Source organism: Pantherophis guttatus, chromosome 4 (genome assembly GCF_059756535.1).
Source record: "Pantherophis guttatus breed Tessera chromosome 4, ASM5975653v1, whole genome shotgun sequence".
NCBI classification, from domain to species: domain Eukaryota; kingdom Metazoa; phylum Chordata; class Lepidosauria; order Squamata; family Colubridae; genus Pantherophis; species Pantherophis guttatus.
In genome coordinates this window covers 121,238,739-121,360,634 of record NC_142066.1, presented here as the reverse complement: position 1 = coordinate 121,360,634, position 121,896 = coordinate 121,238,739, and the positions used below count along the sequence as shown (strand labels likewise).

Below are 121,896 nucleotides of genomic sequence, written 5' to 3'. Positions count from 1 at the left end.
GTTAGGCCCATTAGGCCTGTTTTTTGCCCTCTGGAAGCTCCGGAGGGTCCGGAGGCTTTCCTGGAGCCTCCAGGAGGGCAAAAACAGCCTCCCCTGGCCCTCTGGGGCTGGAAATGGCCCATTTATGGACTGCCAGTAGGCCCATTTTTCCCCTCTGGAGGCTCCAAAGGATCCAAAGTGAAACTGTATCCAGAATACCAACTACATCTTCTAAAAACTGATTCCTTTATATAAGTTGATTTCTTTCCTCCCTCCTCCCTCTTTATTTCAACTAAAAACATTAGCTGCAAACAAATAAGTGGCTGATGCTGCACAAAAACCTAATGGCCATGGAGGAAGAGAAAAAATGCAGTTGCATAATAACATTAAGGCAGTGAAACCTGACATAATTTTGTATATTTCCATTAGTTATAATTACATTAATTACACCACTTCTAGTAATTTTATAGTTACCCATGTTTCCCTGAAAATAAGACCCTGTCTTATATTTTTTGAACCCCGAAATAACTGCTTGGCCTTATTTTTGGGGAGGTCTTATTATTTTGGGGCGTGTGGAGGAAACCAGAGGAAATGGCAGGGACCGGCTACCCATACGTTTAAATATTTTCAGGGATGTCTTATTTTAGGGGAAACAGGATAATTATTACCACACTTATCTTCCAGGTATCCAGGCTTCTGGAAATTCAGTGAATCAATGAATATATTTCTCTGAAAGCTGGTTTACTCAGGTTACCATTTTCAGATTATATCTGTATTTTATGAGTTTTCCAAACCCAATTCCCAAATTCACTGCTCTCTGCTTCATGCTCTTTCTGTATAAAAATGAACTTTATGCCTTATTTTACCTTCAGTTTGCCTGTTAAGAAGCTGCTTCATTTAACTATATAGTTGCTTGGGACAATTCATGAAGCTTCCCTCTTTATGGTCTTTATAGAGTGTCCCCCCTCCCCCAATCAGACTTGAAATGTCAAAGCAAGTAAAATTAATTCGATTTTAATTTCATTGGTTGTCTGACTGAATATCTGCTATCAAATTGACTGCTTAGATTTTCTGCAGGATGATCTGTTTTTCTTTGAGTCTCTCAATGGTACACCTACTGTCTTTGTACAGTTAGTTCTCAATTTATGGCTGGTTGCTTAGTGATCATTCAAGGTTAAGATGGACCTCTGCAGAGCTACTTATGATCTGGCTTCAAAGTTCCAACATTCATCTCCCCAATTGTCACATATTCACATTTTGGGTGTTTGGCAACCAGACCATATTTACAGCTGTTTGCAATATTCTGTAATCATATCATGTGATGTATGACTTTTTTTGCTGGAAACCAGTGTTTACTTCTAAATTTTGGCAAAAAAAAAGGGCCATTGTTCAACATTCATTCAATGGCTGCTGCATTTGCTTAATGACCATGGTGTTCACTTAACCATCACTGCAAAAAAAGGGATAAAATTGAACACAGTGATATGGTGACCCACTTAGTGGCTGGCATGACTTAAGATCATAATTCCAGACTGAATTTTGGTCATAAGTCGAGGATCACCTATATTAAGCTCATGTCTGATTGCTGGTCACACCTTTCTTGTCTTTCCTCATACTATTCCTTACATAATGGATTTTCCAGAAAGTTGGTATGCTCAGACTTTGATCATTTTGAGTCTAGTCATTTATGCCTTGAGTATTTATTTGTTTTCTGGGTATCCATGGCAATTTCAGATGTTTTCTCCAATACCAAAATTCACAAAATTCTATCCTGCTTCTTCAAAATTCAACTGATTTTTAAAATAAAGCATCTATAGTTAATCTTGAAAGATAGAAGCTATTTACTACTTAAAATATCTTTGGAATATTAATTGAATAATCATACTTCCTTAAAATCCCCAATTCCTAGTCCAGATCAAAGAAAGCTTTGAGTCACTTGGGCATTTTTGGTGGGAAGAGATTAACCATGTGAAGAGGGAGGAAAAAATTGGTGGGGCTGCAATACAGGTATGTCAGGTTTCTCTGATGTTTTACAAGCAAGAATGCAGAAAGTCATTGAAGAGGGACTTTTGAATGCAATGCAATCATCTCATGATGATTACATGCTTTGTCTCATTTTGTGTTGGTCATTTCAAACAGAAGAAAGATTCTGATTTTAGCTAAATGTGATGCTTCAAGAAAAGCCAAAGCAAAAAAAGAGACAGAGAGACAGAGAGAGACAGAGAGAGAGAGAGAGGGAGGGAGGGAGGGAGGGAGGGAGGGAGGGAGAAGTCTTGCAACTCTGTTACCTTGCCCTAAGGTATTGGGGAGTAATCACTTTTCAGCACCTTTCAGAAAAGCATCAGAGTGGGAGCTATTCGGCTGACTTCTGTCCTGCAATTAGATTAAACACAATATAAATAATTGTCATCTTAAAATACCAGTATTACTTTGCCCAGTCTTTTACTTAAACTGATCTTGGTGAGAGAGTCCTATATGTCAAAAAGTGAACATTCTTCCGTTTATATTGCTATTTCTCACTATAAAAAGATGACTTCCAAAAAGATTTTTTTTTTTGAAAATTGATGTATTATGATATACTATCATCTTCAAAAATGCCTCTAACAAGAGTGTATCCCAATCTCATACCTCCTAGATCATGGAACACAGATTTTTGGATTAAACATTCTAGTTTGTATGGAATAGAATCAGCAAGTAAAACTAGACTTTAGTAAACTTTTGGTGTGATAGTCCAAATGTGCCAGAACCTTATCATGAACTGCCTGTCATGGAAATGACTGAGACTGATAAATGAACCCACTCTTTCTTTATTTTATTAAAAATGCATTAAGTTCCAACCAACACTACGATGGGCAGTGGAGGGCAATATTCACAAGATCATCTAATGATTCCATGGCATATGGAAGATTGCAAAGAGTGTATGGTGAAAAACATGAATTAATGATATGGAAAGGAAAGGAAAAAGAGATGTAGATCTGAGTGATGGTGAGATGTCTTGTGGAATTATAAGAATATCTGCTTTTGGTTGCTTACCCTCTTAACTAGTAACTTTTACTAATCTGAATATGCATTCTCCCTAAAATGGGAAAACAGTAACATCAATTCCTTACTAACTCTACTTCAGATATAAACTCCTTTCTGTTTGCTTTGTGACAAGGCAGTATTTACACATTGAGAATATATTAAAGTAGTTCATATTTGGATTGAGACATACACTACAGGGGTAATAATCTTGGAATGTTGAATTATTACACATGTATAATTGTTCTTGAAATGCATTCTGTTGGCATACTCGCTACTTCAACTATGTTGAACAACAAAGTTCAACAATGACTACACATAAAAATAGAATTATGTAAGTTGATGATAATTGAAAGCTGACTGGCTGACTTTTGGCCCAGCCACCTCTCTCAACCCAACCCACCTCACAGAGTATTGTTGAAGGAAAATAGGAGGCAGGAGCACTATCTGTGCTGCTCAGAGATGTAGAAAATAAAGATGGCATAACAACAACAAAACTAATATTCCTATGAATTGTGATACTTAAGGATAGATAGATGATTTTGGGGAAAAATTATGCAACATTGAGAATGACGATGACTGAAGAGGAGATATTATTGTCAGGTAATTTCAGTGGCTGGTTGAGAATGAAAACCAGGAAGTTACAGAATGAATGAAAATGATGACTGTTTGGTGAGTATCTACTTAGAAAAAGACTAAGTCTTTCAAGTGTGTGGTTTAATAGTACGCTATTCATGTTATCATATGACAAAAGAATGAACCTAAAAGACAAATTAATTTGGTATTTGATAATGTAAGATAGAAAGAATTAGTGGATAATGATTAGAGGTCTTTGGGTTATCTTTGGGACCAAGACTGCCATTGCCAAGCAATGTGGTTTTAAAGTACAACATTACATGACTACTTAATATATCAACAACATTCTCTAGCAGTCCCAGTTGTTCTTGTAGCCTGAAGACATGTGGGCTGCGTCAAATGGGAACTAGTAGAAGTCACAGTGTTTGTAGATGCTAAGGGTGATGGGGAAAGACTGTGAGGAATCCCTGGAAGCCTCAGGGAAGATTAAGTGTGAATTGTGGATGGCAGGGAGGGGAATGGTCTGGTAAAATGCAAGTGCAGGAACAGCATAGGATGGAGGACATGGCATCACATGGCACCACATGAGTACAACTTGCAATCTTTCCTGCTGTGTTCTGCATTAACTTTGCCTGACTTTTCTTGGAGAAAGCCAGCAAGAAAGATCATAAATGGCAATCAAGTGATTGAATCTTCCTGCAAGTGCCCACATCATGATCATATGGCTGCCAGGAATGGTAAGATAACTGGAACATCATGAATGGGCTGTATCTCTATTTTCCAGCATCACTGTGACTTTCAATAGATGCTGAATGAATAGACATAAGCCAAGGACCACCTATGAAGGATCTGAATATGGAATAGAGTATCAAGAAGAGGTTTTTATCCAGATATTATGAAAAAAGATTTCAGATGTAAAACAACATTTTACAGGCCATTCTGTGTGAAGATAATAATCACTGCAGTTTACTCAACTATGATGAATTCAAGCTGATCTAGATATACCGTAGTATTCCAAATCATTTCTGAATAACTGTCCTGTAATTATAATTTCTACAATTGTGAGAACAGTCTTTCTGTATTTATAATAGTTATCTTGATGCATCCATTTTTTGTGATATGCCTAAGAAACACAATCCTATATTATCACTACAATATGATATTCAACTCAGTGGCATTTAAATCTGCATAAAATGATTGAAATTGCCATCAATCACCTATCAAGTTTAAATCAAAAGATTTCACTATTATAATAATAGTGAATTGTTAGTATAATCTTGATGGGATTAATGTGTTCAGAACACTATACCTATAAAATTGCTTAGACTAGGTATAGTATATTATGTTTTCTCCTCTTTTCCTTTTATGGTATAAAGTAGACTTTACTGACCTAACAAAAAGTTGCACAGCATGTCTTGTTCTGAAATATGAACTGCCATGACCTGAGAGTTATAGACAGACTCATTTATTTTACCAGACTTTTTCCTAAAGTCTGCATATTGTATGCATATACTCAAGGTCAATTAAGATGCATTTCGTAGTTTCTCAGAACCAAGTTAAATAATAACCTGCAACTGATTAATTTATTTAGCATGTATTAAAGGTAAAGGTTCCTCTCGCACATATGTGCTAGTCATTCCTGACTCTAGGAGGTGGTGCTCATCTCCATTTCAAAGCCGAAAAGCCAGCGCTGTCCAAAGACATCTCCGTGGTCATGTGGCCGGCATGACTAAACGCCAAAGGCGCACGGAACGCTGTTACCTTCCCACCAAAGATAGTCCCTATTTTTCTACTTGCATTTTTTATGTGCATGTATTAAGACACTAATAATAAAGCCTGTCTGGACTTGGTCAATTCCATAGGATATAATTTCATTATGAAATATCTTTTTAACTATTTCTCTACAATCTTCTCAAGTATGGAATCTATGACATCTACAATGTCCACTTCAACTTATAACAGTCTACTTCTTTTCAACAAACTTCCTTCAACTCTTTATTTCTAATCAAGGATAAAGTGTAGTGTTTAACAGAAACTTTTCTTAATATATGTGAGTTTTTTCCAGGATTCTTGAATATTCCAGGGTATGTAAATAGCCAGTAGTATAACTGAAGTAGAAGAACATGAAAATTCAGGTGGAAAGAGAAAGATATTCACATTTCTCCTATAGCCGGGGCAGCCTAATCCAGTATATTTTTACTCTGAGGTTAAAGGAAAGAGGTGATTTCTTCCTTTTTATAAATCTGATGAAAGAAATCTGCTATTCAAAAATCAGTGTTTTAGAGAAATGACAAGGTGTACCTGGCAGAACTCTCTGTTCTAAATTATTCAGGTGTGAGAACATCAATTGTTCAATAATAAAACAATCATACCAACAGTCATTTGCTATTTTGAGACAAAACACAGACACCACTCTTAATATTGGCAACTGGGGAAAAAAATCTTCATCCATTTTGGCAGGCTTAGGCTAACTACAAAGCACAGGACTGCCTCTGCGCATTCAGTTCTGCCTTCCAGGGGAGACGAATTGCTTTAGGACTCAGTAGGAATAATATTCAGTGGTTGAAGATTATTTCATGCTGTTTGGCTCTGCAGTCTGCAGAGATTTTAGTGCCAAGCAAAAGTGAGGGGGAAAAGAAAGTAATAAAAGCTATTCAAATGTGATACAATGCTATGCCTGCAGACATGGTGTACTGGGAAACATGTTAAATTACAGAGTGGTTTGCTAGGGAGGGTTGATTGTGAAATGTGATTGGGCAGATATTTGACAAAATTATGATGGAAAGGGAAGAAAAGTTGACAATAAGCAATATTTGAGAAACATTCAGATATGGCTCTAATAATCCATGAATATTTAAAGGGTAGCATTTGACATTGGTTGTACTTATTTCAGCTTTTGAAAACTGACAAATGAGATTCAGTATTTGATAAGGGACATGATTCTGGTGAAATCTAGAAACCACTCCTCTAGTCTTAAACACACTTAACAGAAAATAACCCAGAATGAAAATAGTTGGATTTATCAACATAAAATTATATATAACCTTTCACTGACTGGGCACTATAGCTCAAGGAGATTGTTCTGTATGATCCAGAAAAGACCAAACCTTCATTTTCTTAGTGGAGTTCATGAAGGGAAAAAGCCCCGGAGGCAGGTAAATCATTATTGAGATTATAAACTAAACTACATTTCTCAAATAGTCTGTTTCTTTATGATCGGCTGCTTCTATACATTCAGATTTGTTTCAAAAGGCTAGTGAAGGGAGAAAATGATTTCTCTCTCTGATCTTAGGAAAGCTTGTTAAATGGAAGGGCTACTTTTGAAATCCAGCAGCTTTTTGTCCTTTATTGAAACCCGATCCGGGAGAAGTTACCTCTCTGGGCGTGTCTCCCAAATAGCTTCCAGCGAAACCTTACATTAACCTTGCTAGCAAAAGGCAGGTGCCTAAACCCACCCCATCACCCAGGCGAGGGCATTTTCCAGCTTTCCCTCGACGCCAAAGGAGGATCATCGCTCGGCTTAGTACTTGGAGTTTACAGTTGAACATCCCAAGTACGTTCCCACAGAAGATCGAAGGTGAGGAGATGCTGAATTGAAATCTGAGGCCGGGGAGGTGGTGGGTGAGGACAGAATGCAGGCTTGATAAATGAGTGCAAATTACAGAAGAGGATCTTGCCACCGGGAATGGTTGCGCAAAAAAGGAAATTCGGCTAGGATATGGCACTCTCAGCTCTTTTTCGTCGCAAGTAAAGGACAATTTTAGTATTCTACTTTCCCTCGTACTGGTCCTCTTTAATTACCTTTGAGCGTCTGAAGGGCGAAACTTTCCTTGTCTATAAATCTCGGAACCGTTTTGCGGCTAGCGTGCTCCCTAAATGTGCGTGCGTGCGTGCGTGTGTGTGTGTATTGAGTGCTGCTTTCCCCAATCTCGTGCTCTCCAAATATGTTTTATTAATTCTCCCACAGTCCTCAGTCTATACTTGCTGTGTAGTGTTGGTATTGTAATCAGCATCAGGAAATCATGAGGTTGGGTATTTGTGTCTGCTTAGACGGCAATTAAATTCAGGATTCAGAGAGGCGTATCCCCAATTAAGGAGGAGAATAGCCACCCCTAACCTATATTATAGGAGATTGTTGCCCCAACCAACTCAGCCAATGCCATATTGGTTGGAGGTGCAGCGTTTAATACTCGGCATCTGGAAGAGTCATATTTTAACATCACAATGTAAGGATTAAATAAATATGTACCTAAATAGCTTAACTGACTGCCTACTCATTCTATGAAGAGACATCATTGTGTTTAATTTTTTTATAAAAAAGTACACCCCTTTTCTGAACTTGAAACAAGAAGTTCTGTCTGTCTGTCTGTCTCTGTCTATGCCTTTAAGTCAGCCTTGATTCTTGTCTGACTGCCTGGACAAGTACCTGCAGTTTTCTTAGCAAGATTTCAGAAGTGGTTTGCATTGCATGTTTTGTGGAACTGAGAGAGAATGACCCAAGGTCACCCAATTGATTCTGTGCCAAAGGCAGGACTAGAATTTATGCTCTCCTGGATTCTAATCTGATGCTTTAACTCCTACAACAAATTGGCTCTCCCACTCAACTAATTTATGAATTTCTCAACATTATTTGGTTTGCAAATTTAATTGCTGTGAACTACAATGACAATTCTTTGAACAAAAGAGAAATTTGGTTTTAGATGGAAAATGAGGTTATGGAATGTATTATGTGAGCAATCCTATTTTTAAGAAGTCCTACACATTTTGTACTTGTTTATATTAGTTGTAAATGGGAGTTATATGCTTAGCTTAAACAATAACTGTTGAAACAGACCTGGATTTTGGACCACAAAGAAAAAAAGTAAAGAGTATAGAAAGTCCTTTTGTATTTTACTCTTTCCATGTCATCTCTATATACATACATTGCAATCTGATTCATACTTAGTTCTGTATCTTGAAGTGGTTTGCTTTGTTTATGTGAAGTTTATTGTAGGATTCAAGCCATTATGTTTGTAGTCTGGATATCTGGAAAATGCATGGTTTATGCAAATCTTGAAAAAAACCACTGTTTCCATTATTTCAGTCCATGCTTACTGGAAATGGTAACCAATCTGGGTTTGGCCAACATGCTTAGCATTAAAAATCCCATGGACCAATATTAAAGAACTACCTAGGTTGGGAAGTAGGATAGCTTAGATAGCTAGCTACATAGCTGGATGGATGGATGGATGGATGGATGGAGATAGATAGATAGATAGATAGATAGATAGATAGATAGATAGATTGATTGATTGATTGATTGATTGATTGATAGATGATAGATGATAGTGGATGGATGGATGGATGGATGGATGGATGGATGGATGGATGGATATAGATAGAGAGATGTAGCATATTATCCAACTTTTTTCACCATGTTATGAAAATCCCAGCTGATCATTTAACAAACCATAATTTAGAAGAAAATATGTCTTAATCTAATTTATGACCCAAATAACTCTATGCTGATATATAAATATGTAGTTTATATTTCGTGGATTTGTGAACAGATATGTCAGTAAATGTATTGGTCTTTCATAGACCTCAGTTTTCAATTTTTTGCTATGATTAAAAGAGCTGTCCCCCAAGAAGATACATTTTATCTGAGATGTTTTAAGCAAATTCTTCTTGACATATGACTTTCAGAAGTTTGAGCTAACTCTCATCTCTCCAAGAATCAGCTGGATGTGATGAGAGACTTTATCCAACAGATATTGATTGCAGTTTGTGGATTGAAGCCATGAGTATGGTGCCACTTAGCTAATGCCAGTATTTTAAGTGGTAAAGTTAGTGAAGAAAAAGACATAAAAAGAAAGTTGGAAGGAAGAGGAAGAATAATCCTTAAAAATTGCTGGATCTCAGCTTCTAGCAGGTCCAGCCAATCAGATTGGCTGGACCTGCTTGGGGAATTGGGGAAAAAGATACTGTGTTCATAAGTATCTGCTCATAAGATTTCCTGTGGCACCTGATTTGCTATTGTGTGAAAGAAGATACTGGAATAAGCAGGTCTTTGGAATGAACTAGCACAGCCTTATAAATTTGTATGACATTTCTCTGATTTTTCTTATATATTTATTAACCAATATGTGTATGGAACATTAATACTTTTGTTTCAATATGCTATCTTTCATTATGTTAACTGAGATATTATATTCAGTAATTTCAAGTAGTAGAAAATTCCCAAATAAAATAAGCTTGGATGAGAAAAAACGACAAGGCAAGGAAAGGAGACAGGTCATGAAGCTAGTATCACCTATCAACCAAAATGCATTGTCATTCTGTCTGTGACTCATGTTTCAACGTTCTGTTGACTTAATAGGAAAGCAGGCTTTGGCTAACAAGGATTTAATTCAAGATGAGGAGTCTGATCTGTCATTACTAAAATTTGTTGAAGAAGACAGAAGGATTTGGCCTCAATTGTAATCTGTTTGGTATAATATTTATATTGATGGTTGAAAAGGAAGATTTTGCTTGAATTCTATTTTCCACTTCCAAGGAAAAGAATATATATCTTTCAAGCTAGGATATATATTCATATGTATTATGTCTTATAGCTTGAAAAAGGAATTTGAAAAGCTGGTATCTTAAAAGAAGCTTCATTCTCATTTGCCTCAAAAGAAACAGCAAAAACTAGGGCTGCAGCTATGCAAAAGATTCTTCCAACCTTCTCAAGATCCAAACTAACCCCTGAACTGGAACAGTACTGGCTGAGACCATGTGCAATTGGGTGCCTGGCCATCTGCCATTTAGATTTCAGTTGCACTTTGGCATTAAACATTGAGCAGGAAATTGACAGGAAGAGAAGACTAACCTGGAAAGTATATGGGAAAGTTTATTAGAATCTCCAAAGATGATGTTTTCTTGTGAGAACTTGGCCTATTTTTTGAATATTTTTTTTTTTAAATTAAGTGAGCAATCAATTAAATTATAGAGCTTTTGGAGGATTCCATTAGTGTTCAACAAGGCATATCTTCCTTCCATAGAAACCTAATGTGGGTAAGAACATTTAGTAAGAGAATGTTCGGCTATTACTTCAAAAAAAACATATGACTGGTTAAGGATTTGGCTATCTTGGATATTAGAAAAAATAGTCACAGAAATAGTTTGTCTGAAGAATGTTTAGGATGCTCTCTTCTTTTCACAACAAATGATCTAAATAAGTTTATTAACAAGATAATTAAACAAATGTTTAAATGTTTCCCAAGCCTGATAGTCTGAAGTCATTGTTGCTTATGGTATCCCTAACTTTATGTTAAAAAAAAAAAAGAATGATCACTGTAAATCACAAGTTGTCAATATTTTAGGGACTGAGGACAAATGGAGAAAGGTTTGAGGTTGGTTTTTTTTTTTGTTATTTTAATAGAAATTTATATTTCTGGAAGTTTACACTATTTTTAAACTCTTTCCAATCTCAAACTGGCAGGAAATTAGCCTATCAATTTCCAGAAATTACAGTCAAAAGGAGCACAGGTGCTTGTAGGCTTGGGAATCTTAGGTTGCTAGTTCATGCTACACAGATAAGGAAATATTTTTTCAAAGTTTAAGTAAAATAATCAGATTATGCTTTGCTGAGGCAAAAATATGGAATATATAGGATTCCATGCAAATCAGAATGGAGTATGAAATTTGAGTTTCCTTGTCTCAAGATGAAGATGACATAAACAGTGGTAAAATGAATTTCTGGAAAACCTTGAGATTATGCTAAAGAATGTTTACATTTTAATCACTATTTTATGACAGGGAAACCTGACAAACAGTAGTTGAATTAAGTTGATTTCAAAACTTTTGAGTATCTGGATTGTGGGAGAATATTTTTACTAAATTTCAACATTAAGAAAAACAATAAAAGTGTTCGATGTGAATTTTAAAATGAGCATATTATTTCTGAAGTATAATTTCTTTTGATATAGATTTTGTTTTTGAAACTGATTGGTTCTTCAACTGAAATTGAGCCAGAGAACAAATCAATGAAGGATCATTCTAGAAGTTACACAGTGAATGATGTTTCTATACCTGGTAAATCTGATATTTCTAATAATTTATTTATATTCACATATCCTTTTCTAGACAATGCATAGTAAATGTATCATTATATTTTAACTGATCATTATTCAAGCAAACTACTATGCCTTTTGGAGTTAGAAATTTAACAAATTACAATGATCTTGCCTATACCTGAAAAAATGGGTTTTTCCCTTTTAGAACAGACTACTACAATAATAAGATAATGTCCATAACATTGACCTGTGGGATAGAAGCCCTTTGAAATTCACTCTAAGAAACTTTTGATAAAGGGTAATCTCAGATCTCATGTTAGCTCATATCCATTAACATAGAAAATGGAAAAACAACATGTCCCTGGTGGTTAGTAAGGCTCAACAGAAACTTCATTTTCTTAAAGTCCTGTGGAAAAATCAGGTGGAACAACGGTTGATGACTTCTTTCTATCGGTCCACGATAAAAAGTGTCCTCACATACTGTATAACAGTATGGTATGCTCAGGGGCAGGTTTCAAAACCCATCGCTACCGGTTCACTTGCGGGTGCGGGCATGCTTGCATGCCCAGAAGCATCCGAGTGGGTGGGCAGAGCCTCCTGCCACCACCGCTACCAGTTTGCCTGATCCAGGGTGAACCAGTAGCAACCCACCACTGGGTATGCTGGTTTAACATCCGCGGGCAGGAAGGCACTACAGAGAGTGATTAATTTGGCACAAGAAACCATTGGTTGCCCCTAACACCACTGGACGACATCATCAGGTCTTGCTGTTTCAGCAGAGTAAGGAAGATACTTAGGAATGATTCGCACCCTGGCCAGTGTCTCTTTTCACTTTTGCCATCGAGCAGAAGAGACAGAAGTATAGCTAGCTGGACAAACAGGTTTAAAAACAGCTTTTACCCATGGGCTAAACACAATATAGTACTACAAGCAGATTAATATGATGAATTTCACTGGTGCCAGTGTAGTGTGTAATATGTATATACCATGATATAAGATCATACACCAGAGTAATATACATGTTGCGCAGAATATGACATACATATGGAAACATATGACTAGTTTTTTCCCCTAACTACTTGTATAAGGATTATTCTTTATATTATTCATGTTGTCTTGTATTCTTGTATGGACTCCACCAGTAGAGGCTAAACCAATTTCGTTGTATACATAATGTACAATGACAATAAATATTGAATATTAAAATTCTGTTTTATATTATGAGGCCTTTAGCCTACACTTTGGGAAATAGAAACATTCAAACATTGAAGTAATTTGAGATTAAAGCATTTTATTTAGCTCTAATATGCATTCATATACAGTAGTTATTAAATGAAAAAGCCAGGAATTCTGTCTTTTTGCCTTATATGTGAATAATTTCCTACTCTGTATAAATATCTTTTTAAAGTTTCATGTAAAATTTTTATAATGATGGATATATTTAATAGAAAAAGCCAATTTAAATTTGATCTATTTTTTAAATTTGATTTATATGCCGCCCTTCTCCGGAGATTCAGGGCAGCTTACAATGCATTAAGCAATAGCCTTCATACTTTTGTATATTTATACAAAATCAGCTTATTGCCCCCACAATCTGGGTCCTCATTTCATCTACCTTTGAAAGGATGGAAGGCTGAGTCAACCTTGAGCCTGGTGAGATTCGAACTTACAGTAATTGCAGACAGCTGGTGTTAATCACAATGCTTTTTTAGTCTGCTGAGCCACCAGGCCCGTTCTTAGGAAAACAATTAGTTTTCCTTTGCTAATTATTGCTGTATAACAATCCACTTTTAATTCATGTTTAATTTCTTAATGTCATTTACAGGGTTGCTTCATAAGCATGCCAATTCTAGACTTTTACAGTCATTTTTGCAGGTTTATTTTTATATAGGTACATGTATTTGTAGGATGTTAAATGTAATTTGCTTTCCCGTTAGAAATTTCAAGCAATGGCTGTGACAATCCTGCTTTCCAGCTGGATGAAACTTCTACACAAAAGGGTGGTTTAAAAAATAAGAAAATGTAAGTTTCATTTAAGCACTTGCACATTTAATTTGCTAGTAATTGTTTCAGTTGACTTACTCACCTATTCTAACCTTTTTAGAAAGGACAATGAAACCTCTAAGAAGAAAGAAAAGCACATGGTTGGATTTTTTGAACTGGTTAGTTTGTAATCCTATTAATATTTCTCTTTTATTTATTTATTTTTGAAATAGTGGAGCAGATCAGTTTAAAATATGCATTTTTAATCCAGATAGGGCAAATAGTTATTTCATTGTATAATGCTTTATAAATTTTTAACTGAAATATGTTTTTCTAGCCTGCTTAAAATTTCAGGCTGAGACTGACACTTCAAAACAAAGTAATTAAGCTATAATTTTCCTCTCTAAAATACCTATGGGGGTTTAGAAGCAGTTCAGGTAAATAAAAATTATACTGAATACAGACATTTTCTTCTGTAATTTGTCTATTTCCCTCTTTTTAATCTAAAGAATATTTTAAAATGAAATGGGGTGGGGAAGGAAATATATGGAATATCAAAATTAAGCACCTTCAGAACCAAATTGCCTATCAATGCAATGACAGTTGGTAAATGTTTGATGTTGAGCATATACATTAAATCTTCCAGTAAAAATAATGTGTAAATGCTTCTATCTTATTATCATTCAAATCTGTTACAAATTATTCAATTACTGGTTGACAAATGTGGAAACAAGACAGCCAAGAGCAGAGCTGAGCTTAGAGGTAAAAGATAAACATGCAAATTGTTTTTGTAATATGGCTTCCAAAATGCAAGTTGGATACAATATGCAGTAGGACTTAGTCAGATAATTGCCATCAATGAGACAATCTTGTCTATAGAGCTATATGGAACCTTCCATCACAATTTTGGTACCCCCAGACTTCTAGTCATGGGGGATTTCAACCTGCCATCTGTCGGCGAAACATCTGAGGTGGCTCGGGAGTTCATGGCTTCCATGACGGCCATGGACCTTACTCAGTTAATTCATGACCCCACTCACATGGGTGGACACACTCTGGACTTAGTTTTTGTCTCTGGTCAGTGGTCGAGTGGCCTTGATACAGGGGATATAGTCATCGAACCCTTGTCATGGTCTGACCACTCGCTCCTTCGACTGGACTTTCTAACCGCTGCACCCCGCCGCTGGGAGGCGGGACCGACCAGGTGGTTCCGCCCCAGGCGCCTGATGGACCCTGATAGGTTCCAGATGGAGCTTGGGCCATTTCCTGAGACTATGACTCACGACTCGGCTGAGGACCTGGTGGCCGCCTGGGATAGTGCGGCTGCCGGGGCCTTGGACCGTGTCGTGCCTTTGCGGCCTCTGACCCGGCACCGAACCCACCTAGCTCCTTGGTTCTCTGAGGAGCTTAGGGAGATGAAGCGCCGGAAAAGACGCCTGGAGAGTAGTTGGAGGACCAGCCGCTCTGAATCCGACCGAACACTGGTGAGGTCTCATATTAAGACCTACCTAGTGGCGATAAAAGCGGCAAAATCTAGCTATTTTGCCGCTCTTATCGCGTCATCAGATAATCGCCCGGCCGCCCTGTTTAGGGTGACCCGCTCCCTCCTCCATCTGGAAGCGCGGGATGACCCCTTGCAGGGCCGAGCTGAGGACTTTGTGCAGTATCTGTATGACAAAATCGCTCAGATTCGGGAAGGGCTGGCCTCTGACTGGGTATGTCCGGATGGGATGACTGAGGCAGGTCTTGAGAGTGTTATCTGGGGGGAGTTCGATCCTGTGGCTCCCGAGGACATGGACAGGGTCCTGGGACGGCTGAATGCGACCACATGTTTATTGGACCCGTGTCCCTCCTGGTTGGTACTGGCTTCCCGGGAGGTGACACGAGGCTGGCTCCAGAAGATTGTTAACGCTTCTTTGAGTGAGGGGGTCCTGCCGGCCGCTTTGAAAGAAGCGGTTGTGAGGCCCCTCCTCAAGAAGCCCTCTCTGGATCCGGCTGTTTTGGCTAACTATCGTCCAGTCTCCAACCTTCGCTTTGTTGCGAAGGTTGTTGAGAGTGTGGTAGCACAACAGCTTTCCCGGTACCTGGATGAAACTGTCTATCTAGACCCGCTCCAGTCCGGCTTCCGACCTGGGCACAGCACGGAAACGGCATTGGTCGCGTTGGTGGATGATCTCTGGAGGGCTCGGGATAGGGGTTGCTCCTCTATCCTGGTCCTGTTAGACCTCTCAGCGGCTTTTGATACCATCGACCATGGTATCATGTTGCACCGGTTGGCGGGGTTGGGGGTGGGGGGCACCGTTCTGCGGTGGTTCTCCTCCTACCTCTCTGACCGGTCGCAATCTGTGTTGACGGGGGGGCAGCGGTCGACCCCGAGGCACCTTGCTTGTGGGGTGCCACAAGGGTCGGTCCTCTCGCCCCTTCTGTTCAACATTTATGTAAAGCCACTGGGTGAGATCATCCGTGGCTTCGGGGTGGAGTTCCATCAGTACGCTGATGACACCCAGCTGTACATCTCCACCCCAGGCCACCCCAACGATGCCCTTGAAGTGATGTCCCAGTGCCTGGAGGCTGTGCGGGCCTGGATGGGGAGAAACAGGCTCCGACTCAACCCCTCCAAGACCGAGTGGCTGTGGCTTCCAGCGTCCCGATATAGCCAGCTGACGCCATCGCTGGCTATTGGGGGCGAATCACTCGCCCCCACGGAGAGGGCTCGCAACTTGGGCGTCCTCCTGGACGCACGGCTGTCTTTAGAAGACCATTTGACGGCCGTGGCCAGGGGGGCTTTTTATCAGGTTCGCCTGATATGCCAGTTGCGCCCCTTTCTAGATCGGGACTCTCTACGCACAGTCACTCAGGCACTAGTCACTTCCCGCCTGGACTACTGCAACGCTCTCTACATGGGGCTCCCCCTGGGGTGCACCCGGAGGCTCCAGCTGGTCCAGAATGCAGCCGCGCGGGGGATTATGGGGGCGACGAGGCGCTCCCATGTGACACCTCTCCTGCGCGAGCTGCACTGGCTCCCGGTAGTCTTCCGGGTGCGCTTCAAGGTGTTGGTGACCACCTTTAAAGCGCTCCATGGCTTAGGGCTGGGGTACTTACGAGACCGCCTACTGCCACCAATAGCCTCCCACCGGCCAGTACGCTCGCACAGAGTGGGCCTCCTCAGGGTGCCGTCCGCCAGACAATGTCGGCTGGCGACCCCCAGGGGGAGAGCCTTCTCTGTGACGGCGCCCACCCTCTGGAATAACCTTCCCCCGGAGTTACGTATAATAACAGACCTCCGGATTTTTCGTCGGGCCCTGAAAACTTATTTATTTCAACTAGCTGGGCTGGCTTGAGCTAAATTTTAAATTGGTTTTAAATTGGGTTGTTTTAATTTACGGCCAGAATATCTAATTATTTTAATACTGTTTTTTAAATTTTGTATGTTTTGTTTTTACTTAGGCTGTGCACCGCCCTGAGTCCTATTTGGAGAAGGGCGGTATAGAAATTTAAACAAATAAATAAATAAATAAATAAATAAATAAATAAAAAATAAATAAACAATTTTATTTAAATTTTTCTGTATCCATTTAGTTTTGTTTTGCAGATGCTCTAGATACTATTTTAATAATTGTGGGATCCATCGCAGCTCTTGCAACAGGAGCTGGACAACCAATTCTCATCATTATCTTTGGCCAGATGACAAACAGCTTTGTGGTAACTAGTTTTAATGTGTCTACAGGTAAGAGCTGTGTATCACACTAAGCGATAATATATTGAATTACAGTATAGCACCAAATCAGCCAATTGTAGCTTATTAAATGCTTAGCGTAGGATGTGAATCCATTGACAGAGAAGTAAGCTGGGAAAAGAAGACTCTGAACACTAATGAACAATTGTTGAAATCTAGCAAGAAAAACATTGCCCCACATATTCAGAATTTAATATAAGAAATTAGTCTTTGACTAATTATGTACCCTAAAATCATTTTTGACTCTTAGGAATCACATAGATAGATATTTCTCCATGATTATCTATCTCTAACCTCTTATTTCATGTCCCCCAACTCTTTGTCACTATAACTAAATTGTATTGATAGTATATCCAATCTGATAGATAGCCATACTGTATCTAGTTGACCTTAGCTGATCACAGAAAAGCCTGATAGAGTTGGACCAAGTTGGGATAAGAAATAATTATTAAGTTTGAAAGCTGTGAGCCACACTGGAAAAAGCATCCTAAATGAAAGCAGTGGCAATCTCTTTTGTGTTTTTGCCAAAATGAAGTAAAAACGCTGATGTGGATATATCCATATAATGATCAAAAATCTGGGATTTTTGTTATTGTGTCTGATAGTCGATTTGCAGTCTGGTATTGCTTGATTTTGGGATCAGATCTAGAAAGTAACAATTTATTTTTAAGAAATAAATATTATTTTTCTTGCATATAGGACTTTAGACTATATGCCTGTGGAGATTCTCAATCATCCAGGTCATAGTTGTCTCAAAGGTACTTTTTTTTTCTTCAAAAGGCAACTGGACTGGGTTTTTTTTTCCTTGAGGAAGAACAATCAAACATTTTACTACTCATCCAAGAAGCTTCATCAGTTCTGATGGCTGGGAGATGAAAGGATAGGTTCTGACAGGATGGGAGGGGAATGGAGAGATTGTATTTCTTTTCAGGCAAAAGGTTGTTAGCATTTAAAAGAGGGCTAAAATAATCCATCTATGTTGGAGTTGAACACCTCTCCTTCTGCAGAAGGGGAGGAAAAAGAAACTACCTATCTCTAGTTTAACAACCAGTCCTTGCAGCATTCCAAGAAGATTCCACAACCAATTGTACCCTGATTTAGGTATTCCTGAAGGTACAGATAAACTCTCAAGTGATCTCAACAGGTCTCAGAGAGTGCTAATGACCAAATGACTGCAAAGAAATATAATCCTTCCATCCTCACCCTGTCCTATGAGAACCTATCCTTCCGCCCTCCCACCCCCACCATCTAGTCTCAACTGTCAGTACCTATCCTTTCATCTCCCTGTTTAACAGAACTGATGAAGCATCTTGGATGAGAAGCAAAACGTTTTCTTCTTCCTCCTCAAGGAAAAGAACAATCCAGTTGCCTTTTGAAGAAAAAAAACACCTTTGAGACTTTAGACTCCGTAAAAAATAATTGGACTCTATTGCTGTTTAATATCTATAAATGAGTTTCTGATACTACTGTTGTTATAATCTTCCTTGTAGGAAGTGCAGAAATGAATAATTCAGCATGTCCTCAGGCTGCTTCAGATATAGAAAATCAAATGGCCTCGTATGTACCTATACAGCTTTGTTCCTCTTCCTATTTGTAACTGACAAATTGTAATTTATATTTGATTTTATGGTTAACTTATCTGATATTGAATTACATTGAATTTACTATTCTATTATAAATATAATAAGCCTGGTGGTGCAGTGGTTAGGATGCAGTACTGCAGGCTACTTCTGCTGACTGCCATTTCGATTCTCAGCAGCTCAAGCCTTCTATCTGAGGTAAAATGGGGACCCAGATTGTTGATACAATATGCTGAGTCTTTAAACCACTTAGAGAAGACTGTTAAGCATTGTGAAGCAGTATATAAATCTAAGTGTTAGTGCTATATAGCACTATATAACAATTTAATATTGTTTTGTTATATAATGTTTGATTTTATATTCATTATCATTGATTGACTATTGATTATTTGCATGACTTTTAACTTTCTATGAGTGTGCAAATCAGTTTCTTTTCCCCCTTCTTTGTCCACAAGAATATACCTTACATTTTTTAATTGAGAACTATATTTGGGGGCTGAAAAAGTAGAAATACATTAACGAATGTATTGACCCTTCATTTCTTCCACAGTCATGCATACTACTTCGTTGGAATTGGCTTTGCTGTACTGCTCTGTAGTTTTGTTGAAATCTGGACCTTTGTGACTGCCTCTGCAAGACAAACATCAAGGATACGTGACAAATTCTTTTTTGCTGTTCTTCACCAAGAAATGGCCTGGTTTGATACCACACCAATTGGAACATTGAATACGAGACTGACAGAGTAAGGAGGATTTTTTTTTTTTAAGTATGAAATTTGGGGAAGACAGTCACTGCCATGGACCAAAAGAGGACCAATTCCATGGTTGCTTTATTTGCATTTCCATATCATCAATTAGCCACATTCACTAGTTATATTTACAGCCTTAGAACAGAATTTTCAGAAGGCTGTTTATAATAGAACTTGTAATCCTGAAATTACAATTTAAAAATATTTATATGAATTAAAAATAGATAACATAATATCAAAATACATATTAGCCCTAGGATTACTAGATATATGAACAGGTAAAGGAAGACATGGATAATTGGAAAGATGGATAAATGGGGAGAAAAAGAGGACACCCTATTTAGTATTTGTATTTATATTCATTGAAGAGGAAGGAATTACAAGTGAATTACAGGCAGATGATGGGAAATATACATTGAGAGGAATATGCTAGTTCTGGATATTTGTCTAGCACTCTTCAGGCTCCTAGTTCAACCCAGTTAGGGGACAAAAGCCTTTAGTGGGTAACTGATTAAGGTTTTATCAATTTCAGACAATAACACAAGTCAGCTGGACGGTATAATCAACTAATTAAGATCACAGAATGAAGATAGTTAACTTGAAGTTAGCATTTGTTAGGAAGTACTATGCTGTGAAGAAAAGCTATTCAGGAAGAGTTACCTTTGCCAGTCATCTGATAACCCTAGTTAGAGCTAGATTCTAGAGTCATTAAAACTCTATAGCAATATAAAAATTAAAATATTAACAAAATAATAATCCTTGATAGAATAAAAATCATTTCCCCTGACGATGGAGGGACAATAAGGTAGAAGTCAGCTCAATCTCACAAAGAAAGGATTTACAGAGTTGGAAGGCCACCACCAAGAATAACCTCTGCTTAAGAAGCCATGTTTTCCTCTTTCTTTCTATCAATCTGGTATGGCTGTTTATGTGGTACAATTTTCCAAAAGTCAGAATCCTACCTGATGGCTCATAACTGTTCAGTGGAATTTCATAATTATTAGTTTATATTTCACCGCATAAATCATGATCTCTGCTCAGCATTTTCTTGTTATTAAGATGAATTAAGGTAGAACAATAATTATTGAATGCTTCTGAATATTGTCCTCTATTGAAATCAGACTTTAAAAATAGGATGAGGAAAACTATAGTCTGTCAAACATTCATTATTTAGCATTATTCTATAATGTTCAACTTCCCTTCAAAATATTTTATGCCTTTAATGAATTGTTCCATTAATTTCAAATGAGATCATATCCTTGTGTATAGAGGAATGTTAGAGGGATTTTCTCCCTCCCCCTCTCTCCCCCCTCTCTCCAAAGTTTTTGTAGAATGGGGGATGTTTCCATTTATTTCTGAATGCTATAATAAAAATAGTATTTATTAGGGTGCAAATTTAATTCTGAACAATTTTTCAACTTTGGAATCTGCTGCAATTATTCCCTGAGTATATTTTAGCAAGGCACATTTTGTTTGACTTGCATTCCAAAAAACAAATTTCTCAAACTATGTTTCTGGAACTGCTAATTATATACAATGGATATTCAACTATCATCTGAAATATCTCATAAAAATGTAAACCGCTACATTTGACTTTTATGTATGCTGATGTTTTAAAATATGTGAGTAAAGATAATTGACAGTAACTTTTCATCCTCTGTTTACATTGCAGGGATATTAACACAATTCACAAAGGCATCGGAGACAAGATTGGTATAATAGTCCAAGATTTTTCAACATTTCTGACAGGAATTATAATAGGATTTGCATATGGATGGAAACTGACCCTGGTGATATTGTCTGTTACTCCTCTTGTTGCTGTTTCTGGGGGCTTATGGTCTTATGTAAGTTTCAGGGAGTATACATATTAGCATAACAGAGCTGCACAATTCTTTCCTGATGTAGGAAATTCACTACTGCAAATTTTCAAATGAACAATACCATCCTATACTGATACATTTCTAGTGAAGCAAAGCCTACAATCCTTCAAAACAATTTATTTTATTGTCAGATAGTTTCTGCCAACACAATTCCCTCTATCCAATATTCAATGAGCTGTGGTGGTGCAGTGGTTCGAAAGCAGTATTGTAGGCTAATTCTGCCAACTGCCAGCAGTTCAACTCCCACCAGACCAAGGTTGATTCAACCTTCCATCGTTCCAGCATTTGCTCCTGGAAGCACGAAGCCGAGAACACCAGCCTGAAGATGACGAATGAGACTTCGTCGAAACGTCGCCAAGACACTTCCAATTTTACGTGGGAGAAGACCCGAATAACCAAATATATATATATATAGCAGTGAGAGCTTGCTAGGTGTTAGAAAAGAAAAAAGCCCAGAACCGAGTAGATGAGATTCTACTGAGCTGGAGCTACAAAAAAAACCTTGGCTACGTAGGGAAAACCTGGCTAGAAGAAAAACATATATATATATATATATCAGCCATGCAATAATTTCAAAGGAGACTATGGCACTGTGATACCCATGCAAGAATTTAGATTAGTTAAACAAAATTATTTAACAATTTCCCAATATTAATAAACATACAGAGTCCATATGCATAGTTAACTTGTAGGAGAGAAGAAAAAAAGTTTCAGACCTCAAAAATAAATATCCATGTCTTAATAGTTTCACCAAAAGCTAATGAGGTTAGACTGTTTTGGTATCAAGGGGAATTCTGTTCCAGGGAGGAAACCAAGGTGGAAGGCTGGACCCTGAGAACTCCATAAACGATATTTCCTAAGGTAAGGACATGAAGGGAGTACTCTCTTGCAAATCTTAGAAAAGGGTTTCCCAACCTTGGCAACTTTAATACAGGTGGACTGCAACTCCCAGAATTCTCCAGCTAGTATAACTTGAAATCCACAAGTCTTAAAGTTGCCAAAGTTTAACCCAGTCTTACAGGGTTGGACTTGAGTGGTCCCATAGATATCCAGATTCAAACAAAGAAGAGCTTTAAATATGATAACAGTATTCTAAATTGCACACAAAAAATATAGTGGTAGCTGGTGCAGCCCTCAAAGCAGACATATTCCATTGGCAAATACTCCTCCTCCCATTGTTGCTCAAAGCATTGTGTTCTAGATCAGCTATAATTTCTTTGTATAATGCTACAACTTAAAACAAAAAAAGAAGAAGCTAAAATCAGCTTTAGCAAGAGAGCCTTTATGAAATAGGTGGCTTATAAACTTTATATATATTCACGTTCAGAAGTAAAATATATAAAAACTCTTCTGTTTTTCTGTTAGATTAGATAAAATCAGTTTCTCCAATCTGATGTTCTTCAGATGTCTTTCCAACAGTAATGACCAGTGCTCATCCTGCCTAAGGAAGAACGGCAGTATTTTCAACATATCTGGAGGGAAAGAGACAGGAAAGGCTATGTAAAATGATTATACTATTGTAATCATGAATAGAATAGAATAGAATAGAATAGAATAGAATAGAATAGAATAGAATAGAATAGAATAGAATAGAATAGAATAGAATTCTAGAAATTGAGTTCAATTATTTCTCTTGAACCAGATACTATCAATATTGACTGCAAAGGAGCTACTGGCTTATGCCAAGGCAGGGTCTGTGGCAGAAGAAATTTTGACAGCCATCAGGACAGTTATTGCTTTCAATGGACAGAAGAAAGCTATAGCAAGGTAAGATGACATTTACATATTCATGGGATAGTGCCTTATGCCAAGATACCAGTCAGTTTATCTGTGATTCATTTTTATGTTAATGTTACCTGTGTTAAATAGTAGTGCTTCTGCAATCTTCCCCAAATCTTTAACTAGGACAGGATCAAAGGATGAAAACAGGTGCATTCACATTAAGCCTTTTCCAAACCTTTGATTTCCAGCCACTAAGCTGCTTTGATCCTTCTATAAATAATTATTCTTTGGACATGTAATTATATATGTTGTGAGAAATTGTATAGATTAGTTTTTTCCCCCTTTCCAAAAGCCAAAGGGAAGCAAAAAAGATCAAGAACAAAAGCAATGCTCCAATGTAGTATACAAATATACTCCATCTACTTAGATTAATGTAGCCAATAGTTTTCAGAGTCAGGATGGCAACTTGGATTATGAAAAATATGTGTTCCCTCTTGTTTATACAGTTAATACCGAAAACAATCTCCTAGTGTTTGAATTACCATGCAAGATAAAGATTTTCAAGAAAATCCTGGAGATTAAATGCATTCATGTGACATTAAAGTTCATAATGTGCTCTGGCTTGTTCCTGTAATTTGTACCAAATTTCAACCAATGTATAAAATCAATTTCTTCAATCAAATATCACTGATGAAATGTCCCTGCTTTTCTCAAGGAAATGTATTATAAACAACCTACTCTCTAACAAACAGTTTGGTTTCAGGAAAAATTTGTCCTGTAATCTACAACTTCTATGCTGCAGAAACATTTGGACTACACAACTCGACCAGGGTAAAGCAATAGACACAATTTACATAGACTTCTGCAAAGCCTTTGATTCAGTGGTACACGATAAACTACTGTTAAAACTATGCTCTTACAGCATTTCTGGATCACTGCACAAATGGATAGCTGCATTCCTGTCAAACAGGAAGTAGTCAAAATAAGGAGTGACCTATCAAACTCTGCACCAATTAACAGCTGTGTCCCCCAAGGCAGCATTCTAGAACCCACACACTCTCTGCTTTACATAAATGACATTTGTGATCATATTATAAGCAACTGAGTCCTCACTGATGATGTAAACTATTTAACACCACTGACAATACTGCTGCCCTACAAAGTGAGCTTGACTATATGTCAGAATGGTCGAACAATTGCCAACTTCAAATCTCAACCAACAAATGCTCTATCTTACACATTGGCAACAAAAATCAACACCAAATACAAACTGGGCGGATACGACCTCTTGGATGACCCTCACTCTGTCAAGAACCTAGGAGTACTCATTTCAAAAGATCTAAGCCCCAGAGCTCACTGTAACAGCATTGCCAAAAAGGCAAGTTGTTAACCTAATTTTGCGAAGCTTCTTCTCTGGTAACATTGTACTGCAAATAAGGGCATACGAAACCTTTGCCAGACCAATTCTCAAATACAACTCATCTGCCTGGAATCCACACTGTATAACAGACATTAATACAATTGAGCGAGTCCAGAGGTATTTCACGAGAAGAGTACTCCACTCCTCTGCTCGCAGTAGAATACCTTATGCCACCAGGCTTGAAATTTTGGACCTGGACAACTTTGAACTACACTGTCTACGGTCTGACCTAAGCTTAGTACACAAAATTGTCTGCTACAATGTCCTACATATCAATGATTACTTCAGCTTCAACAAACATAATACACGGGCAAACAATAGATACAAACTTAAAGTAAACCGATCCAAACTCGATTGCAGAAAATAGAGTTGCAGAAACAGAGTGTCAATGTCTGGAATTCACTACCTGACTCTGTTGTTACATCTTCAAACCCCCAAAACTTTAACCTTAAACTGATTAAACCATGGACCTCACCCATTCCTAAGAGGTCTGTAAAAGGGCGTGCATAAGCACACCAGTGTGCCTACCGTCCCTGTCCTACTGTTCTCATTTATTCCTACTCATTTATTATGTATATACTTATACCTATTTATACTTATATGTGTATATATTATGTTTATACTTATACTTGTTTTCTCATACATGCTTGACAAAATAACTAAATAAAATAAAATAAATAAATAAAAAGAGAGATCCAAGGAAATGTCAGTGAGATTTCAACAGCCCCAGGATATGAATATTTTTAAAGGAATGATTAAAAGGTATAAATGTTTGCTTATAGGAAAGACATATCATAAAACTGTCCTAAATCTAACATGCTGGATCTGTTATCAGGTATGATAAAAACCTAGAAGAGGCTCAGTCTATTGGAACAAAAAAGACTATAACCACCAATATTTCAACTGGTGTATCCCAGTTTTTGATCTATGGATGCTATGCCCTTGCCTTCTGGTACGGAACGAAGCTCACAGTAGATGAAAGGGATAATTATGATATTGGAACAGTATTAATTGTAAGTGTACATTTTCTATTGAATGTTAATGTTTAAAATAACTATATATCTAATAAATCTAATAGATAAATCTAATAAATCTAACATGTAATAAATCAAAAGGTTCAAGAAAAAGAAAATCATTGTCAGATGATTTTAATAAAATGATTCTAATAAAATCAGATAGACTCCTGTCTTGGGACCCTGAGTGTAGCTAGGATGGATAAGGCAGGGGTGCAAAATATTTTCTAAGACAAAGGACACCTTCCTCAAAACATGAAGTCAGACCGAAAGTATATCTGAATTCATTCTGTTGGCATTAAAAGTAGTCAAATATAGATTAAATCTATGTATAGACATACAGATACAGATAACATACAGATATATATACAATCCTATACTCAAGTACCAGTTAAACAATTAATGTTAGGTAGTCAAATGAATGATCTCTGACAATGGAGAAATTTAAACCATTCACAGCTTTCATAGCTGCTAATATTTACAACATTTACTTTGGTTTCTAATTAAAGAGACCATTATTTCACTTCTAATCTGTTGATCATAAAAAACCAGTTAATGAAAATTTACATAGAGATGTCATTAAGGATTTGGGACACCCAGGATCCCACCACTTGACACTAAAAGTGCTATCAGAAGCTTCTGAAGAGATCAAAAAAGGCTATGCAACCAAGCCCCACATTTTTGCACTTGTGTCATGAATGTGATGTACATGAAAATGAATGGGTTTTTACAGACATACAGTACCCACATAGAGAAATACAGTATAGTATATATATATTTTGATTACTATCTAGTTCTGCACTGGCTGGCCCACAAATTGTTATCTACAGTATTCGGTTGCTTTTATTTTACGAGCTAAATATTAGCAATAATACAGTAATCCCTAGATGGTGGGGATGCAAATAGTTAAAGGAATTCATTGTAGAGCATATAAACATGATCATTTACTTCTTGCAGAATATACTCAGCAAGAATATCTGTGCTGGAAATCATATTACTAATCTTAAATTATTCTTGTTGGAAAAATTACCTTTGAATTAAGGTAGCATTCATCAAAACAGATAAATAAAACATAGGTGCTGCCTGATTATATGAAACAATCATATTATGAAATGTTATTATTTTAAAACTATTTTTAAATCAAGCTATGAGTACTATAATAATATTCTGGATATGGAGACCATGCACCTCCAGAGTTGCTGCACTATAACTTTGGGCACCCTGTACCCTCATACTGGCTTTTATTACTCTGCTGGTTTATTAATTGAATCCACAGAATTGAGCACTTGTCTTAACTATTTTATCTCTTTTATTTGACAGGTTTTCTTTTCTGTGCTTATTGGTGCATTTTCCCTTGGACAGGCTTCCCCCAAATTGGAGAATGTGGCCAATGCTCGTGGAGCAGCCTATCAAGTCTTTAAAATTATCAAAAAGGTATCTATGGACTATGATATATAAATATACTTATGGATATTTGAGCACTTCATTTCTGTATTTCTTTGCATTTTCCTAAATAAGAGAAATAATCCTACAGCTATATTCGCTTGCAGGAACAGAGGAATAATGCAAGTTGGCCAAACACAATTGGATACCTTGTCAATTCCTGGTTAGGGGAATTAGAATCTAGTTGTAAGTCAATCTAAATTTGAGTTGTTCAAACTTGACAATTTTAAGATTGGGGAATTCTGGGAGCTGAAGCCCACATATCTTAAAGTTGTTAGATTTTTAAAAAATACTGAAATAAATCATGCGGGAATATCCTGCTTTGGAAAGAAAAGCAATAGTGGTATGAGAATGATGGGATTTCAGAGGTTAAACCTAGAACTCCACTACCTTTTTTAGCACATTCACATGAAAAAAAAAGATAATATAGCTTGTGAACTATTTCGGCATTGCAAATAGAGGATGAACTGAACTTAAAGATTTTTTTTTCTTATTCAGAAATACTCTATTTGATTTCCTTTATTTACTATTCTAACTTCAAAACATCAAATTTTCCATTGGGTAGTTATGAATGAAAGTATATGAACTGAAGATGAGAACAGAATTGTTTCCTATCTTTGTTTCAACCCTTAGTTAAGTCTTAGAACACTTAATTTGTTGGTTTTTGATATAGTGGAATTACTGGCAGTAGGAGAGGAGACCCCTCTAGGGGGAGTAAAGAGTTGGTTAGCGGGAAGAAATGTCTGAGGTCAAACCCTTAGGTCTAGATATGCCATTTCCCAATGGAAGGCAGACAGTCTGGTAAGATTCTTGTAAATAAATGTTTAGCAATAAAATATCTACTTGGACCTATTTCACAAGTGGTTGCTTGCCTATTCACAAGTGGTTGCTTGCACATGACAATTATATGAATATAATAGGAACCACAAATTACATTCCTAATATGGTTATCTCTAATTAGCTAATTGATATTGATTCACATATAGTCAAGCCCTGGCTTTGAAATTTATAGGAAATCTATTTCTTATTTGAAAAGGCAGTATAGTTCTCAGAAATACAATTCTGTAAGAAGAAATGCATCATTTTTCATACTTTACACCTCATACTTATTAACATTGGACAAAAAATTGCCTGTGTTATATTGTATTAAAAAAATTATAGATTTCTTTCCAATTATTTTTCCAGCCTCGTCCCATAGATAGCAGTTCCACTGAGGGATTCAAGCTGGATAAACTCAGAGGAGAAATTGAATTCAAAAATATCTATTTCAGTTACCCTTCTAGACCAAATATTCAGGTAAAACAGATTATTTTTTCTTCCTCTTTTTATCCATTTAAAAGAAACGTTTAAAGCTGTTTTCACTACAATCAGAGAAAGATCTTAAGAATGTGTAATTACAAGCTTCATCACAAAATAAAAACACTCTAGCAATAATAAAAATGTGTAATTACAGAAGATAAAGGATCTTTCTTAGATATTTTAAATGAGTCCCTCATTTTTAGAATGTTTTTACTGACTAAAAATATATTAGATCATCTTCAAGAATATTTTTCTTGTATTGCAGGCATGATTTATACTGTATTAAGCCAGAGATGTGACTAAAATATTTTAAATATATATTTATATTTTGAATAATTCCAGATTCTTAGAGGTCTGAATTTAAAAATACAACCTGGACAGACCATTGCTCTTGTTGGTTCCAGTGGTTGTGGGAAAAGCACTACTATTCAACTCTTGCAAAGATTTTATGATCCACCACAAGGACAGGTTCGTTTTAATGCAAGGGCAACTGTGATATCTTCTATTGGGGCTTCTGGGTTTGACTTTTCAATAAAAAATGCCCCAAATCAGGGCTGACATACAGTATCTAAAAATTGTATATTAACACAGTATTTAGATATTTAGATAGTTTAATAGATAATCAATATCTACTTGATTACTCTAGTAATCAAACATCTACACTGGTGGCTCTTACAAACTTCTATTTTCCTTTCTTCAGATCACCATAGATGGGCATGATATTCGGACGCTTAACATCAAGTGGATGAGGAAAAACATTGGCATTGTAAGCCAAGAACCAGTTTTGTTCGCTACCACAATTGCAGGCAATATTCGTTATGGCAGAGAGGATATTACTGATGCTGAAATCGAAGAAGCAGCCAAAGAAGCAAATGCTTATGACTTCATAATGAAACTTCCTGATGTAAGTAGCACAATTTTCACATTCTTGTAAGAATGGCCATCTTAGTAAGGATGGAATAATCTGTTTTCCCTCCCTCGTTTATGTGCTCTACCACACATTTTTTCTTTAAGCATAATATACTTTATCATAGAGCATTTTATTGAAGCCAGTATCATCCAACTTACTTTAACACTTAACACCTTGTTATGTAGCTGATTTATTTGTTTCTAATATCTATAGCCAATGAGACATTGTTAAACTAATAATTCTCAGTATTGCTCACTGTAGGAATGTCTGCAGTGATTAAAACAATAACCCCGGAGCAGAGATCTCTACAAAAAGCTTAAAAATGCAGAATGTTGGGATTAAAGCCCCACCCTTTGTATCTACATGAGAAAACATACAAAAGGGAGAAGGCTTCAATTGGTGTTTAGCCTTCTTTCATATACTTTAACCCCACACTTCTTGTTTTCTTTCAAGCATGCTAATATTATCAAACTAACAAATGAATTTTCATGACAATATTATTAAACATATGAAATGTTTTATATGCTTGAGGGGAAAAAGTATAAAGCTCATATAGTCTGAAGCACTATATCTGCTGTTCTAATAATGAGTTATTAAACTTGTATAACATATAATTCTCAATTATTCATAACAATCAAATGACAAAATTACAATAAAATTAATAAAACATAGAAATATAGCACTAAAATATTCTGAGTTATACAGTAGATGATCAATAATACTTTAACCAAGTATTAGGAAGTTCTGAGTTGTTATGAGCTTGGTTCAACTTAAAACATAAAGGTATTGTTAAATTAAAACAAATGAAAACAAAGCAACACTGAAATTTTTGGACGTTTATAATTGTTCTGAGATAAATAACCATCAACCTCTGTGACATTATTGTTTCTTTTTTTTTCCTTAATAAAACATGCAAGATTCTACAATTAAAACACAATTTTTTAGGTAGTTGCATTAACTTCATAACTTTTTAAGAGCCTAAATAAATTTTACTTAACAAGTACATGGCAAGAGGCAAAGATGAATTTTTAAAAAGTACCAAATAAATATATTCAGAAATTAAAGTTACATTTTATAATTAATATTGAAGTCAATATTGAACTTCGTAAATCAAAAATGCATATTAACTTGCCCCAGCTATTGAAATTTCATAGATCATCACATTTTTATGTTTATGGATGTATGAAGTGAATCTTGGCAAAAGGCAAGTTAATTCCTTGATTAAAATTAAATATAATTGCAGTTCTTCAATTGTGTTAACATTCTGTTATTAAATTTTTTCTTTGAGGTTATGTTTTTCTTTAAATTAGGTACATTATTTCTATCAGGACTTCCTACTGACTTTTGACAATATTGCTTTAGATAACTTTGTTACAAAAAGAGGAAGAGGATCCATGTATTCTGTAAATCATCAGTTGACTATCCTTCTGGAACCCTGAAGCAGTAACTGATGTTGTAATTTGAACTATTAATCTTTGCAACATTATACTACATTCATCCGAAATTATATATTTGTGTATGTTGTATATCCCTTTGAGTGTTTCAATATATCTTGTCATCAAGATTCTGAACAATATTTAATGTCATGATTGTCAGGTATTAGTAAGTTTCTGTTTCTGAGATCTATTTTGTTATCTAATAAGGCATAATTCCCCAAATAGACCCAAATGCAAAAGACATCCAATTAAATAATTCTGAGCTTTGTTTTGTGTTCTACAGCAGAATAACATTCATGACCCTTCCATACAAATCCTGGTGACACTATGTTTTTTCACTCAACTGTCAAAATTAGAGTGGACAGTGTGGGCAATCAATTTTTTTCTATAGTGTTTAGCCAATTATGCCAGAAATCTTTACTCATTTTTCTGAAAATCTCCCAGAGATCATATATTATATTAAGTATTTTGCCTTTGAAAATAATATGGAAATCTCAGAGGGTGCAAAATTTAATTTTAAGCCACATGAAGAAATGCAAAATGTCTTTATAATGGCAGTCAGATTAGTAAATATACAGAGGTCCTAGAAACAGGAATGTCAGCCCACCTTTTTTTCCCCTCAAGCTCACCTTCTCTTCTAAGCCTTGATATTTTGGAATTAGATCATTTTTTTAAGGGTTATTATATAATTTTCTTTGTTTTTCTTTCTAAAATAACTCTCGGATCATTTACCTTTCACTGGTAGACTCTTAAATTAATAGGAAATCCAAGGCGTGCTCATTCAGGTTACATGGGTGTTTCCAAAACTTTTCTTGAATGAGATTATTAGCTGCCATGTCTTCTGAATATTCAATCATCATAGTATGTTATGATATGTTGTTGTTGTAATGGAGATTGAACTAGCTGTCTCAATTGTGCAGCTCTTACAGTCAATAGGTAATTATATTTAATGACTGGCTTTGTTTAATTATGGTTAATTATAAGGTGGGTTTGTGCATCCGTGTATGCTCATTTACTTACTTTGAGTAGACACACTCTCTTTTGAGAAATGGAAATTTTTAATCACTCTAGAAACATTAAGAATCAATGCAGTAGCTCAGAAGTAGAGTAATGAAGTGTTGTATTTATGCCACATTCATACAAATGAATGAATGCTACTCAGAGCATGCCAACATGGGACTTCCTTTTTTTCTTTAAGAATCTTTCATGTCATTGTTTAATTAAGCTATCCCTGAGATTTTGAGAGAGAAACTATTGGCACAGTTCATCTGATCAAAATGTCAAGAGAGCAACAAAGCCATCCCTATATTCAGTGAGAAAGTATCTGCAGATAGAAAGTGCTCTGTTTGCTTTAAAACTGTGTATGTGTCCTGTGCACCTGCACATGGCTAATGTGTGTTTGGCTAATATATTCAATATGCTTGCTTGAATACTAATAATCTTTTCTCACTTAGAAAGCATATGAACACAGTGTTCATTTCTATATTTTGAATATCCCAGAAATTTAATACCATGGTTGGAGAAAGAGGAGCCCAGCTCAGTGGGGGTCAGAAACAGCGTATTGCTATTGCTCGTGCCCTGGCCAGAAACCCCAAGATCTTGCTGCTGGATGAGGCCACCTCTGCTTTAGATAATCAGAGTGAATCTGTAGTCCAAGCAGCACTTGATAAGGTAAACAAGCCAGGTTAAATATGATTGTGTAGCGCTTCAGCTATACATAAAAATCACTTTAAGGAATTAAAAGCCTGTTGGTGAATAAATGCAAGTAAACGCATCCACAGGTGATCAAATTATTTTCAAAAAAGAAAATTTTACTCAAATATGTATTATTTAGTAAAATATGTCATGATGAGATTGTGTGATAATTGAATTGAAACAATAAATGAAATGAAGCAGTGAAGTACAAAGAAAACAAGGAAAACAAAACAGAGACGCACTATTCTCTCCAGGACACAGATAAATATATAATCAATTGTGTTGGTGTACACTACAGGCAATCAATTAAAGGCAAAAGTATGTTAAAGAACGTAAGGGCAATGTCGGGTTATCTTCAATAGTATGAAGATCTTCTGCATTCTAAGGAAAAGTCTAGCATGAGGGACTAGCAAAGTTTGCAGGATGGGAAAAAACTGAAGAGAATTTGTTTAACAGAAGTCCAAAGTGGGAAATGATTAGTGTTTTTTAAACAAACTGTTTTGCCAGTTTGCTTATATGATAAAGCAAGTCTGAAATGCTATGGCTATTGTAACAGTAAAATAAAAATCACCTAATAGTAAAAATGCTAAAAGATATCAATCTTTCAGTGTTTCAGAATGGAGAAAGATAGGCACAGCACTTATTACAACTTTTTACCAGACTCAACATTATTTGGATTTAAAGATCATGGGTTTAAAGATTATGTACAAATAAAATCTATATCCTGCCTATATTGGATGGTGTTTTTTTTTCTTTAAAAAAAAGGCCATCTTACACTAATACTTTAAAGCTACTAATGAAATTTTTAACCTCATAAAATCAAAAGCAATAATATTTACCTAAAGCTTATCATTTCATTTAAGAGCTTCCAACCATTTTACAAGGCTCAAAACTGAATGTCTAAAAGTATCATTAATGGATAATGCACAGATGGGTGTGCTTTTATTAGTGCTTGCATGTGTGTCTGTGTTTTCCTGTAATGTAAGTTTCAGTATTAGTCATTTTTGACAAGGTGATTCATTAATCTTGTGGGCATTCTATTAATACCAATGAACTTTCCAGAGAAAAGAGTCAGTAATTTCCCTTTAGCATTCCAGTTCTTGCTTTCTTTTATGAATCAGGATATTATTTCCATTTATAAAAGGACTCATTGCAAAGAGAAAGTCAGCATGCTTAACTGAAGTACACTACCCAAAATTATCCCATGATTAATTTACCAAATCTACCAAACTAGGACCTTTGTTTAATCAGCTCCAGATGATGATGATGATGTCTTCCATTATGTCCAATCAACCAAAAGAAAGTGAAATCTACATGATGTAGACAATATTTCCATTATTATAATCAAACCAAAATATAAAATGATACAAAATATAAGAACAAATGATAATGCGTATTTTAATCATGGAATATGAACAGATCAAAATCCAATCTAAACATAAGACCAAAAATCTAAGATGATAAATTCAGGGAAGCCTGAAAATTGAAAAAGTGGCGCCTTTATTTATTTGATAGCTAGTTAGACATTTTGAATGTTCCTAAGTAGTTTTCAATAAAGAAATAGTGATTTATATAACTTATATTAATAATTAATATTATTAGTAAATTATTAAATAATATAATTATTAATACATTAATAATTAATTAATATTAATAAGTTAGTTAGTGGAATTAGTTAGTTCCAATTAGTCAGTGGAACAACTTTCCTCCAGAAGTTGTAAATGGTCCAACATTGGAAGTTTTTAAGAAGATGTTGGATAACCATTTGTCTGAAGTGGTGTAGGGTTTCCTGCCTAAGCAGGGGGTTGGACTAAAAGACCTCCAAGCTCCCTTCCAACTCTGTTATTCTAAATTCTAAATTATACAATAAATACTTATTATTAGATTACAATGAAACCATAATACTCTCCCCAACAAAAAGTTGCAATCATTTCCACAAGACAGAAAGTGTATTTCCGTTGTATTTTCCTTGTCCCTGTGCTGGGATCAAGAACAATATGATATACACTAGAAAAAGGTTCTGGAGAGACAAGAGATTTCTTTTTTTCAAAACACTGTAAGCTAGAGTGCATAGCTAAATGTCTATGGAGATTCTCAGTCATCCAAATCATGGTTGTCCCAGAGGTGCTTTTTCCTAAAGCCAACTGGACTATCTTGGTTTATGAGATGTTTCACTTCTTATCCAAGAAACTTCTTCAGTTCTTGGGTAGAAGCAAAACATTTTCAAAGAAAAACAAAAGAAGTTCAGTTGCCTTTTGAAAAATAGCATCTTTAGAATTGTAAACTAAAGATCTTGAAAGCAGTTTACTTGAGTTGCCAAATGGCAAACCAGAAAACTGTATGGGTCTTTTTCAGTTGTCCCACATTATACTTAAATTGGTGTGAAGCAATAGCCATGATTTAAAGCACTCTATCAGTAATGAAACTTGTAGCATGATGTTAACTTGTAGCAGATTAATTTAGCTATAAGTGAATTTTAAATCTGCATGATGTGCTCAACCATATCTAGATAACTATAGTTTGCAAATATATGATATTGACAGAAAATATGAGATATAAAAAAGCACTTGAATGTCTGGTTAACAATAAGTGGGTTAACAGCAACATATTTGAGAAATAGACATAATTTATGTCATGAGTTAAAATTTTAATAGATCTGATCTCTATACATGAAGAAATATAGGATGGTATTGTGAAGAAATTCATGTTTTAGATAAGGCCCTTGTTCTTTTTTTTTTTTTCATTTCCTTTTCTTTTACCCTTCTTTGAAGGCCAGGGCTGGGCGCACCACCATTGTAATTGCTCACAGACTCTCTACAATCAGGACAGCTGATGTTATTGCTGGCTTTGAGAAGGGTGTTCTCATCGAACAGGGGACACATAGTGAACTCATGGCACATAAAGGAGTTTACTATGCCCTTGTAATGCAGCAGGTAATGAGATTTAGTAGCTTGGTTCAAATGTGACATTATGTGCTTTATGAGGATAATTCCCAGGTGTGTAGTTTCTGTCCTTTCCCACATCCTAACTATGAGAGATCTGGAATTGTCCATTTTGGGTAAATTGCAATGTAGCATTAACTACAGGGGGGGGGGACATTCCACCTTTATAAATGATGTTTTGAAACTATCTTGTTTCAAGAGAAGCTACTATTTGTCCAGGTTTACATGTTGATAATTGTGCTTTGGCTAAACATGGACACAAATGTAGTAGCTATTCAAAATAGGGTACAGGAACATATAAGTCCACTGTTCCATAATACTGAAGCAAAGTTAATGAAATGTTATTGGCTGCCTCCAGAGATCAAAGAAATATTACCCTTAAGCTATATGTGTACCTTGAAGATTTTTTGTTTAGGTTTTTTTAAAAAATTTAAAATCTGAATGTTTACCAGCTTGCTTGGACCTGGCACATTACAGAGTATTACTATTCACCTCCAGAGTAATCTCTTTTTCCCAAGAATGTCACTGGATTCTGTATGGATCCAGATATGTTAGAAAATGAACAAAGTAATGCTTCAGACATAGGCAAATGCAGTCAAGATTCTGTTAACTATAGCCCAGTATTTCTCAACCTTGACAGCCTAAAGGTAGCTGGATTTAACTCCCAGAAATCCTCAGGTAACTGTGACTTCTTCTTCTTCTTCTTGCTATAGTCATTAAGCAAATCACAAAACTGTTAAGTGAATCCAAGTTCCTCCATTGACTTGGAAGTCAGTTGGAAGCCAACTGACAAACATGTAAACCTGGGATTCTGCAACTATTGTAAATCCATGCTGGTTGCCAAGTGCCCAAATTACAATTACATGACCATGGAAATGCTGCAATAGTGTGATGATCGATCATAAGTCACTTTTTCATTGCCATTGAACTTCAAACAGTCACTAAAGGAATGGTTGTAAATCAACCATTAAATCTACCTGTAGATTTAATTCTCATAAATTGTAATTAGAAAAATTGATAGTTTTTTTTTCCTAAGTTGTTTTCTTTTTATAAAATGTTTAGAATTACCAGGAAGAAGAACCAGAGAGTGAAACATCACATGAAGAGACAGAATTTGAGACTGAGGAAGAAAATAGTGAAATTTCAGAGAAAGAAGATTTATATGAAACAGCAGATCTAAATGATTTGGAGAATTCTAATGGTGGCACAGAAGTAGCTAAGTATGGAAGTGTACGAAGAATATCCAACAGACCCTCCCTCAGTAGGGCTTCTACTAAAAGATTTTCTGAGAGAAAAAGGAGAAAAAAACAGAAGAAGAAAGCAAAGAAAGCCCGAGTGGTTAGTATTAAAATTATTTCTAAAATAACTTCTTTGTTAAAAATATGACTCTTCTGTAAGTGTTTGGTGGAAATTGGTATCCCTGTGGTTCTAGTAACAAACCAGAGTTATGTTTTGTTCTTTCCATAAATGCCTTGTATTTATCAATGCATTTTATTTTATTTTTAGATAAATTCATGAGTAAAGAAACCCCAGTTGTTAGGAAAAATTATTCAATTTCATTCATCCCTGCCCTGTGTTTGGTAATTAAGATAATGTATATATCAAACAATATGAACAACTTGAGAAAACCAGTTAGGAAATGTATTTCATTTCTAGACTTTGGAATTATATTGTATTTTAAACATGCCACATCAAAATTTCATCTGAAACACATGACAGTAAAATAATAAGAACCGAAAGTTAATGTACAGATAACAATATCCTAAGGCCTACAGTTTAGTAACGCAAAAGAATGATTTATGCAGAAATGTCACCATTCACGAGGGCTTTCTCTTACTTTTTAGTGACCTTTGTGGGCAGATTTTGAGATAAATTGGGTTTTTGTTCTTTTTCTTTTGTTTCAACACTTGTATTCATTGTCTGAGATCATAGAAATGACACAGAGGTCAGTTTCCTTTTAGTGCTGTACAGTTTGAGTAATTCTCAGGGACATTTTACCCAACGATTGCATTGCTGCTTGTAATCTTGTTGGTGATAAAGGGAATTTTCTCTCTTTACAGAAAGAGACCCTCCCAGATGTTCCTTATACCAGGATCCTGGCTCTGAATAAGCCTGAATTCTGCTATATAGCAGTTGGGATCATTGCTGCTGCCATTGCTGGAGGTGTTACTCCTGCCTTTGCAGTTCTGTTTGGTAAAATCATTGGGGTATGTTTAGAGCCACTCAATGTTTCTATATCCTTTTTTTGCAGAATCTATCAAACCCAGCAGATGTACTGATTTCTTATTATGATCTTACTTCATTGGAAGCTGAGGTTATTTACAATGGCTTTACCAATGGCATTTCAATTTTCTGATCATCTACCTCTAGCTTTCCAAAAATATATTCTAAATCATTTCTCCCAAATGAAATGAATAATCTTAGTCCATGTGATCGAAGTATCCTCCAAGATGGTATAAAAGAGGAGAGACTAATCCAGAACATATATACCCATGTTTCCCCCAAAATAAGACCTGGTCTTATATTTTTTGGGCCACCCAAAAAGGCATCAGGTATTATTTTTGGGGAGGTCTTATTCCCCCCCCCCATGTACTGGGAGATGAGGGTCCAGGGGCAAGTTCCTTGCCTAATGGATTTACCAGCAGCTTGGTTCATGGAACAACTGATCTGCGGATGTGCTCCTGTTGCTGTCTCCAAGAAGTGTGGGCACTTTTGCAGCTGATTGAGGCTGCAAAAGCAGCAGGAGGCCCTAGGCACCTCATGCCCCCTTCAAGAACAGGCTGAAGCCTTTAGATGGAGCATTTTTGGAATGTGCGTCTGTGCTGGGATCAAGGAAAGGACAAACGGTAGGAAAATGGGGGGGGGGGAGATTTTCCTGCCAATCATACTTTTCTCGAACCCTGCACAGGTGCACAACCCAGGATTGCAAGGCTGGGGGCTTTGGATGGAGCATTTTTGGGATGTGCATCTGTGCTGGGATAAAGGAAAGGACAGTTGGTAGAAAATTGGGAATTTTCCTCAGGGTTGCAATCCTGCTCAGGTAAGGCAGAGGTTTACTCCGAAGCTGCAGCAGTGTTGCAGTGGGAGGGCAGCAGCAGCAGCAGGTGCAGCAGGCCCAGCAGCCAGAGGTGGGGGAGGAGCTGATTCCAAGGTGCTGCATGGCCTTCTGCCTCATCATAGCAGCAGCCTGAGCAAGACCCAAGCTCCAGGCCTGGTGGAGCCCAAACTGTGGTTGCCACCTGCTTTAGAGCTACAAGGTGAGCTGCAAAAAAGAGGGGCCCTTGGCTGCAAGGTTATCTGGTGCCGCGGGCAGGACTGGGGCTGGCAAGAGTGCACCGGAAACACCTCCAGGTGCCCAGAGAGATAGAACAAGGGGCAGCTCTCAGCCCTCTCTGGCTCAGCTGATCCGTGGGCCTCAATTAAGGAGCCGAGCCACCATAAGGTGACTGGGAAAGGGAAGGCTGCCTCCTGTGCTGGCCATTCCCACCCCTTTCACTAGGGCTTATTTTTGGGGTAGGTCGTATTTTGTGGGGAAACATACTATTGTTGTACTGTTTTTCTGGTGTGCATTTTCAATTTTGTTCTGATATGGTCATCATACGAACAGATGTATAAATTGAATGCTAATAGAACAGTAAAATGCCTTACATAACTCATTTCAAAAGCCACTGGCAAGGAAGCTGGGGGAAGAGAAAGAGAGGGAAGAAAGGGGAATATACAGAAAGAGATAGGAACAATGGAATCCCCACTTCCTTTTAATCTGGCCAGGTAGTCCTCAATTTATAACCATTTCTTTAGCAACCATTCAAAGTTATGATAGTGCTGAAAAAAGTGACTTGCAATCATTCCTTACACATCATGTGAATGTGATTCAGGCACTTGGATACAGGCATTTGGCCTATATTTATACTATCCCATGGGAAAGTACATATAAATTAAAAATAGAATTCATTGAACTATTTTATTCACCAACGGATGCAGTGGGCTGCCGCTTACAAAGCTTATGCTTTTAAAAAAATATTGTTAGCTGGTGCTTACCATACTCCTGAATTTTGCCTGCCACATTAACATGGTTCTTCTTCTACAGTTATTTGGTATGTTGATTCTATCCATATTACAACCACCTGCAAGGAAACTGTCACCTACAGATATTTCAAATAAAATTATTTTTAACTTTTTATTCTTTAATAATCTTTTCCAAGCTTCTACTTGGCCCTGATTAATTTCCACCTTTGAATTTAATGATTTTTGAACATAGCCTCAAGGAAATGAACATGATCCAGACTTCTATTTTTAGAAAGCCATGAGATTCAGCGACAAATTCTGTTCTGATGGAGAGCTATCAAATATGGCCTGCAAAACTCCATGCAATCACTAGACAGTGGTAAAGAGGTCAACTTCATACTGCTGCTATCTAATGGTTATTTCTTATAATCTGAATTAGAGATTAGTGTCACTGAATTAGAATTAGTTTCAAATTCTTCATGTAAAATATTGTCTGCTGTTCAGAATAGCTGATGGTAACATAAAGGGAAATCAGGGAAATTGACTTCTAGGAAATAGTCATAATTTGAACTAAATAGAAAGTTTAACTGGAATGGCTTCTTGTGCTGGTGATTAAAACTATGCTTTGCCACTCAGGCTTTCCAAGAACAAGATGAGGTAAAGAAAAGCCAGAATACAGTGCTGTATTCTCTCATGTTTCTGGTGTTGGGAGTGATCAGTTTAGTAACTCATACAATCCAGGTAAGTTCTAGTATAAGACCTACTTAATAAGAAATTCTTACAAAGGAGCATCCTATAAGAAAGAGAGGATTGTATACAGTACAAAGTTACTCAACCAGTGTAATATGAAAGTGTTTCAACTTTAAAATGATGGACTTTTGACACTATACTTTATTAGATGGAATCCCATAAATCATTGCAAACCCATAAATCACATGTATATCATTCTTGCTGCTTTGGCTATCTTAACATATATATCTAGGCCTTCTCAACATTCAATCTACTTCTTTGTTTATCTTTTTATTCAAATTTCATCAGGCAGTTTCTCAGCATAGCAATAGCACTTAGGCTTATGTACTGCTTCACAGTGCTTCACAGTCTTTTCTAAGCAGTTTACCGAGTCAGGATATTGCCCCCAACAATCTGGGTCCTTATTTCACCAACCTCAGAAGGATGGAAGGCTGAGTCAACCTTGAGCCAGTCAGGATCGAACTCCTGGCAGTGGGCAAAGTTAGCCTGCAATACTTCATTCTAACCAGGGGTGGGTTCTAAATTTTTTTACTACCGGTTCTGTGGGCATGGCTTATTTTGTGGGTGTGGCTTGGAGGTCATGTGACTAGGTGGGTGTGGCTAGCTGGTCAGAGTCATTTCTGAAAGGTCCTCGCACTTACGACCAGTCCTTGCACTTACGACCCGATTCATTTGTTTGCTTTTAACACTGATCAGCTGTAGGACAGCCCTTTGAAGCCCCGCGGCAAGAGTTTAAACAGTTTTTTTCCCTCTAGTCATCAGCTGGGACTCAGGAGGCAGCAATAGATTGGGGGTGGGACCAAATAAAAGGTAAGAATAACGTGGGTGGGGGTGGGTGGGAGGGTGGGAGGGGGGAGAACCGGTTCAGTGATGTCATATCGTCACCGCTACCGGCTCGACCAAACCGAACCGAACTGGGAGGAACCCACCACTGATTCTAACCACTGTACCATCACACGTAATCATTACTATAATTAGTGATTACCCACCCCCTTAATCTTTGATATGGTTCTGTCTTTATTTCTTGAATTTGTAGTTACGTTCTGCATTAATAAATACCTGAAAACTGCCTCCTCCTCATTTAATGGATATTCCCCCTTCAGATCATAATGGCCTTTTTCTAAAAAATAAAAAGCTAAAAGTTTTGCCGTTACCTTTTACAGGGATTCACCTTTGGGAAGTCTGGAGAAGCTCTCACGATGCGGTTGCGCTCTCTTTCTTTCAAAGCCTTGCTGCAGCAGGTAACAAAACAGCAGGAAAGGGAAAGAAAGAGCATTTTGGGGACAGGTTTGGATCACCAATAAAGGAGAATATTTGTAGCTCAGGGTTGAAATGAGGAATCCTTGGTGCTCTCTGAGCTTGACTGATTTCTTGCAGATGTCTCAAACTAGGTAACATCAGCAGTGCTACAGTGGTGGGTTTCTACCAGTTCACCCTGGTTCAGGCAAACCAGTAGTGGCAGCGGTGGGAGGCTCTGCCCACCCGCCCAGACGTCATCATGGACACTCTGCGCATGCGCAGAAGGTTCTGCGCATGCACAGAAGTGCTGCATGCGAGAAAAGCGAGCGCACACATGCACGCAATCCTGATTCCGAACCGGTAGTGAAGGTAAGTGGAACTCATTATTGCAGTGTTAGGACCCGTTTACATTAGCAAAAGACTACTAACAAATGAAAACAGTAAATATTATAAACATAAAAGGGTCAAGTCAAGCTGCTGAATTTAGGTGAGATAAGAATGTTTTTTTCTTATCTTAGCAAGAATGAAGCCTATTTGAGGGATGTTTTTAAGAATTCCTAGCTGACCTAAGCCCTAAGATTGTTTGATGCTTTCTCATCTAAGAACAGTACTCAACTAGTCCAATTGTTCTTTGATTTTCTAATTCAGCCAAGGTTGGTTAGGAACTGCCAGTCCAAAATAGTGGCTTGTTGAATAAAAAGCTAATGCTTAAGAAGCTATGAGACCTCCATATAGTCTAGAATTGTCTCTAAAGACATAGAAACATAATGCACTACTGCATCCTCCATTCCAGTGGGGTTATATTGCCAAAACGAATAATTAATTAACCCACAGAATATTTGCATATCCCTGGAAGCACTAAATCTAACATCTTTTAATAGTGGAAAATAACATTTTCCACTATTCCAGGCCCAAGAATTAATTTCATCTCTATGAATAGCTAGTAGGAGGAAAGCAGCACTTTTAATTCAGATGTCTCTATCTCTACGCCTGTCCTATTTTTTTAAAGTAGACACAACACATACTGACTTCTAGAGATCATTATATTTTATTTGGGAAATAATGTTGAATGAACAGCTGGACCTATCATTTCAGTATTAAACTATTTCAGCCCATTACACTTTTTCACTATTCCACCACTCTATTGTTTTATTTGGGTGCACCATGGGAACAGGTAGTAATGGATAAAATATCAAGTTGGTAACTGTGACTACTTACCAGGCAGCGATGGGATTCAAATAATTTAACAACTGGTTCTGTGCCCTAATGACCGGCTGGGTAGGCATGGCTGGGTAGTAATGTGACTGGGTGGGTGTGGCCAGGGTGGGCGGGACACAGGACTCATGTGATGCTAAGGCAGGACTTCCCTGAGAGCCTCCAACACTCTCATTATAAAGACAATCCTCCAATTACAAATGTAATAGAGCCTGCCAATTATATTTGTAACCTGAGGATTCATTTGATTGAATCATGTTAAATGACCGTGATCACTCCCTGCTTTCCCCAATGCATTTGTTAATCGAATGCGCTGTTCTTTAAATGCACATGAGGTATCTCAGGCTGGAGAAAAACATGTGGGGGTTAGTGCTGAAGCAAACTATCCAAGGCCTCCCCCAATCCACTGAGATACCTCATGCTCCCCTGGGGTCCCCACAATTGCTACCCCCCATCCTGCCCCGCTGGGTCTCCATAGGCTGGGCCTGCTTTGCTAGCATCTCAGATTCCAATTACTCCTCCCCATCCCATTTCCCATGGATTACTTACTTTTTCAACATCTCCAGAGGTCCAGAAGAGGCTGACCCACTGGCAGAGAAGCCAACGTGTTTTATTCAGATGATGGCAAAGCTGTAAAAATGTGAAATCTAAGGAAAATATTTTCACCAGCTTCTGAGTAAAAGACTTTCACTTGGGGCCAGCTTCAGGGATTGAGGTAGCAACAGCAACCAATCAACAAGGAGCTTGCTTCCTTTTGTCTCATTGGGCTGCAAGCCCCTTGTTTATTGGCTGCCTCATCCCAATCCCTGAAGCTGCTCATTTGAACTAGCCAGTCAGCAGCAAACAAACTGGGTTCAAACTAAGCCTGACCACACTGGGTCAAATTAAGACTGCAGGCCCTCATGGCAGAGAAACTGAAGTCTTTTATTCAGATGAGGGAAGCTATTTTCCTTATATCTCACGTTCTTACAGTTTCACCGGCTTCTGAATAAAATACTTTGGCTTCTCTGCCACATGGGTCAGCCTCTTCTGTAGCTCTTCAAAAAGTAAGTATAGTAAAGCCATGGGAAATGAGGTGGGGAGGGCTGGATTGGGCCCATGGAGCCTCAATTTCGGTCTGTAACAGGTTGGGGGAAGCCTATGGAGGCCAGAATGGGACCTGGGAGGGATGAATCGGGCCCTGGGAGGCTCCATTTCGGCCTGTAACAGGCCAGGGAAGCCCTAGGGAGGGGCCTGGGAGGGCTGGATGAGGCCCACCGAGGCTCTGTTTTTCCCTGTAACAGGCCAAGGGAGGCTTATGCAGGCCCAAATGGAGCCCTAGCAAGCTCCGGCTAGCAGCCAGGAGGCTCATCTCGCCTCCTGTTGAGGAGAGACTGGGAGGGAGGGGCAAGGCTTCAGCTGGTTCAACAAACTGAACAAATGGTTAACAACCGGTTCTAACAAACCAGTGAAAACCAGCTGAATCCCACCACTGGATTGAAGCCCTGCCTCTTTTTAAATAAAAATAGGGTAGGTGTCAATTATGCGGTTGCAGCTATCATTTTTGACCCTCTATGTGGACACCTCTTGTTTTGTTACATCAATCTTAGACTAAATTGATAAAATAAAATCAACATTGAGAACAGGTGGCTGAAAATTTTAGAGTTGGTACCTTGATGCCACCCAAGAATGATCACCTGATTTTGATACCACTGTAGTGGGTGACCAAATGTAACAGACTTTACATGCTTTGTGACTACACTATTCGGGACTACAGTAGAAAAGGACTCAACTAAGAGTGACTTATGTGTGATTCATTAATGAACTGGGAACGAAATGAAGACAATTTCAGGGAGTCTATGCAGAAAAAAAAAGTTATGTTGCCAAGACATATTTATATCATAATTCGATACAAGAGGAAAGGTTCTGAGCTCTAACAAGAGTAATTGTTAATTTCAATTATTATTTAAATTTGTTCATTTTGATTTTAGGAAATTGGATGGTTTGATGATCACAATAATGGTATTGGAGTTCTGTTAACCAGACTTTCAACAGATGCTTCCCAAGTTAAAGGAGTATGTTTTTTGCTTATTGATTTTATATATTTTATTGGAATTATAATTAACTTGGTATCAATAAGAGACTGCTGCAGGAAACAGCAGAATAAATCCATTATTTGAATCATTTTCACATTCTGAATACATAAGGGTCTATGTTTGTTTTGTATCTTCAGACAAGTATTCTACTTGCACTTTCTAAAATAGTCTGTTTGGGAATAATACATTCTACAAGACTCCAAGATCCTATGAATCAGTTTGGCATTGAAGCTATAACTTTGCCAATTAATTTACTGGCTTTGCAGTATTGCCAGATGATATCATATATGCATAAAGAAATGATTCTGCATCAGTTCATGGTACATTTATAAAAATCCCAATGGGTAGTTTCAACTAATAAAGAGAATATGTAAAAAGTGTTTTCAAGAAAATTAGCAACATGACTTGGAAAAGCAGGGAATAAATATTAATCATGCCACCTGATGTGAATTTTCCATGCATATACTTTTATACCTTAGCAAGACATAGATATGTTGTGTTTTCACAGAGAAAGAGAGCCTGTGAGCCTTCAGATGTGCTAAACCATCTGAATATTTACATACACACATATAAAATCAGATTGAATCTATATGCTACAAAGCTATTACAGAATCTAATAGTTCTGGTTGAGATACCACAAAGCCTTCTCCCAGAAGACAACCGTATTGTGAATATTATAAAAAGAATGCTTTATTGTGGAAAAGGTATAATTTGTTTTTCTTGTTTATTTTCAAGGCTACTGGAAGTCGATTGGCCTTAATGACCATGACTTTCTTCACACTCGTGACAGCTCTTATCATTGCTTTTGCACATGGTTGGCATTTAACACTGCTCATCCTAGCTTGTATTCCCTTCATCATTGTTGCAAAGGCTATTCAAGCGAGATCGATGGAAGGTCATGCAGCTAACGATCAAAAAGCCCTTGAAGAAGCTGGAAGGGTATCTTCTACATATATAAATCCATGGATAAGATTAAGGCTATAGTGGTGACAAGTAGGCAGGAAATGTCTTATGATTTGAACTTTCAATAGATTTACATCCATTCACTATTTCAGCAACATCTGGACATACTTTGGTATGGTCCTCAGCAGTGGTAGGATTCAAATAATTTAACAACCGGTTCACCCAGGCTCAGGTTGGCTGTCATGGGAGGTGTGGCCCATCCTTGTCCTCCAGCTCTGCTGCACATGCGGACAAGCCTTCTGTGACAGCCAATCTGATCCTGGGTGAATCAGTTGTTAAATTAGCCCCCCCCACACACACACCCAATCAAAGTGGATCCTGGGTGCTGCACTGCAATGGAGAAATGGGCAACAAAGTGGCCGGCACGAAGAAAGGAGGAGGGAAAGTGGCCTTCTCCTTCCCTTGCGTTGGCCGCTCCGTTGCCCATTTCTCCATTGCAGCACAGCACCAGGATTCACTTTAATAGTGGGGGGTGGGTAATTTAATAACCGGTTTGCCCGAACCAATGCAAACTGGCTGAATCCTACCACTGGTCCTTAGTCTTCATTTTTCTCAGTAGTGCTTCTCCAGGAAAACATGGTCTATTTATTGACATGCCACTTTCTCAGAATGTACTTAAGGCAGTGATGTGAAATCACTTAACTCAAACTCAAAAACTTCTCTATACTGAAACAAATAATCTGGAGAGAAGCACAATTTGAAAACTCAAATTAAACAAGCCTGCAGGAACCTGGCTCTCTGGATGTTGCTGACTTGAAATTCCTATCATCCTTTTTGTATGCTGACTAGAGCTACTGAGAGTTGTTCTTTAAAATGATTTGACAAGCACGGGTCCCCTTGACCTCTATTGCAAGATTCCCTTGTTCTCCATTGCAAGATTCATTGCTGAATCTGAAACTGAAAACTGAAAAATGCTTCCCCACAGAGGGAGTCACCAATTCACCAATGCTTAGCATTTTTTGCTTAGCAGAATGGGAAAACAAAGAAACACTTTATCTCATATTTTCTGTTTTGCTTTCTGGAGAGGAAGAAAAACATCCTGATTTCTAATTCCCCTCTCCCTTCACCATGAAGGACAAGAGTGAAGGGATTTCAGAAAGTTAACTAGTTGGTAGAAGATTACTTCAAAAAGGAATGGCAGAGATTTAACTTGCTGGTCTGCATTGCCTTTGGAGATAAGTCAAATAATAAATACAATTGTCTAATTTATTTGTCTAGTTTATTTAACAATAGTTTACTAAATCATAATTGTCTGGATTTACACATGATAAATTATGAGCCATGTGTTATAAACACATGTTTTATAGTATGCAATCCCCATCGGTTTTGTACTATAGGTAGATAATGCTATGCATCACAAAAATCCTTTTATAGATGAGTGAATGCCTTATATTTTCCCTTTTCCCCCAAATCTAGATTTCAACAGAAGTTGTAGAAAATATAAGAACGGTTGTGTCATTAACGAGAGAAGACAGATTTTTTGAGAACTACAAAGCAAGCTTATATAAACCATACAAGTAAGAATTTTATTTTTTAATACTTTTTGTATGTGAGTTTGTGTGCATATGTATATTTTGTATGCATATTCCTCATTGTAGTCACTACTTTAAATTGCTTTTTTTAAAATAAAGTTTTTTTTAAAAAAAAACATCAATAAAAATGAAGGCACCTAAACATACACATACACACATATGCATATAAATACACTTATACATACACATGCATACATACCAGTAATCTCTCTCACACAGAGACACAAATGAAATTGTAATGCAAACATTTTTAACATCCACATTTAATGTTTCTATCCAGAATATTGGACAAATGTGATGATCTGCTGTGGAAAGTATTATTAACATAGCTCAGAGTTTCTCAATTTAGCAACTTTAGGAGATTGTATTTCAACCTCCCAAAATTTGGGAGTTGAAGTCCACAGCTCTTGATAAGGTTAATCAACATTGATATAGTTAATAAATTTTGGTCAGTTTTGAATTTTATGATTGATTGTGAATTATATCATTTATTTTCTTTTATTAGGGACACACTAAAGAAAGCTCCTATTAATGGATTATCCTATGCCATAGGGCAGAGTTTCAACTTTTTTATAAATGCTGCTGTTTTCAGGTTTGGAGCATGGCTTATTGCCCATTGTTTTATGAACTTTGAACAACTGTTTATGTGAGTATATTTGCTTTTATGCAGGGTAATGAAAATATGAACTGAGGTTACTGATTTTCATATGTGGCTATGTGGATATACGTGTACTTTTAAAGCAAAAACAATTGCTGAAGTAAAGGAAAAGTTCATATTATTAATGTCTTAGCCATGTCAATAAACTGTTTAAGGAAGTGAGTGAGTGTACAGAGTGAGCACATAAATATGCCATTATCTAGGCTGCCTTATGATGTTTTCCTCACAACCTAAAAATAATTAACACAAATAATTTTAAAATGTAAAATTTATATTTGAAGAATTTAAAATATCAATAGTTTTTGGTATTCTCTGAGATGAGATTGCTAAATCTCATGAATGTCTATGAGCTTCTCAGTCTTCCAGGTCATGTTGTCCCAAAGGTGCTTGTTCAAGAGGCAGTTGGACTGGTTTTTCTTTGAAGATGTTTTACTTCTCATCCAAGAAGCTTCTTCAGTTCTGACTGGATGGTGGGGAATAAATCCTTTATCCTGTATAAATCCTTCCATTCCTCACCATCCAGTTAGAGCTGAAGAAGCTTCTTGAATGAGAAATGAAACATCTTCACCAAAAAAAATCAGAAATTTCAGTTGCCTCTTGAAAAAGCACCTTTGGGATAAATCTCATGAGATTCCCCCTCTCCCCCCAAAGTTGGAGGATTTCAATTTCTGTGGTTGTATTATTTGTTTATTAGTTTATTGACATTTGTGTCATTATGTGAGATCACGGAATGATGGCACCAGCTGAAAAGTTATTGGAGTCATACACAAGGAATTAAGAATATATACTTCTATATAATTCTCACATGGCTTGGGCAGCTTACAATTAAAACATAAACAAAAAAACACAGAATAAAATAGCTATACAAGCAATAAGAAATGTTAAACAATTAAAAACAATTAAAAACATGCAATGCAATCACTGGGAGAGGGCATGAGTAGTATAGCCACTTAATGGGCTCCTCACCACTCTCCAGTTCCCAGGTCAGATAGCAATGCCAGGCTTCATGCCCTTCTAAAAGGCAATCAAAGTTAGGATGAGCTTAACTTTTTGGGGAATAATGTTTTATATGGCACAGGGAGAAACAGAAAAGGTCCTTCTCCTGGGTCCTGTCAGATGACACTATCTAGTGGACAGAATCTTCAACAATCTGTCAGATCTGATGGGATGGGTTGATGTCACTTAGGAGATGCAGTCCCTCAACCACCCTGCCAGCCACATATAACATAAAAATGACAGCTTCTGATAGTGGGAAACTCCAGATTCTAAAAATTTTTTGCTGAAGAGCAACAATGGGAAAGGATTGTTTTTTTCATTTTCTGTTTAAGTTATAGTAAGAATTGGGGCATAATTTCAGTATCTGCCATTAACTCAGTAGCTTTTACTCATATCTATCAAGACTTGTGAAAACCGACATTTTTGGGATACAGTATTTAAGTGTGAGGTCAACTATCACTGAGAAGGGAAAAATAGACACTTTTTCTTAAGTTGTCCATTATAAACTTTGATCTTGATAAGAGATCATTTTGATCATTTCCAAACTAACTTCTTTGCAACATAAAATCTTAGTTTTTGTATGTTCTTCTTTTGATTGATGGATAGTTAGCTTTGACTGATGGGATAATCTTTGAGTTACTGAAGAACATTGTCATAAGGCACATTTATATGAGAGGTGGTATTCAGCCGGTTCGCACCGGTTCGCGTGAACCATTGGCAGAAATTTGGCCAAGGTCGCCGAACTGGTAGCTGTCCACACCCCTGAACTGGTCCCCCCGTCGCCACTTGCTCATCTCGCCCACCATGTTCGTTGCCGCCATGTTCTTCACACACGTGCATCCCATTGCCTTGCAAGTCCAATGGGATGCACATGCATGAAGAACATGGTGGCGATGGCAGCAGGTTTTTCTGCAGTCTCCAGTACTTTTTAGTGGTCTATGGCCAACTGCCACCTCTTTGAGACCTGCTTTGCTATGGCAGCGGCTGGCTGGGTGCTGCTGCAGCCGCAAAGCAGCTCTCAAAGAGGTGGCAGCTGGGAGGCTTCTTTGCCAGCTGTTTTCCAGCTGGGGGCTGCCAAAAACTCCAGTCAGCTTGCCTTCCAGACTCTGGACCAGCCGCCGTGCACCCAAACAAAGAGGCGGTGGTGGGGGAGGAAGGACTAGGGCTGGGACCACTAAAGGAGGGGAAATGGGGGCAACTGGCGAAGGGAGGGCGGGGGTAGATAGATGGAAATTCCAAAAAATTTCCTACCTTTTCCTGTGGGTGTGGCTAGCTGGGGGTGGCAATGTGACTGAGTGGGCATAGGCATGAATGACGTCAAGTTGGCCATGCCCACTCAGTCACATGCCTCCCACATAGCCATGCCCACCGAACTGGTAGCGAAAATTTTTGAAACCCACCACTGATTTATACATATCTAAGGTTTAAGACATACTAAATTCCCTGGCAATTTCCCAACAAAATACATAGAGAATTACTGCCACAAATAGAAGCTCTTGACTTAAATAATCTTTTTTAATAGTATGAAACCCTTTTTCTTCAATTTTTCAAATTAGATTGCACAGCAGGCTCTAGTTTTTATCCAAAATTTCAATGCATATTATAGCCATATAGGCATTTGGCAAAATGTTTTACTTGATCTTATTTAATACTTAATACATAGTATGCTCCATTTCCAAGATATAAAACTCAGTAAATTGTTCTGTTTAAAGAGCCTGACATTATAAAATCCAAATTGCAAAATCAGTGCCATTTACAGCTGGCTTCAACAAAGTTTGTTACTTAAAAGTTTATCTTTATATTCTTTTCTAATACATCTGTTTCGTATTTTTGTTTTATATTTCCAGAGTCTTCTCATCAGTGATTTTTGCTGCAATGAATGCTGGCCAAGCTAATTCTCTTGCACCTGATTTTAGCAAGTCAAAAGTTTCTGCTCAACGAATATTTCACCTTTTGGATCGAAAGCCTGTAATTGACAGCTATAGTGAAGAAGGAGATAAATTAGTAAGATCTTATAGCTTATGCTGTCTTTAATATATTGAGTTGACATTTTCATAGTACGATGACAATTAGCAATAGTAATGTAGAAACTTTGGTTTCTGCAAATTTGATTTAAAAATTTATTAGGCATGTGTATAATTATCTAGTAAATGAATAAACCAATGTTACATTCAATACTACACAATAAATATTTTAAAATCCTGAGACTTATTTCTGAGAAAAGCTACTTCTATAAGAGTTTTCTTCCAGTCTCTTTGTTTCAATGGGAAATTTAAAGTCATTCTTAAATTAAAGTTCACTTTCACTGAATATAATTAACCCTTATATTTTAATGCATTTAAAATATTTACTGCAATGTATATTGTAAACAATAAAAGGAGTAACAGAGGAGAGAGCCATTCATCATGTATGGAAATGACCAAGAAAATATATATTGCCTTAAGTAAATTAGCCATTTAAAAAACGGGGGAAATCCTATATTTCACTTTTTTCTTTATTTCAGGTAATTTAAAATAACGTTAGACTGCTTATGAAAAAAGTCAAGTAACAGAAATTGTTTTGATATACTATTTTAGTTCATAAGATCTGGAGAGTAAAACTTTGAAAAACTATTCTAGTCCATATCAAAATTTCATTTCTATAAATATGTCCAGGAGGGAAGTACAATATTATTGTTGTTGCAGCCATTCCATTACTAATTCTATTATTACGATTAGTACCACAGGACGAGTACAGGAGAAAAACACAGAACATTGTGCAAAATCATAGCATTGTTGTGTTTGTTCTCATCATTTCTTCATCTCTCCCTGCTATAGGAGAAATTTGAAGGCAACATTGAATTTAAAGATATCCATTTTGCATATCCAACCAGACCAGAAGTTCAGGTTTTGCAAGGGCTCAATGTAAAGATTAACAAGGGCCAGACCCTGGCTCTGGTGGGTAGCAGTGGCTGTGGCAAGAGCACTTCTATTCAACTTCTAGAGCGATTCTATGACCCAATTTCAGGACAAGTGGTAAGTGGACCTTGGTTCTACTGAAAACATTTATGTGGCACATGAATTCTTCTCTGTCAGAATCATTGATTATGAACCTTTATAATAACCCAGGCCACAGATAGTTTGATAAAAGAATGTGAATATTTTGGACATCTTGACTACTATTTTAATATGATTTGTGATGAAGCTGAAGTGTGGGGGAAAGAGAGATCTGTATAGGAATAACAGTGATATCTGAAATAATGGAATTGGAAAAAGTATTACAAAGATTAGTATTCCAGAGAAAACGAAGGGCAGGAACTCATACAGTAAACCCTGTAAGAATGTAGAAAAGCAGACCAGATGCAAGTGTAGACAGTGTAGTTAGAAAAATGCTAAAATGTGAGGTTTGCTTACAGAGTGGAATTGTGGCTTTCTTAGCTCTTTCTGTGCCTAACAACTGAATGATATGGTTATTATGTCTTTATAAAATGGCAAAATAAAATAATGGTGAATTTAAAAACTATAGGAGGATTAGTTTGTTGAATGTGGCTGGGAAAATGTTTGACAAGTACAAGAGATAATGATGAGCAAAATTTGGAGAGTACAGATTGGGTTTACTGCAAGTAGATGTTCTTTTTGCTATGTGATCAGCCCATTTCCATTTCAATTCTTTTACTCTCTTGAGGTTATTGTCTTGAGATTATATCATACACCAAGGAATATAGATCTGAAAAGTAATATATTGAAAGCTAAGATAATAGTATTTGATATGGAATAAATGGTTGCAAATTATACATGAATGATGAAAAACTATAGCAATTTAATGAATTTGTAGAATGTTTACTAAAAACATGTTTTTCTGGACAAATTTTAAAGTTGTGCAAATACTGGTAGAAAGGGATGTTGTGAAAAATAAATGTTCATTGAAATAAGTGAAATGACTGTGGGAAAGAGCTTTGCCAACATTGTTATCATGAAAGTGAAAATTGGGTAATTGAGAAGAGACAAAAGATTTGAATGCACTGGCAATATGATATTTAAGAAAATGAACGGTTAAATAAAAATAAGTGTTTTAAGAATCTATGAGTTCTGAATTACGGTGGATAAAATACAAAAGCATCACAAAAAAAGTATACTGCAATTATCTGGTTATAGAGAGAGAATGAAAGAGAACAGAATCCCCAAACCTATATGAAAGAAAGCATGAATGGGTAGAGAAGAAAGAGAAAATAAGTAAGTTATGGTTGGACAGACTGGATGGAATCTCAAAAAGGAACTGAAATGTACAGAACAAAAAGTAATATATTAGGGAGGGTGTGTAAGCAAGCAAGTCAGTTTAATATAGTAGTTAATGACCTGGGCTAGAAACAGGGAAACCAAGAGTTTTGGTCCTGCCTTAGATACAAAGTCAGCTGGGTGACCTTGGGCAAATCATTCTCAAATCAGCCTTGGAAGAAGGCAATGGCTACCAACTTCTAAAATCTTGCAGGAAGACTGCAGAGAGTAGTCCAGGCAGTTGCCAGGATTCAACACTGACTGGAAGCCCTTCCTCTCAATAAAAGTAATATACAATGGAAACAAGGATAATTTCCAAGGATAGAAAAGTATGAAGAATAAGATACCATGAATTATATTAGTGAAAACTAAATTTAGTTATATTTTTTTTCTTACAACACTTTATTTTGCTTACTATTACCTTTTTTCATTTGCATTGCATCATGTTGCTTATTCCAGAAGAGACCACTGCACAGTTATGTCTACTTGTAAGGAGTATATTTTTAACTTGAATGAAAAGTGTCATGTTTTCCTTTCGATTTCTAGATTGCAGATGGTGTAGATACCAAATCTCTACATATACAGTGGCTAAGATCTAGATTGGGCCTTGTACAGCAAGAACCTATTCTGTTTGACTGCAGTATTGCAGAGAATATCCAGTATGGAGATAACAGCAGAGTTGTTAGCCAGGAAGAAATTGAAGAAGCAGCCAAAGCAGCTAATATTCACAATTTTATAGAAAATCTTCCAGAGGTATCTTGCATCTTTTTTCTGCATGAAATTAATTATTGCAGCTGATACAGATATCTGTTGTGGAGTAAAATTAATGTAATGAGCAGCAAACAAACAAACAAGTAAATAAATAAAAAAACAAGACAGTCTTTTGAAATTCAACTGGTAATGCAGGTACCATAATCTCATTTGAAATCTATAACTTGGAGTTTAGAAAAGGTGACGAAATTTATCCCAAAAGTAGGGTAACCAACAACCATCAAGAGGAGGACATATCCTCCTTTGTGTCCTTTTGTTCTCTCTTTGGCAGGCATCACGTTAAAATCAATGTTAGCTGGGTTTTTAATGTCTGGGATTTTTTGACTGTGTTCACAACAATAGTCATTGACATTTGTGTATATCATAACCATGTAAATTACCTACTTCATTTTTACCCTAGTTTGTTGAGTGATTTAAAGAGGCTAGATTTTCATTATTTATTTTGTGATGCCAGCAGTCAGCTTCAGTCCAGCCCCTTCAAATCTGTTATCATTGTAGTTTGAGGATCATACCATATTCTCATAGGCTGAAATTTGAAAATTGTCATCACTGATTATATATTATTATTAGCATATATAAAGATTTGATGAAAAAATATTGTGACTGAAAAAACAATCTTTCTGATGCTGAAAAAAGTCATTTTATATACATGTAGGCATTTTTTTAAAATGCCAATCAGGAATTTGCTACACAATTAGCATGGCACCAAATTGAAGAAGTTTCTATTCCTGTGAAAAATGGCAAAGTTGTATTTTAAAGATTAGGAAACTGATTTGTTATCATGTATCTTATTAATGATATTTACATTCATTTTTCTTTCTTCCTAATTTACAAACTTATTTGATATTAGAGTTATGAAAACAGCTTTGGACTCTGAGTTGAGTCTCTTACAATACTGACATTGTTCTATTTTTAAAAACCAGAAATACAATACTCGAGTGGGTGATAAAGGAGCACAGCTTTCAGGAGGGCAGAAGCAAAGAATAGCTATTGCTCGTGCCCTTGTCCGAAAACCTGCAGTTCTACTTCTAGATGAGGCCACATCAGCTCTGGATACAGAGAGCGAAAAGGTGAGTGAAGCCATAGCTGACTTCCTACTTCATGGGTAAGCAATTCGCCATTGTTTAAGAAATGATCTAAACTGGAAAAAAAGTGCTAGTGCTTTTATAAGGATATTTCTCTTTTGTCTTTGAGTACAGATTGTCCAGAAAGCATTAGACGAAGCTCGAAAAGGCCGAACCTGCATTGTTATTGCCCATCGATTGTCAACAATCCAGAATTCTGATATCATAGCAGTCATCCAAAATGGCAGAGTAGTAGAACAAGGAACTCACAGCCAGCTGCTAGCACTGGAGGGATTTTATTATGCACTTGTCAATGCCCAAGTATCCCATTAGTTGTATTTATTAAACCAGAAACAGAAGTTTGGAGAAGTTAGACCAAGATGTGATATGAAAAACCACTATTCACCAAGTCCAAAGCAGGTTTGGGTTTGGTTTGTCAAACAGTAATCCATTTTGCTACATTGAAACATAAGTACTAATAATATGATGGAACTGGATCTCTTGTTCAAAATTTACATTTTCCATTCTTATTTCAATTTTTTTGCACAACCTCTTTAGCACACCAAAAATTATTCATTGACTCCAAGTCAACATGAAGAATGATTGTTGCATGTTCCATTGCATGTTCCATTATTAAGGAATTCTTAGGTGCTGAGAATGCAAAGTTCAGATAGTTGGGCTTCTTATGTGAAGAAAAAAAAATACTTATTTATATATTGCTGCATTACAATTTGGTTTTTATTATGATGCTGATGATAATTTATGTAAGAGTAATAAAAATGTTACAAAGTTCCATAATTTTCAACTGCATAATGAAATTCAATGAAGTGATAAAGCTTATCTAAAAGTAATCAGTCCAGTTTGACTGAAAATATCTTCTATAAGATATAAATTAATATAAATTTCCAAAAACAATTAAATTTAGAAAATCAAATTCCAAAAGTCCTGGAAGCAGAAAGCAACTGATTGACTCTAGCAGATGTTCCAATGGAACACGTATTAAAGTTTAAACTTCAAGAAATAATATACAGAAAAAATCCTTAAAAGATCTAAGAAGTGCGTAATCTCTTTTTCCTCTTTATTCAAAAGGAATAAACCAGGAAATAAAAAATCATTTTCTACTGGCTTTACAAAAAACAAATTGTTATAATTTTATTTGTAATTGCTACACAATAGATACACAAATTAGTATCAGAATGATATATCTGCTAATATAATTTTTTTTCCATTTATAGTTCCTTCAGAATCTTACTAGTATAGTAGCTTTATGTATTTGTTTTGTATAGAACTAAGTATGACTTTTCTTCTGTATTAACTTTTCAGCTGCTATTAGAAGTCAGGAGAATATCCACTGCAGTTCCGTTAAATTACAATTTCTGATTGTTTTATTTAATTTATTTAATTTAGCATTTGGCAATGCAACAATAGCTTGTAGACTACAATGCTAATACAGAACAGTAGGTTTTGGCTGCTGAGACTGCTAACCCATTTTGTTCATGTTTGCGCACTATCCATAGTGCATCACAGAGGGCGAGCTAGATTCACACCAGAAAGAAAGATGCTTAGCATCCAGCAGCAGCATCAGGACCTTCTTCCTCCACGAAGTCACCTCACAAACAGGCATTGCATCCAGGAAGGTCCATCACCAGCAGGGTTCTGACCATCCACACGAAGCACCGGGTTGTTTTCCCAGCAAAGTGGTACCTATTTATCTACTTGCAAGTAACATGCTTTCAAACTTCTAGTTTGGCCAAAGCTGAGGAGTGTGTCAGGAGCTTATGTCACCATGCAGTGCTGGGACTCGAACCCTCAGAGCAGAAACCATCTTTGAGCCACAGCACCTCCTGTTAATAATTTGACTAATTAGGGCATTCCACAAACATTTTGCAAATTAGTATTCTATTAAATAATAATAATAATAATAATAATTTTATTTCTATACCGCCCTTCTCCCGAAGGACTCAGGGCGGTGTACAGCCAATTTAAAAACACAAGACACAACAATGATTAAAAATTAAAATAATTAAATAGATTTGGCCGATTTAAAACCCCAAAAATTTAAAATATCCCAATTTAAAATTATTATATTGATAGCCTGGCCTGGCGGAACAACAGGGTCTTCAATGCACAATGAAACACCCGGAGGTCGGAGATCTTACGTATTTCCGGGGGCAGTTCATTCCACAGGGCTGGGGCTCCCACAGAGAAGGCCCTCCCCCTGGGTGTCTCCAGCTGACATAACTTGGCTGATGGCACCCTGAGGAGACCCTCTCTGTGGGAGCGGACTGGTCGGTGGGAGGCTATTGGTGGCAGAAGACAGTCTCAAAGGTACCCGGGTCCTATGCCATGGAGCGCTTTAAAGGTGGTAACCAACACCTTGAATCGCACCCGGAAGACCACTGGGAGCCAGTGCAGCTCGCGCAGGAGGGGTGTCACGCGGGCACAACGAGTTGCGCCCATAACCACCCGCGCGGCCACATTCTGGACCAGTTGGAGCCTCCGAGTGCTCTTCAAGGGGAGCCCCATGTAGAGAGCATTACACTAGTCCAGCCGGGAGGTGACAAGGGCATGAGTGACCGTGCGCAAGGCATCCCGGTCCAGAAAGGGCTGCAACTGGCAGATCAGGCAAACCTGATAAAAGGCCCCCCTGGCCACGGCCGTCATATGCTCTTCTAAAGACAGCCGTGCGTCCAGGAGGACACCCAGATTGTGAGCCCTCTCTGTGGGGGGCAAAGATTCACTCCCAATAGTTAGCGATGGCACCTGCTGACTATATCGGGACGCCGGCAGCCACAGCCACTCGGTCTTGGACGGGTTGAGTCTGAGCCTGTTCCTCCCCATCCAGACCCGCACGGCCTCCAGGCAGCGAGACATCACATCAAGGGCATCGTTGGGGTGGTCTGGGGTGGAGATGTACAGCTGAGTATCATCAGCGTACAGATGACACTTCACCCCAAAACCACGGACGATCTCACCCAGCGGCTTCACATAAATGTTGAACAGAAGGGGCGAGAGGACTGACCCTTGTGGCATTCCCCATGCGAGATGCCTCGAGGTCGACCTCTGCCCCCCTGCCAACACGAACTGCGAGCGGTCGGAGAGGAAGGAGGAGAACCACCGCAGAATGGTGCCCCCTATTCCTAACCCTCTCAACTGCCGCAGCATGATACCATGGTCGATGGTATCAAAAGCCGCTGAGAGATCTAATAGGACTAGGACAGAGGAGCAACCCCTGTCCCGAGCCCTCCAGAGATCATCCACCAATGCGACCAATGCCGTTTCTGTGCTGTGGCCCTGCTTGAAGCCCGACTGGCACGGGTCTAGATAGATAGCTTCATCCAGGTGCCCAGGCAGTTGTCGTGCCACCACACTCTCAACAACCTTCGCCACAAAACGAAGGTTGGAGACCGGACGGTAGTTAGCTAATTCAGCCGGGTCCAGGGAAGGCTTCTTGAGGAGGGGTCTCACCACTGACTCTTTCAAGGTGGCGGGAAAGGCACCCTCACTCAGAGAAGCAGTTATAATCCCCTGGAGCCAGCCTCGTGTAACCTCCCGGGAGGCCAGTACCAACCAGGAGGGACATGGGTCCAATAAACATGTGGCGGCACTAATCCTACCCAGAACCCTGTCCACATCCTCAGGAGCCACAGGATCAAACTCCTCCCAGATAATATTCTCAAGACCTGCCCCTGTCTCCTCCCCTGGACTCATCCAATCGGAGTCCAAGCCATCCCGAATTCGAGCGACTTTATCATGCAGAAATTGCACAAAATCCTCAGCGTGGCCCTGCAAGGGATCTTCCCGCACTCCCCCCCCCCCGAAGAAGGGAGTGGGTCACCCTAAACAGGGCGGCTGGGCGGTTCTCTGTAGATGCGATAAGAGCAGAGAAATGGTTAGATTTCGCCACTTTTATCGCCACTAGGTAGGTCTTGATATAAGACCTCACCTGTGTCCGGTCGGAATCGGATTGACTAGTCCTCCAAATGCTCTCTAGGCATCTTTTCCGACGCTTCATCTCTCTCAGCTCCTCGGAGAACCAAGGAGCCAATTGAGATCGGCATCGGGTCAGAGGCCGCAAAGGCACGACACGGTCCAAAGCTCCGGCGGCCGCACTCTCCCAGGCGGCCACCAGCTCTTCAGTTGAGTTGTAATACACATTAAAGGTTTGTAGAAATAGATAGAAAAGAACATTTGTAGCTCAAGGTTGAACTGTGGGGCCCTTGATGCACTTTGAGCTTGGTTATTTTCTTGCAAATGTTTTATTACCAAACTACATAACACCATCAGTGCTAATGGGAACTGGGATTTGCTCTCATTTTATATAGAAATACAATAGCACTTAGACTTATATACTGCTTTATAGTGCTTTACAGCCCTTTACATAGTGCTTTACAGCCCTCTCTAAGTGGTTTACAGAGTCAGTATATTGTCTCCAACAATCTGGGTCCTCATTTTACCAACCTCAGAAGAATGGAAGGCTAAGTCAACCTTGGGCCGGTGAGAATCGAATTACTGGCAGTGAACAGTGAGTTAGCCTGCAATACTGCATCCTAACCACTGAATCGCCAGAGCTCTAATATACTAATGAGTTGCCCTGTCAATGTTGGTGGGAATGGTCTTGGTGGCTCCTTGATTGAGCTATTGAATACTGTCTGTCAGAGTTGATGTCATTTACTTGCAATTTGGGTAGTCCTCAACCTACAACAGTTCATTTAAAGACAGTCCAAAATTACATGATTGAAAAAAGTGACTTATGACTATTTTTCACATTTACAACGGTTGCAGCATTCCCATGGTAATGTGATCAAAATTCAGATGCTTGACCACTGACTCATACTTATGATGGTTGCAATGTCCTAAAGTCATGTGATCACCTTTTGTGACTTTCTGTCAAGCAAAGTCAATGGGAAAGCGAGATTCACTTAACAAACATGTTACTAACTTAACAACTGTAGTGATTCACTTAACAACTGTGGCAAAAAGATTGTAAAATGGAGCAAAATTCACTTAACGTATGTCTCACTTGGCAACAGAAACTTTGGGCTCAATTGAGGTCGTAGGTTGAGGACTACCTGTAGGCTATTGGTGGTCTCTGCACAATTTCACCCACAATATCCAAGCAGCTTCATTAAAAAGTGCCTGAGCAATCAACCCAATATAGCACAACCAAAACAAGCAGTTGAAAGGATAACACTGCCATAAATCGAAACATCTCAGAAACCATCAACAGACTATTACACTATAGCACACAAATCAACTAAATACTCCAAAGCATCCTAAGTAAAACAAGAGACCCAGCAATCCCAGAAGAAAAAATAGGAGCTGTATACAACATACAATTTAAGGGCTGCAACAGTCAAACAGGCAGAAGACTAACGAAGGGCATCCATGAACACTAACAAGCAAGCAGAAGACATGATGAAAACTCCTTAATTTCACATGAACAGACTTAATCATAGTTAACCAACCTACATACAAAATTGGAAGACACTTTAAGATTCAAAAGATCTCCTAATTTTAAAGGGACATAACAATAAAAAAAGAGTTCATCTTTCAACTGACATGCAAATTAACTTACTACTTGGTGTATCTGCATTTCATCCCATCTCAACCTATCCATTGTGAATTTTCTCTTCTTCATGCAATACCCATCACAACTACTGCAGCTGAAACACAAGTTTTCTCCATTGCCACCAGCCTTTTCACTCTCCCACAAAGAAATCTCCCTATTTAGAAAAATGATGCAATGCTGACTGAGACAGGGAGGCTGGAAAGTAAATGGGCAACATGATCAAGCGATAAAAGGTGGTAGTTCATCTTATAAAAGTCTATCAGCCAAGTGAAACTGAGGAAGAAGCATTTCAAATCATTCAAAAAGACTCTGTCTTGACAAACTCAGTATAAATGAGAATTGGAAATTCCTGTTATACTTTCCAGTACTCTGCATCTTCCCCCAAGACTAGCATTAAACATACCTTAGTCAAGTCTCTGTAATTCTTGTTTCTTGATCTTGTGGGAATCTTTGTGGGGCTTGATAATTACTATGTTTGCAAAAGTGCTTCAACACAGGAAAATTAATTATTGAATTGAGTATATTTAACAGCTGTTAATCAAACATACAAAAATGTTTTGTTCATGATATATATTGACATTCTTGAGCTTTAGATGTTTGTGAAAGATTAGTATAGTATATCGCCAATGTGAGTACTGAAAATGGCAAGATAGGCTTAAACAGAAATATATAGAATGGTATAATGGGAATAGGAGAAAGAGGAAGAGGAAGAGACAAGTGTTGATTCCCAATCATGAAAATGAATGACAGAAGACAATGCAAATTGTGATGTCATAATATGAGGTCTATTCTTTCACACTTGCATGACAGTGTCTTTTTTAAAAAAAAAATTATTATTAAAATATAAACAAAAATATAAAGACAATACAAAGACAAACAAAAACCCACCACCTACAAACCTACCTAACATTCTACATATACGTTTTTGGCATCAACAGAATATATGTTGTTGAGCTTATATATTTTAATAGAGAGTAATTATTAAGTATCTAATTCCAACATTATAAATTTACACTACAAATTTACTTTTCTTATGAGTTCATCTCCTTATGTAAGTCTTTACCCTAATTTCTATCCTCTACATTATTGCTGATTTTCCTTTCCAGCCATTGATACCATTGGTGCCATACAAGATAGTATTCGCTTTCTTCCTTTTCCTGGATTTCCAGCATCAATCTGTCCATTTCAGCACACTCTGATATCTTTGCGATGATTTTGTCTTTGGATGGGAGTTGGTCTAATTTCCAATTTTGAGCGAACAGTAGTCTTGCTGCTGTCAAGATATGTATGATGACATATTTCGTTTCCTTAAGATATTGTGCTGTTATCATGCCAAATAAAAAGAATTCTGGACTGTTTTCTATTTGAATGTTCATTATTTCTTCAATAATATTTTTTATATCTTGCCAATACTGTTGGGCTTCCCTACATTTCCACCAAGTGTGGTAATATGTCCCCTTTTTTGTTTTACATTTCCAACACAATGCCGGAGTATTTGGGTGTATTTTGGCAAGTCGGGCTGGTGGTAGGTGCCATCTATAAAACATTTTAATGAAATTCTCCTTGTAAGATGTGGCTCTTGTCATTTTAATGTTCTGCTTCCATAATTTCTCCCAATCTGCCAACTGAATATTATGTCCTATGTCCCTGGCCCACATTATCATGTTATGTTTAACTGTTTCTTCTATTAATTTGTCTCTCAAAAGATAGTTATATGTTTTGGTAATCATTTTCTGGTCTGCTCCTAATAGAATTCTGTCCAGTTCGTTCAGATCTGGATTAAAGAATGGATGAGATTAGATGACAAAAGAACTTTATATCTAGAAGGCTTTGATCTCATACGAGGATGGCACGCCTTCCTATGGGATGGACCAGACAAACAACACATGTACTTCCAAAGACACACAATTCGGGCCTCACTCTTCAAGATTTGGCAGGGAATCAAGAAAACTTATTATACTAAAATACCAAAATGGTGGTCCCCGATGGAGGCATTGATATTTCCAAATACTCTTGAAATAGGAAAGATGATGCGATACCAAGATCTACTGAATCATGAAGGAGAACTTACTCCAAGACATCAACTCCAAAATGGCGATATAAATATTGATTGGTGGCACTATACTCAAATACATTCAAAATATAATGCGGATAAAATAAAATATGGAATTGCAAAAGACAGTGTCATATAAATGTATGTAAGGGACAGAGTTTCCATCACAACATTGCAATGTGTGTTTTGTCACTTGCAGATTCTTGTATGTGAAAAAAGAATTCAAAAATGAAAATTATTACTTAAAGCCTAGTGGTTTACTAGGTGATTTCATTGACCTAAAGCTTTTAAATGCCATAGGTATTACTAAAATAAGTATGATTTAAGACAATCAGGAATCCCAAGCTTCTCTGCATCTTCTCTGCATCTATGGGCACAATGAACATTTTGAAACCATGTGGCAATCAGATGGAATGGGGCAATCTGACATGGCTAGTGTGGCACAGCCAGCTCACTACCAGCAGTTCGCCACTCCCAATTCATGTCTGCCAATTCATTGCCGCCAAGTTGCCATACGACAACTCCACAGGGCTAACTCATCGCAGGGACAACTCTTTGCAGGCAGTCAAAAGAAGAGCTGTGTGGGGAGGTGAGTGAACTGGTAGGCAGAGCGCAGAGTAGTATCAGTGGTCAGGAGCTTCCCATTTTCACACCCCTTGGTACCATCACTACCAAGTTCAAGGCCAAAAAGCAGTGGTATTCGGCAGGTGGGTGGGTGGGGAGAGGGTAGTGGCCAGGAGTTTGAAAATGAGACACCACCTGGCCGCCACTGCTGCACCCACCCTGCCCACCATTACAGCCAATGTCCCCAGCCTCTTCAGCCCAGAACTCGGTGCCAGTGGCAGGGGGTATGAAAATGGGAAGCCCCCTTCGTCTCGACCTTCGAACCGCTACACCCCGCCGCAGGGAGGCGGAGCCGGTAAGATGGTTCTGCCCCAGGCGCCTGATGGAACCGGATAGGTTCCAGATGGAGCTTGGGCCATTCCCTGAGGCTCTGGCACACGCCTCGACTGGAGACCTAGTGGCCGCCTGGGATAGGGCGGCCGCTGGAGCTCTGGATCGGGTCGTGCCTTTGCGGCCTCTGACCCGGCGCCGATCTCATTTAGCTCCTTGGTTCACTGAGGAGCTGAGGGAGTTGAAGCGCCGGAAAAGACGCCTAGAGAGTAGTTGGAGGGCCAGTCTTTCTGAATCTGACCGGACACTGGTAAGAGCTCATATTAGGAATTACCTAGTGGCGATAAAAGCAGCAAAATGTAGCTATTTTGCTGCTTATTGCGTCATCAGATAATCGCCCGGCCGCCCTGTTTAGGGTGACCCGCTCCCTGCTCCACCAGGAAGCGCGGGAGGACCCCTTGGAGGGTAGAGCCGAGGATTTTGTCCAATATCTGTATGACAAAATCGCTCAGATTCGGGAAGATCTGGACTCCGACTGGATAGTCTCAGGGGGAGGGACTGGGGCAGGTCTTGAGAATGTTATCTGGGATGAGTTTGATCCTGTGACCCCTGAGGACGTGGACAGGATTCTGGGTAGACTGAACGCGACCACTTGTTTATTGGACCCGTGTCCCTCCTGGTTAGTGCTGGCTTCTCGGGAGGTGACACGAGGCTGGTTCCAGGGGATTATAAATGCTTCGTTGGGTGAGGGTGTCTTTCCTGCCGCCTTGAAAGAGGCGGTGGTGAGGCCTCTCCTCAAGAAGCCTTCCCTGGACCCGGCAATGTTGGTAAATTATCGTCTGGTCTCCAACCTTCGTTTTGTGGCAAAGGTTGTTGAGAGTGTGGTTGCGCAACAGCTTCCCCAGCACCTGGATGAAACGACGTATCTGGATCCGTTCCAGTCGGGCTTCAGGCCCGGGTACAGCACGGAAACGGCATTGGTCGCATTGGTTGATGATCTCTGGAGGGCTCGGGACAGGGGGTGCTCCTCTGTCCTGGTCCTGTTAGATCTCTCAGCGGCTTTTGATAAGATCGACCATGGTATCATGCTGCACCGGTTGGAAGAGTTAGGGGTGGGAGGCACCGTGTTGCGGTGGTTCTCCTCCTTTCTCTCTGACCGGTCGCAGTTCGTGTTGACAGGGGGACAGAGGTCGACCCCGAGGCCCCTCATATGTGGGGTGCCGCAAGGGTCGGTCCTCTCACCTCTCCTGTTCAACATTTATGTGAAGCCGCTGGGCGAGATCATCCGTGGTTTCGGGGTGGAGTACCATCAGTACGCTGATGACACCCAGCTGTACATCTCCACCCCGGATCACCCCAACGATGCCCTTGAAGTGATGTCCCGGTGCCTGGAGGCCGTGCGGATCTGGATGGGGAGGAACAGGCTCAGGCTCAACCCATCCAAGACCAAGTGGCTGTGGTTTCCGACGTCCCGATATAGCCAGTTGACGCCATCACTGACTATTGGGGGCGAATCATTGGCCCCCACGGAGAGGGCTCGCAACTTGGGCGTCCTCCTGGATTCACGGCTGTCTTTAGAAGAACACTTGACGGCCGTGACCGGGAGGATTTTTTATCAGGTCCGCCTGATTCGCCAGTTGCGTCCCTTTCTGGATCGGGTCACTCATGCCCTCGTCACCTCCCGCCTGGACTATTGTAATGCTCTCTACATGGGGCTCCCCTTGAGGAGCACCCGGAGGCTCCAACTGGCGCAGAGTGCAACCGCGCGGGTGGTAATGGGAGCGACATGGCGCTCCCATGTAACACCTCTCCTGCGCGAGCTGCACTGGCTCCCGGTGGTCTTCCGGGTGCGCTTCAAGGTTTTGGTTACCACCTTTAAAGCGCTCCATGGCTTAGGGCCTGGTTATTTACGGGACCGCCTACTACCACCAATAGCCTCCCACCGGCCAGTACGCTCTCATAGAGAGGGACTCCTCCGGGTGCCGTCAGCCAAACAGTGTCGACTGGCGGCCCCTAGGGGGAGAGCCTTCTCTGTGGGGGCACCTACCATCTGGAATGAGCTCCCCCCGGAGATACGGAGGATCCCGGATCTGCGTTCCTTCCGCCGTGCTGTGAAGACCTTTTTATTCCATCAAGCGGGCTTGGCCTGATCTCTTCCCTTTTTAAAATATGTAAATTTTAATCTGTTTTTAAATTATTGGGGTATTTTAATTTGTCTGGGCCAAAAAGTTTAATTTGATTTTATCGGGTTTTTAAATTTTGTGTATTTATGTATTTTATTGTTGGCTGTTCACCGCCCTGAGTCCTTCGGGAGTAGGACGGTATACAAATCAAATAAAACCTAAAACCTCAGTTGCCATCACCACTCTGCACTTTGCCCACTCATTCATGCACCTGGCTGGGACTCCCTCCGGATGCCCACAGCGAGTTGTCTCCACAGCGAGTTGGCCCTGTGGAGTTATCTTGTAGTGACTTGGTGGTGAGTTGGTATAGGCGACTTTGGGGTGGTGAGCTGGCAGTGGTAAACTGGCCATGACAAACTGGCTATGCCAAGTTGTTGTAGACTTACTGCCGGAAGACATCTGGATGAAACTGTGCCGCCTTTTGGGTTTAATAGAAAAAGAATTTGGGGGGGGAGATGGAATTTTGATGATACATATATAGAATAGAAGGACACTTTGATTCCCACAATGGATGAATGGCTGCACTGTTACCATAGATTGCTAAATTGAGTGCTTTGATTAAAGAAAAAGACACAATTGCTTTTGTTTCTAATTGGAAACCACTTCTGGTCTTTATGCTTGAGATGTGGGGGGTGGGGTGGAATGAAACTTTTCATTTTGGGTTTCACTTATTAGATAGGCTTCTTGTTATAGAAATGGCTAGTTTATACTACTATGTAAAAATAAAAAGTTTATGTTTGATGCTATTATCCTATTTTACTGTATCAAAGGGAGTTGGAAGTCAACACCTTTTCTTTCTTTTTTCCCTTTTCCCTAGACTTTTCTCTTCCCTTCTCCCGCCCTTATTTTCTAATACTTTTTTTTGTATTTTTGTATTTTATATTGTAAACTAATTTTAAAAAGTTATGAAATTGTGCTTTGCCACCCATCTCTAGATTTCCATAATGCTCATTATCAATATCAAATTATTCTTTTTTAATCTGGATATATTTACAAAATCACAGTATAGTAGCCACTGACGATCTTTATTTCCTAAAAATGGCTATGGGAATTAGGTGGAATTCAACAATAAATAAAGGGGAAATAAAGATGATCCTGCAGGCTGTTGCAGCCAAAGCCACAAAGATTGCAATTGCCATCTTGACTTATTTTAATACCACAACCACCCAATTTTGAGATATCCAGTCTGAAAAAAGAATAATGTAGATTTTAAACTAAAAGTAATAAAAGGAATCTTTCCAACTGTAAAAATTTCATGTGGAGAAAATACCCTAAATAAAAGTATGTTCATTTCAATATAGTGAAGAAAAAAAAGTCCCTCGCCTGTTTGTTGCTTCTTCTTTATTTGCTCTAACCCTAACCCTCATTTGCAAAAATTAAGAAGATCAGAGGAGAAGTAATTATAGATTAAGACCAATATTATGAAACAATGTGCTTCTGGTCATAAGGGTTTGGCATGCAAGCTTTTAATAAGTTTTAGATCCTAAACTTTCTCTGAAGGCAACAATTATTTTGCTGACCTGCAACTATCTACCCTGTTTGTGCTTTTATGCAACATCATGACACATGTACAGTACATAAGAGGCTTCTTTTTGCATTTTTCACCCTTTGACCTCACTCCACTAAGGATGTTATTTCATCTTTTCGTGTGCTATTTCAATTGTTCAAAACAAAAGTGGGAAAATGGGATTGCAATGAAGAAGAAGAATCACATGGAGTTATCCCTAAATCTTTCATGCTCCATATGATCTGCTATACATTCGTTGTTGGGTAGAGTGAAAAGAAGATAATGAATAGAGGTGACATCTTTAAAAGCCAATATTGCATAAACATTAATAAGTTTGCTCTCTATTTTTCAGGTACAGAAATTATCTAGCAAAAGTGGAGTGTAATACATATAAGAATGAAAAAATTTCCAGATATAATACATCAATAAAATCCCTACTATAAAGTGTGTATAAACTGGAAGAAATAAAACTGAGTCTTTGAAGGAACTATCTTATCTGTGCTGTTGGCAATAATTTTATCCAATGATAATGTTGACCATTATCTTTATACATTGTCTAGAGTTACTTAAAATTGTCTGACTAAAATAGATTTGTTCGATTAAAAGCCTCAGGCTATATAGATGTCTGGGGTCTTAATAGCCCCAGAAAATTAGAGCTTTTGATCTTTGACAGAGCAGCACAGCCTCAAAGACAGTTTTCTAGATCTGAAGCTTTTCTCACACAACACTGACCTCTTATGGCTCAAAGCGACTAAAAACCTTTTATCTCAGCAAAACAGATCCAAGGCATCACATCTGAGAGAAGAAATTTTGAAAGTCTGAAATAAAATTGGATTAAAAATGAAAGAAACAAAAGCAAAATTGGTAAAATGCCTACAAAATTAAGCAAGTAATTTCAGCTGTCCTAATGAAATCCCATTTGCTAGGCTTTGGGTGAATAATGCTCATTGTATATACTGTGAGTTTAGGGGGGAACCACTGATTAAGGGTTTAGTAAGTCTTGAAAATTGTCTTCAAGTATCAAAGTGCTTGCATCAAACAGACATTTGATAGATTTCTCAATTGCATTGGACATTTAAAATTAGAATCAAGGAAGAGAAACTACAGGAAAGTGGACCCTCTATAAAGGAACTGTGACATATAGCCTGGATAGCTGAAGACCAATTGTTTCTGTCTGCCCAATACATTCAGCAAACTGAATGCACTCCAGGTCATCTCCATTAAACACTGCCCTCTTGTGGGACCTAGGAAGCATGGCTTTTCCCTCACTAATCACTTCATTTTTGAGTTGAAAAGAGATCTATTTTAAAATCAGGATTTGGGGATCTTTCAATACTTGATCTATGGGAAAGTATGTTTTATCTTTATCTGAGCTTCAGTATAATAGAACAGGTTTTACAATGCCTGGGGAATCAGCTAGCTAACAATCAGGTTTTGACAGTCAAGGACTACCTGTAGTCTATGCCACTATAATTTTTATAGAAGTCTCACTATACATTTTATAGTGGCAAAATTAGAGATAACGTCTTTTTCATGTAGAAACATGGGTGGGTCATAGTGGATCTATATCTTATTTCTGAAATTCATATTTCATTTATTAATTGATTGATTCATATAATATATATTTAAACTCATCTTTGGAACTCATATTTTTGCACAACCTGTTGTAGTCACTGCTTCCTCAGAACAACAGGCATAATTGTTAAGTATCACATTCACTTAATTGTCAGAGTTAATTCAATGAATTCAGGAAATTACAACAAGGTGGCGCATCGGCTGAAGCCAGGCCAGGCCAGTGTCTCATGGCAGAGAGAAAATCGTGCATCTCCCCGAAAGACCAATGGTCCGTGTCATAATGGGCTCCAGGAGGAGCAGGGGATGCCATCTGCCCCATTGTAAAGCACGCTAAATTTAAGTGTACTGCACAAGGCACTGCAAGAGCAGAGAGCAGGCCATGGAGGCGGCGAAAGCACTGGCATCAGCCACAGCCAGACCCAGTCAGTGTCTCAGGGCAGAGAGAAAGTCACACATCTCCCCGAGTGACTGAGGTGCACGCAACACCAACAAGGGCCAGAAGAAGAGGCAACTAAAGGGCTGGTTTGCTCCCGTTCTGGAATATGGACCGAGTCTCCATCTGCCGCTGTTGCATTTATCTTCTCAGGCAAGGAGTGATGGGAGGGGAGGACGATGGGAGGGGCCAGCCAGCAGTCGGTTCAGCCGGCAGGAAGCCACAGCAGGGGGAGGAAAGAGCTTCATTTATCTGGGAACCTGAAATGACTCTTGATTTAAATCATATGGTAAAAAGCACCCAAAGAAGAAAGAACATCAGCAAAACAAAAAAATCCAACCCTCGCCTGTTTTTTGGAAATGGTTCAAGAGGGAACACACAGACACAGACACACACACACACACACACACATGAGAGAGAGAGAGTGGGGGAGAAAGAGAGAGAGAGAAAGAGAGATGAGGGAGAGAGAGAGATGAAAGATGAGAGAGAGAATGAGAGAGGAAGAAAAACAAAGAGAGAAGGGGGGAGAAAGAGAGAAAGATATGAGAGAGAGAGAGAGAGGGAGAGATACCCGTTTCCCACAGAAAAGAAAACACCGGGAGACACAAAACCTGGGTAGGTGTGGCTGGGAGGGTCATGTGACTGGATGGGAGTGAGTGATGTCAAGTTGGCCATGCCCACCCAGGTTTTGTGGCTCCTGGTGTTTTCTATGGGAAACAGGTTCAAATAGCTCTTTGAGTATTTAAAGTTGCAGACCCCTGGCCTAGAGGCTATTAGGGGCTGGATATACTAAACCCTTGCAAGACTGAGTGGCTCTGGTTCTGGGGTTCGTTGGCTCAGAGAAAATTGCCACCTTTGGTCTTGGATGAGGTGGCACTACCCCAAACAGACCCTGTGCGTAATCTAGGGTTTCCTGGACTCACAACTCCTGTTTGAAGAGCAAGTGATGTCATGGCCAGGAGGGCCTTTGCACAACTGCGGGTTGTGCACCAGTTACACCCTTTCCTGGACCAACAGTCCCTAATCACAGTCACTCATGCTCTAGTTACTTCCCATCTTGACTATTGCAACGTGCTCTACATGGGACTGCCCTTGAACAGAATCTGGAAACTCCAGTTGGAGCCCCAGATTTTGTGAAAATCCCGGTGTGCACATGTATCACCTCTCCTGCGGGAGCTGCATTGGTTGCCGATTTGCTTCCAGGTGCAATTCAAGGTGCTGGTTGTCACCTTTAAAGCCCTTCATGGCTTGGGACTAGGTTATCTGAGGACCATCTCTTGCCAGTCTCATCTACCTGACCCATCAAAGCGGGGAGGAAGGAATGTTGCAGGTCCTGTTCCCAAGGGAGATACACCTGGTGGGACCCAGAAGAAGGGCCTTCTCCATGGTGGCTCCCTTCTTCACCAAGCTGGTGAAAATATTTTCTGTAGATTTCACATTCTTACAGCTTTGCCATCATCTGAATAAAATACTTTGACTTCTCTGCCAATATGGGTCAGCCTCTTCTGGACATCTGGATATCTTCAAAAAGTAAGCAATCCATGGGAAATGAGATGGGGAGGAGTAATTGGAATCTGAGATACCAGCAAAGCAGTCTCAGTCTATAGAGACCCAGCAGGGCAGGATGGGGGGAAGCAATTGTGGGGACTCGAGGGGAGCATGAGGTATTTCAGTGGATTGGAGGAGGCCTTGGATGGTCTGCTCCAGCACTAGGCCCCACATGTTCTTCCCCAGCCTGAGATACCTCATGTGCATTTAAAGACCAGTACTGTCAGCATCTCAGCACTGACATAGAAAAGGGAGGAGAAGCCTGAACTTTTGCCTGCTAAATCCCTTTGAAGATTCGGTCTCCTCGGAGATGGGGAGGGGGGAGACATTCCTGTGATCTGACAAAAAAGGAATCAGGACAGTGACTTGGAAGATAGCCAATGAGAAGCAGAGAATTGGGGATCGGAAAGAGAGGGATTGGGGGGCAAAGGTCAGTACTGACCACGAAGAGTCAGGATCAGGTTGCTGTGCTCAAATAATGAGAACATTTCCTTAAAGATCGGCAGTTTGGAAGTTCATTTATTTTGAGATAGCATCGAAACCTGACAAGTACATTCGATTAACAAATGCATTGGGGAAAGCAGGGAATGATCATGTTAATTTAACATGATTCAATTAAACGAATCCCCAGGTTACAAATGTAATTGGTAGGCTCTATTACATTTGCAACTGGAGGATTACCTGTATAATGAGAGTGAGGGAAGGTCTCAAGGAAGTCCTGCCTTAGGGGATTCAACCGGAAGTGTCGCGGCGAGACAGTCAGGGAATTAGCAGGCTCTGATGAGCTCTGCGAAAACCCGGACTGACAAACTGCTGCTGAGGGGTCTTCGGACCAGAACCATCCTGTAGGGACAGGGAAGAAGGAGAGGCATCTTGGAAGACCAAGAGGAACAGGCAAGTTCCTTGAAGATCAGAGGAATCTCTCTCCGATTTGGTGGCAGGGGCGGCAGCCATTGCACTGTCAAGAAGCTGGGGCAACCGGACTAAATATTGAGCAGGAGCAGTTAATGCAATGGAGCTTTTGAAGCCGGGTGAATGATAGGTGAAGTAACAACAACAACAAAAATATTTTTAAACCCGAAACCTCCAGCGTAAGAACAGCGGCTAATGGGCATGGGGGAAGAAAAAAAGGATGCAAGTGGAATTTAAAGGGACAAAACCCAAAAAGAAAATTGACTTTTGGCTAAAATTATCTGGAAAATTTTAAGAATTAGAAGAAGTAACCCCAATTTTGATTAAAGGATTGGAAAGAAAATAAATCGATCCTTTCTTTTTGAAGGCTAAGAAAAATAAAAGATAATTGGATATTAAACCCTACAGCAGAAGTGATGTATATCTAAAGATAAAATAAAGGAGGGGAAAAAGAGAGAGAGTGAAAAGTATTTGTTTAATTTGGACTGGACTATAAAATTGATTTGGTATTTTCAAAGTTAAAAAGAAGAAAAAAAACTAGATTGCAAATGAGGACTGATACAAAATGGACAGTTTGTTAAACAATTAAGAGAATTGTGGATTGTAGAGAGACATCTTCAGGAGAAAAAAGAGCATTGCAATTTGGAATCTTTGTTTTGGAAAATTTTGAACTGCATCAATGATAAGAGTCATGAGAACTTTTGGGGAGGATTGCTTTGTCTGCAAGCGGCTTGACTTTAGAAAAAAAAAGAAAACAATGGAAGTTTTAAAACTGTAACAATATTAACACAGAAAGAACAATATGGCACAGGAAATTAGTGAAATGATGGAAATGATGTACTCATCATAGAAAGCAGAAATAAGAGGAATAATTACAATGTTACATGGAGAATCGAAACTTGAGGACCCAAAAATTGAGATACAGCACACTCAAGTTAACAAGGAAACAAAGACAGAGAAGCAAGACACAGAGATTGAATATAAAGAAGAAGATAAAGACAATGAGATTAATTTGGGAAAAATAATTGAATATGTAAATAGTAATAATAAAAAGGAGGCTTTTAGAGATTATATTGGGATTAACAATGGGAAAAACAGAAAGGGCAGAAAAAGGCAAAGAAGGAATGAAGAGTGGCATAGAAAGAATATAAAAAAACTTAAATGATTACACTGGGAGTAACAGTGAAAAGAAAAAAAAGAGAGGAAAAGGATGGAAAACAACAGGAAATGCAGGGCAAAATAGAAGAATCCAGATTTGTGAAATACAGAATGATTACACTGGAATAAACAGTGGGATAAATAGTGGGGAGATAAGAAAAGGAGAAAAGAGATGGGAAACAAGGGGAAATTTAGGGCAAAGAGGTGAGTTCAAGATTTTAAAATACAAAAGAAAACAGGAGAAAGAAAAAGACAAAAATAAAAATGGGAAGGGAGAAAAAGAAAAAGAAATGAAAGAGAAAGATGTTATATAGATTTAGAATTGAAATATGAATAGTAGTAAGAAACTAATGGGAAACCATATGAATGTAAAAAGAAATGATTAATAATTGGAATATTTATTTTTGTATCTTTGAAATCCAGATAATGACAAGTTTTTCTCTTTTTTTTTTGAATTTCTGTAGAAATGAATAAATTGGATGATTATATAGGCAAAACTACTTGGTTTATTGGGAGAGTTTAATGAGTAACATAAGGGGGGAAACTATTTGGTTTATTACTATTGATAAATATAACTAATTGACTTGTAAGAAATTGGATTGCATGGAAATAATTGGAAGATTTATGTTCATACTGATTAATATACCAAAAAAAGGTAGTTATATAATTAATTGATTTATACTAAAATGTTGGCTTTATATTAAACAATTGTAACATTACATAACCAACCAATGTGAGGATAGATATAAAAATAGATGACAATAGGAAGGAGTATAATATAGATAGAAGTGAAAAATTGAATTTGATTAGGATTAAGATTAGAGATGAGAATGAAGGGTAATATTAGTTTTTTTTTTTAAAAAGATAAAGAATACCTATGGCAAAAAGGAAATATAAAAATTGTAAACTTAATTGAAATGACTAAATATTGTTTAAATTTGTGAACCAGCCAAATACTCTGTTCAAAGAAAATACATTGTATGTTTGTATGTGTGTTTGTCTAAAAAAATTAAAAAAAAACTTTTATATATAAAAAAAGGAAGTCCTGCCTTAGCACTACATGAGTCCCGTGTCCCGCCCACCCTGGCCATGCCCATCCAGTCACATGACCACCCAGACATGCCTACCCAGCCGTTCATTAGGGCAAAGAACCGGTTGTTAAATTATTTGAATCCCACCACTGTATAGATTTAAATTAAACTGAATAAACTTAATCTATGTTTTTATCCAGTGCAGAGTAAAAGTCTTGTGTGATCAGCTTTTGAGGAAGTCTTTCATTTTTAGGAAAAGAAAATTCTAGTAGCTGTGGTTTTTAAGCTTTAAAGAACCTTGAAGACCATCTTTAAAACTCCTTTTCTAGGTAGCTCTACCCCATGGGTGACTATAAGACAAATACCCACAAGAGCATAGCATAAAGGACTACAAATAACCAAGCTGTGAACATGAAATGGATGCTTTTCCCCCCAGAAGCTGCAAAACCTGTATTTTTAAATCCATTAAAGCATCTTGGATAGGCGTAAATGTTAGAAACCAGATATGTCAAACTATGTCCATTGTTTTTAAAATTTGAATTATTAATAAAAAACTTTAATAAAAAACAGCATCTTGGATACTGGGGATTTTTAATTTTTCTTAAAATTAAAATGTTGATGTTATCCTTTGCTGAATGATTGCAGTGGCTATGTTTTAATCATGATGATAACTGCTGTCATTGTTCCTAATCAAAGATTTTCTATTTTTGCCAGGATAGATATTTTGCAAATAAATACATGAATAAATAAATAGATGGTAATAATCTGTGAACAGCACTTACACTGCCAGCATGAGAGATCCAATCCTGAACATGATCCATGGAGGCAGGGGAGGCTATAAACTTTTTTGCCTTTCTTGCATCTGCACTGGAGAATGAATGAATGAATGTATTTGGCATATAAAAATGTGATGGACATAGGACAGGAATGAAGCAGGGAAATTAAAGTTTGCTTTCTTCTTACAAGTTCTGAATTCAGATTGCAATTTTACTTTACAAGAAAATTCTTGAAAGGCATCATATTTAATCTGAACCTTCTTTTCCCCCTTGTTCCAGGAACTGCCATAAATATAAACCACTCTTGGATGATAGAATATGTGGCAGGACCTACAAAGCTGTGTGTTTTTCAGGTTTATAGCTTGTTTTTGTCTGTTTGGACTTTTTTCCAGTGATTTTGCTTCTGGTTTCGGTTACTGATGGACTGTGAGTTTGATATTAGGGATTCTTATCTATCAGTTTTTTATTTTTTTTAGCACCCTTTTGACTCATGTACAGTAGATATTTATTTTGTAATATGGAAAAGCATATTTTTAAATGTAGTAAATCAAAAGTGTTTTATCCTGTCTTTTAAATAGATTCCCCAGCTCAGAGACAATTGTGATAAGTACACTGAAGAATATGGGTGGCAGAGAGGGACTTTATAACTATTCTCAATAATCCTGAAGTTTTACAACACTACCAAGAAATAATAGCTAGGAAAAACGCATAAAGAATTTAATTTAAAAAAATAAAATAAAAAACATAAAAAATTGACCAAGAGACAAAATTGATTCGTGCTACACTTACATTTTCAAACAAAGTTATTATTTTAAAAAAATCATAACACTGCGTGCAAGTTTTGAGGAGAGAGAAAGTGCGGGTGCTGAAACTTGCCTGTATCCTGGAGGAGGGCAGAATATTTTGCTATATAGAAAAACTGAAGGGGTTTTAAAAAGTTATCAGACATGGTTTTACTCTTTCCTCGGACTGAGGGGAGTCGCTGGCCCAAGGTAACCTAGCAGGCTTCACGCCTAAGGTAGGACAGTAACTTGTGGTCTCCCAGTTTCTAGCATGGTGTCTTAAACATCACTCTAAACTCTCACCCATGTATTTTGGACACACATAAATGTTATTTTTAAAATGACATCTTAAGACTAGCCTAAAAGAAAAGCAAGATTTTTTTTTTAGTAACTGTGCCTTTATTGGGAATCCTGTTAAAGTCACTCTTGAATATAGTATCTATCCTGATCTTTCCATAAAAACAGAATATAAAGCCATAAAAAGCAGTTCTCCTTCCCCCTCTTAAGGAGTCCAAAGTCCAGATGATTAATTAAATACATGATGAGCAGCCTGAGAAGAAATAGGTTCAGATGTATTTTGAAAATGGACAGGTTACTAGCAACTGATCCTTGTAGCTTAGAGACCCATAACCAGTGGTGGGATTCAGCCAGTTCGCACCACTTCAGGAGAATCGGTTGTTAACTTTCTGGGCAGTTTGGTGAACTGGTTGTTGGAAGAAATCATTAGGGCAAAGAACTGGTTGTTAAATTATTTGAATCCCACCACTGCCCATAACTATGCTTTGAAAACTGCCTCAGTGCCTCATTGTACTAGCATTACATGATGTTTAACATCAACCACAGTGTGAAAAAGAAGTCAGTTTGCTACACAATTGTAAATGATGCAGATTTTACTGTAAGGTCTTCCTTCCTATCCCAATTTACATCACAACAAAAGTGTTTACAATGATCATAATCCCCTTGCAAATGACCCAGAATACAGCATGGGGAATTGTAGCTCAAGGGTAGATCAGGGAAAACGCTCATTTGGCCTTCCACAAATAGCAGTGATATCTACTCTTCCAGTCCCATGGATCTAGGCCAGGCCTGCACAACTGATACAGGGGAAAGAGACACAAGATAAATCATTGCAGGCCACAAAAGAATAGTTGAAGTACCAGATCAGTTGTTTGGTAGCTAGTGATCTAATAGCAGAGGCAGATGTAGCTGATAGAGTCAGGGAGATTTTGGAAACCCTTGACAGTGTTTTGGGAAAGTGGCAACAAATCCTTCTTAGCAGTGGCAATTAATTATTATTTCAGAAAAAGGTTGGCAGCTGCATGCAGCTCATGGATCATATATTGTGCAGATCTGCTCCAGGTCATAGTTATTCTCTGCCTACATTATTCTTCACATTAAGAATATGATGTTGAAGTCCTCTTCCCATTGACCATATTTGCATAAAGGCACAGAAAATTAGCTAGTGTTTTCAAGAAGTAAAACAGCTCTTTTCAAGCACTTTTTCATATTTGTTTTATTGTTTTATTTATACCTCACCTTTATTATTTTTATAAAAAAAAACTCAAGGCAGAAACATATCTAGTACTACTTCTTCCTCCTCTGAATTTCTTCACAACAGCAATTCTGTGAGGTGAATTGGGCCGAGAAAGTCACCCAGTCAGTTTTCATGCCTAAAGAAGTGGGACTAGAACTAGAATGTACTGGTTTCTAGCGTGGTGCCTTAACCACTAGACAAAACTGGCTCTTCACTTGTTACATATTGTCCTACAATTGGAATGGTAGAAATCATAAAAATACCATTTTGTAACCCCTGAAAATAGCAACCTTCTAACATTCCTAATCTGTTCTTCCTTTGGGAAAGCATTTTGTAAACCTGAATTCTGTCAGTCCCTGATAGCCCATTTTTCCCATAGTCCTCCTGGTTCTAATGGGATTGGTAAACTGCCATGGCAGAGTTCACAGTGAGAATGCAGACATTCTCATAAGCATAAATTGCATTGCCTAATAAGTTCATGATCCAGGGTATGATTCTCAAAGACCCCCTTGGGAGGCAAGTTTGCATGATCATGTCCATTCTTTTAAGTAACTCAGTGACTTGAAAGTAATTGAAATGAAGTTATTAGCTTATGATAATTCCCGCCCCACTTATTGCTAAGTGGGGCGGGAAAAACAGGACTCTCATGTCCTTCCTAATATAATATAAATGCTAATTTTTGTAGTCTGGGCACTCTTGTTGATGCCTTGCTAATCACCCATTCACATGGTAATAATCCTATGACATTCATCCCATGAAGCTTTCTTTTTATGATAATAGTAAGTACATTGTGATATATTAGAACAAAAGCCGTAAACTGGCTTTAATATGATTATCACAATGGTCCCATGAACTACTTATTGAAAATAGGCACTGGACTATTTCATTAAAGTTCACCACATTGCCAACTTTTGTACAAAGAAAACTCATCAGTCTTGCACAGAATTTTACAGAATTCATTAAAAGCATAGTGTCTTCTAAATACAGGTAGTCCTCGTGACACCTCGACTTATAACCACAATTGAGCTCAAAATTTATGTTTCTAAATGAGACATCTGTTAAGTGAGTTTTGTCCCATTTTGCTCCATGATCTTTCTTAATTGCAGTTGTCAAGTTAGTAACACAGTTGTAAAGTGAAGGTCAGAATCAGAATAGAGTTGGAAGGGACCTTGGAAGTTTTCTAGTCCAACCCCCTGCTCAAGCAGGTGATCCTATACCATTTCAGACAAGTGACTGTCTAGTCTCTTTTTAAAAATCTGCAGTGATGAAGCACCCATGTCTGAAGGCGAGCTGTTCCATTGGTTAATTGACCTCACTGTTAGGAAGTTTCTCCTCAATTCCAGGTTGCTTCTCTCCTTAATTAGTTTCCATTCATTGTTTCTTGTCCTGCCCTCTGGTGTTTTGGAAAATAAATTGACCCCCTCCTCTTTGTGGCCACCTCTCAAATACTGGAATACTGCTATCATGACCCCCCTGGTCTAGGTGTCGGAAACCCACAGCTCTGGAGTCTCATGCAGCTCTTTGGGCCCTCTGCTGCAGCTTCCTGTCTCATCTGGCTCCACCCTTGTCCTCCCCTCCCAGTCACTCCCCACCTGGCCTGAGAAGGTAAAGATGACGGTAGGGAATGGAAAAGCGGCCAGGGCTGATTCTCTGGTGCCTCACTCTTGCTGGAGCTTCTTCCGGCCCTAATTGGTGCTGGGCATGCCTCACTCACTTGGGGAGATGCACAATCTGCTCTCCGCCCCAAGAAACTGGCCTGACTTGGCCATGACTGACACTTGCCTCACTAACATGAGGGCTGGTGGGTGGGAATGGAATCCAGGAGGATTGGATGATGGAAAGGGGGATGGGCCTGCTGAACCTCGCATGCCCACCCCGGAGGTCAGCTTTGGAAAAAGCTGGGGGGCCCTCACCAAAGATGCTCACCCATCAGCTGGTCTCCCCCCTCTATATATTTCTCTCCCTCTCCCTCCCTCTCTCTCTCTCTCTCTTTCTCTCTATCTCTTCTCACTCTCAGCAAGCCCAGTGAGCTCTCCTTGGGGCTCTTCGCTACTCCTTTTCTTTCTCTCACACACACTTAGAGAGAGAGAGATATACAGATACACAGAGAGAGAGAGAAGGAGGGAGGGAGGGGGAGAGGGGGAGAGAGAGACATAGAGACACACAGAGAAATACAGAGAGAGGGGGAGATAGGGAGAGGGAGACAAACATACAGAGAGAGGGAGAGAGGAGAGAGCGGGAGAGAGACTTAGAGAGAGACACACAGAGAGAGGGTGGGACATAGAGAGTGGGAGAGAGAGAGAGAGAGACAGGGAGAGGGGAAGATAGAGGGGGAAAGGAGATAGAGACATAGAGAGATGTAGAGAGAGAGAGAGAGAGAGAGAGAGAGATAAAGAGAGAGGGGAGAGGGGGAAGAGAGTCTTAGATGCACACAGAGAGAGATACAGAGAGAGGGGGGGAAAAGAGGGGGAAGATAGGGAGAGGGGGAACAAGAGAGATACAGAGAGGGGAGAGAGAGGGGAAGAGGAGAGGGGGATAGAGATACACAGAGGGGGAGAGGGGGGAGAGAGAGAGACATAGAGAGATACAGAGAGAGGGAGAGAGAGAGGGGAAGATACAAAGAGTGGGGAGAGAGGGGGAGGGAGGGTGGGGGGGAGAGAGAGGAGGGGTTTGTGGTTCCCGGTGTGGTGTTTTTTAACAATTGGCTTTCTGCCCTACTGACCTGCTGGGTAGGCATGACTAGGGGGTCATGTGACTGGGTGGGAGTGAGTGACGTGGAGTTGGCCATGCCCACTCAGGTTTGGGGCTCCCTTTTTTTCTGTGGGAAACAGGTCCAAATGGTTATTTGAGTGTTTAAGGTTGCAGACCCCTGCCCTAGTCTTTATTTTCTCTAGACTAGCCAAACCCAAATCCTGCAACCCAGATATGCAATTCTTCATATGTTTTAGCCTCCAGGACTTTAATCATCTTAGCTGCTCTTCTTTGCACTTTTTCCAAAGTCTCAACATCTTTTTGTAATGTGGTGACCAAAACTGGATGCAGTATTCCAGACGTGGTCTTACCAAGGCTTTATAAAGTAGTAACTTAACCATAAATGTTACCATAAATGGTAACTTAACCATACGATGAGGCTAATTACTGGGTGCATAAAATCTACACCTAGTTACTGGTTACCAGTTCTTAGTCATACTCCCCCCGCATTTACGATGACAAGAAGCTCTCATTCGGGAGTATAGTAAGATCCTATTAAATTCCTCTCTACCCATACATCGATACATTCCTGATCTCTTAAGATGCCGATTAAAGTCAAGAAATCCACCAATCTTGACAGCGCGTAAGTTGATGGCCGATCATCAGAACACCACACAAAAGTCGATGGAGGTGTGGAATAGCTGTTCCCCCCAAGATGTCTCCGAGCATATCAGTCCTAGTAGTATACCTCCAGGATTTAGCCTACCCCGACAAATATGGGTGACATATAATAGAATTAGAACAACTCATGGGGTGTGTGCTGACTCCCTGTATAAATGGGAAAAGACACCTTCAGCACAATGTGATTGCGGGGCCCCTCGACAGACTATCCAGCATATAGTGAGGGAATGCCCTAACAGAAGGTATCCAGGAGATTCTAGGGACTTCCTCTGCATAACAACGGCAGCTACTGACTGGATCTCCAAACTCGACATTAAACTTTGAAATGTTATTTCTGTTTTCCTTTTAGGTTTTCTTACTGTTTTTTTTTATTGTTTTAATTGTTTTTAACCTGTAAAAATGAAGTGTTTTAATACTGTGTGTGACCAACCATATGCTAAATAAATAAATAAATATAAAGTGGTACTAATACTTAATGTGATTTTGATTCTATGTCTCTGTTTATATAACCAAGGATTGTATTAGCTTTTTTAGCTGCTGCCGCACACTGCCAATTCATGTTTAAGTGATCGTACACTAAGACGCCAAGGTCCTTTTCACAGTTACTATTTTGGAGTCAAGTTTCACCTAATCTTTATTTGTACCAGTGGTGGGTTTCAACATTTTTTACTACCAAATCTGTGGGTGTGGCTTGGTGGGTGTGGCAGGGGAAGGATATTGTAAAATCTCCATTCCGTCCCCAATCCAGGGGAAGGTTACTGCAAAATCCCCATTTCCTCCCGATCATCTGGGACTTGGGAGGCAGAGAATAGATGACGGCAGGGCTCAGCTCACTTTTACTTTCACTCAATATTTTGCACACCTTTAGGTCTTCCTTTCATTTTATCATGCAACCACTTATACCACCTTTCCCACACCAAATAATAAACTATCTTCTCATCATTTAATTCATAGGTTAATTTAGTCATCTCTGCGCACTCGAGTATTTTCTTAATTGTAAGCTCTTCTGGTGGTTGAGTTTTCTCTTTCCAGTACTGTGCATATGCCAATCTGGCGGCTGTAATTATATGGATCATTAAATGTATCATTTCCTTTCTATATGGCTTCTTTATTATTCCCAGGAGGAAAATCTCTGGAGTTAATTCAATATCTTCATCTATTATTTCATTTAACCACCTCCTAATTTTATTCCAGTATCCTTTCGCTTCCTGGCATGTCCACCACATGTGAAAGAAGGTGCCTTGACCATGGCCACATTTCCAACAGTTGGGGTGTATATTGGGATATATTTTTGCTAGTCTGGCCGGGGCTAAATACCATCTATGGAACATTTTGTAATGATTTTCCTTGTATGTCACCGCTCTGGTCAATTTAAGATTCCTGTTCCATGCCTCCTCCCATTCTCCAAAATTTATATCACGCCCTGTGTTTTTCTCCCATGCGATTATTTGGTTCTTTGTGACATCTTCAACTTATCGTCGCCTAGTAAATAATTGTATAGTTTTGCCAGGATCTTTTTATTTGGTCCCAACAGGACTTTATCTAATCCATTTGGTCCAAATTCTAAACCGTATTGTTCTTTATCTCTCTGGTATCTGGATTTCACTTGTAAGTAAGACCACCAGTCTAGGATTATTCCTTGCTCTCGTAAGGTGTCATTTGATTTAAGCCTCCCTCCTTCGTCTAAAATATCTTTATATCTGCCCATTTTCTCCCTCTCCCATCTATTGGGGTAGGTCAGGGCCTCCATCGTTGAGAGCCAATTTGGGGGTTTTTTGTAATATTTATGCCTGATCTGGGTCCATGTTTGTATCAGGGAGTCTCTGATTTTATGTCTATGAAAATGTGTCTTCCTTTTCTTCTCCATGTCCCAAATGTGGGCGTGCCACCCTTTTTGCAGGTCATGACCTTCTAGGGTAAGTATCCTCTCATTTTCCAAGGTGATCCAATCTCTTATCCAAACTAGCTTAGCTGCCCTGTAGTATGTTTGCCAGTCCGGGAGTCCAAATCCGCCTATATCTCTTTTGCCCCTTAAAATTTTAATGGAAAATCTCGGTTTTTTCCCTTCCCATATAAATTCTCTGATAATTTTGTCTAATTCTAGAAAGAAATTTTTATCTAAATGTATCGGTATATTTTGGAATAAGAATAATATTCTAGGGAGGATGTTCATCTTAATTGTGGCTATCTTGCCCAATAGTGATAATCTTATTTTTTTCCATCTGTCTAGGTCTTGTTTCATTTTTCTGATTAGGGGGGTATAATTATCGTCTTTCAGGGTCGAACATCTTGATGTAATCCAAATTCCTAGGTATTTAATTTTTTTGGCAACCTGTAATCCTAATACTTCTTCTATCTCGTTTTTCTGGCTCTCTGTTGTGTTCTTGGTCAATACTTTGGTTTTAGTTTTATTCAATATAAAACCTGCCACCTCTCCATATTTACTTAGTTCCTCTAATACTTTTGGTCCCGATTCTATGGGGTCTTCGAGGATTAGAGCTACGTCGTCCGCAAATGCTTGTGTCTTATAGGTCTCCTTCCTGATCTTCAATCCTTTTATTTCCTCATTGGTTCTGATTTTCCGTAGAAGAACTTCTAGGGCCAAAATAAACAATAGTAGGGATAGGGGACAACCTTGCCTTACTCCCTTACTAATTTGGAATGTTTTGGTCCTATCCCCATTCACCAAAATACTTGCCTTTTGGTTATTATAAATAGATTTGATCATCATTTCAAAATTTATTCCGAATTTCATAATCTCAATTTGTTTTGTCATAAATTTCCACTTTAAATTGTCAAATGCCTTTTGAGCATCAACAAAAATCAGGGCCATCTGTTTCTCAGGGTGTTCTTCATAGTACTCTAGAGTGTCTAGCACGATTCTCAAATTGTCCCTAATTTGTCTCCCTGGAAGAAATCCATTCTGATCTTTATATATCCAATTATTTAAAATCTTTTTCATTCTTTCTGCCATTATACCCATGAATAATTTGTAGTCAGTATTTAGGAGCGAAATTGGTCTATAATTTTGAATTTGTTTTGGGTCGGCACCTTCTTTCGGCACAAGTGTAATATGCGCCTCTTTCCATGACTCTGGAATTTTATAATCTACCAGTGCATCATTAAAAATTTCTATTAATTTCGGTTGGAGTGTTTCTTCTAATTTTTTATATATTTCCCCTGGGAATCCATCGGGTCCTGGAGCTTTGTTATTTTTCAGTTTGGAAAGAGCTACTTTTAATTCTTCAATTGTAATCTTTCTATTAAGCATTTCTTTCTCATCATCAGTTATTTGTGGGAGCTCTGCATTTGTCAAATATTGTTCTATTTTGTCATCCGGTACCTCCTCTTCTTTGTATAGGGATTCATAGTATTCTCTCACCCTATCCAGTTTTTCTTCCTCATTTGTCAATATTTTACCCTTAGAGTCTTCTAAAGTATGAATTATTCCCCTTTCGTTTTCCTTTTTTAATTTATAGGCCAGCCACCTGCCCAATTTGTTAGTATTCTCAAAAAGATATTGTTTCGTTCTTTTCATTCTTTGTGCCAGCTCTTCTTGCTCCATAATATTTACTTTATGCTTCCACATCATCCAATTTTCTTTGGCTGTTTCATCTTCTGGGTTATCTTGAAGTTTTCTTTCTGATTCACCTATATGATTTAAATATTCTTCCAAGGTCTTCCTTTCTTCTTTATTTTTGTGTGCGGTATATGAAATCACAACTCCTCTCAGATAGGCCTTCATTGTGTCCCAAACTATTGTGCGAGGTGTGCCTTTGTTTTCATTTTCCTTAAAGAAAAAATTTATTTCATCTTTGAGTTTTTGTATACAGTCTCTATCGCCCAGTAGTTTAGCATTGAACCTCCACCTCCGTTGGTGTTTTCTCTGAACAGGCTTCCATCTGATTTCTAGTGGATTGTGGTCTGCCCAATCGTTTGGATTGATTACCGCTATTCCAATTTCTAACCCCAAATTTCTGCTGACCCATGCCATGTCAATTCTGGACCACGACTTTTGTGCATTTGAAAAGAAGGTGTATTGCCTATCGTTTGGGTGCAGGGTACGCCAAATATCAATTAGGTCTAATTCATCAACTAACTCAAAGAAAGCTCTCGGTAGATTTGTCCTTTTATTTTTTTTAACTTTATTGCTCTTATGATCCTTCTCCGAATCCACAATGCCATTAAAATCCCCTATCATACAGATTTCGTTATATGCCATTTTCACTAATTGTTCATGAAGTTTCTTGAAAAATTCTCCCTGTTTTTTATTTGGGGCATAAATACCCACTAATAGTACCTTGGAATTCCCTCTCTTAATTTCGATCATAAGGATTCTACCCTTTGTATCTTTAAATTTTAGTTCTGCTTCAATTCCTTTTTTAACATAGATTACCACCCCCCTCTTCTTTTTCTCTGCCAACGAATCAAATGTTTGACCAAATTTTTTATATTCTAAACATTTACTCTCTTCTTTTTTTATGTGCACCTCTTGCAAACACATTATATCAACATTTTGTTTACCTAGTTTTGTTAATATTCTTTTCCTCTTTTTATAGTCATTTAGACCATTAACATTTACAGATATTAGTTTCAAGTCATTCATCGCTATACCCCTATCTAGTTGTTGGTTCTTGTTTGTTTCTTACGGCCCTTACTGGTCTTGCTTTCTTCTCTTTAGCTCCTTCTTCTTCTTCTTCTGTCTTCTCCTCTACGGTTGCTTCGTTCGTGTTCTGTTGGTGTAGGGCTTCCTCCTCCACTGCTGCTGTTTCTAATTCTTCTTTGCTCCCCTGCTCTTCTTCCACACCTCTCAGCTGGTCAAGGAAATCTTGTGCTGTACTCAGGTTTTCTATTTTAATTTTTCTTCCTTGCCAGGTTATTAGCATCCCTTCTGGGAGAAGCCACCTAAATAATATCTTTCTTTTATTCAACTGTATGGCCAAAAATCTATATCCTTTTCTCAACTCCCGAACCCTTCTTGGTATCTGTTTTAGGATTATTATTTCTTTTCCTCGGTACGTTATCTGTTCGTCTCTTGCCATATTGTATAAGATATCTTTAACTTTTTTCCTTGCGAAGCGAATATGTACTTCTCTAGGAAGCTTATTCCTTCTTGCATAGTTAGTCTGGACCCTGTATACGTCATCCAACTCCCTAATTATCGCCTGTTTGTCTTGGTGAAGTGCATCAGCTATCAGCTCCGCCATCTTTTCCCCTAGGTCTTCCTCTCTATCCTCGACAACGTTCTGAAATCGCAAATAGAAGGAAGCCCGGTCCATCTCCAATTGGATTATTGAATCTTCTAGCTCTTTATTTTGACTTGTCAATGTTTGATCCACAGTATCCAATTTCTTTTCAGTTTGGTCAATTCTTGTTTCGGCTTTTTGAATTCGCTGTTCATTATTAACTATTGATGTTTGGATTTCATTCATTTTCTGGTCCAATGCATGTATGTCTGATTTTAATTCAACATGATTATTTAACAGTTTTTCCTGCATTGCCATCATCGTTTCTTGAATCAGGGTTAGTGATGCTTGCACGGTTTGCATTGCCAGGCTTTCTGTTGATTTTTGTGTCGCCGGAGAAGTTGTCGCTATAGTAGGATTTGAGGGAGTCTTTTTTCCTGTTTTCCCCACTGTGTATGACATGCTTGTCATTTCTTTCAGAATTTTTTTTTGTTCTCTAATTATCCTATCGATATTATTCCAAATTCTCATTCGCCAGTTAGCGCCTCTGTTATCTCCTTTTTTATAAATATTTATATATCTATAATTCTGTATCTAATTTTCCTTCTAAATTTATAACCAAATTTAGCTAATTTTCCGATAGACAATCAATATCAATATCTATGGGGTGATTCAAATTTATCACAATACCTTATACTCAATGTACCATTTAAATATATTAAATATTAGCTTAGTAGATATAAGTTAAACAATTCAATGATATGCAATCAATATATCAATTAATCAACAATTCACGCTCAGTGTATCAATGTAGCAATTAATTTGACTAAATATTGTACTTTAAATGCTTATCACCAAGTATTATTTATGTAAATAGCTAAAACACTGTACATCTGATAGTAACTGAAAATGTTATTATATTTATATGTTTTATGTCTTTGTCTGAACGTTTTGTTCCTCTTTTTTTCTATTTTTTTTAATTTCTGTTTTGTTTGTAAAAAACCTCAATAAAGTTTCTATAAAAAAAAAAAAGATGACGGCAGGGCTAGTCAGAATTTTTACTACCGGTTCTCCAAACTACTCAAAATTTCTGCTACCGGTTCTCCAGAACTGGTCAGAACCTGCTAAAACCCACCTCTGACTTGTACCTTTGGTTTTTTCAGCCCAGGTGTAAAACTACTTTTCTCCACATTAAATTTCATTTTGTTGGATAGGGCCCATCGTTCAAATCTAGCAAGATCTTTTTGAAACTTATCTTGTCTTCTGGGATGTTGGCTATACCTACCATTTAGTGTCATCTGCAAATTTGATGAGTTCTCCTTCTATTCCCTCATCAAAGTCATTTATGAAGATATTGAAGAGTACTGGGCCTAAGACAGAACCTTGTAGTATGACACTTACTTCCCTCCATGTGGATGTGGTACCATTAAGGACTACTCATTGAGTGTGGTTTGTCAGCCAGTTACAAATCCATCTAGTGGTGATGTTGTCTATCCCACATTTTTCTAGTTTACCGAGTAGTAGATTGTGGCAGGGGTGAAATGCTACTGGTTTGGGGGCGGTTCTCCCAAACCGGTAGTGAAAATGCTACTGGTTCGCCCAAACCGGTAGTAAAAAAATGTTTTAAAAAGTAAAAAAAAAAAAAAGTTCCGACAATCGCACAACACAGCTGATTGTGTTGAACTTTTTTTTTTACTTTTTTAAAGCATTTTTTTACTACCCATTCAGGCAATAGGTAGTAAAAAAAAAATGCTTTAAAAAAGTTTTTAAAAGGTTCCAACAATCAGCTGTGACAATCAGCTGTGCCCCACGATCCTCTGAACTTTTTTTTTTACTTTTTAAAGCATTTTGTACTACCTAGTGGGGGGGGGGTCCGTTTTTGCTCCCAAGAGTCCCTCCCTTCCTGAGATCCTCTAGGCCAAAAATGGGAGGTGTCTGTTTTTGCTCCCAGGAGGCTTCCCTGAGGCCCTCTAGGCCAAAAATGGGGGGTGGGGGTGCTGCGAAAGAAAGAAAGAATGAAAGAAAGAGAGAGAGAGAGAGAGAGAGAGAGAGAAAGAAAGAAAGAAAGAAAGAAAGAAAGAAAGAAAGAAAGAAAGAAAGAAAGAGGGAGGAGGGAGGGAGGGAGGGAGGGAAGAAAGAGAAAGAAAGAAAGAAAAAGAAAGGGAGGGAGGGAGGGAGGGAGGAAAGGAAAAAGGAGAGGAAGGAAGGACCACAAACTTGGCACTAGACACAGTTTCAGAGGATACCTTGAAAGAGCACAACAATCCAGGGCTGGAAGGGACCTGGAGGTCATCTGGTCCAACCCCAACCCCAACCCCACCCCGCTCCAGCAGAACATTGTTAAAGTGAGTTTCTGTCTTTTGACACACCCCCAGTCACATGACTACATAAACACACCCACCTAGTCACATGACCCCCACCAAGCCACATCCACAGAACCTGTAGGAAAAGTTTTTAGATTTCACCACTGGGTAGTAGTTTATTTTGTCAAATGCCTTGTTGAAGACTAATATACTATGTCCACAGCATTTTGCTGGTCTACTAATTTAGTCACTTTGTTAAAGAATGAAATAAGATTGGTTTGGCATGATTTGTTTTTAACAAACCCATTCTGGCTACTAGTTATAACTTTATTTTTTTCTAGATGTTCACAGATCTTTTTTTAAATTATTTTTTTCCAATATCTTCCTAGGTATTGATATTAAGCTGATTGGTTTGATTGGTCTGATTGGTTGGAAAAATTGATCCCATGACCTTAGGTCACTGGAACTATCATATATATGAGGCAGTTGCAAAGCATCCAAATTTTGCTCATGTGACAATGGGGAAGCTGCAACAGTTGTACATGTGAAAATGGTCAAAAGTTATTTCACTCAGTGCCATTGTAACTTCGAGCAGTCACTAAATGAATGGTTTAAATCGAGGATTAACTATATTAAGGTGCTAACCTGTTCTTACCAGAGCTAGAACAGTATTTGTTTGTGCATTTTGCTGATTCAATGGAAAATATTATAAATGCCAAAGCAGATCTTGCTCCTCCTGCTTTCTCATTGACCTCTGTGAGAGCTTCCAAAGGGTCTATTTAGGACAAGTAAAACTAAGTCTCTGCTGAACCAACAAGTTGTAGCCCCTAGACACTGATAAAGTATCTACCTGATCAATCAATCAGCAATTATTTTCCTTCAAATGGAGAATGGGGACAATAAATAAAAAAGATAGTTCCTTTCACTTCCACAACATTGCTTTGCAGCCTACTTAGTTTTAAAGAACCATTGGAGTCCTTCAAAAGAACAGGGTTATTTTTTTAACACTATATGCATATATGCATATGCCCCCCTCCCAAAAAAAATCTGCCTTACATTTCTTCCTTTTGAGTTTGTTTTCTAGGTGATGGTGTTATGCATTCAAACGTCTCTCTCTCTCTCTCCCTCTCCCTCCCTCCCTCTCTCCCTCCATCCCTCTCTCTCTCCCTCCCTCCCTCCCTCCCTCTCTTTCTGGAGGAAGGGAGCATTGATTGGTAGCTCAGTTAATTCAGTTTCCACTAATGTTGACACTATTTGAGGGGCAGGCAGTAATTTCTGTTTCAAGTCTTTGAGACAAGTCTATCTGAATTCAAGATGCGTATTCATCTTCTCTGCAGTTGAATATCCCAATCTGGTCCAAGGTCAGGGTCGAGATGAGCTGGAGCACACAAATATCAGTTACAGTAAAATTCTCTCATAAGCCATTTCCCTTATTTTTTATATTAAAATTAAAAATTAAATTAAAATTGATTTCAATTACTTTTCAAAATAAGAATCTATGCAAGTTATGATTTTAAAGCTTATACAGGGTTGGGAGTTTAAGCAGATAAGAAACAAATATGTTCCCCCAAGTTAAATTTAATAAAGCATGGCCAAACTTAACTCAAAATCATATGGGAAAACCCCAAAACAGAATCTTCAGGTGGAAAATCTAACAAAAATCTCCTTTAAGCTCATATGAAGCAGCAGCAAAACCAGTACATTGTCAAGCAATTCCTCTAGTGAATGATCTGTGTGATATTCCTTTGACATGATCTTTTTGGAAATAACTACTCTGTTTTCGAAAGCTTCTGGTTAGGTTAATTGTTTGCAAATCATACATCACTGAATGTGGTTAGAATACAACCCTCCAGCTGCTGCAGGCCTTTTAATAAGTCCTAAGAGGCACACTTGAATATTGGACGGTCACAATGAAGTGCAGTTTATATCTGCTTAAGAGCTCCTTGGTGGGTGAGTAAAGCTTGATAGTAGAATGATTTGGCACATTATTGCCAGCATAATTGGTCAGTAGAGCAGTACCGGATATATGCCATGGGAAGTATTCTATAGTACATGAAACAAACAAAATGTTAAAAAGTTATGATATTTATGTAGTTACCTACCAAGCACATCTAAATTATGTTAAAGTAACCAAAATATCTTTACAATTCCCAAGGTATGTGACAACTTTTGAGCACTTTTAATGTTTGGAAATTGAAAGTTGAAAAATTCGACACACCATATAAATACAGAAGTAGCTGATACATACTTTCAAGCAAATGTGCAGAGAGCCAGGGTGGTCCAGTAGTTCAGGTACCAGACTGGAAACAAATGCAGCCCTTAATCTCTCTCAGCCTTAGGAAGCCCTAGGAAGCAGGCAATGGCAACCCACTTCTGAAATCAGGCCAAGAAAATTACAAGGACTTGTCCAGACAGTTGCTTGGAGTCAAGACTAAGGTGACCAGACGTCCCGCTTTTGGCGGGACAGTCCCGCTTTTGAGCAATTTGTCCCGCATCCCGTGGCGTTTTAAAAAAGTCCCGATTTTTCATTCTGCCTCCTGAGTCCCCGCTGATGGCTAGAGGGAAAAAAAACTGTTTGAACTCTTGCCGCGGGGCTTCAAAGGGCCGACCTACAGCTGATCAGTGTTAAAAAAAAAAACCTTGGTATATTTGCGGCGCAAGGTAGCCCTCGTTTCCTGCCGACTCGGAGCGGTAAACAGCGTCTGGTTCGGGGAGCAGCCGGATTTTGCTCTCCATTGCTCTCTCGGTCCCCTGCAAGCTCTCATCTCTTGAGAAGCCCAACCAAAGTTTCCCGCGCCATTTCAGGGAGCGTTCCTCGAGAGACGAGAGCTTGCAGGGGGCCGAGAGAGCAATGGAGAGCAAAATCCGGCTGCTCCCCGAACCAGACGCTGTTTACCGCTCCGAGTCCCAAGCGACAGGAGAGGAGGGCTTCCTTGTGCTGCAATTATACCAAGGTGGAATCCTGATGCCGCCCTTACAGCGGAGAGAAGAAGCCGGATTTTGCTCTTCATTGCAGACACCAGATCGTAATGCACCACCTGCAAAAATGCGAAAATTTCCAAATGTAGCCCTGCCCTCTTACAGCTCTCCTGATGTTCAACTGTTGTCTCTCAAGGAGGATACTTGGCCAGCCTCATGCTTGATGTCTCCCACCTTGGCAGCTTTAAGACTTGTGGACTTCAACTCCCAGAATTCTCCACAATTCCCCAGAATGGGCTCGGCGGGAGTTGAAGTCCAAACGTTGTAAAAGAGCCACAATTGCCCAGCCCTGGGCTAGGGTAGGCTGATGCCGCGCGGATGGGAGGAGGGGCGGGCGACCCAGCAATTAAGTTGTGGTTTGGAGGTATATATGGGGGAAATTATTTGGTTTATTATTATTGATAGATATAATTAATTGATTTGTAAGAAATTGGATTGCATGGAAATAATTGGAATATTCATGTTCATATTGATTAATATACAAAAAAGATAGTTATATAACTAATTTATATTAAAATGTTGAATTTGTATTAAACAACTGTATTACATAATTACATAATTAACCAATGTGAGGATGGATATAAAAATAGATAACAATGGGAAGGGGTATAATATAGAATAGAAGGGAAAAATTGAATTTGATTAAGATTAGAGATGAGGATGAAGGGTAATATTGGTTTTTTACAAAAATAGATGAGGAATAAATATGGCAAAAAGGAAATATAGAAATTGTAAATTTAATTGAAATGACTAAACGCTGTTTAAATTTGTGAACCAGCCAAATATTCTGTTCAAAGAAAATACATTGTATGTTTGTATGTGTGTTTCTAATTACTGCTATTTATTCATATTTGTTCTCTTTTATTCTTTAAAGTTTAACAATTCATTCTTTATCTTAATATCTTTATATTTGTTTGGGGTTGGCTTTCTTCCCGTTCATCTTTTTTATTGTACAGCAATCTTTCTCCTCAAACCTACCACCTCTCTCTTTTCTTTCCTTCTTACTTTCTCTTCCCCCCACCCTCTTTTTCTCCTCCCTACTTCCTCTTCCTTTCTCCTCCTCCTCCTCTCTTCCTCCCTCTCTTACCCTCACTCCTACTCTAATTTCTCTTCCTTCATCCCTCTCTATTGCTGTATCCTTTAATGCATATGGACTACTCAGAGGGCTGAAAAAGTTATTTTTGACTGGTCCTCGCACTTTTGACCAGTCCTCGAACTTACGACTGTCCTCATATTTTACATTTTTGCCCTATCTTGTCATCATGGTGAAGAGAAGCAGTTGTGAAATGAGTGACATGGTTGTTAAGAATGCTGCACAGGCATAAATATGAGGATGGTCATAAGTGTGAGGACCAGTCAAAAGTGCGAGGACCTGTCAGAAATGACTTTTTTCAGCCCTCTGGTTAGTCCTTTTGTGCATATGGACTACTCGGAGGGCTGAAAAAGTTATTTTTGACTGGTCCTCGCACTTTTGACCAGTCCTCGAACTTACGACTGTCCTCAAATTTTACGTTTTTGCCCTATCTTGTCACCATGGTGAAGAGAAGCAGTTGTGAAATGAGTGACATGGTTGTTAAGAATGCTGCACGGGCATAAATGTGAGGATGGTCATAAGTGTGAGGACCAGTCAAAAGTGTGAGGACCTGTCAGAAATGACTTTTCAGCCCTCTGAGTAGTCCCTATACACATAGCCATGGCCACCCAGTCACATGACCAGCTAGCCACGCCCACCCAGTCACATGGCCTCCAAGCCACGCCCACACAATAAGCCACGCCCACAATGGTGTCCTTCTTACCAATGTTAAAATCTGTTCACCTTACCCTATACACATAGCCATGACCACCCGGTCACATGACCAGCTAGCCACACCCACCCAGTCACATGACCAGATATCCACGCCCACAAAATAAGCCACGCCCACAATGTCCCTCTTTACCAATGTTAAAATCTGGTCACCTTAGTCAAGACTGACATTAAGGCCCACACATACAAGTACACTGCAGAGATAGTTTTCTAGGTTTTGAACTAGAGATCCCAATGGTCATGCTGGGTAAGTGGATGGCTACACCTGCAGAACTAAAGATTTTTACCCATGTTTTCTAGGATTGCAAAGAACAGCAGCCACTGAGTATTTCATCTTTATTGCTTCTGGCCTTATTAAACTCTGACTCTAGTGCCATCTACTGATCAAAGTCATAATGTTTCCATATACCAGCCTTAAAATTAGAATCAATGTGATATTACTGTCAATGTAACACAGTTTTCAATTATTTTGGTCTTGGGACCCTTTTACGTTCTTAAAAATGATTGACAACTCAAAAGATCTTCGATATATGTGGTTTATGTTTATCAATATGCATTATATTCAAAGTTAAAACTGTGAATTGTTAAAGTATTTATTTATATGACTTCAGGGACCTTTGGAAAGATCTTGGGAACTCTCATAGTTCCCAGACTACACCTTGAGAACCCTAAATGACAAGAACAGCATGATAGAAATATAATATGCAAATATATAACCATAAGGTTATTGTACATTTGCAAATGCATGTTGGTGGATTTCTTTACTGCAGCAATTTCTCAACCCAGCCCCAGGATAAGTAGAAGGATAAAAAGCAAGACAGTGATATAAAAGTATACCATGAAGGTCATTAAATACTTCTAGTTCTCCAAGGTTAACTCTATGGCCTGCTGTAGATCATGAAGCCCTTCCCAAAAGTGATTCGGTAAATACTTGTTAGATAAACTCATATGCAGATAAGCCCAACCAGTGGTGGGTTGCTCCCGGTTCCGCCGAGCCAGTAGCGGTGACAATATGACATCACCGAACCGGTTCTGCCCCCCCCCCCATGTTATTCTTACCTTTTATTTGGCCCCATCCCCAATCTATTGCTGCCTCCTGAATCCCAGCTGATGGGCTACAAGGAAAAAAACTGTTTAAACTCTTGCCGCGGGGCTTCAAAAGGCTGCCCTACAGCTGATCAATGGTAAAAGGCAGTTTGGTGGTAGACCAGTGCCTGCAAAAATAAATGGGTAGACCAGTGCCTGCAAAAATACATGAGTAGACCTGTGCCTGCAAAAATAAATGGGTAAACCAGTGCCTGCAAAAATAAATGGGTAGACCAGTGCCTGCAAAAATAAATGGGTAGACCAGTGCCTGCAAAAATACATGAGTAGACCTGTGCCTGCAAAACTAAATGGGTAAACCAGTGCCTGCAAAAATAAATGGGTAGACCAGTGCCTGCAAAAGTAGACCTGTACAGCTCTGCAAGCAGTTAAAAGCCTGGTAGACCAGTACCCCTGCTAAATCCTAAAGAATTGTCACATGACCATCAAGCCACGCTCACAAAATAAGCCACGCCCACAGAACCGGTAGTAAAAAAATTTAGAACCCACCCCTGAGCCCAACCCAATATTTGGATTGCATCTAAAATTCCCAGCTTATTCACAAGTATACATATTCACAAGTGTATATGGTATTCATTCTGGGGGATGGGGGGGGGGGAAATGCCAGACTTTAGAATGCATCTTTGCTGTTCAGTCGAGCTACTAAAAGGAGAAAAATAGTCCCTTGCTTTCTTCTGAGTAAATCAAGACAAAGATGGATTTCCGTATGAAAAAATGGCAACATTACCAAGGTGCCCCTTTCCAAGAGTTTAGGAAAAGATCCAGAGGCTGGAGACCTTGTAATGGAAGGGTGTAAAGCCCAATCCACTTGAACTTGTGTGAGTATGTGCATGTGCTGTGTTGTAAGTAGGAATAAAGATGATCCTGGAATTAGGACCACAGTTGGAACCAGAATTTCCATCATAAGTCATTAAGGAGGTAAGTCAAGTTGGACCCAATTTTATGACAATTTTTACAGTGATTGTTAAGTGAATCACACAGGCATTAAATAAACCAGCTTCCCCAATGGGCAGTAGAGATATTGCTGAAAATTGGCCAAAAAAAGAGTCATAATTCAGGGTCATATGACAACAGGATGCTGCAAGCCAATTGCCAAGTGCCTAAATTGCAACCATGCGATCATGAGAGGTGGGAGGTTGCATCCTAAATACAAGTGCAGGTCATACTGTAAGTCACTTTTTCTAGGGCCATTATTAAACAAATGGTCCCAGATTAAGGACTTCCTGTAATATTGTAGCTGGAATATGATGAAAATGTATTGTTTTGTTATAACACAGAAAACCAGAAATAATTTTTGGGCCCAAAATTACAGCATATCATCCTTTATATTCACTGGCAGTATTATTTTTGCAGAGGAATCAAAACACGAAAACTGACTATATAGCAGAAAGGAAAATTTACACACTGCTATGAAAGTATCTAAAATCATTTTCAATGAGAGAGAGAGAAGAATTTGTCAGGAAAATACTATACAAATGTGTCAATAAAATATGCTTTTTCAAACACATGTTATTTGCTAAATATAAATAAATAAATTACATATACTAAAGCTGTTGAGGAATACACAGGGTAATGCTTTAATATTTTTAAAAAGCATTTTAAGTTCATATTTTTGCTATTTACTATTCAGATAGTAAATTTACTGTCATGAAAAACAAAACATATATTTAGAAATGAGTACATATGTGTAGCTTGCAAAAGTAAAACCAGTAAACATCCTAAGGATGCATGATGTTTTAGAATTTTGTCTATTATAGGAAGAGTATGTAAGTACTCTTGGACACCTGGCCTTAAGTCCTTACTTCAACAACAGCAATAACACAGATTTTAACAATTACCTTGCTTATGATTAATATATGAATTCTGTGGGGAAAAATGTCCCAGCATATGATTTTCCATCACCAAACGTATCTTTTTAATTAAACAAAATCTGTTATCAACTGTTGGAGATTAAATAATTAAAATATACAAGAAATATTGTTCTTTTTTAAGACCAATTGGTGCCTTTAGCCAGGCACCAACTGGCTAAAAATGAGAAATGCCTAGTTCACTTTGATATTTGATGCAAAAATGGGTCAGTTAGAAATGAAAAGAGTTGTCAAGATTCTCCGTAAAACTAGGTGGCTATGGCAGGATTTGCATAATAAAAGCTTTGCTTGGGAACAGGACAAGAATACAAGAAAATACAAGAAAATTATAGTTAACAGGCATTTATAAGTTTCCCCAGCTGTCCAATTCATTGACTGGCAAGTGCTTCGGAGGTCACTGTTCTCTGTTCAATCAGTAGTTTTCTGATTAATACCTCAGTGTGTGACTGCATAGATACCTCCTTGAAAATAAGGAAATTTTCACTATAATTTTAAATATTTATATAAATTTAGTAAACATGTTCTACATTTGCTAAGGATTAAACATGTTCTGCATTTGCTAAGGATTAACACCAATTTACTGACACAGGATTAATCAAAATATGTCTTTCACTCACCTGTCAATAGTATTTAAACATATCTTAATCCAAATTTTCTTTATGGCATATTATTTACTTTTATTTATGCATTGTTTTTATATTTTATCTATAAACTCACAGCAATGTATATGAGGGGGAGGAATTGACGTCATTGAAAAACTCAGACACAAATTTTATTATCTCAATAATAACTCAATAATAACATTATTTTCCTATTTCAATAGTTTTATTTGTCACTTCAAAATGAGATGGGTAGCAAATAAATCTACCGGTATTAATAAATAAATTTGTGTGTTTGGATGGATGGATGGATGGATGGATGGATGGATGGATGGAGAATAAGTAGATCTATCCAACAAAATGAAATTCAATGTAGAGTAAGGTGACCAGATTTTAACATTGGTAAAGAGGGACATTGTGGGCGTGGCTTATTTTGTGGGCGTGGCTAGCTGGTCATGTGACTGGGTGGGCGTGGCTAGCTGGTCATGTGATCGGGTGGCCATGGCTATGTGTATAGGGTAAGGTGAACAGATTTTAACATTGGTAAGAAGGACACCATTGTGGGCGTGACTTATTGTGTGGGCGTGGCTTGGAGGCCATGTGACTGGGTGGGCGTGGCTAGCTGGTCATGTGACCGGGTGGCCATGGCTATGTGTATAGGGACTACTCAGAGGGCTGAAAAGTCATTTCTGACAGGTCCTCACACTTTTGACTGGTCCTCACACTTATGACCATCCTCACATTTATGCCCATGCAGTATTCTTAACAACCATGTCACTCATTTCACAACTGCTTCTCTTCACCATGGTGACAAGATAGGGCAAAAACGTAAAATGTGAGGACAGTCGTAAGTTCGAGGACTGGTCAAAAGTGTGAGGACCAGTCAAAAATAACTTTTTCAGCCCTCTGAGTAGTCCATATGCACAAAAGGACTAACCAGAGGGCTGAAAAAAGTCATTTCTGACAGGTCCTCGCACTTTTGACTGGTCCTCACACTTATGACCATCCTCACATTTATGCCCATGCAGCATCCTTAACAACCATGTCACTCATTTCACAACTGCTTCTCTTCACCATGGTGATAAGATAGGGCAAAAAACATAAAATGTGAAGACAGTCGTAAGTTCGATGACTGGTCAAAAGTGCGAGGACCAGTCAAAAATAACTTTTTCAGCCCTCTGAGTAGTCCATATGCATAAAAGGATACAGCAATAGAGAGGGATGAAGGAAGGGAAGGGAAATTAGAGTAGGAGTGAGGGTAAGAGGGGGAGGAAGAGAGGAGAAGGAGAAAGGAAGAGGAAGTAGGGAGGAGAAGAAGAGGGGGGGAAGAGAAAGTAAGAAGGAAAGAAAAGAGAGAGGTGGTAGGTTTGAGGAGAAAGATTGCTGTACAATAAAAAAGATGAAAGGGAAGAAAGCCAACCCCAAACAAATATAAAGATATTAAGATAAAGAATGAATGGTTAAACTTTAAAGAATAAAAGAGAACAAATATGAATAAATAGCAGTAATTAGAAACACACATACAAACATACAATTTATTTTCTTTGAACAGAGTATTTGGCCGGTTCACAAATTTTAACAGTGTTTAGTCACTTCAATTAAATTTACAATTTCTATATTTCCTTTTTGCCATATTTATTCCTCATCTATTTTTTTTAAAAAACCAATATTACCCTTCATCCTCATCTCTAATCTTAATCAAATTCAATTTTTCCCTTCTATTCTATATTATACCCCTTTCCATTGTCATCTATTTTTATATCCATCCTCACATTGGTTAATTATGTAATATTACAGTTGTTTAATACAAATTCAACATTTTAATATAAATCAATTAGTTATAAAACTATCTTTTTTGTATATTAATCAATATGAACATGAATATTCCAATTATTTCCATGCAATCCAATTTCTTACAAATCAATTAATTATATTTACCAATAATAATAAACCAAATAATTTCCCCCATATATTCCTCTGAACCACAACTTAAACATTTCTGCTTTCAACACAATATACAATTAATAGTATCTCAATTCAATTATTACAATTCCCTAGTTAAATACAGCTTTTTTTTCTTTTGTGTTTTAAAATCTTGAACTCTCCTCCTAAATTTCCCATTGTTTGCAGTTTTTCACCTACCTTTTTTGGGGAGGAAAAATAAAAATAAAAATAAATCTCTCTCTGCCTCATTTTGTCACGTTTCACCAAAGATCCTGGTTTCGGTTTCATTTCTGCAGCTTAGCTAGGGGGAAAAAAAACTGCTTCAGGAACTCTTTACACTGATTGCCTGTAGGGCGGCCCTTTGAAGCCCCGGGCAAGAGTTTAAACAGTTTTTTTTTCTTCTAGCCATCAGCTGGGGCTCAAGAGGCAGCGGGACTGAGGAGGCAGAATGAAAAATCGGGACTTTTTTGAAACGCCGCGGGACGCGGGACAAATTGTTAAAAAGCGGGACTGTCCCGCCAAAAGCGGGACGTCTAGTCACCTTAATGTAGAGAAAAATAAGGTTTTACACTTAGGCAAGAAAAACCAAAATTATAGGTAGATATTAGGTGAAGTCTGTTTCACCAGCAGTAACTGTGAGAGAGATTTTGGAGTCCTAGTTGATGATTACTTAAATATGAGGCAGCTGTTTTCGCCCTCTAGAGGCTTCAGGTAGGCTTGCTAGGCCCAAAATGGGGCGCCGGGGGAGTGTCGTGCGCACATGTGCAAGGAGTGTAGGGGATTGTGCATGCTTGTACGGGGGTGGGATGGGGGCACTGAATTATGGGTGTGGGCACACCCGTGCGTGCTCCCCCTGTGCTCTTCCCCGCTTTTGGCACATAACGGCAAAAAGGTTAGCCATCACTGTCCTAGATTATTAACAGAGGGATAGAATCAAAATCACTTGAAATATTAGTACAGTTTTATAAAGCCTTAGTAAAACCACACTTATATTGCATTCAATTTTGGTCACCATATTATAAAAAAGATGTTGAGACTCTGGAAAGAGTGCAGAAAAGAGCAACAAAGGTGAGTAGGGGACTGGAGGCTAAACATACGAAGAATGGTTGCAAGAATTGGGTCTGTATAGTTTAGTGAAAAGAAGGCTAGAGAAGACAGGATAGCAGTGTTCCAATATTTGAGGGGCTGCGATAAAGAAGAAGGGTGTCAACCTATTTTCCAAAGTACCAGAAGGCAAGGCAAGAAACAATAGATGGAAACTCAGGAGAGAAGCAGCCTAGAACTAAAGATAAATTTTCTAAGAGTGAGAACAATTAATCAGTGGAACAGCTTGTCTCCAGAAGTTGTGAGTGCTCCATCACTGAGGGTTTTTAAGAAGAGACAGGTCAGCCACTTGTCTGGAATGGTATAGGTTCTCCTTCTTGAACAGGTGGTTGGACTAGAATACCTCGAATGTCCCTTCCAAATCTGTTATTCTTTTAGATAAGTAAGAAGACAAGCTTTCTTGTCTCAAGCTGTTTATAGCAAGGAAGAGCAAGAGGCCAACAAGAAGAAAATCACTCGGATGGAGATCTCTGCAATAATATTGTTCCATAATGCTCAATGGTACTCCCCATATCCTGGGAATAGTGAACCTGTGTGAATCAGCATTGATTCAATTTGAATTCAATATGTGAAGAATGCTACTTTGATACTTGAGATTTTATGGGTAGCTAAGTTGACTTCAAAATGCTTTCAGCTTTGAGCATTATTTTGAAAAAAAATCCACCCATAGAGGAGTCAACTGGACTCAACTTCCAGACAGATGACTGAGAATCTTCAACAATGTCCATCCATAGGTTTTTTTTTTTTAGTTTTTTAGTTTTTATTATATTTGTATACCTCCCTTCAGCTGAAGGACTCAGGACGATGAACAGCCATGATAAAACAACATACGAGACAAAATTTAAAAAACATATTAAAACAATTCAGTCTTTTGCCAAAATTAAAACTTCCAATTAAAACCATTTTAAACCACTATTAAAACCCAATTTAAAATCATTTATCCCGTCAGACCGGCTTGCTGAAATAATAGGGTCTTCAGAGCTCGACAGAAGGCGCTGAAGTCGGGGATCCTTCATATGTCCGGGGGCAATTCATTCCATAGGGCAGGAGCCCCCACAGAGAAGGGTCTCCCCCTGAGGGTCGCCAGTCGACATTGTTTGGCTGACGGCACTCTGAGGGGGCCCTCTCTGTGGGAGCGTGTTGGTCGGTGGGAGGAAGACGATGGCAGAATGCGGTCCTGTAGGTAACCAGGTCCTAAGCCATGGAGCGCTTTAAAGGTGGTAACCAACACCTTGAAGCGCACCCGGAAGACCACCGGGAGCCAGTGCAGCTCACGCAAGAGGGGTGTTACATGGGAGCGACGAGTCGCCCCCATTATCACTTGTGTGGCTGCATTCTGGACCAGTTGGAGCCTCCGGGTGCTCCTCAAGGGGAGCCCCATGTAGAGAGCATTACAATAGTCCAGACGGGAAATGACGAGGGCGTGAGTGACTTGCGCAAGGCATCCCGATCCAGAAAGGGACACAACTGGGAAATCAGGCAAACCTGATAAAAAGCCCCCCTGGCCATGGCGGTCATATGATCATCTAAAGATAGCCATGAATCCAGGAGGACGCCCAAGTTGCAAGCCCTCTCTGAGGGGGGTAAGATCTCATCCCCAATAGCCAACAATGGTGTTAGCTGGCTATATCGGGACGTCGGAAACCACAGCCACTCAGTCTTGGTGGGGTTGAGTCTGAGCCTGTTCCTCCCATCCAGATCCGCACGGCCTCCAGACAATGGGACATCACATCAAGGGCATCATTGGGGTGGCCTGGGGTTGAAATGTACAACTGCGTGTCATCAGCATACAGTTGACACTTCACCCCAAAGCCACGGATGATCTCGCCCAGCAGCTTCACATAAATGTTAAACAGGAGGGGCGAGAAGACTGACCCTTGTGGCACCCCACACGTGAGGAACCTCGGGGTCGACCTCTGCCCCCCCGTCAACACAGACTGCGTACGGTCAGAGAGGAAGGAGGAGAACCACCGTAACATGGTGCCCCCCACTCCCACCCCCTCTAGCCGATGCAGCATGATACCATGATCGATGGTATCAAAAGCCACTGAGAGATCTAGGAGGACCATGACAGAGGAGCAACCCCTGTCCCGGGCCCTCCAGAGACCATCAACCAATGCAATCAATGCCGTTTCCATGCTGTAACCCGCTCTGAAGCCCGACTGGTACGGATCTAGATAGACGGCTTCATCCAGGAACCGAGGAAGCTGTCTCGCCATCACACTCTCAACAATCTTCGCCGTGAAGCGGAGGTTGGAGACAGGATGATAATTAGCTAATACAGCCAGGTCCAGGGAAGGCTTCTTGAGGAGGGGCCTCACCACCGCCTCTTTCAGGGCGGATGGGAAGATGTCCTCACTCAACAAAGCGTTGATAATCTCCTGAAACCAGCCTCGTATAACCTCCCGGGAGGCCAGCACCAACCAGGAGGGACATGGGTCCAATAAACATGTGGTAGCGTTAAGCCTCCCCAGAATCCTGTCCATGTCCTCAGGAGTCACAGGGTCAAACTCCTCCCAGATAACATTCTCAAGACTCACCTCCATCATCCCATAGAGTATAACACTCATAATTATTCCATACTTTAAAACATAGAGGTAAAAAAACCAGGGATTAGTTAGCTTTTAGAGGATACTTTCTCTCTCAAGTTCTAGCTGGATATTTAGCAGAATTTCATCTTAATATTTATGTCAAGGCAGAATTGCTCTGCACTTTTGCTCACAGCCAGACAACAGAAACCAAGGAGGGGGTGAGGAATAATTGGAATACATGGGTGGCTAGGAGAGAATTGAGAAATTCATGTGCACCATCTGTGGCCTGGGAGAATCTCTACACTTCAAGGTCGAGCAATGAGAGCCTTCTGAGCTGAGGAGACTCTTTCCCCCAAAAAATAGATTGCATGGGATTGGTGGACACTGGACAGTGGGTGGCCCGGGTGGGGGAAGGGGTTTTTTACCTATGCAATTTTTTACATGAAAGGTCAGAACTGGCTTTGCTTTCTACTATGCCTATATGGATCTATCAGTGAAGTTATAATCTTGGTAAAATAATGTCCCAGGAGTTTCTTTTGCTGCATATGGCAATGGGACAGTTGATATTAAGCCAGTTCTCATAGAAGTAGCCTACCTGGATCCCACCAGGAGGCCAACAACCCTGAGATATTGGTGGCAGACAAAGATTCAGAGGAGAGGAAGAAGCCAGGAGAAATCCTAGCCTGGGAGGTTCTGGCAATGCTTCAGTCCTGAGCAGGAACATTGCTGGTAAGCACGCATCCCAAATAGAAGGCCAAGAGATCTGAACAACAGTCTGAGAGCAGAGAGGGAGAAGGACGCCCTGTACCAGGACCCAAAACCCTGTTGGGAGGCCAATGTGGGTAAGGCGGGGGAAGCCCAGAACCCCCTGGATCCCTAGGGAGTCTACATGGTCCAAAGGAGGAGGAATGATCGGAATGTATGGGTGGCTGGGAGGGAATTGAGGAATTCATGTGCATCATCTGTGGCCTGGGAAAATCTCTATACCTCAAGGTCGAGCAATGAGAATCTTCTCAACCGAACAGACTGTTTCCCAAAACAAAGAGATTGCACTGGATTGGTGGGTGGCCCAGGGGAAAAAATGGAGAGGCGGAATTTATGCAGTTTTTTACGCAAAAATCAGAGCTGGCTTTGCTTTCTACTGTGTCTATATGGATCTATCAGTAAAGTTATACTCTTGGTAAAATAATGTCCCAGGATATATATATTTTTTTCCTGCATATACCAATGGAACAGTTGACAATTCAATTCACCCCACAAATCCTTTAAGGCAGACATAGAAAGGATGAATGAAAAACCAGCACCATGGCTTCCAAACAGGAGTCTAATTGTGTTGAAGAGAAAGTGTTCTACCATAACTTTAATATAAAAATAGTTTTAAAAACATTTAAACTAATTCTTCTATTTATTTTCCAAAGGTGGCAGACTTGGCTTAACACTAAAGAATGCCCACTGATTTGTCTTTGTTGCAATGGGCATCTGAAATGTCAGAAAGGTTATCATCATTGGTTAGCAAGCTTGTCCATTCCTTGAAATATCCCCACCATCACTGACAGAACTCAGTTATGTCAGAGTGGTAGCTTGCGAGCAATATTTTGTGATAGCTAGTTATCAGAGGGAACAGACTCTGCTGGCATCAGAGATACAACATCCCAGAAATAAGTAAACCACAAAGAACCAGGCTGGCACAAAAAAAGTAGCATTAATCATCTTGCCACATCTTTTTCTTAAAACACAAATGTGTTTAGTGTAGTGCCTACAGTTCACTGTTGAGAGACTTAAAGTTATCCTTTAATCTCTGGCAGTCTCCAGGGACATGGCTCCACAAGTGCCCAATTATGAGACTCTTTTTCTTAGGTTGGACACGAGGATCAGGTGAGATTGCTGCTACTGTACCAGCCTGTGTGGCAGCTTCCTTACCCAGGTTCCTGGACCTCACCACAAAGCAGGCAGTGGAGTTCCTTAGACTTGTAATTCTGGGGACTTCAATGTATCATCGCTGAGGGTGGAGTTGGAGTTAGCTTGGGATTTCATGAAAATCATGTCCCAGGTCATCCAGGGTCCAATTAGGAATAGTGGTCACATACCCAGAATTTCAAGGAGGCTGCAGTCTGTCCTCTTCTTAAGAAGCATTCACTAGATTTTTGGATAATTTTATTCTTCCCTTTCAGGGGTAGGTTATTGAGAAGATGGTTGCATGGCAGCTCCAAAGGTTCCTGTATAAACTAGCTTATTTAGATCCTTTTCATTTAGTGTATGGGATGGAAATGGTCTTGGTTGCATTTTTTTAATGATATCTGGCAGGAGCAGAATGGGGTTTCTGCATCCATCCTTGCTCTACTTCACCTCTCAGAAGCCTTCATTATAATTCATCATGGATGGCTTCAGAGGTTGGAGGGGGGGGCTCTGTATTGTTCTTGTTAACTTCCTTCCTCTGTGGTCACTTTCAGTTACTGTTGATAGCTAGAGATCCAGCCCTCACCCCTTCTTTGCAGGGTCCCACAGGGTTTGGTACCTTTGTTTAACATCTACATCATTTGCCACCAGGGGTTGAGATATCCTCAATAGGCTGGTATGACACAGCTATATCTCTTGATGCATGGCAAATTGCTGATGCCATGACCTCCCTCTCACAATGTTTGGAAGCTGCTAAGGGCTGGATGGGGAGCAACAGGCTGAAAGTTAAATCCTGGCAAAACAGAATAGGTCTGAGTTGGGATTCTTGGTCCATGGAGAATTGCCATCTCTGGTCTTGGATGGGATGGCACTACCCCAAACAGCCCTAGTATATAATACGGGGGTTCTCTGGACTCATACCTCCTGCATTGGAGAAGGTGGCATTGTGGCCAGAAGTGCCTTTGCACAGCTGCAGGTTGTGCACCAATTATGCCCTTTCCTGGACCAACAATCTCTGCTCACAGTCACTCACATCCTAATTATTTAACATCTTGATTACTTCAACACATTCTACCTGGGGCTGCTGTTGAAAAGTATCCAGAAGCTTCAATTGGTTCAAAATGTGGCTTGCATGGTTGTGTGCAGGCCTAGTTGTGACATGTATCATCTCTCCTGCAGGAGCTACATTGACTGCTGATTTGCTTCTGGGTGCAATTCAAAATGCTGGTTGTCATCTTCAAAGCACTACATGGCTTGGGACCAGGTTATTTGAAGGACTGTCTTTTCCTGGTCACAGCTGCTCAATTCACCAAAGCAGGGAGGCAGGGAGTGCTACAAGTACCCTCTTCTGAGAAGGTCCATTTAGCAGGATGAAAAAGAAGGGCCTTCTCTGTGGTGGTTCCCTTCCTGTGGAACATCATCTTAGCCCCCATTTTGACACTCTTTTGCAAGATGCTTAAGACCTGGTTTTGCCAACAGGCCAAGGCAGTGGTGGAATTTAAATGTTTTTACTACCGGTTCTGTGAGTGTGGTTTGGTGGACGTGGTGTGGCTTGGTGAGTGTGGCTTGATGGGCATGGCAGGGGAAGGATACTGCAAAATGTCCATTCCCATCCCACTCGAGGGGAAGGATACTGCAAAATCTCCATTCCCACCCCACTCTGGGGCCAGTCAGAGGTGGTATTTGCCGGTTCTCCGAAACTATTAAAAATTTCCACTACCAGTTCTCCAGAACCTATCAGAACCTGCTGAATAGCACCCCTGGGCCTAGGGACTCTAGAGTGGGATGGAACCCATAGACTGTTTATCAGCAGGAGGATGGGATGGGATGGGGGGGGGGATTGGCTTTTATTGTTTTTATATTGGCTTTTTATCTTTGTAAGCCAACCTGAATCACTGAGAGTGAGTTTGGTGGACATATCTATTTTCTTAAACAAATAAAACAGATAAAAATAAATGTATAGGTTGTATGACTATATCAGCTTTTCTCATCAACTTAAATCTTCTGATCAACTTTTAGAGTTAGTGATGGCACATATGACTTGAATGCATAGCTGTGATGTAACAAAATGTACTGGCTTTAAATGATCAGAAACTGTTAAATGAACTTATTATTCTACCTCACTTTAAAAAGGAATTGGGAAGAAATGTTAAAACATTAAAACATCCTCCTCTTGATATATTCACAAAATATTTGGGCCATAGCCATGCTGGCAAGTTGACTACTTTTAAAAGAAACACAAAGAAAGAAGAAAAAATAGCCATACATGCTAGCCTTCTCAAGTGTTGTTGAAACCTTGTGTGTGCAAAAAATTTAAATGTATCGTCAGAAGGCAAGAACTGGGATATATTCAGAGGTATATTCTAAAAAATAATGTAGGCAACACTTGTGAAAAGCCTAAAGAAAAGAAGAAGAAAAATATATGGCTAATTAAAGAACCGAGTATGCATCAGATTCGGATTAAGCCTAAATCTAGAAAAAGCAATAGTAATTTCAATAGATCTTTTAGAAGCTGGGAGCAAAACAGGAGCAGCCCACTTTGATTCTGGTTTAAATCAGGACATTCAAAAAGCTTCAGCCCCAATTTGTAATTCTACCATTTCAAACCATTGCAGTCTCTCCTTTATTCTAGGACTCCATTGACAATGTCAGCAGCAGTTAAATTAACCTGGATAACAGAAATTCCAGCCCTCCCATGACTAGTCTTAGTGATCAGTATACTAGGATGACAGCTGTTAGGATATGGTGTAAACCTAACAAGTTGTCCAGGCAATATATGTGTTCTATCACTTTAAATGTAATGCTGAGTAATTGTACTGCTGAGTCATTGTAATGACTAATGACTAATGTCATTGTAATGACTAATGACTGCTGACTGGATGCTGACTGCAATTATCATAATTGTACTGTTGAGTCATTGCACTGCTGACTTCACTTATCTTAAGTGGATAATTACTAGTATAAACTGTATATAAGGAGGAAGCCGAGCTATAGTCATTGTTGGACTTGCCTCATCATTGCTTGACTTGCTGCTTGACTTGTTGGTTGGATCTGTTACTATCATGTGTGAAGACATGGATGGATATGCTACCATCATGATTTGTTACCAGCATTGAATTGCTGTTTGTATGGTAAGAAAATATCTGTAAGTTCGGACTGATTTGAATGGCTAAAGACTTGGATTGATTAAAAGACTATGCAATTGTTTTTCACCACAAAGTAAAAGTTTTGTTAAACCAGTTTGTATGTATTGTATTCATTGCTCTCAGTACCGTTTCTCTGTGCACTTACTCTGCTGGTTGGTAACACAACAATATCCTTAACATTGGTTATGGGCCCAGAACCAACCAGAATTAACTAGGATTGTTCAGAGCTAAACTGAGAGTTAATGTGAACAATACAGAAAACTGTGTTTGTGAAATTTAATCCAAGTGAAGATGGCACAAGAACAGTTATCAAATATTTCCATGATAACCCGGCTGGATGTATCCTGGTCTACAAAATGCAATCTACTTCTGCGTAGAGAAGGACTTTGGGACGTAGTAAATAATCCACCAGATGTAACAACATGGAATCCTGATGACGATGAAGATGCAAAGAAATTAGCCAAGTTTACCAGAGACAATGAACGAGCTCTTTGCATAATTGGACTGACACTGAGTGACCAGCAAGAGTGGCAAAGAATCTGCTGCTAGGTGTTGGACCAAGTTGAAGAGACTATATGTTCGTGACACTGTGGGTGCTCATATAAATCTCACACAGAAATTGTTTAAGCAACATCTTCTTAAAGGAGGAGATATGATGGCTTATTTGGAATCCATGACCAGAATTTTCCAGGAGCTGCATGAAAAGGAACTTGTTTTCTCGGAACTACAGCAAGTCTATATAATTCTTTCTTCTTTGGACGATAGTTATGACGACTATGTTTCTTCACTGGAGGTTTTGACCAGAGATGACCTCACATTGGCTGGCATAACCGGTAGGTTATTAGAAGAATCCAGAAGAAGACAAGAAAGGGATCAGTTGAGAGTAAACCAACCAAAAGAAAACAAAATGTATTCAACTGTCTATGTTGTAAAATGATGTTTTGCTTGTGGGGCTAAAGGGCATATAGCTAAGTATTGTAAGAATAAGAAAATGTCTGTTAGGGATAATAATAGACCCAAGAAGGGTTGTAATTTAGCTATATCCAGTTCAACAACTAATGTTAACCAGGATTGGTGGATTGCTGATAGTGGTGCTTCTCAATCTATTACTAAGAATAGAAACAATTTTGTGAAAATGAATAAGAGTAACCAACATGTTAGATTAGCAAATGGTTGGAAGGTTAAGGTAGCTGGAGAGGGTGTTGCACGTTGGTCATTTAATAATGAACCATTGCCTATGTTATATATTCCTGGGTTAAAGTATAATTTGCTCTCTGTTAAATCATTATTGCAAGTTGGGTTTACAGTAACGTTTAGAAATGATAAATGCATTATTGAAAAATATGGAAAGATTGTTACTGCAGTATTAGAAAATGATTTATTCATTTTAAGAGAACCCAGCATTAGTAGCAAATTCTAAGTTGGTGTACAGGAATGATAAACCACATGATGAATGTATTCATCTGTTGCATCGGAGACTAGGGCATATAAATTTCAGGTCGTTAAAGAAAACAGTTCAGCTCTCTGAAGGTATAAAACTACAATCATGTAATAAGTATTAAAATTGCAACACCTGTAATCAGCAAAAGAGTAAGGTAACACCAGCAAATTGTTTTGATGGTTTTAAAACCAAAAAGCCATTAGAAGTAGTATTTGTAGATTTGATTGGACCCAAGAAACCCAGTATAGGAGGTGCCTGCTATATTCTGAGCATAGTAGACCATTACTCTAGGTACGGATTCTGTTATCTTATGAAAACGAAATGTGAAACATTCCAGCATATAAATAACTGGCTGAGATTTGTTGAAAGGAAACAGAAGTATAAAGTAATGTGTTTAGTAACAGATAATGGTACAGAATTCACTAACCAAAGGTTAGAGAAGTTTTTGCAAGAGACAGGAATACAGCATAAATGCTCTGCACCATATAGACCCCAACGCAACGCTTATGTTGAGAGAAGGGGTCAAACATTACAAGCCATGACTAGAACAATGTTGGCAGATTCTGGTTTGCCTGAAACTTTATGGGGTGAGGCTGTTATGTGTGCTAACCATGTGTTAAACAACATGGTACATTCATCTACTGGTGAAGTACCATTTACATTATGGCATGGGAGGAAACCAAATCTTAGTTACTTACACACATTTGGAGCCCCAGCTTGGGTGCATATTCCATCAAATGTGAGAAGGAAGAAACAACAAAGAGCCAGAAAAATGTTTTTCGTAGGCTATGATTCAAACCATAGATCTTTTAGATTTTGGGCACAGGGAACTACTAGTGTTTACTGTAGTGCTAATGCAAAATTTCTAGAGCACAAAGGATGGGAGAAACTTGAGCGTGCAGATTATAGACAGGATGACAATATTGTTAGCATTGAGCATCAAATGAGTAATGATACACTTGATGAGGATATAGATAATATAGATTCTTCTATTAAGGTTGAAGAAGAGGAGGTAGTTTTAGGGGAGGATGAAATTGAATCATCTGCAATGAGTCCTGTATTACCTAGGAGATCCAGTAGGGAAAGACATCCACCTGAGAGGTATAAAGCAATGGTAGTTTGTCAGGTTAACATAGAACCTTCAAGTTATGAAGATATTAGGTTGTATCCTGAAAAAGAACAAAATGCATGGAAGGATGCAATGAGTAGAGAAATTAACTCATTAACTAAATTAGGTGTTTATGAGGATATTAAATTACCACCTGGAGAGAAATTGATTGGTTGTCTGCATTTGTCTGCATGTCTGAATAGGACTGTTTTCACCACTGCACATTTTCATGCTTTTGCAAAGCACCCAGGAATGTGTGTTTGAGATCATCAGTAGCTAAGCTCATTTTAAAGGAGGCTTCAGGTAATTTTTGAACATATGCTTGGGGCAGGTGCAGAGGCTGTCACTGTATTGCTGGATTTGCACTATAATGCAAGGTCACCCAACTGGTATTGTTGAGAATACCTTCTCTTTACCTGTGCCTGTTTTCTGCCAGGTTGCAGCAGTCTAAAAGAAAACAACAGGACCATATATCTATCTATGTTACAAGTGATTGACTTTCTTCACTGACTCTCTTTGGTCATTCATTTTTTTAAAAAATAACTTTATTAAACATGTTACAACTTAATGAGATGTAGGAGGAGTACCAAAAGTAGTCCAGAGACAACCTTAGTTTCAGATTGATCTGTTTTACAGTAGTGCCAAGATTGGCAACTTCTCCTTCCCCCTCCATCCCCTCACACATTGATATTAAAAGATTTTAGCTAAAACATCCCTGTGTATTTTACATGATAACTGACTAGATCTGACCAGAAATTTTTTGGCAATCTAACCCAACCCCCACCCAAAAAAAAAGTATGATAAAACATTGGAACAAATTTAATTGAATGAGCCTTGCTTCAGAAACAAAGGCAATCCATTTGCTTATTTCTGAAATTTCAATTAATGCCCAAATATATAGCTACCAGAACCTGTGTTGCAAAAAATCTAGATGGCCATCAGAATACAGCAACATTTATGTTTATATTCTTCTTGCCTGTCACCTAATGGGCATCCAAATTTTAGCAGATGAGATTTTCTGAAAGTCCTAGAAAACCAAGTGCATGTTTAAAAAACATTGTTGCAAGAGCAGCTTCAGATCTATGCATTTTTGCTGACTGCCCACTCAGACCAGGGAGTGTTGTGCTCATATAGCAATGTAAGGATTCTGCTGTATCCTTCTGAACTCTTGGGTATATTTTGAGTGTTAAGAGTGTGTCATTGGCACTCTTACAAAATGAGAGTCACAGTGGCATAGCCAGTCACAAAACATTCCGAGCAGAAATCTAACAAAATAGAAGATAAAGTGGTTGGTCAAGAAGCTGCTTGTAAGTAATGTAAGAGATGCTGAATGATATATTCTCTCCCAGGGAGAACAAAAAATCCATTTTGCAGAATGCAAGTTGGTGGTCAGAAATCTATTTATTCAAAGTTCCCCCATGCACATCAAAAGATGCAAGTGAAATTACACAAGTGAAGAGCAATCACATTACATTTTTACAATATTCAAAATGCCTCCTTTATCTTCCACCATCCTTTCTTTTCTTTCTTTCTTTCTTTTTTGCCAAGAATGTCTCTTTAAGTCTATCAGATTTCTCTGCACAATTCCAATTTCTTTTCACTTTCTAGACATCTGGCCATGTTTTAGAACCAAACATTGAACTGCAGACACTTAGCATTTTTCTGCTCAAAAATTCTTGGAAACAATGGTATTGCAGTTTCATGTGTCTCTGTGCAGCATCCCAGACTCCCCTGTTTCTTTTTTTAAAGTTTTTCATCAAAAATATTTCAAAGAAAATTAAGGGACCAGAGAGTCTGGCAAGTATTATAAAAGAAACCTACATAACAACAGAAGTCCTTAAGGATCATATTAGTGATCTTCATTATACAAGCAGGGTATTGTCTAATCACAAAAGCAGATATGCCAATATCTATTCACACACTAGAATTTTTGTGTACAACATGATACTGCCCATATTAATCGAATAGTCTGGGCGTTTTTAGATCAAACTTATTTTGTACAAAAATTGTGTCGCCTTAATCACAAAAATACCTCTGAGATTTTGTACTTAAGTATTCATTACCAGATTTGTTTACATTCTAATATTCAATATCAAAAACCTCACTTGTGAACATTGACAGTTCAAAGGAAGTTTAGTAAAAAAAAAAAAAAAAATCTGCAATGCTGTTAGAAATACAGATAGATTTTAATAGTCGAGTAAATGGGTTCCTCAGTATTCAGAGTGCCCTGGCATTTTACAAAAAATGCGAAGTTTGAGCAATATTTTTGAAGATTGATACAGACATTTCTGCCAGATGTTGTATTAAAGGGGCAATTGGAAGTACACAAATTTATTTTAAAGCAATACTGTGTAATATAACACCTGTAAAAAAAAAAAGATAATTAAAAAAAATCTCCAAGAAAACATTTTAAACAGGAGTATCTCCTCTTTCTGCCCATACTGAATTGATACTGTGGATAACATTTCTAGATCATTAGATTTCTAATTTTTCTTTCTCAAATCATTGAAATACCAAAACTTTCATTTCTGTGTAGGCATTTATATTTAAAGTACTGAAGGAATCAGGAAACTTGCTGGCTGTACTGTAACATATAATTTGCAGAAATGGCTATCCACAAAACTTTAGGCATGCACTTAAAAAGCAGCCAAACTTTCATTTGGCAGAAATCTACTTTGCATCCTGGCAGGTTTAAGCATATTTTCTTAGTGCCATTGAAACACCAGACAATCAGTTCAAGTGAATCCGATATCTAGGCTTTCTTCTCATGTTACGGATGGAAATTAAATCAGACAGGTTACTGACATTAATCTGCACTGTTTTGAGGCCAAGATTTCTGATGCGATTGAACGGTAAGTCTCGGGTGAGAAAGAGTTGGTATAGAGATGAATTTAACCTGTAGAGCAGACGCAAGATAATCATACCTTTGCCATTTTTAAGAGATGCATGCTGATCCAACCTGACTCAAATCTCAGTAACAGAGGTTCCAAAAAACAATTCTAGCTATGTATTCTATTACATGGCACATCATCTACACAAGTGAAATTAATTTGTTTTGGTTCAATTTTTGTTTGGCTCAGTGTATTCTGCAATGTGTTTTGTACATAAATGTTCAAGGACACTTTATATATTCCTATATATTTGATCCAGTGTGCCAGGGTCAAATTACCCTTCTCATTATGGAGGAGTGAGGGAATATGACATTTACTGGGATCGCTGGTTGTAAAGGGAGTTGTAATCCATTGGAGTGGCTCTATCTTGAGAGTTGCACAAAAATATGTGTCTTTACCTCCGTAGAAATAAGAGTAATATTATTTCAGGGAGGGTATTGCAAACTGGTTGTTGGTAGAGATCTTCTTGGAAAGCACAGTTGATGTGCTGGAGACAGCAGAGATCATCTTTTTCTATTTGTTTTTATTCTGGCACTGATCCACTGCCAATTCTGGCTATGACAAGAAATTTAATGGCAGGCCCAGAGTCAGCCAGTGAACTTCCAGAGCTAAAGTTGAACTTGAAGCAGGTTTCCAGAGATCCAGTTGATCATCTTATCCAATACTGCTGTTGAGAAGAGTAGACAATATGTGAATGTATGGACAAAAGGACCAACAAAAATTGAACCAAAACAAATGAATTTCACTTCTGTAGATAATGTTCCATATCACAGAAATACATAGCCAGAATTGTTTTTGGAACCTTTGTTACTGAGGTTTGAATCAGGTTGGAACAGCATGCATCTCTTGAAAATGGCAAAGTTGTGTCTGTTATATAGGTTAGATTCATCTCTACACCAACTTTAGCAATTCTAGCTAGACCTGGTTTTTCTACTGTCACCAGGAAGGGTTACTTCTATTATCATCATCATCATCGTCAAAGTTTAGCATATTTTTTAATATATATCATGAAGCTCCCTATCCGAACATCTATCAAGCCATGATTTTTTGTTGCACTTAAGCGCTTTAAGTCCTTGTACATGCTACAGAAATATTTGATTGTTTATATTAGATTTCCTTTGTAAAGAAATTAAAGCAGGTGCCTCAGCAGGGAGCAGACTAAATGTCTCCATTTCAGTTGCTTTTAGTTCTGGGGTTTAAAAACACGGAAGGAGATCTTTTAAAACACGGAAGGAGATCTCATTCCGCGCGGCGTTTCCTTTAATTCTGTTGGTTCCTTTGCTTTAACCACCGATTCTGAAAAATATTTCTTCTTCGCTCTATTCCGGTGAGATCTGATGTAGCTGGAAGAAAGGCTGGGTCCCACTAAAAGTCCGCAGCTAAGCAGGTTGGAGCCAAGGAGGAGCGAAACAGATCTGAGGAAACTTAGCCAGCTTCCTCAGATCCGCTGAGTAGCACTTGGGCTGGCAGAAGCCGAGGTGGGCGCAACGAGAGAAAAATAAAGCGCCAACCGCGAGATCAGCGAGGAAGGGAGGGCAAGAAAAATGGGCAAGAAAAACACAGTGCTATATACATACGTTTACATTTTAATCCCTCTACCTCAATCTTTCCATCTTTAATTTCCTTTAATGTATTTTTTAAATAAAACAACAACAAAAACAACATTTTCTGCATCGATCCTGCGTCTAACAAAACTGGCAGAAAGTTTTGGCCAACTTAAAAAAGCTCTCGGTTGCGGGCCTCGCGGCGCCTCAGTCTTTAGGCCAGCGCCCGTAGCAGCTTCGATTCAGTCGGCAGGCGGCGCTGTTTCTCCACTCCCGAAGTCGGCGCGCTCGGCTGTGCTGTCAGGCGCTTCAGCACTTCCGCGCGAGCACCGAAGTCGGCTTTGGAAACCATCGCGCAGTCACTCCCTTTCGTCCACCCGATTGTAAGGCGTAAAGGTGCCTTCTGGATTCCTAAAGGCTCCTTCGCACCCACGCGCACCAAAGTCTCTAAGACACTTACGGACAGAGGACAGAGGGCCAAAAGCGAAGCCGAGTGGAGAGATAATAATTTTAAGACCGGTGACCACACAAAACAGTAGAAAACGCCGGCGGGGGTGCTAGTATCGAATGCCCTGTCAAATGGAGGTCGCCTTCGGATACTTTCACCCAAAACTGCTTCCATATTTTTCGCGTAAACCTGCCTCCGGACATGGGCTTTCCCGGCCGGAGCTCAAGCAACTTCCTCTGGTTCTTTCAAGACACTATTCCCCATTGAGGCTCATAGGGAAGGAAGGGATAGTCACCTGGACAGGAGGTCCCCTCATTCCCTCAGGCGATGAAGAATTAGGATGGCCTCTTAACCCGGGATGTGTAATTGCTCTAGACTGGGCAAAAGTAAAATCGAGGGGAGGGGGGTATTTTCCAGGAAACGACACTTCTATCCCAGCCCCAGGAACAAGTGTCCTGCAATTATTTCGCAAGGGACTCAAAGCACCGCCTCAGGCTTTATTGCAGGAGTGTAAAGCGACACGAGGATTCAGATCCCCGCGTGTTTTGGGGACTGACCCAAATTCCGCGAGTTTATGTTTTTCCCTGCATTTAACTGAAACCTAAGCCATTTTATCTTCGCAGATTCCGGTAGGAATTCCTGTGTTATCTCAGGATTGAAATTTTGCGAGTATAAATATCCTACAGAGTGCTAATTGAATTTTCTAGCCAGTCAGTCACAGTAAATCTTGTGAGTGGGGAGATTTCTAGCTCCTTCCCTCAGGCACTTCGAAAGTTGCATCTTTTCTAATAGAGATAATAGTGCCCGGAAGTCAGTCTGGCGTTTTCCTCAAGAGAATGGCTGCAAGGGTATTTTGGGACGGCAGCCTAGCGACCCAGTCTGGACATGCCACTGAATTCCTGGTGCTGTGAAGAAGCTCCTTCAAGGAAAAGAGCAATTCTTCGAAAACAAAACCCCAGAATAGTTAGGATCGTGACACAACCAAGGAAGAGATAAACTATTTTAAGATTTCGTTCAGTGGCTCTGGAACGCATCTTTCTTCTAGATCGATAATAAGTGCCAGTGCCGAATTTAGAATACATATTAATACACAATAAATTAGCCTCAAATTCTTGCTTTTCCTGACACCTATGGAAGGAACTTTCTGTCCAGCATCAAATCTTTATTTTAACTCTGTGTAAATTTAAACCATCATCTCTCCAAACAGCAACGCCCTCTCCCTTTTCCTCCCCCTTTATCCTTCGACAAGGCTTTGAAGTTGGTTCGACTGCGGAATAGTGATTGACCCAAATCTCCGCCTGCCTTTCCAAACTGAGCAGGGATTTCAACTCTGTCCGTGATCGACCCTGCAGCTGAGGTTACAAAGCCTATTCAACCTTAAACCAGGATTAACAAAACATAACGCTTTGTCTGCAGAAATATGCTCTAGCCCAAGGAGTCGTTTTATAGTTTCACGGGTTGGCTTCTTACATGTAAACCTCGATAGTGGCTGACTGGGTTCCCACAACACAAACGGCCCAGTCTTGTTTTATCTTAGCCTCCTAGTCTGGCCCAGTCTACTGTGTGACCTCAGCACCTATCGCGTATTAGGTCTAAAAAGGAAGCAAGTAAAGCATTTCTTCGGAAGTTCTCAGTCCACAAGGCGAACAAGGCACCTTTCCAAAGGAGATGCACGGAGCAAGGAAAGCTGACTAGTACTAAAGTTTGCCTTTAAATCTCGGAGACTCAGAAATGAGACTGCCCACAACCAAGAGTAAGAAGAATCTTAAACCACCACACGTCCGTGCACGTGTTCCCGAATCGTGGCAGAAAGACACTTGTGGTTAATGATTCCATGCCTTAATTTAAGCTTTATCTTTTCTTTCAGAGAGGCACCTTCGCACACAGTGTATTATTTATTATTCTTTCCAAAGCTCCGAATTAGATGCCAGTTGAGTTAGAGCCTGATCATAAATGCGTTTACTTCGAGTTGAATGTAACATACTTACAAGGCTGCGATCCTAATACAGTCTTCTTTGGACAGGATTCAACGGAGCTCACTTTTAAAAGAAGGATTTGGGATCCTTCTTTTAAAATTTGGCCACGTGAGACTGCATATTAGGACTGCAGCAATGCTTAGCTCCATCATAGTCAGTGGGGTCACATCCTACCACTTCAAGCGAGGGGGTTAAGCATGGTCTGTGGTAGAAGGTGTCAAACGCACGTTCTCAGTTATGTAACTGAGCAAAGGAACATGGAATACTGGGTGCAAGTTTCTTCTCTCTCTTCTTTCCCCCCATTGGATCCAAATAAATCCAGTTTGGCTAGTCCTGCTCCAACTGGAAACACCTAAGTGGAGAGAGAGCTGGCGCGATCCTAAGATATTAATTCCAAGTATTGGTTCTGCCCCCGCACCACTTCCTCATTGACTTAAACTTGGGGCAGGACACCCAAGGCAGCTTTGTAGAAAATCTATTTACAAAGTCAAAGAGCAAATAGCTAAGGCGGACTGCCTCCGCCTCCCCGCCCGCCCGCTGCCTCCCTCCCTCAACCCGGCTGAGAGATTTCGGCTGAAAACATCCGTGAACCTGCAGAAAGCGGCCTTCTTTTTTTTTTTTCCCCTTCCCTTTTTGCACTAAGGTCGAGACCTCCTTCACCTCCGCAGTTCCCACTCAGTAGTGCAGAATAGACCATGCACACTCAGGGCATCAAGCCAAAAGCAGCTTCAGCTTTTTCCAGCGGGAGCCTGGAATCACCTCGGGGGCCTCCTGTGGGGCAGCCAAACCCTTCCCCGCCCCCAGCCTCGAAGTCCACCTTGCCAGGCAGGGGGAAAAAAGGAGAGATCGGCGCTGTCTCGCCTGCCGGACCTCCAACTTCAACTTTCCCCTTTCCACTCTTTGCGCTCCGGCCTTTGCCAAAGCGAAAAGGTGGCGGGGGGAGGGAGCACCGGTGCGCCCGTGATACCGGCGGCCTTTTTCTTTGCTTGGAGGATATGGAGGCTGGGGAAAAACTGCAAAGCGTGCCTTACAAAGACCTCAAAATCCGGGAGATAAAAACAACGGCAGCTATACAGCAGATATATTTTTACAGTTGTGGTTATTTCGCAACTCTCAGCTCCCCGACAAGACTAGGGCTCTCACTTTGCTGGTTACTTTTCCCATTATTATATACAGCCTAGCTTAACTTTCACTTTTGCCTCCCAGTTGGAAAGGGAGGTGCCACGCGAAATCACTGGCCAAACCGCAAAGTGCCAGCTCTCGGGATTGCACCCCGGAGATGAACGAAATCAAAGGGAACAATCTGGCGCCAGAATTCCCCCAACCTCAAGTTTGCATTTTTTTCCAGGTATCTGTTCTCTCCTGGAGGAAGTGGCGACGGGATTCGGACAGCACTTTCTTTTAAAAAAATCCACTGACTGCCGATTCCGTAATCTTTTCTTTACATTAAAACCAAACAGGATTTCTCTTTTTAGGGTGACGAAGAGCCAGGGGTCAGAATAATCAGCAACTTTCAAACTTCAGGCTTGGATCTATTCCTGCTCAATAGTTAGCTTGGTTCTTTTCTCTTAAACTACTCCTCCCCCTCCCCCCCAATCTCTGCTCCTAAACGGCTTGACCCGAAAAGTAGCTTCAAGGAATGTGTTTGTTCTTATCCTGCTGGCATTAAGGATCAATAACAGGGGTCAATGTACTTAATAGTTGTTCAATCGTCATAGGATAATACCAGTTTTGTATCTCATTCACTCATTGTCTGTAAGAAGAAATGCGTTGTAAGTCAGGCTACTTGTAAAATAATAAAAACGAGCACTCCATGCACACAGCGAGCCAAGCACTGAATAATATTCCCAAAATTTAACTGTTCCGGTTGATGTCCTGAGAATCATTAACAAACTAATATCTGAATGTGAAAGTGTTTGTTGTCACAAGCAACAGAAATGGGGGTGGGAGCTACGTGTGTTACATTAGTTGCTAAAGCTTCTTACCTCAAACCAAATCCAGCTGTGCTTAATAGAGGTTCTTTCCTGAGCAGACATTTACCTATTACTTTTAGAGAGACTTGCCCAGGAAGACTGCGTGAAGGTGCAGAGTCTAATATGTTATTTTCAAAAGGGATCCCAGTCCCGGAAAAACAAATTGCAATGTCTTGAAGATACCCCATTATTATCCTGAGAAAGAAATTAACTAACCCTAACAACAAATATTTTATGTGCTGTTTATTAATTCCATTTAAAATCTTACAGATAAAAGTCAATTACATTTCATGCATTTAAAATGCAATTTTTAAAGTATTCCAGCGAAAGGCTTTTTCTTTCTTCCTTTGTTTCTTTCATTCTTTTCATTTCAATGTGAAATATCCAAACTTATTTCAACATTACAATGAGACAATTTGTTTGCAGAGTTTGCAAACTTGCAGACAACAATCTTATCCATATTTAGGAATAAGACCTACTGAAGACAGTAGGATCCCTAAGAAAACATGCATAGGATTGTGTTGTTTAGGTAACATCAAAAGTGTGTTATTAACATTCACCATATTTATTTTCAGGAAAAGCACAGGCCATTATTTGTCTGCATCATTTGGACAGTTTATTTAATATATGGGTCTAGATGAGCCCACTGTGTGAAATATAAGAGAATTCTCACTTAAACTATACCTGAACTGTCAGAAAATGCAAAAAAGTACATGCTCCATTAAATGAAATGGCATTCAACATTTATCCAATCTTTTTTGTTTAATTACAGTCTTATGCCTAACTAAATTAATATTCAAGCAAAACTATATTCTGAAGTGCAATTTGCTGTACACTTCAAAGGACATCTTTTTTAAAAAAATGCAGTTTATTAAGACTGCAACAATAATGATTTAATATTTTGTGACAAAAAAGGAAAATGTTTTTTTTTAAGAAAGCTCAAGTGTACTTTGATATATTTTCAAATATTTACTGGAAGTAATATACAAGAAAAATACTATACAAAATCGTCCCCTGGACAACTGCGCCTCACACCAATACAGTGGTGGAATTATATTAAAGTGTTAACTATTTTACAACGATTTCTGTTGTACAAGTCATTAGGTTTAGAACTATTTTACTAATATTTGTCTTTATCCCCTTGTGTTTTTGTTTGGTTGGCTGGGTTTTTTTTTTTTTTTTTTAGCAAACTATAGACTTGCAGAAAAACCAGGTTGGTTTCATATTTCTTACTGTCAGAAAAATTATGCTATGAATTAGAATAAATTATATCCTTGGTGTTTTCAGAGCATCACATGAGATGCTGGGCTTTGGAAATTAAGCAGAGGTGTTGGTACTTTCTTTTAAGAATGGGGAAGAAACTAATCTAGACAGAAGTAATTTAATTACATTATTTTCCTCTAACTTCTAAAAGAATAATAGGGGAGACTGGAAGTCCCTTATATTTAACTAATGGATATTAGCCAGTCAAATAACTACTTTGAGTTGTACTGATCTGACTGAGAAAGAAAATATTAGAAATGGTTTTTAGTATCTCATTGAAATCAATGGGACTGACTTTATATATGGGTCATAACTTTCAACAACAATTATAAAATTTATATAATTAAAGTGGTTGAGCTGCACCAATTGATTACACTTTTTCCAGGAAGCATTTTGCAGAGTCAATTTTTACCATGATTTAAGCAATGCTTGATTACAGCAGAAAACTCGAATTAATAGCCCAATTAAAAACTTTTAAAACTAGTTGGACTTATAGAGGTATAAACTAACTGACCAGAATGGGTGCAGCCCAGCTTTATGAATATTAGCCAAAAATAAATATCTTTATGCTGAATGGAATTTATCCCTAGGAAAGCATGCAAAAGATAGTATTTTAAGGCAATTTACTATGCAATCCTAGAGATACTCAGAAAGGATCCTCACCGTTTAACTTTGGGACTTTAATTCAGTTTGCCTTAATTCTGAGTAAATGGGATTGAAGGGTAATTTTTTTATAATTGTCTATGAAAACAATTTTGGACTTAAGTCTATGAAACCCAGCCTCACTAATTTCTGAGTGAAGGCTCAATGGCTGTATGCCGAGTTGGTTAAACAAGGGGATTTTTCTTTAATGGTTGCTAAATCTGATTTTCCCCTGCCCAAGTCAATGGTATCCTAAGCATCCATTTACTGGAAAGTTCCTGATCTGTTCTTGTTAGAACTTTTTTTAAGAAATAAAAGATAAACCTCCAACTAAGACCAGAATCTCAGTTATTTTGAGCCGCTCGCTGAAGCACAGAATACTTGGAAGTGCTAGACAGAAAAGACATCCGAAAGAAAAGCCTAGCCCATCTTATTTTGTAATATCTACCAAGGCGGGATCCTCTTTGACAGAACTGAATTGCAAATGGGGCGCTAGGCGATCACGCCTACATTCACACTCTCACTTCCACACACGCATACTTTTTAGGTTTCACCCACATCCTCCAGAGTAATCCTATTAATTGCAATATTCCAGAGAAAGCAAGTGAGCGCTGCAGTTTCGGAGCAAAACTGAATAGAAATTTAACTTTTGGAGCAATTCTTTGAAATAATAATAATATTAATAAAAAGCATCTCACAATATTCAAAGTGCTTTCAGCGGGAGGTCTTGGGCTTTCCCGCCTCTCCTATTCCCTACGCCCCCGGGCAGCCGCCTCTCCTTCTCAGAGAGGCTCTGGTCCTTGCCGAGAGCCCGATCCCCGCCCTCCCACTGTTTGGAGCGCCCCAAACCTCTTCCCCTCCGGCGCGGGTGTCTCTGGAGCAACTGCTCGGCAACCGAAGTCCCTTTTCTGGGCAGGGATCTGGCTGCGAGTCCGCGTTGGCTGGAATGCGTTACTTCGACGTCCAGATCCCCTTTGGCCCAGCGGGCGGGAGGCTACGAAATGGGAGGACTGAAAGCGTGGTGGATCCGAACAAGAAGGGGAGAAGGAGAAACAGAGGACGAAGAGGGGGAGGAGAGAGGCGAGAGCCGGGAAGAGCAAAGCCTGGTCCTCCTCCCGCCTGGCCTCCGCCGGCGCGCTCAGGGCGGATTTCACTCCAGGCCGTTCCGGTGGCCCGGCTCGGAGGTCTGGAGCAGCTCCGGCGAATGGCAGGGCGGGCTGCCGGGGGCGCTGTGCTCGCTGTCGGTGTCGCTGCCCTTCTTGCCGCCCCCCGAGCCGCCACCACTACCGCTCCCGCCGCCGCCGCCGCCGCCGCTGTGAGTCTTGACGTGCTTGCTGAGGTGGTCGCTGCGCATGAAGCGCTTGTTGCACACCGGGCAGGCGAAGCGCTTCTCGCCCGTGTGCGTGCGCAGGTGGCGCTGCAGCTCGTCCGAGCGCGTGAAGCGCTTGCCGCAGAAGAGCCAGTTGCAGACGAAGGGCCGCTCGCCCGTGTGCCAGCGCAGGTGCGCCTTGAGGTGGGACGTCTTGCCATAGACCTTGCCGCAGCCGGGGATGTGGCAGCTGTGCAAGCCCTTGCGCCTCAGGCTGGCACCCGCCGGGCCCAACCGCTCCGCCTCCTGGCAGTTGGGGCAGTCACAAGTGGCGCGGCCCGAGTAACGCCGGGCCGACGAACGCGGGGAGCCGCCTAGTGGCGCGGAGGGTCCGGCGCCCAGCATGGAGGCTCCGGCTCCGGACGTCAGTGGTGAGGGGGCCGCGTCCGGGTAGGAGCCCGGCAGAACCGGCTTAAATCCGTCCATGAGATGCTGCCCAGCGGGACTGAGGAGATGCGAGGAGGCGGCGCTGCTGCTGAAGGCCGAGTGGCCCGCTAGGCCAGAGTA

The 121,896-nt window shown here is 39.2% G+C and overlaps 2 protein-coding genes and 1 long non-coding RNA gene across 4 annotated transcripts in view; 1 reads left to right on the top strand and 2 right to left on the bottom strand.

Moving 5' to 3' along the window:
• Positions 1 to 6,999: 6,999 nt before the first annotated feature.
• ABCB5 (ATP binding cassette subfamily B member 5) lies at positions 7,000 to 56,123 on the top strand. The gene is made up of 29 exons (XM_034401807.2): positions 7,000 to 7,153; positions 11,526 to 11,631; positions 13,550 to 13,634; positions 13,717 to 13,774; positions 17,175 to 17,322; positions 18,822 to 18,888; positions 19,462 to 19,653; positions 21,332 to 21,503; positions 23,182 to 23,306; positions 25,517 to 25,694; positions 27,015 to 27,128; positions 28,323 to 28,433; positions 28,779 to 28,904; positions 29,137 to 29,340; positions 32,283 to 32,453; positions 35,249 to 35,410; positions 36,482 to 36,757; positions 37,480 to 37,626; positions 40,061 to 40,165; positions 41,338 to 41,415; positions 44,599 to 44,682; positions 45,439 to 45,642; positions 47,083 to 47,183; positions 47,704 to 47,844; positions 50,700 to 50,856; positions 51,669 to 51,866; positions 53,652 to 53,858; positions 54,800 to 54,946; positions 55,076 to 56,123. The coding sequence occupies exons 2-29, from the start codon at positions 11,583 to 11,585 to the stop codon at positions 55,271 to 55,273; spliced, it is 4,005 nt and encodes a 1,334-aa protein (XP_034257698.1). The 5' UTR covers positions 7,000 to 7,153; positions 11,526 to 11,582; the 3' UTR covers positions 55,274 to 56,123.
• Positions 39,487 to 61,080, bottom strand: LOC117654869 (uncharacterized). Its single transcript, XR_004588421.1, has 3 exons — positions 60,916 to 61,080; positions 41,329 to 41,406; positions 39,487 to 39,561 (listed from the first exon to the last, which is right to left on the bottom strand). It is a non-coding gene; the product is annotated as an uncharacterized LOC117654869 (long non-coding RNA).
• A 49,585-nt stretch (positions 61,081 to 110,665) lies between these two features.
• The window catches only part of SP8 (Sp8 transcription factor), a 13,256-nt gene continuing 2,025 nt past the window's right edge, over positions 110,666 to 121,896 (bottom strand). For both annotated transcript variants that reach the window (XM_034402408.3, XM_034402409.2), the window contains exon 2: positions 110,666 to 121,896. This exon is cut by the window's right edge and continues 711 nt beyond it. In XM_034402408.3, coding sequence (XP_034258299.1) covers positions 121,171 to 121,896 — 726 coding nt within the window. In that variant the 3' untranslated portion in view covers positions 110,666 to 121,170.

Bases quoted from the DNA above. Each gene is read 5' to 3' on its own strand.
- ABCB5 (XM_034401807.2), top strand. From the start codon at position 11,583: ATGAAGGATCATTCTAGAAGTTACACAGTGAATGATGTTTCTATACCT. The intron at 21,504-23,181 runs GTAAGTTTCAGG...CTCTTGAACCAG, and splicing joins CTGGGGGCTTATGGTCTTAT to ATACTATCAATATTGACTGC. The intron at 45,643-47,082 runs GTATCTTCTACA...CCCCAAATCTAG, and splicing joins CCCTTGAAGAAGCTGGAAGG to ATTTCAACAGAAGTTGTAGA.